The sequence below is a fragment of the Vulpes lagopus genome, chromosome 8, assembly GCF_018345385.1.
Source record: "Vulpes lagopus strain Blue_001 chromosome 8, ASM1834538v1, whole genome shotgun sequence".
In the NCBI taxonomy this organism is placed as follows: Eukaryota; Metazoa; Chordata; class Mammalia; order Carnivora; family Canidae; genus Vulpes; species Vulpes lagopus.
The window spans coordinates 77,716,643-77,860,821 of record NC_054831.1 but is presented as its reverse complement, the minus strand read 5'-3'; the positions used below and the strand labels follow the sequence as shown (position 1 = coordinate 77,860,821).

Here is a 144,179-nt window from a genome sequence, read left to right as displayed (position 1 = left end):
TAAGTAGGGAAGAGCTCCAGGGAGAGTCGAAAAATGATGGTGAAGGGTTTTTGTCTCCCTCTCAACCCTGTAAAACTAAGTGAAACCGATCTCTGATTGATTATTAAACACTTTGCATGAAATGGCTGGGGGATATTCTGCTCATTAAATCCATGATTCTTAGCAGAGTTATTTCTGCCAGATTTTAGCATGGGGGTGCGGGGAGAGGTGCACAGATAATGAGAAGGAAGTAGTAGTCCCAAGTTGGCAAAACTCCTGAGGAAGTTAAAAAACACACACACACACACACACACACACAAAAAAAAAACCCACAAACTTATGTTAGCAGCATCCCCCGCAAACTGAATATGGTGCTTTCGGAGATTAAGGAATCCGGTGAGCAAAATACAAGTCATCGCCTTTACCATGGGAAACAGTTATGCTCTACGGGGAGTGGAAAAATAATGTCTACTGGAATCCTTTCTTTGTTTGGAAGGACATACACCCTAAACGTTTCCCATTCACCTTAAATTGATTTCTTGAAGTATTAATGCCAATAAAGGTCAATGTGTTTCTCTTTATTCCAGTCCCGAATTATAATTATTTCTGGCATTTTTGTGTGTGTGCCTTTAAAAACATTTAGCATGCCAGGGCCTCACACCATGGTCTTTAAGAGAAATAAGATTCCTTGGCCTCAAACAGAACCTGTAGTGGAACTCTGTGGTACGAGCGCAGGAGCCATCATTATGCTTTTATTTACTACATGTGTTTTCCCCCATTTTTGTGGTTTTTACTTTTCCCCCACTTTACTTGGAATAACATTGTCTCCACTCTATCTGGGAATAAAAGATGATTACCTTTTTGTTCAGAATCCCCTAAACTAATACAGTTATTCCGTGTGTTGCTAAGCAACTGAGCCAGATTCCCCAGAAGAATCTCACTTCACCGTTAGATCCTGCTTCCCTTTTTGATAATTGACCATGGAGAGAGTTCGCTGATGGGAAGAGAGAGCTTGTAACCAAGAGACTAGAAGACTAAAATAATTTAACTGTCCCAAGTTCTATGAAAAACTTTCATCTCGGATAAACCAATTGTCATGTATTCCGCACAACAGAATACTATTCTGCAATAGAAGGAACTGGAAGCAGGCGGACACAACATGGTTGAGACTGAAATGTGCTAGAAGGGAGCCCGAAACAAGAGTACTGGCTGTGTGTCTTTCCTTCATTCTCAGGGGACTTCAGAGGGGACAAAATCATATCTCCAGCAGCAAGAAGTGGGCTGTGGGTGCTGGGCGTTCAGGTGGGGATTGAGATGGGGCACAGGGAGCTTCTAGGGGTGATGGAAATGCCCCCTCATCTGTCTCTCAATTCCGGTGGAAGTTGCACACCAAAAGGAAATTTCAATGGGTGCATTTTATTATATGTAAATTATAACTCCATGAAGAAACCAAAGCCATTAATGCCTTTAATTAGTTGTGTTATTTTAATCTTAGGCTGAGTTGTGCTATTTTTAAGACCAAGAATATCTTTTTCTGTTGGGAGGATTTTTTGTTGTTGTTATCTTGTTTTGTTTTTACAGGGAAGAAAAATTGGCATCATCTACATAGGGAAAGCACAATTTTGTTTATAAAGAAAGTTTTATTTGGGAAGAATTGCAACTGATATTTCTCCCTTGGCCACTTTTTTTTTCTTTCCTTTTTATTTTTTTTTATTTTCATCTCTATTAAAGTCATCACATGCAAATAATTGAAAGAAACTCCCACTCCACAGACACAATTACTTTCAACAGTTCTTAGCTGTTTCTCTTGGAAATATTGTCTATTTGTAGCAAAAAGTGCTTATACTGCTGCTTCTTGATCTTTCCAGTTTTGCCCTATTAGCTTCTCATTCTGGAAATACAGCATTGAGTATCCGAGGACTCTCTCTCACACACACACACACATGCATACAGGCACACACACACACACACACACACACACACATTTCCATGCTTCATCATCCCGATATGGTTATACCATAATTTTATTTAACTTTGTTTACCTTATTGTGATCATGGAAACACCATTTCTTCTTCACCGCTGAGACAAGTAGCAAACCACAATTCTTTTTCCTTTCCCGTATACATCTTTGTCTCCCCTGGAGTTACTAAGAGCTGGGATTTATTTGGCTGTGTGTTTAGTGCGCTCCAGCGAGGTCCCACAATGTCCAGGTCCAGGATATGACGACCCCATGGGGTCCTCCATCCTCCTTCTTGAGTGCTACCCTTCACCTCTCCTTGTACCTGCCTCTTCAAGGCATGGCTCACGTAACTCCCTTAGAAAGGATATGTGGCAGGTCTGCTTGACCGAACCACTTTTTTGATCTGCCCCCCCCCCTTTGAGGATGACTGCTTACCTGGGTGTAGGTGTCTAGATTGAAGTTCATTCCCTTTCTGAAATTTGAAGCTATTCCTTCGCTTTAATCTCAGGCTCTCTTGTGTGGTTTTAAGAAGTCTGTGTCATCCTGATGTCTCTATAGGAAGCCATTTTCTTCTGTGCAGGATTCTCATAGACTCTTCTTTCTATCATCCCAAGGTTCTGAAACATCACAACCACGTGCCCTAGTGTAGGTCCGTTTTCACTCATAGTGCTAATAACTCAACAATCCCTTTCAATCTGCAACTCATGTTCATCTATTCTGGAAAACTCTTTGAATCATGTATGAGCATTTCCTTCCTTCCTTCCTTCCTTCCTTCCTTCCTTCCTTCCTTCCTTCCTTCCTTCCTACCATTTCTATGTTTGGATACCCCAGCCCCATCTTCCAGTTATCTTATCTTTTTGTCCCTATATTCTTTTGTGTTGTATATCCATTCAATTTTAACTTCCAATGCTTCTACCGAGTTGCTTCTTGCCTTCATAATTTCCAAGGGTTGCTTCCAACCATTTGATGTATTATTTCTCTCCATATATTATTAAATATTTCTTAAAGTTTTGTTCTCCCTACATAGGATCAAGTTTCTGTTTTCTGTGTAATTTGGTCCATCTTAGCCCGTTTAGGTTGCTGTAACAAAAATGCCACAGACTGAGTGGCTCACAAACAACACGAGTTTATTTCTCAGAGTTCTGGAGGCTAGAAGTCCAAGATGAAAGCACTAATGGATTTGGTGCCTGGAGAGAAGCCACTTCCTGGTTCATAGCCCTCTTCTCACTGTATCCTCACATGGAGGATGGGGGTGGGAGCTCTCTGGGGTCTCTTTTGTAAGGACACTAATTCATCAATGTGGGCTCCACTATCATGACCTGATCACCTCCCCCAAAGACCCACCCTCCAAATACCATCACATGGAGAGTCAGGTTTCAACACATGAACTTAAGGGGTGGGGTGCAGGGACAGTGAACAATTCAGTCTATTGCAGACTCTCTCTTTTTTTTAAGAGGAAGGCTCTCCTCAGATATCTGGTGATCCTTTGCTATCTGCCTCTGCTGAAGCATTAAAAGGCCGACAGGGAGCTCTTTGTGTAGATGGGCTTGTTGGGTGTGGACTTTGTAGACTTCTACCAGATGGGGTAGGAGCAAGTGGAGATCAAAAACTCAACTGCTTCTTATATAGACTCTCACCTAATCCTCTTGTTTTCAACCCATTTCAGTATTATTCTAGAGATATCAGTGCTGCAAATTCCTGAATCTTCTGGATTGTGCTTCTTGGCTTCCCTTATTACAAGCTTAGAATTCATCTTTCTAGAACTTGCATCTCTTTCTACCAAAGAGATACCTTCTATTTCCAGCTTGCAAATTTCCCGCATTACTTCCTCTCCTCTTGGTCTCCTTTTCTGTGTGGATTTACTGCTTGTTAGCAGATACCCTGTTTTGGATTGCTTCGGGAAGTTTTAGGAGAACATGGAGACAACTGCATGAGGATGAGGTCCTCCTGCCATCTTTAACTGGAAAAAATATTGTTTTCCAGTTTCATTGAGAAATGATTGACATACATCACTGCAAAAGTCAAAGGCACTCAGCAGGATGGTTTGATTTCCATATGTTATGAAATGATCACTACAATAGGTTCAGCTCACATCCATCTTCTTGTATGGATACAACAAAAAGAAAATTAAAAAAAAAAAAACATTTTTCCTCCTGGTGAGAATTCATAGGATTTACTCCTTTAAGGTCCCTGTATATCACACAACAATGTGGGCTATAGTCACCATGTTGTGCATTCCATCACAGGGACTTATTACTGTAAGTGTGTACCTTTCGATCACTTTCTTCCAATTTCTCCTCCCCTCTCCCACCAGTCACTTCTGGTAACCACAGGGCCAATCGCTTTTTCTGAGTTTTGCTCTGTTTTATTTTAGATTCCATATACAAGTGAGATCATGCCATATTTGTCTTTCTCTGATTTATTTCACTTAGCACCTGCCTCCTCCAAGGTCCATCCAAGCTGTTGCAAATGTGAGGATTTCCTCATGTTCTGTGGCTGCATAGTATTCCATTGTATATATATATATTTACCACAATTTCTTTATTCCTTCATCCATTGATGGACACTTGGGTTGTTTCCAGGTCTTGGTTATTGTAAATAAGGCTGCTGTGAACATGAAGCAAGGGGGGCCATATGTCTCTTGAGTTTGTGTTATTGTTTCTGTTCAATATGGTCCTAGAAGTGGAGATTGCTGGAATCATATGGTAAGTCTACTTGTACGTGTTTGAGGATCACCCATATTGTTTCCTATAGTGACTGTACCATTTTAAAATAATTTTTAAAAGGGTTTTAATTTTATATTTTGGATCAGTGATAAAACAAAAGAAGGACGCAGAAAAATATACACATATGGACAAAGTAAGTATGGGAAAACATACAGAGAAAAAAGAGGAAACGTTGACAAAGAACACACACAACAAGACTCTGAAGGCAATAAAAAAAAAAAAAATTACTGGAGCTCCAGGCCAGCTCAGTCGATAGAGCATGCAACTCTTGATCTCAGAATTGTGAGTTTAAGCCCCATGCTGAGTGTAGAGATTACTTTAAAAAAAGATTTAGAAAAATCATAGACTATTATGAAACAACAGGTGGATGAGGTGATGCTGCTGTCAAAGTAGCATCCTGGTTACATAGCGGAAGGCATCAAGAGCAAAGGACTTCATATAACTGACCCCAGCTACTGAAGCAAAGCCTGATAAGATGGTTACTTGTTGCATAATGACTCTGAACTTATGCCTTTAATGCAACTGGGTTTGTCCTCTATCATGTTCACCATTTCCTCTCCCACATCCCCTGCACACCGTAAGTAAACAGAGGAAGATACGCTGCTGGTTCCTGCAGAAGGAGAAGCTCCCAGGGGCACAGAGCACACAGGACCTCAGGTGACCCTGGTACCTTTGGATCGAATAATCTCTCTGCCACAAGACGGTTCAGTCTACTATTATCTGTAATAATAGTCAATGACCCCCCCCCAAAAACAACTCGAGTTATCTAGCAGTGAAGGGACAACTTAAAATGCCTTCTATTTGTGTACCTTGGCCCCTATCTCTGTACACTTCACAACAAACCTACAAGATCGATATTTGCATCATTAATTTACGAGGACTGGAACTGACACTCAAAGAGGTGATGCGATTTCCCCAAAGCCACCACGTGCGTAGAGTATTGAACTCCAACTCCCAAGCCACTGCTTATTCCCCTGCATCACGTTGCAAGAGAAGCAAGACGTCCTTTCCAGACATCCTATTCCATGACTGTGTTTTTGTTTCTTGAGTTGATTTAAACACAACAGATATGTCTTAATTCTTACTAACCGGGGAAGCAGGAAACTGCCAGCTTCGCCCGCCAGAGAGAAGCATTTCAAACAGGCAGAGGGGCTGATCCCTTTACAAGCCAATGAGCTGCCGACACCGTCAGACTTTCCAGGTCTCTGAGTTAAAAAGGCAAACGGCACATAAATCTACTGGCAGACCGCCCGTGCTTCTGTCCTCACAGCAAAAGATTTTCAGTTTTCAGAACTGCATGCCCTTCACTGATGGAAACGCTGAAAAATACCTTCCATCGAAGTATTTTGAAACTTGAGAGGACCACAGGAGAGGAAATCAGATGGCTTCCTCCCAAGCGAAGTTTCGAGATACCACAGAAAACCTAGAAAGCGCTCAAACATGAGGATTTTCCATTTAAAAACGTATAGTATGTAGCAACTTTGACTCTCTCTCTCTCTCTCTCTCTTTCTCCCCCCCCCCCCCCAGTCAGCTGTTCCTTTGGCTGCCAATGCCATAATCTTGTTTCCTAACTGCAGCTCAGTAGAGATTAATCTTCACAGACTTCCTTTGAAATCAATCCACACAGGAACCAAGACCAAAATCGGAGAAAACGAGGTAGAGTTGGTCATTATTCCTTCACCATTTCTGCAGCAACAAGGCTGCAAACCCACCCAAGCAACGATTAGAAGGAGAACCCTCACTTTGAGGAAGATGGACCAATCATCTGTCCTTTGCAAAGTCATCTATATTATCAATGGTAAGACTCTAATTGAAGGTTACGGCTTTATTTAATCACAGTTCCAAACAATAATTCACATCGAGTGTGTAAACTACCCAAAAGGCCACCCACCCCGGACACAGGGCAAGGGGAGCTTCAGGCAGAGACGTGACCTCGTCACTGCAGAATTTCAGACGGAAGCAGGAAAAGACCTGAGAGGTGGTCTTTGCCTTCATGATTTAAAGTCACCTCACCAGGGCGCCTCATGGCTCAGTAGGTTAGGTGTCCGCCTTCCACGCAGGTTGTGATCTCGGGGTCCTGGGATCAAGCCCCACGTTGGGCTCCCTGCTCAGTGGAGAGTCTGCTTCTCCCTCTCTCTCTCCCCCTGCTTGTGCTCTCTCTCTCTCTCTCTCTCTCTCTCTCTGTCTCTCTGTCTCTCTCTTTGTGTCAAATAAATCAATTAAATCTTTTTAAAAATAATAAAGTCACCTCATGATGATCAGTGGATCAATCATTTGAGGTGTGATTAGTTTCTGCAGCGCGTGCTCTCCATGACATAGTTAAACAGCTTTGCAGGTGCATGTTTTCCATTCAGAAGAGGCTCCATTTAACATACGTCTTAGCAGAACCCTTGAGCGGCATCCACATGGATGGCCCCACAGTGTCCTATGCTTGCTTTTCTGTTCTTTGGCTCTGTCTTTAGTCTTTCTTTAACGTTCTTTTTCCTAATTCCAGTATGCACAACTGTTGCTTGGAATAAACAAGTAATTACTACTAATTATTCCCACGGGGGATTCCAAATTTTGAATGGGCGGCCAACATAGTTTATTCTTTCACAAAAAGATGGCATTTTAGGAAAGTTATGGGGAAAGTCTCAGCAACCATCTTTTGTCTACAGCTTGAATGGTTGAAAGCAGGAGGGAAATTTGTCCTGATAGGAATCCACCTGGAATTAGATTTCTGCTTCCAACAACCTGACCCAATCCTGGAGAGAGCAAAGCCACGAAGTGCCCTGTGAGAAGCCGTTGTGTCCACCTCACCTGAGCTCCTTGCTGGGGACCAGGCAAAGCAGATTGGAGAGCAAGGGTCCGTTCTGTTCAGAAACGTCTCCGTGTGGTATTCTGCTGATGAGTCAGCCCCTCGCACAAGCACGCATGGAACCGGGAAATATATTAAGTACAGTTGACTCTTGAACCACATGGGAATTAGTGGCACCAACACCCCCACTCGGTGCAGCTGGAAATACATATACAATTTTTTACTCCCTCCAAAGCTAAACTGCTAATAGCTTACCAATAACATAAAGTTGATGGACACATTTTTGTATGTTTTATGCATTAACTGTATTTATGTATCATACTGTAAAAAATATCTGCATGTAGGTATTATTCTACAAAGTATTCTCAAAGAGCACGTACTACTGGGAAGAGGCTTTTTGGCATCACTGCCATGCTTCTTCCTGCTTCCTTCCTTGAGGTTATGATGGCTGGAGCTCCAGCAGCTATTTTGGACCATAAGGTGCCCTTGGAAATGAGAGCCATGCATGCACTGAAACTGTCGGAGTGCAAGATCCAAGCATGGGTCCCTAAATACCACTGTAGCAGCTCTGTACTTCCCATCTTCAGAGTTAGGTGACACAGAAGCAAATTTCTGCATTGCTGAAACAACTATTATCTGTGGTTTTCTGTTACGTGTGTCTAACCCTAATTTTAACTAACCTAGAAATCCACTCTCCTTTGCCATCCAAATGACCCCAGGTGAATGTGAATGGCTTACCATTTTACAGTTACATCAAGTATGGTGACGGTTTTCATATCATTCAGTGAGGAAGATAACTTTGTTTTAGGGTTTCTTTGATTAAAACATGCATTTCTGTTTTACACACACCCTTTCTGGTTCACTCTCAGATTTCCCAAGAAGCGAAAGAAGTCACCCTGCTTTCGATGCACCAGTGGTGGCCAAATGTATTGTAGGATCCCAAAAACAGGATGGCCCTGCCTCTCAATCCTCTCCTAGGAGCTCTAGAAGTCCCAAGAAGATGGTCTCACACTTGCTCATGACACAGCTCTTTGTCCAGTATCCAGTCTTTTCCTTCCCAAAGCTGCCTATGAGTGGCCTTTGCTCCCCACCAGCATGTGGTCCAGACCTGCTCCCCCTCTGTTTGGGTAACTGCTTCTCCACGCACGATTTCCTCCAAAGACATCCTTCCCATCTTCCCATATACATTGCCACATGTCTGCTCTAACAAGGAGATCTTGTGCTTTCCATATTTTAATTAGCTTCATTGAAAAAGCTCTTTCAATATTTGCTTGGTTTTTTCATCACAGACCCCTCCCCTAGAACCCGAGCTGGATTGCAAGGCCCCGAGGGGAGGTTTATATTTTACGATCTTTTGTGTTGCTCACACCTAGCATAGTGTTTTAGTCTACTGGGGATGACATGACAAAAGTACCACAGACCTGGGGGGCCTATAAACAACAAACATTTATTTCTCATAGTTTTGGAGGCTGGAAGTCTAAGATCAGAGCACCTACAGGCGTGGTGTCTGGTGAGAGCTGCTCCCTGGCTCACAATTGCCATCTTCTCGCTGTGTCCTCATGTGGAAGAAAGGGCACAGGGCTCTCTGGAGCCTCCTTTATAAGGGTCTCACCCTCATGACTTAATCTCCTCCTAAAGCCCCCACCTCCTGATACCATCACATTGGGGTTTAAGATTCAACATATGAATTTGAGGGGAAGACACGAACGTTGAGACCATAACACATAGGGCTTGACACCTGGGAGGACTTTATTAAAGTTTTTGAATGAATGAGGGCCCTAGTGGCCCATAACATGAATCTTGTCTCTTCTTTTATTTTTCTGTTCTAACCCCTAAACCAATCACCCAGGAGTCAAACTCTGCTCTTGTCTTTAAAGACAAGCTCTTTCCCTGGGGGGACTCTTACTTACCTCTGAATATCAGAAGGATTTGTTTTGGGATTAGGTTGTGACTCTGTGCTGCGCCCAGTACTGGGGCTCTTGGAGGATCAGTGTTTTGCCTAGTATGGTTGATGGATCATCCAAATTATGCCTACGCCTCTAGATTCCTACTAATAACTTCAGCATAGCTCGCGTAAGAGCCCACAGGAAATTGCACAATTACACACCTAGAGTGTTCCAAAGTTCCTCAACTTCCTATTTTTCCCCTATACTCCATCTATTCCTCTATTGACAGGAGACACATAAAAGGCACAAGGAAATGCTAGCACTGTGGTCCCCATTTGGGAATGGGCAGGTAGAGGCCAAGCCAAGAGGACAACTTTTAGGTACTCAGGTTAGACTCCCTGGAGGAACAAGTTTAGGTGAAGACGTAGGGTGTTTAGTCCTTGGTCACTGTGCAGCAGAGAGTGCAAGAGGGACATAGAATTCGGCTCCTGATTCTGAGTGAGAAGATGAGGTGGGTGCCATTTATTAAGCTCCTGTTGGAAAGAGCCACCATGCTGCCTGCATATCAAGGGTAATGGGTGTGTTCCATGAGAAAGTTTCTGCAGGAAGGTGGGAGGTGGTGGGCTGCTGGGCCACAGAATGCTCCAGAGTGAGGTGGGGACTGCAGCCACGGTGCCCGGTGGGGGCTGCCAGAGCAAAGAGTGAGGGAAATTGGCTTAGCAGGATGCCTGCCTCCCCACAGCAGCCTTCTCTGAAGAGCTTGCCTGCAGGACACCACACTCCAGCTGCTATCACCTGTCCTGTTTCCTTATTATACACTCAGCACCTAGAACCATGCTGGGCGTGTATTAGGAACCCCATAAATATTTGTTGAGCAAATAAATAAACGCACCCAAGATGCAATTGCTGATCTTGACTTGAAAGCAAATCTTTGGGAATATCTTAAGTGGTTGATAGGAAGCAGATGCGGCCCTGGGAAGCTTTGGTATATAAATGAGCAAGTGCTACCCTTAGGTCTGAAGATTTTGATAAGCCGAGCATGAAATCTCTAGAGTAGCATTGACCTTCATGTCCTTTCAGCCAGAGATGGCCAAACCTCCTGCTCAGCCCCCAAGACGTTCAGAAACTCCTTTTTCCCTTCAAGTTGGCATATTGCTCTAGTGAAGCAGATTGGAAGCTGAGATGCCTGGCTTCAAGTCAGAGTTGTGAGTTTTGTTTTGTTTTGTTTTGTTTTCTTCAAGTTTTAGATATTTATGAATCGGTGCAAGGCCCAACACAATACTCCAACATGATTCCATGCATTTAAAGGGGGACCATTTCCTGGCTGAGTAAGGGATTGTGCAGATGACTTCTGGAAGACCTTCATTCTTAGCAGCTTTATAAGTGAAGTGTTTCATTCAGAAGTCTGGACTTCCCTTCCTTCACTTTGCCATCATCTACATTCACTGAGTAGAACTTGGGTTGATCATGGGCACCTGGTGTGTTTCAGGGTTTCCTGGATTGAATGATGCAAGGGCCTACAGCGCTGTCCCAGGACCTCCCACTCCAGTAAAGTGCCAAGAGGGGGCTGTGCTCGAATGTGCCCTGGCCTGACCAAGGATCTCATGTAATGGGGTTGTGGCCACAGGCCTCATGTCCAGAAGGAGGAAACAACAAATATACAAGATCTGGACTAAGTAGTGTCTACACTGAGGATGAGAGGATGTCCAAAGTTATCCACAACCCCAAGTCCAAGTTTTGACAGCATTTCGAGTGTATGTAAGTATGCGTGGTGAGCTTGGTCAGAATTTTTAATCCCTCTGCACCCCAGCGAAGGGAATGTTAGTAACTCCTGTTCAGCTTAATTCACAAATTTGGGTAGATACCAAATGGAGGAATTAGTTCAAAGAACACCTTTAAAGGTGAAGTCTAAAATACAGCGCGCGATTTCCATTTTCTGCCTTTTTCCGGTTTTTCCCTTCCTTTGTCCTGGGCACACATCCTCTTTTCTTCTTTCCCCATGGTCTCCTTATCTGTGTTTGTTGTGATTACATGGGTTTGCAGCCTTTTAAAAAATGCTGGAAAAACCCTTCTGATGCTTGAGCTCCATGTGGTTTTATCTTATGCAAAACTGAGCAAAGGACTTGGTGCAAAGCAGGTGCAGTGCAGGTCGTTTCAATGAGCAGGACTTGAGTAACCTTGGCTGGAGGCACATGCTTGGGACCCAAAGAAAGGACAGGCTGCTGGTCTGGACTCTGGGGCCTCCGCGGGGCAATGATATTCTCCTGAATTCACATCATCGATGTAATCATGCAAAATAATACCTTGCATGTAAAGTTGTTCACTTTCCCTCTCTGTTCCCCCAATTCCCTTTTCGACCATTGCTGGATGAATAACAATACATGATCTCCATGGGGACCTCTGTACAGAGCAAAGAAGCTAGACTATTGACTCCAAGAGCAGGACCCATAAACACCGAGTCAGAGGAGTAAGATGGCTCGAGTTTCCCTCAGGACACAGAACTTCATTTTGGTTTAAAACAGAACAATGATATGAGTGATGAAAGGACTTTATCTTGCTGAGCATCTCAGCGCCATGATTGACTCAACAGAGAAGAGGTCATTTCTGACACAGCCTTTTCTCCCATGTGTTTGCTGGGCTCCAGAATAGTGAGGAGCATGGACTACGCCCGGCACTGAGCAAGGCTGCATTCGTTATATCATTTAATACTAGCAGAGAGAAAAGAAAAAAAGAAAAGAAGAGAAAAAAGAAGAAGGAAAAGAAAAGAAAAGAGAAAAAAAAAAGAAAAGAAAAGAGAAAAGAAAAAAAAGCCAGCACTATTATTCCAATCATTTGAGCAAGACAGCAGCTGAACTTGAGAAGATTAAGAAAATGCTGAGGGTCACCAGTGATTCACTAGATTTCTGGTTCATTTTACAGTCTTCTGGAGAGTTAACTTATAAATTGATTTTGGTTTTAAATACAGGAGGAAGAGGTTATGCCATTCACACTACAGTCACAGTATAATTTAAATAGTGTAAATGACTAACAGGGTCCCGAGGCATCTTTCCTCTGGACTATGCATAAAGCTACCTTGGTTGTTCACTGGTTCAGATCCAGTATCACAAGATAGGGGATGGTTTGAGTTGCCCCAGAGCTAAGTATGGAGACAGCATGTGCTTCTACACACCTTATCTGGTCTACACCTCAGCCCTCGTGCATTAATTTGATAAAGAATGTTCCTGAGCAGAGGCACCTGGGTGGCTCAGTGGTTGAGCATCTGCCTTCAGTTTAGGTCACGATCCTGGGGTCCTGGTATAGAGTCCCACATCGGGCTCCCTGAAGGAAGCCTGCTAAACCTGCTTCTCGCTCTGCTTGTGTCTCTGCCTCTCTCTCTGTCTCTCATGAATAAACAAATAAAAATCTTAAAAAAAAAATGTTCCTTAGTAATGGAAAGTCATTTTTATAAATTATAAGTTTTGATGAAGTTGATAGTGATGCTATGATCAGAGCAGGCTTAAACATCCTGCTTTTCATTTATCAATGTAATTTATAGAAATTCTAAAAAAATCTATAAATATTATTTAAAAATTGAGAATCTAACAGGAAAAAGAATCCCTTATAATTGCTACAAACCACAGGTTACAGAATATGGGAAAGTTTGTGTTACATTTCCTTCCAACCTTCCTTTTAAAGTCCATAATTGGCATCACAGTTTGCCAGAAGGATGCTATTTTCTTCACATTAGGTTTTATTTCCCCATATCACTAAAAATTATATAAAAATATTGTTATATCTTTCAAAATGTCACAACTTGCCATAATTTATTGAACTATCCTCCCTGTAGTTAGTTGGTCATTTAGATTATTTCCTTTAAGAAAAAAAGAGTCATAAATAACTAAATCTATTTTTGCTTAGTGCATATTCCCAGAGTAGGATGACCAGGATGGGGGAAGGGACAATTTGAACATTTGCAGTGCAATATGTTGCCAGGAAATGGCTTCGCAGACACCCTGGATAAATTTGCCCTTATGAGGTGGACGCTCTCCACGTGGGGTCCCAGGTCTCCCCAACATTTGAGGATTCACTTCTGCAGCCCTCTATGGCAGACATTCCCACTGCCAACTCCATGATCTCGTCTCTTCCCCTGAGACATCTGTTTCTCTCTTGAGCGAGTGACACAGTTAGAGGAATGTCCAAAATCCCTTTTAGAAATCTGTGTTCACTGTCTAGCATAGGCATGGGCACCCTTGAACACCGGGCAGCTCCCCACACATACCCTGGACCCCACTGTCCACAGCGTATGTCTGTGCTCTGGGGCCTGCCAGGGTCCCCCTCCTGCACACCTGTCTCCTGCATGGATGGATGGGGCTGAGGACATTTCCCAAGAAAGATAACCCTGCGGACCCTCCTCCCCATGTGCATCCCTCATGCCCTTACCCGGTAGCTCCAACAACAGGGTGTTGTTGGACTTGTCTGGGTAACCTTACCTGCACTCCCAGCTGTAGGCACCTCTAGGACCCTGAAGTGTAAGCAGAGAGCTCCAATTTGTGTCCCTGGGGAGACCTCATGTTTTAAACCCCAAACACTGGACAAGTGGTCTCTGAGGTTGTTAGGAGTTCGGCCTAGATTTGGGCTGTTTCAAACACATTCCTAAATGGTGGGAGCTACCAGTCTGGTTTGTTTCAGGATTAGGGGCAGTGGGAGTGGCATAGTCTGGGCAACATAGGGCTACTTTGATCAAATGATGCAGATCAGATGGCAAAAGGCTAGAACTTGGGCCTTTCCAGATTCCAGCAAAGGAAAGGATTCAAAAGCTGACTCCTTGTCAAGGGTTTTGAATCCACCAGCTCTTTTGTGATGTGAATGGAGAAATGGATGCTCCCAAAAGTTTGACAGTAAAAGACCACAGACTCATGGTCTCTGGATCAGTTCTAAATTGAGAGGGATGATTTCCTCCTTGCAGATGAGAGCCTTTCTGCTAGACCAGGATGAATGGATCTGATTACGCTTGCGAGCCAGCGTTCACATCTCTCGTTGTCAGTCCTGTGATTTTCTAGGTCAATAATATTACTTCCCAAGTTGTGGACAAAAGCCAGCTTTTAAAAAATGTGAGTGAATGCCAATGGCTTAATATACACTGTTCTACTGAATTCTGATCATTAAGTCCATCTGAAAGGATCTCCAAATGAGAAAAGTCAGGAAGCGATTTTTGTTCTATAGAGAATGAATGTGTAGCAAATTGATCAGATACAACTTAAATCTTTTTCTAGATGAACTTTGTCATCACATCTGAAATGGAAGGAAATGGTACAGTGATTAGAAATTAACTCTACCCTGTTGCTTCTTCAGACAGGAGGGAAGACAAAGCTGGATTCCGTGGCATGAAAGCGGGGCCTGTTGAGGAGAAAGTGAGAGGCTATAAATACTCAGGCTGACAGAGCAGCAGATGGTTGGGTTGGAAGTGGATGTCTGGGAGAGAAATGTGCTAAGTGGTATTGGCATATGTTTCCTTAAGTCTCTGACCTGCCTGTTTCTCAAAAGACTTTATTAAATGCTTGGAAAAATAGAGTGGGAAGTTGATATAGCAAAGGAGAGTTATAAAGGAAAGGAAGAAAAGGAAAAAGGAAAAAAGAAAAGAATAGAAAGAAGAAAGGAAAGGAAGGAAGGATGAAAGAAAGAAGTTAATTCTCCAGGGCAAGTGCTTCTCTCTCCAGTAAGCATTTCATTTATCCTGAAAAATATCAAAGCACCGAATTTCCTGCCCCCTTTGCCCCTGGCAACCAGCCCCACTGGCAGTAGATGGCAAAGCAGAAAGCCAAGAGAGCAGCCGGGCCAGCGGCCTGTGGGCAGGTACAGAGTTGCTTTGATCCCATGAGGACTTCCTCTTGCCTCTCATCCTGGGACCTTCCACACGGGTACTCATCGCACAGCCCTGTTGGTAAGAGCATGATGATTCTGAGCTGTTTATTCAAAAAGGTAATATATTTCCAAAGTGTGACAACAGTCGTGCTCATGTTGGACCAAGACTAACATTTCTCTTTGGCTTGCACCGATATTTCCTTTGACTGAGAAGTTATCCCTTGACCCTACTTATGTTTATCCTTGGTTCGCTATAGGAAGGAAGGATGCTTCTCTTCCCTGCACCTAGCATGGGGCTTCTAGCTGGAGCAAGAAGATGCTCATTCACTTCTCATTGCATTGTTTGTGAAGGTTTCACTAGATGCCAAATTCTCTGGTGGCACAAGTCACGTCTTCTCTTTGCATGTTGTGATGTTCCAGAGCAGCAGGCAGACGTCTTGCACCCCAGATGCTCACTAAATGTGCAGTCTGTGGTGGACACACTACCTCCTCTTGCCTCTCCAGTTGGAGAGAGCCTCAGGGATGGAAACTGGGCTGCCATGGGTCCCCGTGGACCTGCCGGATATACCAGCAAGGGTGAGAACGTGAAGCCAGCGCTCTGTCTGCCAACTGTCTGCAAGGTGCAGCTGCAGAAATCCTAATAATCACATTCATGAAAGCAATGCAGTTTGGAAATCAGAGTCTCACAGCTCACACTCTGAACCTCGCGGTGTGTGGGGAAAGTCGGTGGAGTCCACGGGGGTTCAGACCCTGGTGTGAGGAAGCAAGTGGTAGAGAGGCCTAGATCAGCGCCTAGACTGCCATCTTCTCTTTCCAGGCCTCGCTGGCCTGTGTTTAGTTGTGACTGCTTGCTCCTCCCTGGAACCACAGAACTCTGGGTGGTCAGTGGGGTAGTGCTTCCGAGACTGGGCCTTTACTCATCCAAAGCAACATTCCAGACGTTCTGTTGGCAGTGGTTGTCTAGAGAAGTGGGCTACATAAAACTAAAAATCTTTACACCAAAGGAAACAATCAATAAAGTGAAAAGACAACCTACCTATGGGAAAAAAATGTTTGTAAATCAGGTAAAATGTTAATGTCCAAAATGTATAAAGAACTCCTACAACTCAATACAACACCTCCCCCATGAATATCCCAATTAAAACTAGGAAAGGGCTGGCAGGATATATTCAGGGTCCTAAATGAGAAGAACATGCAGCCGAGCATACTTTATCCAGCAAGGCTCTCATTCAGAAGAAGATCAGGAGCTTCCAAGGTAGGCAGAAACTGAAAGAATATGTGACCACCAAAACAGCTCTGCAAGAAATGTTAAGGGGGACTCTAAAAGAAAGAGGAGTCCAAAGAAACAATCCTGATTGTCTTTAAAGTTTGTTGTTTGCCTAGCTAGACAACTTGAGGTAAATATCAGAGAAATTGACATGATAGTTCATGCATTGACAATCTTCATGTTTGTCATTCTGTGGGGATAATCCCAGGACCCCATGGATATATTATTTGAACAATAAAACAAGTAGACAGAAAAAAAATAAAAATAAAACTAGGCTAAAGACTTAAATAGATATTTCTCTAACAAAAGGCATGCAATGGCCAACAGATATACAAATGCCTGTCATCACTAATCATCAGGGAAGTGCAAATCAAAACCATAATGAGACATCACCTCACTCCTGTTGAAATGTCAATTATCAAAAAGATAGGAAGCAAAAAATGTCGGCGAGGATATAGAGGAATTAGAACCCGTGTAGAGTGTTGGTGGGAACACAGACTGGTGCAGCCATTGTGGAAAAACAGTGTGGAGGTTCCTCAAAACATCAAAAGTAGAACTATTTCTAGTAGTTCTATTTTTGTGCGATCCAGGAATCTCACTTCTGGGTATTTCTCTAAAGAAAACAAAAACACTAATTCAAAAAGATATGCACCCCCATATTCACCACAGCATTACTTACAGTGGCCAAAATATGGGAAAAAAACATGTGTCCGTAGATGGATGAACAGCTAAAGGAGAGGTGGTATGTATGTACATATATCAGCCATAAAAAAGAATGAAAACTTGCCACTGCATGGATGCACCTTGAGGCCATGATGACAAATGAAATAAGTCAGAGAAAGAAAACCATACGATCACACTTATATGTGGAATCTTAAAAAATAAAATAAAATAAAAAATTAAAACCCAGAATAAAACCCACCAAGCTCATAAATACATAGGACAGAATGCTGGTTTCCGGGGGAGGTAGGGGGTGGGAGAAATGGGTGAAGGGACCCCAAACTCGCTGGTATAAAATCAATGTCATTGCATGGGATGTACCATGTGGCAGTTATAGTTACAATTAGTTGCAATATAGTTATATTGCCCGTTTTGGAAATTACTAAGAAAATCCTTAGTGTTCCCACCACAAGAAAAAAATTCTCTAACTCTGAAGAGTGACGGATACTAACTAGACTTACTGTGGCACGTGATGTATATGAACATCCAATTGTTGCCTTGTACATCGGAAACTTATACAGCGTTTATGTCAATGATACCTTCATTTTTAAGTGGCCGTTTTAAGTGCATTTTTGTGTATTCAGAAAGCACGTCCAGCAATTTTTAAAACACACACACACACACACACACACCACAGGATACCATCCCTGGGAGCCTCTCATTGTTTGTTTGGTGTTAAGCATATCTCTGGACTGCTCGATACAATGTCTTGTTTCTTAGGACAGATAAATGCACCACTTTTTAACATGTTGTTGTAACCTTAGAGACTCCCAGCTTCAACAATGTAAGTTGTTTTTTCTCCCATGTAGCCGGGCACCGGATCAATAGAGTGAAAGCATAATGACTTTCCCGGCTTTATTTTAGTAGGTTATCTGATACTATTTGCTTTTTTAGTCTTAGTCAATATAGGTGCCTCCGGGGAGGCAGAGATGCTATCTCTTCAGGAAACCCATTTCTCCACAATCCCAAATAAAAAAACTGGCCAGGACAAAGGATGTGGACTGGAGTTGCTCATTTTTCAAGAGGTTTTCCAACAAATGATAGCTCAGCCTAATTTGTATCATAATAATTTCCGTTGCCACTGGAAGCTGTGGTGTCCTTGCCTTTCACTCGTAGCTCCCAGCTGTGGATGCGGCCTTTAGGATCGTGTTCTGTAGTAGGGCAGCCTGTTGTTGTTGCTCAACGGAGGCCCTGCCACACATTGCCGATGGCTCGGGGACAGATTTTAAAGCTCAGGTGCAGAAATTCTGTCTGTGTTATCCAACAGGAGGACAAGAAGCGATTCTCTCCCACCACACACACACACACACACACACACACACACACACATATATACACACACCCTGGTTTTTCCAAGGGTATTATATCCTTGGAACACCATGCCTTTCGCTCCCTCGTTTCTGAAAATTTTCACCCCTTCCTTCTTTCTCTCCCTTCTGATTTCTTCAAGTGCTTATTTCAAATGATTAAGACCCTCAAAGATGAATTTGGGAGCTACCACATATGATTAAGGAAATGAAATTCCACATAATTACCAGCAGATCTTAGCTCCTCGGACCTTCAAACAATCCAATTTTGGAAAGCTTGCATTCATGGGGCATTTCGTCTTCCAAATTGGACTTGTTTTTAAAGATTTTTATTTATTTATTCATTAAGGACACACAGAGAGAGAGGCAGAGACACAGGCAGAGGGAGAAGCAGGCTGCCTGCGGGGGGATGTGGGACTTGATCCCAGGACCCTGGGATCATGACCTGAACCAAAGGCAGATGCTCAACCACTGAGCCACCCAGGTGTCCCCCAAATTGGACTTTCACATCAACCATGGCAGTGGTCCCCCAGAAAGCCGGCCAAATGACTTCTCATCAATAATTTTTAAAAAAAAATGTTTCCCAAAAGAAGTATCAATAGTATTTTTGCATGCATGCCTTGCATTCAATCCTCGGCCCTGCTAGGAAGTGGCTGTGTGACCCTCAACGGGTCATTTCCCCCTGGATTCTTCATTCATTGAAATGGAAGAGGTTGCACGAGGTGGACAGGGCTTTGAGCTGCTAACAGTTCCTGATTTCTGCTTGCTTTCCCCATAGGACAAAGGGCGTGCATTTAAACATACTTACAATTTGCAACTTATGTGTTCAATGGAATAAAATCATTTTTTCATGATATTATAATTTGCAAAAGGGGAAACCGTTCATCAGGAAAACTGTATGAGTCACCAATAAAACACAGCTCTGGAAAGCTTTATCTGCCAAATACCATCTTTCATGGCTTTCCCATGTGGAAAATGTTACCCTCCTTTCCTTGTCGTATAGACATGTAATGATGGATGAAGAGGGTTGTTTTTTGAAGTTGCATTTTTAGCACTGGTGCTTCCGGTCTTTCAAGCTGCTATTTCCAAAACATTAAACATAAAATGTTGAATTTGGAGGAGCTTCCTTGCCTCTTCAATGTTTATGAGCTAGACATTCTACTCATTTGTTCTGCTTGGAAAACCGAATTGTCTTAGCCACTCAAAGATGAGATCTCAGCACACAGGTCTAGAATAAATACATTCAAATGAATTCATTTTGTTTTAAATAAAACCTTACTTACTGCTCTATATTTGTGTTCAACTCTGGTAAACATTAAATAACAGAATTAAGTATGGATTTTTTTTTACCACTATTTTCAGGATATTTCTAGATGAGTATTTCTTAATTGGGTGTTTGTGGGGTGTGTCCTGAAGGGTATAAAATGTTTTTGAGTCCTCGGAATAGAGTTTAAAAGACTCCACGTGTTTGTCTCTACCCGTAACTTTTATTTACTTATTTATTTATTATTTTTATTTATTTATTTATTTTTTTACTTAAGGAGAAATTTCAGGATTTTCATCCTATTTTCAAAGGAGACTGTGACTCCCAACAGGACAGGAGTCTCTGCGGAGGCGGTGATTTATACACTTGACTTGCTGACAGCATACGAGTTCTTTCTTCCCACTTCCTTAGCAGATGGGAGTTGGGTTGCTTGAATTGCACTAAGGTTTTCATTTGAACTCACTAGTGAGTGCCTAGGTTTAAAAAAAAAAAAACAAACAAACCCAATTTCCAAACGGTTCACTTTGTGGATCAGAATTGCTACTGATCTGGGGAGGTGGGGAATTGTGTGTACCGGGTACTAAGCATCTTTTTGTGCCCCATTTGGTACAAAGTTAACATGCTGCATTTATTGGTCTCAGGAAAATCCTTTTGTAAAATGAATGTGTACAAGACTGTGAATATCATTTTAAAATTGCATGTCTTCTGGGAAGATGGTTATGGTTCTTCTTTCTCTCATTACTAAGCAAACAAATAAAAATGCTACAAACCCTCTCTTTTGCTCTGCAACTGAGCTATCCAATCAGACCATTTTAGGACAATATTGGCTTACTTGCTTTTCTTTTTTCTCCCTTCCTATCCACCAGTTTTGAAATTAAACTGAAGTTAAGGGACACCCAGGTAACTCAGTTGGTTAAGCAGCTGCCTTCGGCTCAGGTCATGATCTCAGGGTCCTGAGATCAAGCTCCAAATTGGACTCCCTGCTGGCAGGGGGTGGGGGGGCTTCTCCCTCTCACTGTGTGTTTGCTCTCTCTTCTCTATCTCTCTCTCTCCCTCTCTCATATAAATAAATAAAATCTTCAAAAAAATTGAAGTTAAGTGTATAAAATGTCTCCAAGAAGACTTTTGGCAGAAATCGAGTAACTACAAAAATATTTAATGAATTAATTTGTTCTATATAAAGTCATGCAATTTATAATCTCTACCAGGGGGCTTTTTCTTTCTTTTTCTACTATCCACAAAAGTAATCACATTAATCTAGCCTGGGAGTCATTTTGGACTGTAATTTTAAAAATAGATTCCAAGTGCCTACTGAGATCCACATAAAACAATCAAGGTCATCCTGTAGAAAGTATATGGTGGACACTTCACATCCACTTAATTTACGTCTTTTCTGGTCACCTCCCATGTGGCCAGCCCTGGGGAGAGGACTGAGGAGGTGGTGAGGGGTGTCTGAGCCAAGGCCTATTCACTCATCTTGGTGGCTGGGCTGCTCACCAGCAGAATAACAAGGAATCCAGGTGTGGAGTATACAGTCCAGTCATAAAGTACACCCTGATTTAGTCTACAGGAAGTTGGAAGAGGGCAAGTTGCAGGCACTGAAGCAATTAAAGACAGAGTTCTAAAAATACACTTGGAGGAGGCCCAAGAGGTGGAGAAAGCACTAGAAGGTGGGGCAACAGCATCTCAAAGGCTTTCCCAGGAACATTGAGAATGTCCTGGAAGGAAGAGGATGAGCCCGGAAGAGTGTGGGAGATGCCAGGTGGAGGAGGGCATGAACCAGGGCTGATGGTGGCAAGGGTCAAGTCTCATCTTTACTGATATGATGGCTGCTGGAGGTGGGTGGGCAAGGAGACAGACCCCTGGAGAGAGCGAGGGGTCCCCTTCATGCCAGGCGCCTCCAACATCAAGTCGTGCCTGTGGCGGGCATGGCGCCCTGAAGACTTGGACGCATGCAGTGGTAGAGGGAATGAAAGAGAGGACTGGGTGGTGAGGAAGGGAATAGGAAGGGCGAGAGAGAACAGTAGGGAATAGCCTTATTCCATGAGATAGCTACTCATAAGCAGGGCTTCATGGGCTGGCCCAACTGGGTGGGATTTCTGCCTCATGAAATGCTTCCGTGGGTATCACAGCTCCTGGTGCCATAAATATAACTCCCCAGTGATGTTCAGTTCTCCTTAAACTCATTTCTTTCCTGGTACCCACATCTTCTTGACATAGATGAACATTTTCGCTTCCCTCTAATCAGGAGGTGACCAATAAATATGAATTAAACAGAATTAAATTTCCTTTAATAGAGTTTATAGGGGCGCCTGGGTGGCTCAGTTGGTTAAGCAGCTGCCGTTGGCTCAGGTCATGATCCTAGGGTCCTGGGATTGAGCCCCACATTGGGCCCCCTGCTGGATGGGCAGCCTGCTTCTCCCTCTCCAACACTTGTGCTCTCCTGCTCTCTCTCTGTCTCTTTCTCTCAAATAAATAAACAAAATATTGAACTATATATATATATATATATATAGTTTATAAAGGATGACCTTGGTTGTTTTTTTTTTCCATATGGATTTCTTAACTTCACTCCCACCATGCACTTGGAGTCTGTTCCAAAGGGTATGGCCCAACCAACTCACACCCATGATGATGGCTATCATGCAAGACAAAACAAAGCAAAAGAGAACAAAATAAAACAAGCAAACAAACAAAACCCCAGGAAAAAAAAAGGAAGAGTTGGCGGGGATATGGAGAAATTGGAACATTCATGTGCTATTGGCAGTCACTGTGGAAAATAGTATAGTGGCTCCTGAAAAAGTTAAAAACTGAATTACCACAGGATCCTGCAATTCCAGTTCTGGATATTCACCCCGAAGAATAGAAAGCAGAATCTTGAAGAGGTATTTGTGTGCCCGTGTTCGTAGCGGCACTATTCACAGTAGGCAAAATGTGAAAGCCACCCAAACATCCACCAACAGATGAGCAAAATGTGATTTATATACTTACAATGAACTATCATTCAGTCTCAAAAAAGAAGGAAGTTCTCATGCATGCTACCCTATGGATGCACCTCCAGGACACACTAAGTGAAAGAAGCTAGTCACAAAGACACAAATACTTCAGAATTCCCCCATGTGAGGAATCTAAAGTATCGAAGTCACAGACACAGAGAGCAGAATGGGGGTTGCCAGGGGCTGTGGGGGGAAAGAATGGGGACTTCTTGTCTAACGGGAACAGAGTTTCAGTTTGGTGAGATGAAGAAGTTCTGGGGATGGATGATAGTGATGTGATGGTCATAAAATGATACAAATGATGTGATTAATGCCACAGAACTGAACACATAAAAATGCGTAAGATGGTAAATTTGATGTCGCGTTTAATTTGCCACAATAAGAAAATTAAAACAAACCAAAAAGGACATGGCCCCAAGTCATGGTGTAGCATGAGGTCCCACCCAGCGGAAGGGTCCCCTCTGCAACCTCTCAGAGTTTGATCGCTGGACCAAGCAGCTCAGCAAATGCCCCATTAAGCACTCAATTATTTCCCTTTGATACTGGCTTTTTTTTTTTCATCTTTTAATACAACAGTTTTACTGTCTCTGATAATTACTCGGTCTCGATAACTCTGTTAAATCTAATGAGGCGTGGCAAGCTTTGCTCAACAAGGCAACACGTCATTAGCTTTCTGCCTTTTTGTCTTCTTATCTCACTCAATTACTGTAGCACCAGCCAGACACGAACCTGTCACTTGCCATTAGCCAGACAGTGTGAAGTGACCTGCTGTCCGGTCCGTGAGTAGCGGCACTCAAGAAACTTCCAGGGGCCGCTCCTCGTCTTGCATTTTATCCTGCCCAGAAGGCAGGTTGAGGGGACCCCCGGTAGCAATCAGCCTTCCCCTTGCCTGACGACAGGATCTTTGGACAGGGCCATCGGCTTGCTCACCTTCTGCTCCTGGGAGATTCTAAGGTTTCCTCTCAAGAGCCCCCGAGGGAGAAGAAGTGAGAAGCAGGGCAATGAGCACTGGGTTGAGCCCAAAAATGCTAGGACCCTCTTGTTGAGCTGCTCACCATCTGTATGGCTTTGGGCAAACCATTTAATCTCTCTGAGCCTAATTCTTAGCCCCAAACAGCATATTTACGAAGGTGTCTTGAAAGGTAAATGAGTCAATTGCCATCAAGGTTACAAAGCCACGTTGGCCTGGGGAAAAAAGTGACGGAGTTCCTTTGAGTCTACTTTTGGAAAGAGGGTATAAGTCAAGACAGAGTCAAGACGTTGTCAAAAATCCACATTTCTCAAGGTGTCGCTTCTTCCCCACACTCTGTATAACCACCACCAACTTTCTATTGCTTCATTCCCAAATCATCTGGGCGTTTATTTGTTCATTTGGCATCTACCTATGTTCCAGGCAGTATGTGCAGCAGCCAACGAGGCAGAGATGGTCTCTGGCCTTGGGATGCTGATTTTCTCATTATGTGTATGCTCTGCGCAAGGGCAACCGTAGCCGTGGCTTCGTGCAAATGAACAGAACAGCAGAAGGCTGGTTACCTTCCACTTGTATCTTGGCACTGCCCAGAGCTGTGCCTGGTCAAGGTCAAATCAGACACCAGGGACCTGTACAGTGTAATGAGTGTAATGAGAAGGCGGATGACAGTGACCAGAGGTACCATTCTGAGGTTGTGCGTGTGGTGTGGTGGAAAGTGCAGAAGATGTGGTGCCAAAACTTTGAGTCTTTGTTAATGCTATGCCCCGGCCATCACAGGGAGATGATAAGGCCTCTCATGAGGCTCTTGTGAAGACAGGGACGGAGGCATCTGAAATTATAGACTGCGAATTGCCATGGGAAATATTTTTATTGATTTTGGTAATTTCCTGGAGCTGTGGACAAGATAATCCCTTACAACAGAAGGGATGTTTCTAAGTTAAATATACTCCATTAGGATCATTACGATTTCAAGAGCTGTAATGTCAAGAACTGTCTTTCCCTCTGCCATCTTTTTACGCCCGTGTTCTTGCTTTGCTTCCAAACTCATTCTAAATCCGATTCTGTAAATAAACGTCAGGGGCCAGATCCCAGGGAAGGCTTTCCATCTTACCAGGATTACTGATGCGATTCTCAGACATACCTCTTTAAGAGAAGGTCAGTTTTCATCCAAGCACATGGATTTCTTTCATTTTCGCAAGATGCAGTGTCAAGCCATTTGTCATTTGTCATGTGTCTCTTCCAGGTGGTTGTCTTATGTGTTTTATCAGTTTACAATAAATGTAACAAACTACATTTTTATGCTTGTGAGTCTGGAGAGACCCTTCAAAAGTGCCTTCCTTAACCCAAACCAGAAGACCACGGGGAGTGGGACACTAGTGGGCATGGAGTATTCTGAAGAATGTCGACAGCCTGGGATGTTCTTGCTGCTGTGAGACCTGCTGGCTCCTGGGAAGCTCAGAAGCCCTGGGAAAAACCTCCTGTCTCTGTTTTCCTCACTCCTGCTCACAGTGCCCCAACATTGCCACCAGGGTGCTTCCCTCCGGTCTGTTCCAATGTCCTGGAAGTTTCTTTCTCCCACAGAGGGAACAGGTGAGAAGTGAGAGATTCCAGCCCCTGTGAGTCAGTGCACCCTGTTTGAGGGTAACAAAGTCCCCCCTGCTTGCTGCTCATAACCTCACGTGCAAACCTAGAGTCGCACCCTGACTTTCGATTTCATCTTTATTTGGCCCCGGTGTCGCCATGGCAGTCACCTGAAAGGGAGCTGGGTGGACTAGAAGCGAAACTGAGGGCTGCTGGCTCAGGATGCACCCTAGGATCCTGGGTGCCTGAGGCTGTGAGCTCCTGGGGGCAGGGACCCCATCTGCTCTATCCTCTTCCTCACCCCCACAGTGCTCCGTGCAGGACCTGGCTCCGGGTAAATGCTTGACAGGGATTTCTTGAGCCAACGAAGGGATGACGAGTGAACGCCTGCCTCTGCGTCCCTCAGTGTGACCATCAGCACCATCCCCGCCCAGTGGTATAGACTTGAACTCACTTCTATAGCCATAAGAGCCTCCAACAGGGATGCTCCAGAACACGGGGTGATGAGTGGGCCTCACCCCCCAGGCCGTGTGAAGTGAGCTTCCACGGCAGCCTCCACCTGTCTAGTCATTCGTGTTCCTTACCAACTTCATATACTCATTCAGGGATCCATTCTTTCTTTCTGCATAATTAGCTGAGCACCTACCATGTGCCGGGCAGACACTTTTTTGTAAATACATCATGCATTTACACAACTCAAAAGTTCAAAATTAGATAAAAAGGGGCACTTGGGTGGCTCAGCAGTTGAGCATCTGCCTTCGCTCAGGTTGTGATCCCAGGGTCCTGGGATTGAGTCCCGCATCGGGCTCCCCACAGGGAGCCTGCTTCTCCCTCTGCCTGTGTCTCTGCCTCTCTCTGTGTCTCTCATTAATAAGAAAATAAAATCTTTAAAAAACACACAAAAAAAATAGATTAAAAAGTACCAAGTGAGAAGGCAACTGCCCGCCACTGGTAGGCTGTTTTACTTGTTTCTTATTTATAAACAAATATAATTATATAAATCTTGCTTTCTGTGTTTGGAAGCACCCAATTTCTACTGTTTGGCACCTGGATCTCTCCATGTCTGCACACAGATATGTTCTTCAGTATTTTTTCCAGCAGTCTAGTAGTCCATTACCACACGTACCCTAGTTTATTCAACTTGTTTCTACTGATAGGCATGGGTTTCTAATTTTTTGTTATTGGAATAGGAACAAAGCCACAGTGACTCCTCTTATGCACACATGTGCAATTCAATCTGTAAGGATAAATGCTGGCGTGTGGGATTGCTGGGTCAAAGGATAAACGCATTCGGGAGAGGTCAGATTCCCCTCAATAGGGTTTACATTGTGCACCCCCAGCAGCAATGCAGAAGGTCCAGGCACTGCTTCCAGGAGTGGGGACCCGGTGGGGATCAGGATGGACAGGACCTCAGCTCTAAGGGAACATGCTTTCCAGTGTGGACGGCCCGACGACCTTTGAGTACAAGTACAGAGATAATTGCAGTTGTGATTGAATGCGGTGAAGCCAGTAAGGGAAGCCTGACACTGAGGTAGAGAGTTGTGCAATCTGGTGGCTGGGGGTGAACCAGGCTGGGTAACACTCCCAGGGCATGTTTCTCCAAGGAGATGACATTGGATCCAAGACACAGACGCCGGGAAGGAGGCAGCCATGAGATCAGCCATGAGACCACAAACATTCCAGAACTTCTGAGCGGATGACACAACAAAGAAGTTTAGGCTCCTTCTGGCAAACTGTCCCCACCCAACTCACCAGATGGCCCCTAGAAGCCGGTGGATCAACAAGGCACATGGCTTAGTTCTGAGATTCCTGTGACACATTAATCAAAGGCCATATCCACACGTCTCCAACCCAAAGAGCACGTCGAGGTAGGTGAGGTGGAGAAAAGGCAAGTTCACTTTGTTGCTTGACATTGCACCTTTTTGTTGGTCACACATATTTTTTCACAATATCTTTAGAATCTAGTAGATACACAAATGTTTTAATTGTGCTTTTCAAAAAACACGTAACTGAAAGTTTACCATCTTTAACCACTTTTAAGGGTACAGTGCAGTAGTATTAGGTTATATTCAGACTATTGTAGATCTGTCCATTTTTTAACTAACTAACAACTAACTAAATAAATAAATAAATAAATAAATCAGCCCAGGATGTGACAAAGATTGAAAGTAGGTGAAAGTAACTAGAATGCACAGCAGAGTTATGGTTGTACCGATGACCGCACAGTTCAAGGGAAATCCAAAAAGGGAGCAGTCACATGTGGATGAGGATGATGTTGAGGATCCTTGACAGCTGGAAACGTCCTCTCCCTAAAAAGTTTAGGGTGAAGCCACGGGCTCAGAGCATGATCATGTCCCTCTCCCCATCTAGGGTATAAAATTACGGCAGCTCTTCAACTCCTACAGAGCGCTTTCATGCTTGGGAACTAATAGCGTTTTTTACTCAGCAATAGAAAATAATTAATGCCATTTAGTAAGTGATTGAATGAAATGAAGTCTACAGCAGGCAGGTGGGTGTCTCTCCTGGGCTCCCCGCTTGCCCCTGTGCCTCCCTGGTTGCAGCCCAGCAGTCCCAGGTCATAACTGCTTCTGGTTCCTGCTGAACCAGGAGGTTCCTGACCCCATGTCCCAGTGTATGCCCACCTGGGCTCTCTGGCCTCCCACATCCCCAGTGGTCATTGCAGGGAAGATAAGATAAGAAGTGGCTACTTTGTAATTTCATAACCAATGTATCCATTCAAAAATCTGTTAAGAGATCCACCATCTTCACAACTGACCGTGGGCTGCCTTCTGAGCCGTCCGTTATGGAGATAGGATGTGCATACACATGATGCAATAGAAAGTAGCTCTACTACAGAGACAGGAAGGAAATCTACTGATTGCAAAATAAATATATCTATGACTGTCATCTGAGAGAGAGAGAGAGAGAGAGAGAGAGAGAACCCATTATCTTCTCTTTCAGTTTTTAATTCGGTTCAGGTTGCCTTATGACACTAATGCACTAGATGGCGGTATGCACCCGTCCATCCAGCAGGTGCAGCTAAATGCTGCCTGGAACCCAATTTTGAGATTCCAAAGGAGAAGGGCAAGAGCTCCATAGAAATAACTTGTCAGGGTTGCCCGGGTGGCTCAGGGGTTGAGCATCTGCCTTCTGCTCAGGGCGTGATCCCGGGGTCCTGGGATGGAGTCCCGTATCAGGCTCCCCGCAGGGAGCCTGCTCCTCCCTCAGCCTGTCTCTCTGCCCTCTCTCTCTGTGTCTCTCATGAAGTAATAGATAAATCTTCAAAAAAAAAAAAAGAAGAAGAAGAAAGAAAGAAAGAAAGAAGAAAGAAAGAAAGAAAGAAAGAAAGAAAGAAAGAAAGAGAAAGAAGGAAAGAAAGAAAGAAAGAAAGAAAGAAGAAAAGAAGAAAGAAAGAAAGAAAGAAAAAGAAAGAAAGAAAACTTTTCAGTTAAAAAAAATCAATAAACTAAAGATCCCTTTGAGTACCAAATGCCCACGAAGGTGCCAGTGTCCACGTCATGGCTCCGCTTGCCCAAGGAAGCAATGGGCGTGAGGGATGGCAGCGATCTCCTGGAGGAGTGGACAGAGGGCATCAGGAAAAGGATATGAGATGCTTGGAACAGCCTACACACGTTTCAGTAAGTTGTGCCCTGCCAGCCAGTGCGTCTTAGGTCCCGTTGACTGCCCGCCGTCACCTGAGGATGGACAGTGGGCTGGTCCCCATCCCCAGAGTGGGCATGGAGCTCAGGCCCCCCGGGCGCCTGGGGCGGACCGTCATCTGGAAGCCATAAAGCCACATGTGATGTTACTTTTTGGGACCAGTGCTCATGTTTCAAGGCCTGTCCCTGGGTCTGGGCCCCCAGGGCCGAGCGGGCAGGAGGAAGCGTGCATTTATTTCCACGTGGACGTGTCTGGGCAACTTTTGCCGCAAGGGAAGCTTGGCCCTTCTGGGGGGTCCCCGGCCCTGTTCCTCCGTGTCCTGCACACTCTCCCTTCCTTTCTTCTTTCTCTCCCATCAGGACCTTGATTTTTACCTGTTCTGTGACCTCCGGCCAGAACCGTCTGCCACTTTCTTTTACAACTTTCCTTTTCAAAATTTCCTCTAAAATATTCTGGGTGGTGGGGAGGTATGGGGATGGATTATTGCAGACCCACAAAGAACCGCCCTTGTCCTTGGTGGGCTGCGATGACCAGACACCCTTCATGCCTACAACCACCTCTCAATCTGGACGTGTACTGGAGGGGGCAGGGGGGTCACCAAGGCTGGGGAAGGGGCACCCCTTCCCGCTAGGCCGCCGAATTGATGCAATGCAGGGTGACAGCTGTCCCCAGACCACCCTGCGGCACGTCCACCCGCATTAATATCAACATCGCCATGGTGACGCCCCTCTGCTCCTCAGGAAGATGCCTCTGACACATTTAAGAGAGAAATTCAAGCCAATGCACCACCCATCCCCATCCCTGTGTGGCCTCCCCCGGCCCTGCCTGTCCCATGCCTGGCCCCTGTGCTCTACAGCCCTGCTTTCACCTGGGCAGGGAGAGGAGGGAAGGGGTTGGGGAAGGGGGGACTTTAGGATATTGTTCCCACCCATTTGGGAGACATGGCCCAAGTTTTCTAAAAGCACTCATCTTGGGGGCGCCTGCACAGCTCAGGTCCTGATCCTGGGCGTCCTGAGCTCGAACCCCACATCTTGCTCCTCCCTAAATGGACAGTCTGCTTCTCTCTCTGCCTCTGCCCCTCCACCCTGCTTGTGCTCTCTCTCTCTCTCTCTCTCTCTCAGATAAATCTTATTTTAAAAAATAAATAAAAGCACTTATTTTGGGTGCTTTCCAAAACTGATTTTACTTCTTTTTTTTTTTTTTAAAGTAGGTTCCACACCCAGCACAGAGGCCAAGGCAGGGACTTGAACCCACCACCCTGAGATCAAGAGTTCAAGACTTAGGGACTAAGCCAGCCAGATGCCTCTTTGATTTCACTTTTTAATTTGAAGAAGGAAGGAAGTTGTGGGGAAGCAGGTATGAGTGTGAACAGCTTGTGCAATACAGGGCGAATTCCTCAACCTAAATAGAGTCATTGGGAGAGCCGACTGATTGTTCATTTCATCTAACTAAAGAGAGGACAGAGATGGAGACAGAGAGAGAGAGGGAGACAGAGAGAGATGGATGATGGAGACTGGTAGATGGACAGAAGGACTTCATACTCCACTTTATTTTTCCTATCTGGGAAGGTAAGCCAAAGGCACAAAGGAGTTATTAGTTTACTTCAGAGAAATCCTATTAAAAAGGAACCCTATTAAAAGTGCATATTTGGAGGTACCTGGGTGGTTCAGTGGTTGAGCATCTGCCTTTGGTTCAGGGCGTGATCCCGGGGTCCTGGAATCGAGTTCCGCAGCAGGCTCCCCTCAGAGAACCGGCTTCTCCCTCTGTGTCTCTGCCTCTCTCTTTCTCTCTCTGTGTCTCTCATGAATAAATAAACAAATCTTTTTTAAAAAATTAAAAAATGAAAGTGCATATTTTGGGTAAAATGAGCTATTGATCCTCCTGGAGTTTGCAGTGCCTCGGCCAGGTGCTGCAGGAACGGGACATATTGCTCTGCCCGGAGGAAGCGGGCAGCGGGAAGGGGCTATAGGGTCAATTTCTGCAAACCGTAGCAACACAGCAGAGCAAGAATTTCCAGGCAGAACCATCAATACACATTTATTCTGCCTTTCAATGGCAGAGGGGTCAAGGGACACACACCCCTCCCTCAGGACGCTGTGTGTACCTCCTTCAAGACAACCTCGAGGTGCAGGTTCAATGTCATCCTGGAGCACTGTTCTTCAACCCAAGAGCATCCTGCTGGCCAGCGGGCCAACGGAGGGAGATGGGCTCTTCCATGGGGACCTAACTGGCCGACTTTGGGCCCTTTTGCTGTGAAATCTAAATATTCAACTGGAAGTCAAGTTAGAAAATGCTCATACATTTCTCTAGAAGTCTGACACCCATTCAGTGATTGTATGTACCCCTATGGTTTGTGTACTTGCCCTGAAAAAGCCACTTTGAAAATAAGAGTGATTAATTAAAACCAGCTCCACCTACTTTTATCTGCTTTTAAAAAAGGATACCCCTGCCGCCCCCCCTACCCCCCACTTCCCCAACAATAGATTTGTTGTTTTACGGATTGGTTTGGATACAGTGGGCTCGCTTGATCACAATGCCACATGCTTCACATTTTTTTTGCTGAAACCGATCAGGCCCCAGGGAGACCTTCAGTGACAGGGGAGGTTGTACACATGCCCCCTGGGGGAGAAAATGAAGATCACTTCAAAGGTTTTGGTCTTGTGATTAATAACAATAAGAGAAAAGACTCTACAAAGTTAGAGGGGAGCGGTGCAGGCCCTCTGCCTTCACATCCTTGTCAACCACTCTTCCTACCTCGGTGAATCTGAAAGCCCTGTGCTGAGAATTCTGACTTTTCTTTTTCCTTCTCCTCTCATGGAACTTTTTAAATGAACCCAAGGAAGAAAGACATCCATGATTTGACCATTTTCATTTTCTATTGTTTTTCGCGCCTGAATATTCCAAACATGACCAACGTGGGGGGCATTTTTTCTTAGTTTATATAAATAACCTCTCACACAAAAGAAGTTGTTCTTATTCCTGACCACACGTGAAACTCAAAGAGGATAAAGCTAACATTTACCCTCAAACACACACACACAAAATGACTACAGAAATATCCCCTGACTGTAACTTCAGCTTATTTGTAAAATGCTGTTGGTTTGGGTAAATCAATGTGGGCCGGGTTTCTAGTTTATCCACGCTCTGGCTGATTCTTATGTATATTCTTATAAATATCCCAGGATATTTCTTAAGCTCTTCATTTCCTCATTTTGTGAAAAAAAAATGGGATTATTACTTACAATCAGAGTTTTGGTGAAAGCAAATAAAATATAATATTGTCACTTAATTCCTTCATTGAGGTCATCAGGTCAAATACCATAATGTATGAAGAGTTATAATACATATTTTACGCTCCTCTCATTCTTTCCTAAATGTTTGCCCACATGAATGGCATAAAATTGAACGCATTTGCAAATGTATGAAGTAGAGCAGAGCAGGGTAGGCTCTGGTGGTACACCATGACTATGGCATGTAAGGAAACATATTTCTTGGTTCTGTGAGAACTTGCAAAAAGTAACAGGATCCCTTTTCATATATTTGCTGACATTTCCCCCACAGATTTTGCAGGACAGGACTCTGTTCTCTGCACATAGACTGTCTCTAAAACATGCCATTGTCCTTATAACCAAAATTAATTGAATTTTGCATATCAATAAATATATATAATGTATTTAACTGTCACTAATTGCTCTACAGCAGAAAGCTGGCTTTCGTTTGCAATCAGCAGTGCTGAGCAAACCCATAATTGATGTTTGGTCTTTCTTTGCCACCCCGGCACTTTTTAAGGAGGAAAATCTGATGTCATGGTGATAAGCTTTTCCTCTGGTCTGCTTTTCTTCTTCAATTCTTATGTATTTGACTAATAGCATTTAATATTAAATGAGCACATCTTTAGGGAAACAGCTCAATCCATTTTCACTGGATATGCTGCATTGCATTTTGCCTTTGATCTGGGAAAGTGGATTGGTCAGTTTCTTTGAATGCTGTTGAAGAGACGGTGGTTGTCAGAAGTGAGGCAAGCATTCAATCCGACAGGCGTTGATTGGAACCTACCACCACCTGCCAGACACAGTGCTGGGTTTGGGACACATAGAAATTAATTAAGTCTCTGCTCTGCTTTTGGATATGTGAAAAACACATCTAATTCTCCTGCCCTGTCCTATGCTAGGCCCCACCCTTTTCTGTTTATTTCTAGGTATAATCAATTACTCAGCACTTGTATGTTCATTCATTCGCTCATTCATTCATTCAACAAATCTCTCCTTAAAAAAAAAAAAACAACAACAACAACAACAAAAAAAAAAACAAATCTCTCCTTAGTACCTACTATGTGGTGGGTACTCTATGGGATACCAAAGGCGAGTTGCCACATCAGACCTGATTCCTCTTTGTGGAGCTCATTGCAGTGGGAAAGAAAGAGGGATTGTCATGACCAAATGTAAAACTGTACCCATGACAAGAGTAGTGAGAAGCGTGGCGGGTATTTTGAGTCATCTGATAGTGAGGGAAGGCTCTGGGTCTGGGATCTGAAGGTAAGCAAGGGGGTGAGAAGCAAGTGGTGTGAGCAGAGCAGAGAGCACAGGGTGGGAGAGGCAGTTTGGTGCAAGACCAGGAAAGAAAGAAGAGCAGGAGTCGAACCATGGTGGGCCTCATGGTAATCATTCTGGATGGAGTGGTGACATATCAGATTTGGATCTTGAAAGGCTCTCTCTGGCTGCAGTGCACTGATCATGCTGAAGCATACCTTGGTGGAGGTTATAACTCCAAAGGATTCGTGATATATGAGGGAGAGCAGAAGGGCGCCTATGCCCTGATGCCTAAATAAGGGCACTGTGTCGTGTGCGCTGCCTAGCTAGTCCTAGCGGATGGGGCTTGTCAGGCTGGTCTTTATAATCCATCTACCAGAATAGACCAATAGCCCTGGGAATAAAGTAACTTCCAGGGGAACACTAAAAAATAATAATGGATTTTATTCATTATCTGTCTGTTGTAAAAGGCCATGAAAAAATGGCAGAGTGAATAAGATGGTAGAAGAAAATAATACTGTGACCTCTGAAACCCCTGTTTACTTTGCAGACCACTCTCCCCACGAGGGCAAAGGCCATGCCTTCATTGCTGGGAAATCGTGGTGCCCGTGTTCCTCAGCCAAAGAATAATGGGAAAAGACTGGATCATTTAAATAAAATGGGATCGCCATTAAAGAACTGGCTGCCAACGTAAAGACTTGGAATTTTATTAAGCCAGGGAAAGAGAAGCCACATTTTCCATGGTGGAGACCAACTGTGGAGACTTTTTTGATGGGCAAAGTCTACAAGCATTGGTTTGGCTGGTCCTGTTCCCTTCCCTTTCTGTTCAGTTAACCCAGTGAATCTTGTCTTGGATGCCACGGTGGGAATGCTACTCATATGGTCTGGAGTGGAATGAGGGGGATGCCGGGATTCCTCTGGTGGTGTTTGGAGAGGATGCTGAGTAGAGATGAAATCCAGTTTGGGCAGAATTAGTCTTTACACGATGGCAAGAAGACACTGGTGTGGAGTTTCCATTTACTCTGAGCCTCCACTTCATTTCTCTCACACCATGGGCTTTCATAAAGGCTCTTTGTCAGATCGCTGCTACTCCGGTGTTCCCTTAACAATAGCAGTTCCCGGAGCTGAAATGACCAACGTGCCACATTGGTCAGGGTTCACTTGCAAAGAGCAGCGTCAAAGCAGAGAGGGATTTATTACAGGGCGATAAATGACTCCCGGGATCATTGGGAAGGCTGGAGAAATTGAAGAAACTCTAAGTGGAGTTTCCAGGAGTGATTCCCAAAGTCACGATGCAGAACTGGGCCACCGGGGAGCTGCGACGCTGTCATCAAACCAGCTGAGGCTCTGGGAGTTCATCAATTGGCCACATCCAGGCCAGTGCAGAGCATGCCTGGCATGCTGCTTCTGTCCCTTCTAGGTAGTTTGGAATTCGAATCCCAAGCAGTTGCTTCTGTTTGGCCCAACGTAGATCCCATCTGGTGCTCGGTATCAATCAGGGCTCTGGAGAGAGAAAGAGAGAACCAATAGGACATGGATACATACAGTAAGAGATTTCTATCAAGGAATTGGCTCATGATTATAGAGACTTAGCAAGTCCCAAATCTGCAGAATGGGTGGGCAGGCTTGGAGACCCAGGAAAAGGCAATGACGCAGAGGGAGTCTGAAGGCTGTCTGCTGGCCTAATTGCCTTTTGCTCAGAGGACCACTCTTTGGTTCTATTCAAGTCTTCACTGATGGAATGACGACCATTACGGAGGGCAACCTGCTTTACTCAAAGTCCATGGACTTCAATGTTCATCTCACCCACAAACACCCTTACAAACACATCCAAAATCATGTTTGAACACATACCTGGGCACCCTCGTGGTGCACCCATGTTGACACGGAAAATGAACCATCACACACCATTAACCGATGTCTCGCCTCCCTACTCCCTGCAGTACAGCAGTGGCCCTTGAGGAGGCAGGGGTAGATATATGCGAACCAGTCTACAGAAGCCACTAGCTCATCCTTCTGCACTTAGAACAACTCTTTTTCAGTTCACGTATGGCATCTTGAAAATCAAAGCTCAGGTATCACTATTACTATTTCTGTTTTTTTTTTAAAAAAAGATTTTATTTTTTTATTCATGAGAAACACACAGAGAGAGGCAGAAACACAAGCAGAGGGAGAAGCAGGCTCCCCGTGGGGAGCCCAATGTGGGACTCAATCCCAGGACCCCAGGATCATGCCCTGAGCTGAAGGCAGACCCTCAACCCCTGAGCCACCCAGACGCAACTCTGTTCCTGGTTTTAATAGAAGGCAAACAATTCTGTTTATGTTCTGTCCTAGATGTGGGGTTAAAAATATCTCCATTATAAGCATGACTAGTTAAGTTACTAAAACAAAACCAACGAAGAAAAACTTACAGAAAAGATTCTCCTAGTCTAGTTCATGGGTGTTCACAGGAGTTCCTGAAACAATGATCTTAAGTTTCCACCTTTCCTGTAAGTAACATGGAAGTCTCCTTATTTTTGCCCATTTCCCCAAATCAGTATAAAGTGACCAACTTTAGAGGTTTTGAGTTTCTCTCAAAATTTTGGCCAAAGGTCCTCCCACTAGACTTTAGGCAGTGAATGCTCAGAGCTTCTGTCTTGATCACTGACCAGTGCTTCAGGCGAGTCAGGTGCTAATTAAAGCACATAATGTAGTCATCGTTTGCCTTTCTCCTTTGAAATGTTTTCATATCTGTTGCATTCTTTGGTCATCATGAGAACTCTTGAGGTTTGTTTGTTTGTTTGTTTGAGATGAAAAAAACAAACAAACCAGAAGTTCAGGCCCAAGAGGGCTCATTGAAGCATAGTGGTCAGTCCTCAAGGTGGTAAAACCCGTTCCCCTCACTCCGCATCAGTTAAGGCTTCCAGTCCTTGGGTTTGTTCCACACATATTCCTTAATTCCAACACTATCAGTAAGACACGAGCTCTTGGTGATCTCAGACTTGGTTCACGACATCTCATGAGAGCCTCCTCAAATGTGTTGTGAAATACGCCAAGCCTTGATCCGAATTCCCTCCCACTGAAATGTCTGTGAGGCCTCTATTCATGCTGTACCCAAATAGACTTCTGTTCCAGTATTTCTCAAACCATCCCACAAGAGGGCAACAGTAGTCCTCTGGACGAAAATTCTCCTGCAGTCTTTCTTGGGATAGTTTGGTAGACATTCTTCATTCACCATCAGACCAGAAAACCTACTCTTTATGGATTTTGTGACAAAAAGCTCAAAAATATTTACAACAGCTGACTTGGTAAAAAATGCTTTCTTGACTCCCTACTTTGAACCGTTTTCTTATCAGAAGTACATGCTACATGTAAGGTTTACTTCCCTCACCCCCTTTTTGTTTATCTCTGCTCCGTGTTTGTTTGGGCCAGTATTTCCTCATAATTAGGCTCCTCTGCAGTTTATGAGATCCTCCCCCCTTCTCAGCATGCCCCCTCACAGGCCTCCAGGAGTCTTGGGTATAGCAACCCTAAGAATTAAGGTCAGAATAATGTGAGTTTAATGTTGTGAGGTCCTCAGGGAAAGGAACCATGCCATGGACTTCTTTGTCTTTCCTGTAAGCACTGGAAAATGGGGCCATCTTGGTGCCTGTGTGGTAGGGTAGCAGTCCTCTGCACAGAGCAGCCCCTTGAACCTTTGTCACAGCTATAGAGGAATAAAGGAAAGCATGAGTGAATTAATCAATGATTGCTCTACAGGAGAGATGGAACAGGAGGATCATGGGCTCTTGAATCCAGTGCCCATTTCCACTAAATAATTTTTCATCCTTGGAAGCAATGCACATCTTTTGAAGCCTTGACTTCTCCGTAGAGAATAGTCACAAACCTTGCTGCATATATCAATATCTCAATTAAATCTCTTGGAGATACTAGAACAGTGGTTTCCAGCCTATAGTGTATGAAAATCACCTCTGGAGCTCTAAAAATTTCAGACGTGTGGGTCTCACCCCTGCAGATCCTGAACCAGGGAGTCTCTCCTGGGGTAAGTTGTACGCACACGTTGGTATATCTACACACCAAACAATAAAAACTATCAACCCAGAGGAGAAGACCAAGGGATCCATGCTACTGAAAACTGAAAGAGCTTGAAAGTAATTTAAAATTGAATTTAAATTTTTAAAAATGTAAAAAAAAATTCTTTAAAGAAATTTGTTTTTTTTTTTTTGTTCTTCCTCATGATATGCTTTCCACTCGAAAAGATGAGTCTATTCTTACTTTTATTCCCTACAAAGAGAGCTACATTTACCCTTCCATTAGGTTCCACTACATTTACCCTTGCAAGGTCCTTTGGAGAATATTTCCAATTCGATCATCTGATGGAGGTATGACTAATTTGTCATGGACTCCCCGAAATAAACTGGTACCCACTTCCTCTTTGTCACACTGGCGTTACTGGGTATTAACATGGGCTTCTAGAAGGTTACAGAAGACTTAAGGAAATCCCAGTGGATCTTCTCTGATTCAAAACAATACTCGCTAACATCCACTGAATGCCTACTATGTGCGAGGTCTTGCATTTCTCACGTGGGATTTTTTTCCTTTAAGCCACATAACACTCTAATTTGGTACAGTTTCTTATCTGCAACTTAGAAAGATGAAAAAGGCGGGGTCCCGAGGCTAAGTGACCTGATGGAAGCTAAGGCACCAGGGCTCAGAGACACCTGTTCTATGTTCATGGTTCTCAATCGCTGTACTATCCTATTTCCTACTGAAAACCCTATTTGAAAAGCATACATTTAAGTTTCCTTTAACTGTCTTTAGAATTTATTGCCCCTTTTTTGTTGTTAGGTCAAGACAAGTTGAATGGCAAAAAGAAAGAAGGAAGGAAGGAAAAAGGAAGGAAGGGAGGCAAGGAAGGAGGGAATCCGGGAATCATCATGCTCCAGGGAGTGGATAACTAGATACTAGGCAAACCTAGTAGTGAATTGTAAGCTGGGGCTCTTTCTAGATGGAAGAGAGTCTGGCAACTGCCCGTTATTTTAGGTGGGAACCAAATATAAACTAATTTCCAGCATCCCACACAGACCTTATCAATTAGGGAAGCCTCCATTACACTTGCCAAAGACCCCAGTTTTGCTCTTGCTAAGTTTTTACAACTGCCTTACCTCACTGAAAAAAAGTGTTTGCAAGATAATGAATGTATGCATCAGCTTATCAACAATGAAAAAGACATACAGAGACTTGAAACTGGAAATTTTTTGGTTTTGTTTTTCAGTAAATATAGGTGTGTCCTCTTCCAAAGCCAAGTGTAAGACTGAGAAACTGGCTTGCTTGAGAGGCTACTAGAGTCATGTGGATAAGGATGAATCTGGAGCATATTATGTAAGTGAAATAAGCCAGACACAAAGATGACTATCACATGATCTCATTTATATGTGAAATCTTAAAATACTGTCGAATTCAGAGTAACAGAGAGTAGCACGGTGGTAATCAGAAGCTGAGGATTGGAGTGGGGGAAGGAGAAGGGGCACAAACTTTCAGTTATATGGTGAATGAGTTCTGGAGATCCAAGATACAGCTTGGTGACCATAGTTAATAGTGAATTGTGTACTTGAAATCTGCTGAGAGAGTAGATTTCAGGTTTTCTCATCACACTCACAAAATAAGGCACCTATGGGGGGAGATAAATACGTTGGCCTGAGGGTAGTGATCATTTGATGAGGTATACACATAACAAAACATCACATTTTATACTTTAAATATATACAATTTTCATTAAAACGTAAATTAAAAATTAAATTTCAAAATTATGTAAAGTTCTAACTCTACCACTTATCTCTTTGACCCATAGGAACAGGAAGACAAGTTTAAATAAAGGGATGTGAACCATTCATTCTAATGCAGCCTTAGCAGGAAATTTAACCTAAAAAACAAGTTGATCAGCATCACTGAAATTGAAAGTGTGTATTCAACCAAAATGTCACTTTAACCTCATCACCTTTTCAGATACTCTGATTTCCTACTGGAGACCTGGTACTAAGCAAAGGGTGGGTGCGGGATCTGTTTTATTTGTTATTGGTTACTGTGGAACAGACCATTCCAAAGGTTAGAGACCTGGAACAATAATAAGATCTATTTTGTTCATGGATCTGTCGTCCAGAAGGGCTGGTAGGGCTCTGTCTCTGCTCTACGCTTTGTTAGCTGAGACAATTCCAAGGCTGGGGCTGGAATCTTCAAGAATCTCATTCACTCACATGTCTGGGGATTCACACTGGTGACTGGCTAGCACCCGAGCTGGGCTCTTCTGGGGGAACATCTCCATGTGGCTTCCTCACAACATGGCAGCCGAGTTCCAATGGAGAGCCTCCTGAGAGAGACAGTAGCCACATCACTGGTTATGACCTAGCCTTGGAAGCCCATTGCCAGCTATTCATTGAGGCAGCCACAAAGGGAGTCCCACCCACATTCAAGGGAAGAGGAAGCTCTGTCTCTTCGTGGGGGCATTGGCAATACTCTGGAATAGCACGTAGGACTAAAATATCCCTGTGTCCATTTTCTTTTAAAGATTGATTGATTAGGGACGCCTGGCTAGCTCTGTGGTTGGGTGCCTGCCACCAGTCCAGGACGTGATCCTGGAGTCCTGGGACTGATCCCACATCAGGCTCCTTGCATGGAGTCTGCTTCTCTCTCTGCCTATGTCTCTGCCTCTCTCTCTCTCTCTCTCGAAGAAATAAATAAAAATCTCTTTTAAAAAAAGATCGATTGATTGATTGATTGATTGAGAGGACATGCAAGTCAGGGGAGGGACAGTGGGAGAGGGTGAGAATCCCCAGCAGACTCCATGATGAGTGCAGAGACCAACACAGGGCTCGAATCCCACGACCCTGTGATCGTGACCTGAGTCAGATGCTTAACCCACTGAGCCACCCAGATGCCCCATCCCATTTTTGGAAAACAAAACCTGGCCCAGAGACCATTGTGTGGAAGCACCCAGAGAGCCATATGGAGGCAGCAACATCCTTTGATGGTAGGTGGGCACTCTGGACAGCAGATCACCTTGTTACTGTGACAAGGTGACACCACTGCACTCCTACGCTAACCTCTGTCTGTTTCAGGAAGGACTCTTCTCAGAGTGGGCACTGAGCATTTCTTTCTCCCCTTTACTCCTACTATCCTACCATCTTTCAAGGGTCAGCCACACCAACTCCCATGCCTTCCCTGGCTTCTCTAGTTCACAGTAGTCTCTCCATCCCCTGAACTTTGACTCTATACCACTGACTGAGCCCTACATATAATTCCTTCTATTGTGAGTTAAATTTCCTGTGTGCATATTTGCCTCTCAACGAATAGTAACCCCTTGGCATCTCTTACATTGCCCTACACAGAGTGGGCATTCAGTAAATGGTCTTGATTAGATGATACATTCATCGCATCACTGTAAAGTTAGTCTCCATGGGTTATATATGAACACGGAAGAAAACTGCAGCCCCATGACCTATTTAAAAATGTGACATCTCACTTGAGTGCTGGATTGCCCTTCAAAGACAAGAAAATAAATGTCAGATTTGTCTTCTTGCTTTTCTGATCTTCATGCAATCGTGGCTTTGTACCTCTAGGGATGGGAAGAATTGGATCATTTCATGATTGCTTAGAATTAAGCATAAAAAGCACTCTGAGGCATGCAGCTCTGGGGGTGGTAGGAAAGAAGGAAGCTGCGAAGGGTCAGCATTAATGGAATCTGCTGGGGCACTCCTCATTTTCTCCCTTTGTGTAGAGAAGAGCAGATGGTGAGAGGGCGGAAGAAATGACTGTTTCAAGTTGCTCCAAAAACTGGGAGTGGGTGGGAGTAAAGCCACTCTCGGGCCAAATCCCAACTGGTTAGTTAGGGAAGTAGATGATGGTGAGCCATGGCATTGACCTGTTGAGAAGAAATTCAAAAGCCCAACAAAACACCCCAACTCTACCTAATGTAACGCTTATGCTTTTCCAGAGGCAATCTCCATGGACTTATTGAGGCTCCATCGTCCCTATGAGTGAAGGTTGTGTATCTTCCCTAGTGTGAAAAGCACAGTTTGTGAGAATTCGTGTTTGTTTTCTTCTGATCTCTTCATTTAATAACTCTGCTCTGGATTGTCCTCAGAAAACGTTCTTGGCAGAGGGGGTTGCCAGACCCTCCCTCTAGGCCAAGGTCTTGAAGAATGTGCCCTGGTTAGAAATGAAAAACAGACTATGAGGCGTCCTCTCCAGCGGTGGGCTCCTTGGGGGTATGGGCGAAGGCTGAGGAGCTGAGATGAATTGTAGCCATAATGGGTTTAGAGGAATGGGGTGATCCTGTCACTCATGCCAGAGGGGAGAATCCAGAATTTAGCTCTTTTTTATTTAAAATATGGTGTGCCGTTTTTGTGTCAAGATTTGCTTTTCAAATAGTGTTCTACTTGTTTAATATTACAAGTTCTCTGAATTAAGGCAGTGAAATGTGTCCTGGAAATACAGTAGCTTCAGGAGTGAGACAAAGTAGTACCAGGTATTCATGGATAAGAGATGGGTTTTTTTTTTTTCATTCTTAGTTGACAAATAATGGCTATGATTGATAAAGGGTGAGAAAACTTTTATTTTACCATGTTAGGTGTCCATTTCAATTCTTTCGTATCCTTTTTAGAGATTTTATTTATTTATTTGACAGAGAGAGTGTGCGCAAGTAGGCAGAGTGGGAGGCAGAGGGAGAGGGAGAAGCAGGCTCCCCACTGAGCAGAGAGTCTGACGTGGGGCTCAGTCCCAGGACCCTGAGATCGTGACCTGAGCTGAAGGCAGATGCTTAACCTACTGAGCCACCCAGGCTCCCCCAATTCTTCCATACTTTTAAAGCTAAGATTGAAGTTCAAGGATAAGCCTTATTTTATTTCATTTTTTGCACTTTTGAGATCAAACTCCTTGAGGACAGAGACAGTTTCTTAGGAGAAAGTCCCAGAATATGTCATACGACATCATGCAGAATAGCAAGTGTGTGGCTGCCTGGTGGTAAGAACTCAAAAATATCATGTTCAAAGAACAAGATGAAAGCTTAACATGACATGAATTCTCCTCCTTATGTAAGAACAAAACTGTATATTACATTCAGATGAAGTCTGAACCAAAATAAGCCAAAGCTCTCTCTCTCTCTTTTCTTTGTTTCCCATGACTCTATCTATAGCTATGGTCCTTGGGATCTGCAATCCTTTGTTGTCCAAAGGATGTGGGGGCATAATTCCTCTACAAAATAAGGTTAACTCTGAACGTGGCTGGTCTTTTGCAGTCCTGTGTTAGGTACACATCCTGCCAGGCGTGGAGGCAGGGGGGGGGCAAGGGGGGGGGCCCTCGGCACTGTTGCCATGGTGCCCTGCAATATTTCCATAACATGGGCGTCCCACACTCTGGGCAAGCCTACTTGGACGGTTTGCCCTGCATGATGCTAGCCAGGATGGAAAGTGATCAAGGACCCTTGGGGATTGATATTCTGGTTTTTGTATGTGAAAGTTTGACTCTGGCTGGAATCAGGCAAGTACATGAGCCTAGGCTCAAGGACCTGAAGGGGATGGTCCTGGAGAAAGACACGGAGTTGCTCCCGGGGTACTGCAAACACTCCACCTCCTTTCCTTTCTGTCAGGGCTATGTGAGCTCACAGGGTGCACTGAGCGTGTGCCCAGTGAGGCTTCTGTGTCCATGAGACACAGGCAGCTGCAGGGGCAAGAACCAGAGTGAGACAAAGGGGCGGAGGAGAGTTAATGACAAGAGCACAGGCTGTGGCTGGCTTTTGTGGCTTCAAGATTTGAGCCTTTTCTACAAAAGAGGGTGTGACAGGTTCCCTTGTCCCCAAGCCCACCCATCTCATGATTGCTCCCTCTTCCCACTTACTCCATCTCCCACCCTAGTTACCAAAGTGGACAGTTTATCTGAATATTTTTTCTAAGCTTTTCCATTTGATAAAGTATGAAATCATGATTTATTTGCTTTTCTTATCTTTCCTATTAAACAGCAAATTCATTGAGGACATCGGGGTTCAGGCATCCTGGCATTTCACTGCATCTGTATCTTTGGGGTAAATCCCCAGCAGTGCAATTGCTGGGTCGTAGGGCAAGTCTATTTTTCACTCTTTGAGGAACCTCCACACAGTTTTCCAGAGTGGCTGCACCAGTTCACATTCCCACCAACAGTGCAAGAGGGTTCCCCTTTCTCCACATCCTCTCCAGCATTTGTGCTGGAGACCACAAATTTTTCACATTTTTTCACATTTTTCACATTATTTCACATTTTTCCTGCTTTGTTAATTGTCCCCATTCTCACTGGCGTGAGGTGGTATCTCATTGTGGTTTCGATTTGCATGTACAATACAGTTTTGTTAACTACAGACACACATTGCACAGCAGACCTCCAGAATGTATTCACCTCGCAGAACTGAAGCTCCACACGCACAGATTACCAGCTCCCCATCTCCCCTTCTCCCAGGCCCTGACAACCACCATTCTGCTCTCCTCTGCTTCTCTGAGGCTATTTTAGATTCCCCATATAAAACGAACCATGCAGTGTTTGTCTTTCTGTGACTGGCTTATTTTAGGATAGTGTGTGAGGTTTCACCCATGTTGTTACAGGCTTTCCTTTCCTTTTGAAGGCTGAATAACTTTCCATTTTGTGTGTACACCATGTTTTCTTTATCCACGGACACCTGGGTTGCCTCCCTGTCTTGGCTACTGTGAATACGGCCGCAGTGACCATGGGGGTGTGGGTCTCTCAATGAGATCCTGAATTTAATTCCTTGGGCCATATATACACCCAGAAGTGGGGGGTGCTGGATCACATGGTGGTTCTAGTTTTAATGTTTTGAGGAACCTCAGGCCTGTTTTCCATGGAGCCTGCACCATCCTGTGTTCTCACTACCAGTGATTAGATACACTTTTATTTTATTTTATATATTTTTTAAGATTTTATTTATTTATTCATGAAAGACACAAAGAGAGAGAGGCAGAGAGAGACACAGGCAGAGGGAGAAGCAGGCTCCCTGCGGGGATGGACTCGATCCTGGAACCTCTGGATAACCCTGAGTAGAAGGCAGATGCTCAACCACTGAGCCCCCCAGAAGCCCCTAGATGCACTTTTAATGTCAGTAGGTGGGGTTAGCAGTGTGGCTCCGGCTGTTTATTTGCTCTGATGAGATCTCCTAGACACAAAGTGCCCAACACATGATAGTTCAGTAAACCCCAGGGCCTACCTTTCCTTTTCCTGCTGCTAAGAACCTAGCAGTTCGCACGGGCAGAGACTCGAGCCCGGAGCCGTGTGCTGGCTCTGACTGTGCCACCTTGCTTAGGTGACCCACAGGGAATCCTATTAGCCTCTGTCATCTGCTATGAGGGAGCGATGGCTGTTTTTGCACAGGAATGAGACACTATGTTTAGAGCACTTGGTGACTTCAGAAGAAGAGGGCTCAAGACCCCAGGTCATTGCTCTACAATGTTCAACGAGACTCACATGTGTCCGGTAGAGGGCCTGATAACCAGTAAAACGCTTGAGTGAATGACGAAGCAAAGCCTAGACATCGGTAGAGTGATGTGTCGGGTTTTGGCTGTCTGCTCCTTTGGGCACATGCCCAGCTTTTGGGGAACTTCTCTGCTTTGAGCCCTGCCTCCCACATGGAAGCCTTCAGAGGGCTTTGTATCACGGGGAAAGTTTTAAGTTGAACGAGAAAGCTCTGCACTCCACCCTCATTTTTCTCTTTTCCCCAGGGGGCCATGCTCCTACCAGGAGCCTGCTGGGGGAGAGGCTTTCTTAGCAGGGACTTTCAACTTTGCTCTTTCTCGATCCAAAACCAGTCCCAAGTTCTGCAGTCCTGATTCTCAGGGGCAAATAGAAGCACAAGGTGAAGCCCGATGAGAGGGAAGAGGTCGAGGCATCCACAGTCACCACTGGGCCTGAGGTCCGAGGGCATGATTCTCCGGGGGATTCATGAGTCCTTGCATGCTTGGGAAGACGGGTTTAGAGAAGAACCTGAGGAGTAGTGCTCAGAACTGCGGGAGGGAATGTGTCCTTGACCTAGTTAGAAAGTTATCTGGTGTCAGCACAGAGAAAGACAGAATGTTCTAGAACATTATAGGAAGGGGGCTATAGTTCTAAAGCAGACATTGCATTCCAGGAGCTTCTGGGTTCTTTAGCTTCAGATTTCATGCAGATATAAGGGTCTGGGGAGGCTTCATGAGGCCGGAAGGGAGTGGTGGGTGGGAGAAAGAGGAGAGAGGTCACATTATTTTCTCAAGAATTTTAAAGTGACACATATCCATTAAAAAAAAAAAAAGGTAAGCACTACAGAAGAGCATAAAGTAAACATAGACATTAGAATTGTCTTCCTGGGCACAGGCTATGGAACCAAACCGCTGGAGCTTAAAACCAGATTCTAGCTAGAGATCAGCTCCGCGATCTTGGGCAAATTACTATCTTTTCTGTGCCTCAGTTTCCTCAGCTGCAAAATGCGGACAAGGGCAGAGCTACCGTTAGGCGTGTAAAGCCCTTCCAACCGTGCCCACACGTGAGGCTCCTGCACTGCTTGTTGCGATTCTAACCTGTTAAAGATATTTCACATTTAAAACTTCGGTCCCTTTGAAAAAAAAAAAAAAAAAAAACAAGAAATAAAAAAATAAAACGTTGATCCCATTGGTGTGGCAAGCGTACGGAGCGAGGAACTGAGGAATTCACTTTTCTCCCAAATGGTTAGTTAGTTATCCAAACGTCATTTATTAACAAATCTCTCTTTGCAGGTGTCTTCTGGATGAATTGTGTCCCCACAACAGATATGTTGATGCCTTAACCCCTGGTCCCTCCGAATAGGACCTTCTCTTGGACACAGGGTCACTGAAAATGTGATTAGTTGAGATGAGGTCGTGTCGGAGCAGGGGTAGGGGGCTTCATCCGATAGGACTGGTGTCCTTATAAAAAGATGAAGACGACAGAGACGCAGGGGTGACGGGCAGCAGGAGGCAGAAGCAGGGGCGGGAGTGATGTGGCCACAAGCCCATGAACACCCCGGGGGCTTCCGAAAGAGCACGGCCCTGCCGGCACCCTGGGCTCAGACCTCTCGCCTGCAGAACCTGGGAGACCATAGTTTTCTATTGTTTTAAGCCACCCAGTTTGCAGTACTTCTTTCTGGCAGCCCCAGGGAACTAAAACAACATATTTTTGTCCTTTTGTACTCATGGCTTATTCCCTATGTGTTAGTGATGCGTTTTCATGGACTGGAAATCCAGTTCAGAAGAAAAAGATATTCAACATTCCCATTTTCCACCCCAATTCATAGTTTTTGGGCTAAAATTCGGTATCTTGATACTGAAAGGGCCCAAGCTGTCACCGGGGTGGACCATTGTCAGAACTCTCCTAATTTTCTGAGTTTCTGAGCTCCTGTCAGCCCCACTGCCCACCGCGGGGCTCCCGACACAGAGTCTTTCCACTGTGACCCCGCGAATAAAGAATGTAACATCTCAGCTGCCCTGCCTCCTCTGATTAATCGAGGGAGGTCTGTGAAACCTAGTGGGATGCCACTGACGATTAATAAACTCCATCCACGGATGGCGCTGAAGACTGCATTCGTGCAAAACAGGTTTTCAGTCCCTGGCTTATGACAATGTTAATTGTGTTAAGGACTCTTGGTGGAGCTGGGGCAAGAAACGCCAATGCCAGGTTCTATTTCACTTGAGTAAAGAAAATCAGATTAAAATAATGAATGACACTCCAGGACCTCTGAGGTTTCCTGGGGGAGCTAATGAGTGTCCATGGTCTTAGCATGAGACCCCCTCTGTGGCATAAATAGGGATGCATTTCATAGCAGCCAAGCGTCAGGAAATATGCTTTTAATTATCACTTAAGATGTAACCTGTCAGAGGTATTAGTCTCACGTGTATTTAACGAGAATTGATTTTCAGATTGCATTACCCAGAAAGCCGAGGATAATGGACACCCTGGTGCCTTCCTGAGACCTTAGTCGCCACACGTATCTGCGCCCTCGCTGTCCCGCATCGGCAGCCACCAGATATACGATCTGCCCACATGCTGCCCAGGCGGAGGCCTAACTCATTAGCCTTGAAGTGATTTCTGATGAATGAGACTCCACAAAGCTGAGCCTGCCTCACGAGCTTCACTGCAAAGTGGGAGGGCCCCAGGGAAGAGGAATTAGAGGGTGGCACTGCTGCCCGGGGTCCCGGATTGGCCTGGGCACTGCAGGGACATGGTGCAGAAACAGGCGCTGGTGGGAGACGCATCCGTGTGAGCAGCGCCCACCTCCGGCTGCACCTTCTCCTGGTTTCCTTTCCGAACCGGCCGAGCACGGCCTGGAGACGCCGGCCAGGTGGGTCCACGCAGAAAGGCAGCGAGAAGGAGGAAAAGATGACTGGTCTTTCAAGTGTGTCCCCACTTGAACTCCTTCATGAATCATAACCACCTTCCTGTTGTTCTTGCCACAAGCTTGGTCTGCCTTTACACTGATTTCTCTGCCACTTGTGCAAACCAGAGATGTGCTCCATGTGGGTTTGATTCATTTATACGTTGCAGCCTGATGGCCCAGGTCACTTCAGCTCCTCGATTGAGCCACGTGATTATCACCTCTTTCTTGTGGTGGGCCTAAGTACACTTCTCAGTTATGGATGGATATTGTGGTCTCTGCTGGTCTTGCCTGCGACTCCTTTGTTCAAATGGATATTTGAGAGGTGTTCAAGGCAGAGTCACATCATCCGGGTCTCCCTTCACTTTTTCCTCGTCAGCATCAGAAGGATGGGAAGAGACTTTTTCACTCTGAGATCTCACAGGGCTGCGTTGTATGCCTGTATAAAACCTGAAAGAATGGCAATGCATGTCCCTATATTTGGGAAAATGATAAGGTCCAGGCATAAGTGGCTGGGGTGGGGGGTTGCCGTGCTGGCAGGTCATGCAGAGGGAGGTCAGAGGAAGGTGGAGGGAAGGAGATGAAGAAAGTTGAGCCAAGAGGCCCCCGCGATCAAAGGACTACTCTTCTCCTTGGTGGAAGGAACAGGGGTCATCTAGTTTGATAGACACAGAGAGGTATGTGGAGAGCCGGGGTGGGGGGCTACTAGGAAGTCCCCTGACTCAGATTCTGGGAGCTAAGCAGCAGCAGAGGGAAGAACGCGGTTACTGGGGTATTACCCTGACGGAGTATCCTAATCTGGGAGGTGGAAGGCAATCCCAATCAAACTGGTGTATTTTGGAAAATAGCACATACCACCCCGGCTGCTTCGGCCCCCTGACTTCTTGGGCCAAGGGCAAGCATGTTTTCCCTACTTCGCCCTTTGGTTGACTCAACTCTAGAAGGGGAATACCAGTGCTCAACACCAGATGGCACCAGTTATTAAAATTCCAAAGCCCGAAACTAGCCCCGTTCTAATTAAAAGTTGAGCTCTGAACTCCCAAGCCTTTGGCTCAATGGCCTGATGTGATTCCCTGGGGCGTCCCCAGTCAGTGGCTCCCACTGGGCCTGTTCTGGGCTTGCAAGCCAAGGAGTGGCCTGGGTAGTGTCTCCTGATCTCGCTGAGCATGGTGTGTGAGAAGGTGACCGCCGGCCTCGATCTGGTTATTCTAGGCTGGCCACAGTAAGAATTTGGGTGACATCTCTGGCAGTTCTGTGGGTTGGTGGTCAACAAAGTGGTGGGGTTTGGAGCCAGAAGGCGGATTGGATCTGGCCAACTCTTGGCTACTCGAGCACTGATTACAGGGATTCAAGCAGCCCATTAAGGAATTATTTCCCTAATCCCCAAGGGAATATAAACCAGCCCATTTTCCTCATCTTGAAACACTTTTGGCAAAACACATATTGGGGCAGAAAATGAAAATGAAACCCCTGTGGAATTCTCTTGAGGCTGGGAAAGTTTCATGGATCTTGGGTCTTCCTCTGCACTTCCGTTACCACGAATAATGGAGAGTTGTCTCTACTTGATTTCAATTCAATGGCCCCAAGCATCACTGATTCGTTTTTTTGTATGATTGTGAGCTATATATTGAATATCCATTTTCAATGGACAGCGAGAAGCACAGGGGATTTTAGCTCCCCCATGAGAGGTTGCTTTGGAGTCGATGACTAAGACCACAGGACGGACTCTACTATGTTGTTGTATGGTGACGTGACTCTCTCTTCTACCTCCAGCAGATTTCTCTGCACAAGAAAGACCAGACCAGATGGGAGCTGGTCCTCATGATGCTTATTGTGCCTTTCATTGTCACCATTAGTGGGCTTAGAAGGATTCTGAGAACAAAATGGAGCAGGACAGCCAGGCTCGTGGGTCCGTACAGAAAACTGGCCTCTGAGCCTCCTCTGTTCAGGATGGGATGGAGGCCAACAGAACCCCCATGTGTCATCCTTGGCAAAGGAAGTTCTCTCAAGGTTTGAGATTTCCCCCAAGGAACCCATAAAGCAATAAAGCAATCTGTCCCTTGAGTGGACGGAAGAACCACATGTGTTCAGAGTGTGCATCGTGTGAGGCTCGCACTTCACATGTCCCACACTGGAGTTCTGCTTTGTTTATTTTCAAAGTATTCTCCTTGGGGCATAGATCTCGCTTGGTTTTCTGTGAACAGCCTGGAAACTGGTGACTTGAATCCTGTTCTGATGCTTCCTGTCCTTGACATTCAGCCTCCAAATGAAGGCACTGTGATGGCAAGTTTAAACTAACATGATTAGTGGCTCTCACTGCCTCAGTTCAGTCAAGGGACAGGAAATGGAAAATAATCTGTCTTTATTTCAACCCCAAGTGCATCAGTTATGAGAAGTAGAATGACCTCTTAGCTCCTTAGTGCATTCAGGTATTTTTGGTTTATTCAAATCGCTGTGGTTCTACACCACATACAGCATCTCCTCCCTTCTCCCCAAGCACTTTTAATCATAGAGATTGTTCCCACATTCTGTTCTTATATTTCCTTAGCTGCTGGAATATTCCTTCACCAGAGACACATCAGATAACCACGAACACGTGGTTGGGACGGTTGGAAGTGAGCTATGGAGAGACAACTGGAGATGCATGGACAAGAAATCGTAAATGTACCATGTCCTCATTTCCTCCCTTCCTTCTAAGACCTTCTGATAGACACGTGCTTTACCATCTTCACGATCCACCATCAGGATTTTATTCAAAATCATTTCCCATCAATAATAATAATAATTAACATTTACGTATCTTACTTTCTTTCCAAGGCCACATTTCCTGGGTGGTGGACAACTCCATCATGAGGAAGCACCAAACGAAAGACAACTAGTAGTGACAGTCTTTAATGTAGGCAGGAAGTGGGCCGTCTAACAGTCACAAAGCAGGAGAGTGTCAGGTTTCAGATGAGTCCACACAACTTTAAACGTGATCCTGCAGCAGAGTCAATATGCATTACGTCAGGCATCTGGGTGCAGAAAGGGTGCAATTATATTTGTAAGGTTTGTTACAAAAGATGTAGACACACACGCACATAGAAACTCATAACGTTAGAGACACTTGAGTGGCTCAGTCTGCCTTTGGCTCAGGTCATGATCCTGGGATCCTGGGACGTTGGGATCACGCCCCATGTTGGGCTTCCTTCTCAGTGGGGAGGCTGTTTCTTCCTCTATCCCTCCTCCTCCCACTCATGCTCCCACTCTCTCTCCTTCTCTCAAATAAATACATAACATTTTTTAGAAAATAAATTCATTCATGAAACTTATTTTATTGTAGAAACTTTGGATACCTCTAGTTTAAAAAAAAAAAGGAAGTAAGAGTCGTGTATAACCTTAACACCCAAAGATAATCATTATTATTATTTTGGCACATGTCTTCTAGTTTTCTTTTCTATGATTTGTATATGGCTTTTTAAATTTTTTTTATTTATTTTATTTTTTAAATATTTTAAATATTTTTTTAAATTTTTATTTATTTATGATAGTCACAGAGAGATAGAGAGAGGCAGAGACACAGGCAGAGGGAGAAGCAGGCTCCATGCAGGGAGCCCGATGTGGGACTCGATCCCAGGACTCCAGGATCACACCCTGGGCGGAAGCAGGCACTCAGCCACTGAGCCACGTCAGTGGCTAGGGGTCCCTATATGGATTTCTTTTCGATGCATAGATGAACATTTTTCCATCTCAGGAAACACGCTTTGCACGATGAGACTGCCTCGTAGGAGTACACAGTGATCAATGTCACCAACCCTCTCTTGTTAGACACCTGAACCATTTCTAGTTGGGCTACATCATCCATCGTCTAGGGATCTCTTGCTACGTCGTGATCATGTTCATAGATAACACCCCTTGAAGCAGGACACCGAGTCAAGGAGCATGTGTGTGCTTATGATCGCACTTGCTGCCAAGTTGCCCCTAGAGAGTTGGCATCAATCTTCCCTCTCATCCTCATTGTATGAGGTGCTTGTTTCATAGGAATTATTCTACCTCATGGACGCTAGAGCAGGGCTGCAATGTGGAATCCAGAGTCAGTTGGAGAAGACTTGCTAATGATGAGGCAGGAATGGTGGCTCATAAAAGAAGAACTAGATTCTCCAAAATCAAATGATGTTTGGGAGTCCTGAGTTCCAGTCCTGCCCTGACAAGCTTGCACAACTTTACTTCTCTGGGCCTCAATGTCCAATCCTAAAAAGTGAAGTGGTGATTGAGGCAATCGGCAATAGGCTAAAATAAAACAAAACAAAACAAAACAAAAGTCCCTGAAATGAGGTTTCCTGCTTCCAATGGGCTCCGAGCGTAGGGAAGCTGCTAGAGCTACATCTGTGGCTCTGCATGGGAAACCAGTCACAGTGACGTTCATTCCCCATGAGAAGGAAGCTCTGTTCTTGGCCAAGACACGCGTGGAGCCCTCCTCCTCTCGTAACCAGTGGGGTCAGATATCAGTAGTGATAACTGGCTTGTAGGGCTCCTAAAGCATGTGTTGCCACACCGGTAGTCTCCACCCAGAGTTGAGGGAGCCACATGGAGCCCGTGCCTCGGACCTGCCTACAGGTTTTCTAGCTCTGGCGGACAAGACAGGCGTCCGAGCCTCCTCCTTCCTGCAGGATTGCCCTCTTCCCATGGTTGGCTCCTCACATGCTGTTATCTCACCTGTTCCATGAATGACCTGGATTTAGGGATGCAGAGATTGAGTTATAACCACACTGCAGACCGAATGGTGCTCTCCAAGGACTCATACATTGAATCCCTCACCCCCCCCCCCATGTCCTGATATTTGGAGTAAAGAGAGGATGAAGGATAAATGAGGTGATGAGGGTAGAGCCCTAATCCAATAGGATTAGTGGCTTTGTAAGGAGAGACAACAGAGCCTGCTCTTCATTCTCTCTTTCTCTCTCTGTCTCTGTCTGTCTGTCTCTCTCCTTCATATGAGGACGCAGCAAGCCAGGAAGTTCTCACCAGTAGACACATTGACTAGCATCTTGATTGTGGTCTTCCAGCTTCCAGAACCAAGAGAGATGAAGGTTGTTTAGCCCCTCTGGCTGCGGTGTTTGGGTACAGCAGGCCTCGCAGAGGAAGACACCACACAATGAAATCACGAAGAACTTCCAAGAACTAAGCAGAGGTTTCGCGATGGCGTGATAACTCCATGTGTAAGAACAAAACAGCCTTCAGGGTCTTCATATATGCCACAGAGATGGGGAGGTCAGGTAGGCCTCACGCCGGGCTTCGGTCCTACTAGCCACGTGGCTCTCGGCAGTCACAGCGAGCGAGCATCAGACTGGGCGCAGTGAGCACACAAGGGGAACGGCTCAGTCCCATCACTGGACCCCGTTTGCTCCTGCTGGCAGCCCACGCTTTTGGAACAAGGTTCAGGGATAAGGTGTCTCCCGTGGAACTCAGCGCAGGAGTAGAGCATCATCGCCAGTGCAGATGCGCTCTCTCGCTCTCGCTCTTGCTCTCTCTGGCCTGTGGCCCAGGAATCACACACTTCTCACTTGCAGCACAGCAGGAAGACAGAAACACGATGAGGCCGCCTCTGGGCCCACGACTCCACCCCCCAACCCCGAGTCCTGAGAACCTGATAGGGCCTCACAGGCTCCGAGCATCAGAAGCCAAATCCAAAAAAAAAAAAAAAAAAAAAGGAGCAAGCTGAGCACTCCTTGGATGCACACACACATCTGTTGTCTCACTCGGGAAGGCTCACTTACCTAGAGATATTCGTGGTGATTCAAGGGGTTGTTGCTTCGTAGAGAAACCCAGCTGCTTGGCTATTTACTGGCTATGAAGCCACCTTTTTTGAATACTTAGTATATGCCAGACCCGGCTCCAGGCTCCGGACATGAGCTCACTGGTTGCTCTCAACAACTGGAGGCCGGCGCCGGGATTTCTGGATCAGAGGCAAGGAAAGTGTCCGGTCACCACGTGCTCACTTACAGCCCAGCGGGGAGACACCAGGACCATTTCCTGATCACGGGGTGCGCTTCTCCACGGGCCGTTGGTCTTTCTCCAGGGTCAAATAGACATTCACTGGCGAGGCACAAGAAATCTCATCATATAAAAAATTGCTGGGCCCCCATCTTTTTCTCAGTGTTGGCTAAATATTCAGCATCTCACTCCTGAGAACACATTTCTTGCAGTTCCCTGGCTTGGCTTACTCAAACTGTCCCAAGGGGTGTTTTATTCCTTACGGATCATCTCCTGGAATAGGTCTCTCTCGAAAACAATCTTCCCCCCTACCCCACAGGACCAGAGAAGATACAAAAATCTAATTAAAGAGAAATTGATTCTTTGTGATCGCCTGTATTCTCCAAGGTTTCATTATTTAGGCCGTGAATACGCTTTATTCTGCAAGCAGATAACAATTGTTCTTTGTTTATAATTGCAAACGGGAGGCTAGCAGCCCAGCTGTCAGTGGGCGCACAGAGTGCCGTTTTGCAATGCCCTCCACCCCGACTTGGGGTGCTTGCTCTGCTTTCTGGAATGTCCTTTCCACGTCCCAGGGAACAAAGCCCTTCCACACGTGCTATCCCTTATCAGTGACTCAGAAGTGAAACAAAGTCCTCTTCCACCATTGATAGCTTAAATACAAGATTCAAAAGCTGAAGGTATTTGCAATAATTCTAGAAGTGATTTCGGAGGTAGGAGCATCTACCACTCATCCCACAGACCCACGTCAACCTAGGCCCTGGCTCTTTGTTTGAAAAAAAAAAAGAAAAGAAAGAAAGAAATGATGTCAAATTGCTGAAACCACAGTCTGAATGATGATCCCTTTTGGATATTTTGAATTATGACAACTACAACTCATTTAAGACTTTTTTTTTTCCTTCAATGTTCAGCTTCTTGCCATGAGAGGGGTCGGTCATGGTGTTCTGGGCATATGGATGGAAAGGGTGTACAGGCTCAGCTGAGCGTGGCCATGTGGGAACCTGTACCATCACGTTTCTTCATGATCCATCGTGCCTCCAGGTCACATCAGAAAAGCGGGGAAGACCTGCTATATGCTTGTGTGCAAACACTAGGATGACTTTTTAAGAAACATAAGAACCCATGTAAGGATCTGATAGGGAGAACAGAAGGGGAGGAAGAAGAGGAGGAAGAGAGGAAGAGGAAGAGGGAAGAAAGAAGTCAGGGAGGAAAGAGAGGAAGGGCCCCAGGAGGAGGGAGGAAGAAAAGAGAGAGGAGTTACCCCATCTCATCCCACAGAGAAGCTAGATATTTCCTTTTAGAATTCAAAACTATTTCCGGATCTGTAATCCACTTGTCCTTTTTTCTCAGCTTCCTACCTCTCGGGGAAACTTGTCTTTGCATAACCTCTTCTTTTTTTTTAAAGATTTTATTTATTTATTCAGGAGAGACACACAGAAAGAGAGGCAGAGACACAGGCAGAGGGAGAAGCAGGCTCCATTCAGGGAGCCCGATGTGGGACTCGATCCCAGGACCCCAGGATCACACCCTGGGCTGAAGGCGGTGCTAAACTGTTGAGCCACCCAGGCTGCCCCCTTTTTTTTTTTAAATAGTATTTTCTTTTCCTTTTCAAGTAGGCTCCAGGCCCAGTGGGGGCCTTGAATGCAAGACACTGCAATCTAGAGTCCCACAGTCTACCAACGGAGCCGCCCAGGTACCCTCCACGACCTCTTCTTAAGGCCCTGCTTTGAGGGTCTGGGATCCCCTTTCTGTCCCAGATGCTCACTACCCATCCTCCAAGCAAACCTTGAGTCAGAAACATCCTAGAGGCCTGCGAGCCTCTGGGTACCCCCGCCTGCAGCTGTGCCGGGGACTCTGGCGCCCACCTGAGCTACCCTGCGGTCTTGGGCATGGTCCTCGATGCCTGGTTCACCTTCCCTCTTCACTGTGGGGCCCCTGAGGGTCTGTTCTTTTGGTTGGAAAGTAAAAGACCTGGAAGTTTTTTTTAAAATCATGGTAAAATATGCATATATATATAAATAACAAAATTTTAACCATTTAACCATATTTTGTGTGTTATTCTTTTCATGCAAATTCTCTTCACCAATATTTAATCACTAATTTTTTGCTTCCATGTTCATAAATAAGCTTTGTCATTTTCTTTCACTGTGCAATCCACCAGGTGTTTCTATTGATGTTGCACCCACTTTGTCCTTTTGTAAAAGCACCTAACGCTGGCTGATGGTGTGTCGGGGGTGTTGACAGCGGGGAGGCTGGGTGGGAGCAGGGACAGAAGGGAACTCTCTGTGCCTTTCTCTCCAGAGAACCTAAAATTCTTAGGTTTGCTGTGAACCTAAAATTGCTCTAAAGTCATCTAACTTTTTACATTTTAAATAAAATGTAGGGGATCCCTGGGTGGCTTGGCGGTTTAGCGCCTGCCTTTGGCTCAGGGTGCGATCCTAGAGTCCCGGGATCGAGTCCCGTGTCGGGCTCCCAGCATGGAGCCTGCTTCTCCCTCCTCCTGTGTCTCTGCCTCTCTCTCTCTCTCTTTCTCTATCATAAATGAATAAATAATTTTTAAAAATCTTAAATAAAATGTACCGTCGTAACCACTTTCAAGTGCACAGTTCAGTGGCATTAAGTTGTGAATGAGATCTCCTGACCTTTTCTCACCTTGCCAACCTGAAACTCCAAATGCCTCAAACGACTCCCCTCATTCCCTCTCCCCCAGCCCCTGTGAACCTTCATCCTACTTTCTCTTTCTATGATCCTATTTCTGATACCTCATACAAGTGGAATCGTACAGTATTTTTGTGGCTGGTTTATTCCACTTAGCACAACACCCTCAAGGTACATCCATGTTGGAGCATGTGACAGGATTTCCCTTTCTACCTCTCTCTCTTTTTTAAAGATTTTATTTATTTATTTATTTATTTATTTATTTATTTATTTATTCATGAGAGACACAGAGACAGAGACACAGGCAGAGGGAGAAGCAGGCTCCACGCAGGGAGCCTGACGTGGGACTCAATCCTGGGTCTCCAGGATCAGGCCCTGGGCCGAAAGCAGATGCTAAACCTCTGAGCCACCCAGGGATCCCTTCCCTCCTTTCTCATGCTGAGTTTTACTCCATGGTTTGGAGAGACCACATTCTGCTCACCCATTTCTCCGTCGATGAACACTTGGGTTGCTTCCACCCCTTGGGGTTGATAAGTAATGCTGCTATCAACCTCAGTGTGCAAATATCTCTTTAAAATTCCATTTGGGCCATTTTTTAAAATCCTTAAATTTTACTCTCTTAGCAAATTTCAATTCCATGATACAGTGTTACCAACTGTAGCTACACTAGATATACATTAGATCCTCAGATCTTAGTCATCTTGTAATGGGAGGTCTGTGTCCTGTTTCCCCCACTTCCAGCCCCTGGCAACCACTTGTCTACTCTTTGCTTCCATGAGTTCAGCGGGTTTCTTTTGTTTGTTTGTTTGTTTTTTGTCTTTGTTTTTTAGATTCCGTATACAAGTGATGCTGCGCAGTGTTTGTCTTTTTCCGTCTGGCTTATTTCACTTAGTAGAATGCCCTCCGGAGTTACCCATGTTGTTGCAAATTGTTTTTCAAGGCTGAGTGATATTCCATTTTCTTTATCCATTGATCCATCGAAAGACTCCTAGCTTCCTTCTTTACCTTGGCTATGGTGAAGAATATGAGCACGGGGATACGGATGCCTCTGAAACAATTTCATTTCCTTCAGATCCATACCCAGAAGTGGGACTGCTGGGTCACACGCTGGATCTATCTTTGTTTTTGTTTTTTGCTTTTTTTTTTTTTTTTTATTCATGAGAGACAGAGAGAGAGGCAGAGACACAGGCAGAGGGAGGAGCAGGCTCCATGCAGGGAGCCCAACGCGGGACTCAATCCTGGGTCCGCTGAGCCCCCCGGGCTGCCCTGGATCTATCTTTGACAGCTTTTTGAAGGCAAAATTCAGTGGCAATAAGGGCGTTCACACCGCTGTGTGGCGATCCTGAGGATTTTGATACTGAGCACGCAGATTCGGACTCCCCCAAGGGAGGTCACCCCAATCTCTAGGCCTAGAAAGGGAGACGTGGGGCAAGCTTCTCACCAGCTCGTGGAGGAGGCTTTGACAAAGGATCTCTTGCCAGGAGGGACCCCCACCCCCAGCCTCTACTTGCTCTGGTGCACTGGGGCCTTCCTGCTGCCCACCCCATCCCTCCTCCTCCTACCCCTGCCCGGGTCCGAGCCAGGGCCCCTCCTGGCTGTACACCTGCCCCTGCGGACCCATCATGTCACCAGGCCGGGGGTTGAACGGCCTGACCTGAGCAAAGTGGGCCTCCTGCGTGCCCTCTGGAAACGCAGAGTGAGCCCCCTCCCTGGGCTTCCCAGCCGCTCTCCCCGCACCCCTCCCAGCCGCCCTGCACTCTCCGTGGGGTGCTAGGGTTTCCAGGCGGGTGTGGGGAAAGTGCCTCCGGGTTTATCAGAGTTCATCTGACTGTCTAACAGCAGGCGCCGAGCTGCCAGCATCCCTGCGACTAGAATTTCAACCATTTTTTCTGTTTAACACCTCGCGGCCCCCTCCCCCCCCGCCCCACATAATAAGCTCCATTCTTCTCCCGCCAGCCGCCAGCAAGGCCAGCCCGGGACCTCCCGCGTGGGGACACCAGCTTCACTGAGCCTGCCGGATAGTCTCCCCTTTCTGCCAGCACTTTCAGCGGTAACCCTAGGAGCCCGGGTGGAGGGGCGCCCGGCTGAGCTGCGGACAGTCCGGGCCTGGGCCTGGTGGACGGCACGCTCACCGGCGGGTCGCTGGCTCTCAGCTTGCACCATGACCCTGGAGGCACGAAAGGAGAGACTTGCCTCCCCCTGACCTTGCAGGGAGGTCTGGAGGCTGCTTTTGTCTCACTGTGGAGGACAGGGATTGAAGTGAGGGACAGGAACCCAACACAGGGCCAGGTATTGTACCTAGAATTAGGCTCTGCTCCCTAAGAGGAACGGGCCGTCGGGTAACCCAGGCGAGTGAGGGTCATTCGAGGACCCTGTACCAGGTGAATTTGGCTTACATCACAGCGCAGGGCGTTTAGCTTTGACTTTAGTTTGGTGGCCACCTGAGTGAAGCAGCAAACGATCTGCATTGGAAAGCTTTTAGCAAGAGTCACCTGGGGTTAGCTTTTTTTTTTTTTTTTTTTTTTTTGAGAGCAAGAGAGATTTCGTATTTTAGCTTTTGCATTTTATCAGGAGCTCACAAGCATCTATGACTAAGGCGATGTTAAGCAGCAAGATGTTACGATCTGCTAGGATCAGCCTCCATGTGCCTATACTGTAACCTGTATCCTAATCTCACAGGCATTTGCTTTCTGCGGTAACACCTACAGACCTACAGATCCACCTCGTTTCAACAGCCACAAACCCTGGGGTTCGTGTTCCCACAATGAATGCATGCTCCCACCTTCTGAGGGCCATTTGTGCTATTTCTTGGGGCGGAGTGTGTTTAAGGTTTTATTTTATTATTTATTTGAGTAGGAGAGCAAGAGAGAAAGAGAGAGCACAAGTGAGGTGAGGGGCAGAGGGAGAAGCAGACGCCCCAATGAGCCAGGATCCCGATGCAGGGCTCGATCCCAGGACCCCGAGATTATGACCCGAGCCAAAAGCAGACGCTCAACGGACTGAGCCACCCAGACATGCCATGTGTGTGCTTGTTTTAAACACTATTAAAAAGCAGCAGGGAGCATCCTGCACATGTCGCTTTGCAACTTCATGTGAGCTTCTGAAATAAATCCATAAAACGAAAACTGAAAAAGGTCAGATGCTGTCATCTGTCAAGACCCCTTGGCTCCGTGATGATGGTGAAGATGCACGGCCTTCTCCCTGTCCCTCCCTTTTTGCTCCAAGCAGATGAGGGAGGTCGGGGAGAGGGTGAACACGAGCCAGGGGACCCCACAATGGGGATGGGGCCTGAAGTCGCCCGTGGGTCTCAGGTGGGGGTGAGGCACCCCAGACAGGAGGGCAAGGAAGCCAAGGCAGGGGACACAGAGGAAGCGAGACTTGTGTCTGTCCTACGAGGCCCGGCAGGTTGTCACTCATCCCCAGGGACAACGGAGGGTGGGCCAACGCGGGGGTGGAGGGTTTTCCAGGAGGGTTTTCCAGGAAAAGGAGACTTTTGCAGGCACTTCACCTCCGGGCCGTGGACCCCCTGCAGTACCTTCCCACCCCCTGTTGTCCTTGCTTGTGGCCCCAGGGCCGAGTCAGTGCAGGCTCCTTCCTCCTCCCTGCCCACACAGGTCTCTGCTGGGGCTCGCCCGCTCTTCCTCAGAAACTAGGACACGTCACCTGCGTGGCGCTGCGGGGCTCTGACAGCGGGAGAGGGAAGTCGCGCTCGAGCTCCCTGCCCACCCCCCTCCAGCCCCCTCCAGCCCCTGCCAGGTGCACCTGCGGCTCATTAATCACGTCCACAGCTGCATTGTCTGGGCCTCTCCGAAGAGGACGAGTGACATTTAAAAGCCATCGAGTGTGCACGTGAGTTCTGTGGCTCTCCATGTCTGCAAATGTAATGGTTGCAGGTGGGGACCCCCTTCCCCAGCCGCTCCCCACACCCCAGCTCGCCAGACATGTGACCACAACGGTTTGCCGCCGAGGGCTGCTTCCCACGTTGTTTCTAAGGAAGAGGGAGGAAGATGCACGTGAAGCCATCCCATGGCCTCGGGCCCAGCACATCCCCTGCCCACCTGGCACCTGGACCAGAGTCAGAAAGTGGCCCAAACGTGCTGCCGTGGACACCTGCTGCCAGAGGGAAAAGACGATGCTGGACCCACTGCCTCAGGGTGCCCCGTCTTCTCTCCCTGCCCCGTGACATGCAGCTGACCCATGCAGGTGGGTGCTGGGGGCCCAGCAGAAGCCACCTTTGGGTTGTCTGGGGCATCCCAGGGTCATCGGATGAGCAAAGGCACTGTGGCCAGACTGGCCTACGCCCAAAGAACAGCTCTGTGATGAGGCGAGGCATTCGACGTCCCTGACATTTTAGTTCTTTTTGATACAACTTATTTTCCTTTGCTTCAGTGTTTTATTTTTTTTTTTATTTTATTTATTCATAGAGACAGAGAGACAGGCAGAGACACAAGCAGAGGGAGAAGCAGGCATCATATAGATAGCCTGACGTGGGACTCGATCCAGGGTCTCCAGGATCACGCCCTGGGCTGCAGGCGGCGCTAAACCGCTGCGCCATCGGGGCTGCCCTGCTTCAGTGTTTTATTAAGAATGAATAAGTTCTGGTGGGTGTCTGGTGGGTGCAGTGGGTTAAGCAATCGATACTTGGTTTCAGCTCAGGTCATGATCGCAGGGTCGTGGGATCAAGCCCTGAGACGGGATTCCCGCTCAGCACAGAGACTGCTTCTCTCTCTGCCCCTCCCCCTATTCATGCTCGCTCTCTCTCTCTCTCTCTCTCACAAATAGATGGATGAATCTATAAATAAATAAATAAATAAATAAATAAATAAATAAATAAATAAATAAATAAATTCATTCCTATGTAAAATATTCCTAGTTTTCCCCACCAAGCTTCCCTAGTTCCGTAAGACTAGACGCAATGCCAGTGCCTCGTCCCCTGAAAGGCCGCGAACAGGCCCTTCCTTTTCAAACCTGCATACATTTGTGTGGGCACCAGCTGCCTGTCTTTTACAGCTAATTCTGTGAAATGTTATCTCCAGACATGCATCGGGAGGGCCCTCCATCCTGTCCACATAGTCAGTTCTCACTAAATACTGGTTAAACGAATGACTTAGGTGAATTTGTTAGTTTTGAACCATTTTGTCTTCTGGGAAGGTTGCATGAAAAATTAAAACGGTCCTGGCCCGTCAGCAATACACACAGCTGTACATTATGTTTTCATCCCAAGTTCTCAGAGTGCTTGATTTTAGTTCTCCAGGCAGGCAGATGAAGAGGTATCAAAAAATAACAATAATAATAAAGCATTGACTCCAGGTTACGTTGGAGAACTTTCAGTTTCTAGAATATTTTTGGGCTCCAGCCTTCTTCCAATGTAAATATACTTCGCTTTTGGGCTGTGCCTTCAGACTTTGAACTGTTCCTGCCTTTCCCTGGAAGGGTTTTTTTTCTGTAACATCCACGTGAGCTTGTCGACTAGAGGCTGGCTTTCGGCATTCCATGACATTTATAGAGCTGAGAGATCCTAGCAATGTGAGGCCTGCTTCCAGTGGGAAACTTAACAGGATAAAACGGCTGTGTATACCACACGTACCTTCATTCCCAAATATTGGGACTATTGTCTTTACTATGTTGGCCTTACACATTTCAATTAAGATTTATTTTTAAAGAGCATACGAAAATGTGTTTATAAAAAAAAAAAAGAAAGAAAATGTGTTCATAAAAAAAAAGGAAGAAAATGTGTTCAAAAAAAAAAAAAAAGAAAGAACATGTGTTTATAACGAATTTTGTACCAATAGTGCAATGGAGTTATTTAACTGACATATCAATAAACTTAGCATGTGTGATTTTCATCTTATATAACCAGAAATTCCCAGTGAGCAATCAGGACATTGGGCCTTGTCTTACACAAACACAGCTGTTGTTTTGAGAAAATAATATGATTAACAGAGAATTTTCAGGAAGAATGCTGTGTCAATAAAAATTAATTTTAAATTGGCCTCCTATGAAATATATCACACACACACACACACACACACACACACACACCTTCTACCTTTATTTGCCACAATCAAAATAAAAAGGACTTCTGACTGTTGCTAGAATTTGTTTCTTCCCAGATCCCAAATTCCAAATACTTATAATAAAAACATAGACACTTTGAAGACAGAAGGTTTTCTTCTATTCCCGAGTCTGAGCTGATGCCAGAATAACAAAGAGGAAGCATCCCCAGATGGGCAGTCAAGCCCATAAATCTATTTTCAGGGGTCAGCTCTGCAGAGCCAGATGCTGAAATGTGAAGTGAGTGAGTTCCCTAAGGAAGTGCATGGAAAGGACCAAGGGGAAACCTAGGGTAAGTCCACAGGTTGGTAGGAGGAAAGAAATTCAGCAAGAAGAGACTAAGAAAAAAAAAGATTTTTAATCACACAAAGGGAGCGAAGTGATCCAGGATTTCAAAGAGAGGAAGAGGCTGACATGGTCATATGTAGTAGAGGTTGAAGACCCTGCCTCCTGGAAGTGGGCGTCAGGAAAGGTATTGTGACGCCTGAGATACACGTCCACCAACGAGGTGAGGACAGAAGTGGAATCTGATGAGGTAAGCTCCTAAGAGGTAAAAAATAAAATAAAATAAAAATAAAAGAATAAACACGGTTTTGAATACCAACCACTGTAGGAGTCTGACACCAACACAAAAGAGAGAAGATGGAAGCCCAGTGGGCACAACTGTTTCAGACTAGAGAAGACTTCCAGAGTGATCTTTGGAATCCAGACAGCAGAACCTGGTGGGAGACAAGTCTGGAGATTCTAAAGAAGAGAGAAAATCACTGAAGCACCTGCCCAGGGGAAGTGAGAAAGGAGGAAGGGGTGTGAAGACGACAGAGCCCCTTTGATAGGAGCTCCTTCCGCAGCATTTTCAGCCAAACAGCAGGCAGACGGCGGGGAAGCTGTGGGGTGAGGTGGTCCCAAGGGCCGGAGAACAGAGGCGCTGCTGAGGCCAGGGTGTGTTGGGGGCACAGAGGGGACCTAAGTCTGCTCAACGGCAGCAGGATCCCCGAGGGCGGGATGGACCCCTTGGAGCGGTGACTTTCCCTAGGCATCCTCTGCAGCCAGGAATGTGGGGCTGGGGACCGAACCCACCCCCTGATCAGGAGGAAAGTGGGTAGCACGCCACCCACCGCCAAGTTCACCTGCTGTGGTATTCTGGTGCTCTGTTTCCATCTTTGCATCCGTTCTACCTCCAGCTCTAAATGTCACCTGCCAGGAGGCATGTGCTTTGTTTTCCTCTGAATCCCTGGGTCTGGATCACTGGATCTCAAAACCCACGGGACTCATCACATGAATCATTTTGCAATTGTTTCTTGGGTGCTCAGGAAGGATCTTCATCTGCCGGCGGAAGATAAAGACCACACCGGGCTCGTAGAGCCCCTTCGTGCTACAGATGGAGGAGCCAGAGCCCAGAGAGGCCAACTTGACGCCCTTGTTCTTGGGCATCTGCTGGTTTCCTCTTCCATGCAGCCTTCCAGGGCCATTGCTCACATTCTGTGTCTGTGCCGGTTCTAACCCAGGATCACTCCGTTCAGAATTTGGGGTGCCTGAGTGGCTCAGTTAGTGGAGCGTCTGCATTTGGTTCAGGTCACGATCCCAGGGTCCCGAAATGGAGCCCTGCATTGGGTTCCGTGCTCAGTGAGGAGCCTGCTTCTCTCTCTGTTCCTCACCTACTCTCTTCTCTCTTGCTCTCAACCATGCATGCAAATAAATAAAATCTTTAATAATAATAATAATTAATAATAATAAAATAACAACATCACTCAATGGGAATGTAGTTGAGCTCGAAGCTCCCGCAGAACCACTCAGCACTGGAAGGGCAGTGCTACAACATGAGCTAGAAAGTCTGCTTGATGAGGGAAAGTGCCCCAAATGCAAGTGGAAGAAGCAGCAGCAAGACAGTGGTGGTTGGTGTGTGCAAATGAGGGACCTGATGAGGTGGCATAAGCTCTGGGATGTCAGCATCCCAGAAGTTAAGGGACTGAGGGCTTTAAGGTGCTTCTCTATCGGTTTGGCTGTTCCATAAACAAGTCTAGGAATGTCTGCTGTGCATCTGCTGTTCTGTAGAGTAGCTTGTGTTTTATTTTTCTTCCGATGTCACTCTCTACCCCGTTTACGTGGGTTTTCAATGTATCAGAAATCTCTATAAGCAAGCAGTACAGTTAGAATCACCAAGTTTTATTCTCTACAGCCCTCACTCCATTTGCCCTCAACACAGAAATGTCCCTAGATGCTGTTTGTCTTTGGACAACATTCTCCCTGTTTAAGAAAAAAAAAAGTCTCTTGAATGCGAACTCATACCCTACTTACTAAACTGACTAAAATAAATATTTAAAGTTACATTTCTAAGTCTTTGCTTAGTGATGTTACTTTAATTGCTGTTTATTTTAGCTGGATCCTGTTCTCATGGCTCCAAGAGTCCTTCTGATTTAATAACAGCACTGGACACATTTTGGATATTAGCTTAACCAAGGAGCTAGCATTCATACTTTGGATTCAGTGTCTTAGCACAGGCTGCTATTCCAAGAATGCCATAGACCGAGTGACTTAACGAGCATTTCTTTCTCATAGCTCTGGAGGCTGGACATCGAGGATCGGAGTGCCCACAGATTCGGTGCCTGGTGAGGGCCCTCTTCCTGGCTCACAGACAGCTGATTTCTCGCTGCCCTCGCACGACACAGAGCAGAAAGATCATCCTTCCTGCTCATCCTCCTCTCAACCCCTCCTCCTCCTCTTCCTCCTATAAGAGCAAAAATCCCATCAGCCCCCCATGACCTCATCACCGTCCAAAGGCCTCACCTCCTAATACCATCACACTGAGGATTTAGGCTGCAGCCTATAAATTTGGGAGGACAGCAACATTCATTCCATTCCATTCCATTCCATTTAGCCAAGAGATAAATTTAAAGAAAAGAATCTTGTCCCTCATCCACCTGGGAGGATACATGATTCAGTCGAAGACTGACTGTCAGGCCTGGCAGGATCAAGGAGGTGTCCTTTCCAGCTCCCAGCGCCCTGCAGCCCAGGCCGTGATGCAGTGTCACCCCGGTTTATGCTCCCCAATCCCACTCTCTCTGGTCAGAAGTAGTAAATCATTGAAAAGTCAGAATGGAGAAGATAAAGCACCAAGTATGGGGGGATAGGGAACGTCTTGTCCATTTTATTTGGGAAAATAAATTAGAGAGGACACCCATGCAGATGTTTCTCTTTTTTCAGATGAGGGAGGGGATAAGGACCCAGGAGGGTACCTGCTAAGACCCCACTCAGTCAACTTTTTGAATGTGCCAACACCGGCTGTGGTGAGAATGCTGAGAGTTATCTCCTCTGACTGCAACACGGTGGTCAATCTCCTTCAACTGCTCACTTGGCACCTCACCCCCATGTATAGGTGCTCAAGGGAGACAGTGGGGGCCCACGTGGTGAAACCAAGGTAAAGCCAGCAAAATTAATTCTGGAGGTTCAGCTTGGCCTTGTTCTAGGTCTTTCACATAACGTGGGAAAAACCACTCAACTGTACTCTGCCTCAGTTTCCCCACCAGAGAAGAATTCCTTCTTTCCTCCACATTTACTTTTCAGTGGTTATTTTTTTAACTGTTTTTTTTTTTTTTTTTTTTTTTAGAGAGACAGCATGGGGAGGGAGGAGCAGAGAGAGAGAATCGTCAAGCAGACTCTTCGTGGAGCAGGGAGCCGGACAAGGGGCTCCATCCTACCATCCTGAGATCTCAATCTGGGCCGAAACCAAGAGTCAGATGCAGAGGCCACCTGGACACCCCTACATTTACTTTTTATAAAGCTTGCTATCCACAACACACATCACCAACAAAAATACTATGTTTTCCAATTAAATTACAAAGTCCTAAGTATAACACGGCTGTGGAGTTTTTTGGAGATACCACAGCCTCAGGCTAAAATAAACCATTTAATGGTAAATAACTTTTGCAATAGAAAGACACAGTACAGGGTAGCCTGGGTGGCTCAGCGGTTTAGAGCCACCTTCGGCCCAGGGTGTGATCCTGGAGATCCAGGATCGAGTCCCATGTCAGGCTCCCTGCATGGAGCCTGCTTCTCCCTCTGCCTGTGTCTCTGCTTCTCTGTTTCTCTCTGTGTCTCTCATGAATGAATAAATAAAATCTTAAAAAAAAAAAAAAAAGAAAGAAAGACACAGTACAAAGAGGGGAAAAAAGAAAAGTGGGATTTGCCTAAAGTAAAAACATTAACAGAAAAGCTCAACCTTGATACCCAAAAACCATTTTTTTTCAGTGTAAGAAAGTGAGGGATACCTCTCTGGAATTATCTTCTCTGCTCTTAGAAAGCAGCAGTAACTGGTAATGTGCAATAACAGCCTTCCCTCCAGTCTTTCTTTATTCTTTCTTTCTTTCTTTCTTTCTTTCTTTCTTTCTTTCTTTTTTTTTTTTGTAATGTCTACACCCAATGTGGGGCTTGAACTCACGACCCTGAGATCAAGCGTTGCTTGTGGCTGGGTGCCACTCCCCCTGTAGCCCCGAGACCTGGACCTGGACGGTCGATCACTGCCTCAACACTGACAGGGTGGGCCGAGCCCTAGGCTGGCGGGACATCTGCCCAGCGGGGGCCGAAGTTACGTAACAGGGAGGACCTGGGGGAGCCTGACAGTGGCCCAGCCAGTACCCCCGGTGCACACATCTCCTCTTCCTCTGAGCTCTGAGCTATGGACGCTTCTGTCAGCAGTCTGGGCTGGTGTCTTCACACCGCTGGCCTGAAAACAGGCAGCTGAGTCTGGGAAGATGGGAGTCAGAAAACCCAGAGCTGGAGGGGCCGGGCCTGGTGGGTGCACCAGAGGGACACCGCGTCTCCGAGACAGAACCCGACACTCCTCCCACCCCCGCTGCACTAACAACCTCCTGAAGCCGCCTGGTCCAACAGGAACATGTGGATGTCTTTTGCTGCTCGAATGTGCCCCATGGGAGGGTAAATACGATAAACAATTTTCTTGACTCTGATTTCCCTCCAAGTGCTAAGTATGGTTCCATGTCTCCTGAAAGCTCGCTCTGGAGTCACTCCCGACTGGGAGAAACCTCTTGTGAAGCCAGCACAAAAGCTTTTATTTAGTTCAGCCTCACGTTAAAATATTCCATTTCTCCGACCCAAATCTTCCTTTTCTCTGCCATGCGGCTTGAGTGGCACCTGCGTCCACCTGCGTCCTGGCCACGCTCTGCACCCAGGGAGGACCAGGCTTTGCTGAACCCCGGTGGCCCCAAGAAGACCCAACAAAGACAAGAACTGGCGAGGAGGCAGGGTGGGGGGCCCCTGATGCCACCCTCGGCTTTGCTTCCCTGGGATAGCGTGATGGGCTGTGGGGTGGGGGGGAATCCTGCCATGAGAAGGGTGGTGCTCCCTGACTCTGAAGCCTCTGCCACTGATTTTAACCTTTGCCTCGTGGGATCAGATTGCTTGTCCAGGTTCTGGGACCAGGTTCTGGGACCCGTTCTTGGGCTGATTTCCTGGCTCGGCCTGAGACACGGGAAGGCTCCTCAGCTGTGTAAGCACGCCTTCTGCTGACAACCTGTGAGCCAGGACCTGGAGCAAAGAAGGCCAGAATTCTGACAACGGGAGAAGAGCGCCAAGTCCAAGGTGGGCCAACGCTCCAACCAAGACGGGCCTGTAAAAAACAGCCACATGGGGTAGTCCTTTTATTAGCTTACCGGAATAAACAGGAGAGCACCCATCGGCACCGTTGAGTGGTTTACAAAGCCCACTAGACATCAGCATCTGGGATGCAGATTTTCTATTTTCAGCCAATTTGTTTTTAATGAAAATTCACTTTCCAGGGCAAGATACCACAGCAGGAAAAAAAAAGAAAGAAAGAAAGAAAAGAAAAAAAAAAATAAAATCCTCTCCTAAGAAAAGACTTAATTGCTTACAATGATCAAATCTACGAGCTATTTGCCTGACCCATGGCCTGGGCCCCATGAGAGGTCCCCCCGAGGCAAAGGCTGGCCACACATCTGGAGAACACGGTGGCTCTGAGAGGACGGAGTCCTAAGCATCAGCGTGAGGCGCAAAGCAGAGTGCCCAGACTTGGCCATTTGCGCGGAGAGAAGCAGCTTTGTGGCAACGTCCCTTTGGACAGGCTATGGGGACAGAGACGCAGACCTCTTGCTTTTAAGTATGACTTTTGCCCCTGGGGGCTACCGGCTTTATGGTCCAGAGGGAGGGGGGAGGCAGGACGGGGCAGTGGCAGGAAACAACAAGCTCCCTCTCGGGCCGACCCTGCCCTTCGCTCCAGTGGACATCCGGCCTGCCCACCGCCAGGGGTAGGTCGCAGGTGGCAGCAAACGGCCGGGATGCCAGGCAACTGCAAGCAACAGGAACCGCACCGGGGGGTCCCCGAAGACCACTCCCTGTCCGCACGCTGAAGTCACGGCTGTTGGCATCAGAGTGCCCTGGACGGTCCCAAGACAAATGAAGTCTCGGAGTCGAAGGGATGGGCTGCCAGGTAATCCTTGTACACCCCGTCTATCAGCTCGGCCGCGTTGTTCCTGGCGAACCAGCAGTCAACCTGCTCCTCCCCGTTGTAGATTTTCCGTTGTTTCCAGACCACCGGGACCCGGTGTCCTTTCACCTTCAGGATGGTCTCGGGCTGCTTGCCGGCCTGGGGGTCCTTGCCGAGCCCGGCAGGCTCCTCCGTGAGTCTGGCCTCCTGGTTCAGGAACTGACCTGGCAGGACACAGAAATGCACCGGCTCTAAGTCGGGGGCAGGGCACCCTGGGCTGCAAGAGCCGATTTCAGTGTAGGCCACGGGTGACCAGCCAGCGCACGGGCCTCAGGGGCCGCGACCCCGCCCGCCATCCTGGGCTGGACTCCCCGGCATCAGACACGCGTTGGGAGGGCGCAGACTCGGGGAGTGCGAGGCTGGGTTCGCGGTGGCCTCCTCTCTGGAAGCCGCCCATCTGTGGACACTGGACAGCTGCCTAACGATGAGGATAGACAGCTATCCACGGCGTCCTCGGGAGCTGGGAGATGGGGACAGGACGGACACTCAGGGAGGAAGGCTGGATCTCTCCCTTCCCCCGGGGTCCCCGGTCCCCTCCCCGACAGCGCGCTGGGTGGGAATGGCAGTCGGTTTGGCCTGTTTCCGATCCGCATCCCCGGAATTCTGCAGGTCAAGTGAGGGCACCGCCGAGGCCATAGCAAGACCGGCCTGCGTGTGGGAGAGGCGGCTTATGCTTGGCAGCGAAGCCGGACAGAAACACAGCCAGCTCCAGCGCCAGGAAATCCTGCTTTCTAAACTGGGCCCTGGCGGCAGCTCACCCTTCACCGTGGGCAGGGGGCCCACAGGGCCTACACGTCGCCCGCAGGAGGGGACCGCCTGCAGCCCTGAGCCGGGCGGGGACTCGGGCCTGGTGCTGGGCCGTGCACTGCCCTGTATTCGCCTCTTCTCACTGAGTCAGGAGCCAGGCCTTGAGAAGAGGACTCAGAAAGTCTTTGCTCACTTTCCCAGAAGGCCAGTGAGAATTCACTGATATGCCCGTTCCCGTTCCAGAAAGTCACTGGGGCAGGGGGCGTGGGGTTGGGGGGCAAGACCTGTCACTCCACCACCGCATTTCTCAATTAAGCTAAACACATGGGCTGGTATCAGCCTCGCTTTGGGAAACGGAGCTCTATGTCCTGCACCAGCATGAGAGCAGCTGCCTACCTAACAGCCCGTGGCAGTTGCCAGAGAGGCCTTTGCTGTTGGAGATGTAGAAGCCCAGGTGGTTTCGCTGGTAGGGGGCTGGCTTTTTGTACAGGTGAATGAGGATGACGAAGGCGATGGTGCTCTGGATGGTAACGGTGACGTTGGCATTGGCGGACACGGACACCTCCAGCCCCCGACTCCCCACCACCGCGCTCTGGTTGCAGGGGAGGACCAGCCTGTCCCCGCCATCCAAGATGACTCTGTTGGGCGTGATCTCCAGGTAAGACCTCTCGGGCTTATTGACGAGGATGGTGATGGTGCGGAAGTATGTGCGCTGCTTCTTGTGGCCGCCTGGGGGAGCCGGGGCCCCGATCAGCTCTCCATTCACGGTCACGCCTGGAAGGCAGAGGGGACGAGGGCAGTGGTTAGCGCACCATCCCACCGTCAGGCTAAAGGCATCTCATAGATTTTCCTTCCTCCTCTGGCCTTACTTCTGTGTCTCCAGCACCATGAAGTCTGACTCACAGGTAGGTGCCTCTCTGTCCTACTGAATGGCTGTGTGCATGCGTGCAGGTGTGCGTGACATCGTCCCTATGTTGGAGCAGGGGAACGAAGATGTGGGCTTGCCTTCCCTGGGGCAGGGGGAAAGGGGGAAGGAGAAATTCCAGCACGAGCAGAGGCCAGCTACTGCAGCCTGGAGGCTCCAGGCATCTCTGGCCGTTTCCTCACAGACACCATGCTGATCACAGAAGCGCCAGGAACAGGCCCCTAGGAAGGTGGGCACCTGCAGGGAGGGGTACGGTCAGGCCCCCATCTCGCTGCTGAGCCTGAGTTAGGATGAGCGGAGACTTAGCCTGAAGGCTCAGAAGCCTTGCAAGGGAACAAGGTGGGAAAGGAGCCCCGGGATCACGTATTAGGTGATTACACCACAGGTGTCACCTAGCCTTCCAGAAATGCCACAGAGCCATCCTTCAGGCACTGTTCCCTGTGGGTGACTCGAGACCTCTTATACCCAGCCCCTCTACAGCCTGCAGGAGATCGGAGCCCTTTTCACCTCTGCATTTGATACATACAGAGCTGGAGGCTTAGCCTCACATCACGGGGGAGCTGGGAGAGACGGCTTGAGGGCTCCAGCCTTCCCGCTGTCACAGTTTTGGAACGGAAAGACGTGCCGACAATAATCAATCGTGAATCTATGCAGCACCTGGGCATTCACAGAACCACTTCACATCCGCTATTTCATCCGGTCTTCACAACAGCCGGTGAGAGTGGCAGAGCGAGTACCCCTGTCCCCAGGTTCCAGGGCAGACACGTGCCTAAGGCTCAATGAGTTAAGCCAGAGCAGGGCTTCCAGCCATCGTCCTCCTGACTCCAGCCCCGCACGCAGTCGGCTTCCTTTAATTAAGCCCCCACGATCCTCAGGGAGTGTCTGTCATGTGGCCCCTTCTGTACATGGACATCCGTCCCAAGAACAGAGGGGACCCTCACACCTACCTCGCCCTTGCCCGGAGGTCACAGGGAGCGTGGAACTTACCAGAGTCCGCGTGGTCAGAGACGAGCCTTAGGATGTCACCCGGCTGCCCATCAATGTTGAAGCAGACAGTGAGCTTGCTCAGGGGGAAATCCACGACAAAATGGGGATCTCCATCCACTGCCCGACCAGGAAAAACCAGGAGAGAGCAAGAGAGACATTTACTGGGTGCCTTCCATGTGTGAATACTCCTTCCCACTTGCTCACGCATGATTGGCTTCGCCTGTCACTGATTCTCGACGTCAAAACGAGGAAGGGGACTGGGGGGCGAAGGGACACACCTGGGACATGGGGTCAGCATGTGAGGGGTGCGAACTCGGGTCCCCTGAATCCAACAGGATGCTCCTTCCACCCCACTCAGGTCAAAGAAAATCATTTCCTTTCTCCTCTGACCCCCCGAGGGAAGAGCTGTGGATGTAAACCCTCCGTCTCCAGTGACCGGAGCACCACAGCACTAGATGCACAGTGGCCAGGCTCCACAGTCCCTACATGACAGTGACCGAGCCCAATGGGGGGGGATGAGCACGAAGGCCACAGAGTCACTGGGTGCTGGGAAAGACGGTCAGCGATGACCCTGGAAACCCCTCCTCTGGGGCACGTGGACCGAAACGCTCTCCCGGGTTTGTCCACAGATAAGACCACAGAGTGTGGCCGGTCCCTGTTCCTTGCACATTCTCCTCATTTTCGCCTCTGGACAACAGACACGAAGGGCCTTGCCTCCGGGCGTGCAGACAAAATAATTCCCGACCGTCTACATCAGTTCTCTTCCCTCACTAGAGAGTTAGTTCCTTTCTAACTTTTATGCCAAACGCAACGTGTTTCTGGATGCCTCTGCGCATCACGCGCATATGCACGTGCACGCATCTGCATACGGTCAGTCTTTTCAAGTCGCGAGCAAATTAACGTCCTCGGTGTAACTGCTAAAAACCAAACCAAAACAAAAAAGAACTTTCTGTCTCCGTCATGACTCAGAAAGGCCCATGAAAGAATCTGGCTGAAGTCACTGTGAAGTGCCTCGGGCACCCTACGACACACAATGAGATACAAGGTGGTCTTTTGTAGATGAGAAAGAAAAAAAAAGACACCCATCAGAGGTAAAATCCTAGTCCGTATTTTTGGCACTCTCCAGGTACGAACGTTATGTGGCAATTCTGGAGCCTGGTTGGCTCAGTGGGTTAAAGCGTCTGCCTTTGGCTCAGGTCATGATCCCGGGTCCTGGGTTGGAGCCCCGAGTCCAGCTCTCCTTCCCCCTGCCCTTCCCCTCTGCTCGCTTGCTCTCTCTCTCTCAAATAAATAAAATCTTTAAAAAAAAAAAAAACCAATTATGTGACAGTTCTTTGAGAGTTTCTTGAGCTCACACCACATCATTTCTACTCAAATCCTCCAAATCCTTTTACACGGAAAGATGCCGCTTGTTTCAAAAAGGAGAGGACGGGTCTGAAAGTCATTACTCCACGCCGCATCCACGGGGAGAGTCTCCTCGCATTCCACAAAGCATGTGTGTATGCAAAAGAGTTGTCCTCTTCGCATCGGAGCCCGCGTGCATCCTCTCCGCATGGCTAACTTCTAGAATGTTCCTGGCTCTGCGATCTGGCCCGAGCATATCAGCAGCAAGGCAGTGATACCCACAGAAGATGACGTGTGTTCTTTGCGGGACCTTTGAGGACTAAAACTCTGCCTTTGTGTTGTTAGTCTGTCTGGATGTTCCTCATAATCCCAGGAAGCTGGCCGAAGGAAATTTTATGCTATTTTTATTGGTCTTTCCCTTCTAAAGCCAAAGATTAAAATAACAACAATAATAATAGACTCTGCACATCACAGATATCCGTAACACGGGAGGCGGGACGCACGTCCCCTTCGCATCTCTTGAAACAAGTGACTTTTAAGCTCAGTAATGATGGAAACGTGCCTCTGCTTTCCATGTCTCCCCCGCCCCCCCCCCCCAGTCAGGGCTGCCGGGCTCCCTGGGGCCACGGCCTCTGTGTTTGCAGGACGGATCCCTCCCCCTGTTCTTAGAACTGCCTCTCGCTGCTGCCTTTTGCTGAACAACCGTGGGTCCTGTGTTGTGCTCTAGGGGCTGGCGTTTTACTGGCTTCGAGGAACTCCTGGTGATCCACCTGGTAAACATCTCAGCCCTCAAGGGACACACAACCACAGGCTTTTCCTTACCTGACGTTCTGGAGACCTTAATTCTTGGGCTGTACGGTTTCTTGAGAGCAGGTCCTAGAAGGAAGGAAGAGAGCCACCATTGTTATTCATTAAGGGGGATGAGGGCAGAGGCACAGACAAGAGGTCCGGGGTGAGTGAAACACAGCTCTCGAATGCACCTGTGGTCATTTAAAAACATCACCTGTTTGGTTTTATTTTTTTTTGTTGTTGTTATTTTATTTTATTCATGAGAGAGGCAGAGACACAGGCAGAGGGAGAAGCAGGCTCCATGCAGGGAGCCTGACATGGGACTTGATCCCGGGTCTCCAGGATCACACCCCGGGCCAAAGGCGGTGCTAAACCGCTGAGCCACCCGGGCTGCCCAACATCAGCTGTTTTAACCAAGGAGCTGGGCCTCCCAACACGCAAGTGAAGGCGTACCACGTGAACACTGGGTTATTTTATTCCTTTATACATTAGGTCATATTCTTCCTAAGATTTCTGCATGTATCGTAAGGGAAAGCAAAGCAAAAATAATAATAATAATAATAATAATAATAATAATAATAATGGAAAACATTCTATCCTACTAACGAATAGTTATGGGCCGGGAGTACAGCTGTCTAATGGGTACAGAGGCTCAGGTTTGCAAGTTGAAAACAGTCCTGGAGACCTGTGAATATGTGTCACACTACCGAACTGTACACTTTGAAATGGTTAAGATGGTGAATTGTGCGTTGTTAGTTTTTTTTTTTCAATTTAAAAAATATAAAAATGTAAAAATAAAAGTTATAATCCAGATAGAGTTATCATCTGAAATCTTCAATAAATGGCTAGTCCTACATCCCTCGCAGCAGAGGGATCTAGTATTTGTGGAGCGCTCACTAAGTACCGAAGACTTGACGCGTCTAATCCTTGCAACGGCCCTTCAGGGGGATGCTTAGGATCTACATTTCATAGGCCAGGGAACAGAAGCCCAGAGAGGTTCAGAAACCTGCCACGTGCCACACTGCAGAAACAGCGGGGGCTGGGTCCCCCCGTTCCGCTCTCCCTACCACACCCAGGTGCTGCTCAGGGTTTAGGACCTGAGGAATAAGTAAGACAGTGTTTGCAAGCCCTGGGTTCACGGCAATTCCCTCCCCTTAGGAGATGTGAACTTGGCCAGAATTCAGTAAACTTGTTGCACATAAGAAACATGTTCTTTTCCACAAACCGTTATTACTGAGATTATACGGCTGTGCTTTGGCAGAACTACTTTCCCCTCTCCTTTTCCTGTGCCTGTCGCTGCTGATTTCCCCCAACGAGATGGCCTGAGACTGGAAACAACAGTTTCTGTGTAGATTCTGAGTGATAAGCACGCAAAGGATGAATTCTCTCAAGGATCCAGAGCGTCCTCCCTCACATACGTTCTCAAGACAATAAAAAGCAAGCATTAGGCGCGCCTGGGGGGCTCAGGGGTTGAGCATCTGCAGTCGGCTCAGGTCTGCAGTCGGCTCAGGTCGTGACCCTGGGGCCTCGGGATCGACTCCCGCATCGGGCTCCCTTGCATGTAGCCTGCTTCTCTGCCTGTGTCTCTCTGCCTCTCTCTGTGTGTCTCTCATGAATAAATAAATAAAATGTTTTTTAAAAAAGGCATCGCAGGGGAAAGTGTTCTGACATTCCACAAAGCGAGTGTGCCGCTGAGCGAGTGGGGTCCCACCCCCCCGGGGGCTGTGTGTCTCCACCCGCAGGGCTGAGCCCCAGGTGCCCATGGCTGGTGAACGTGCACGCCCGGGGGATAAGCGGGCCCGGCTCTGGAGGCTCACAGATGGAGGAGGGCACTAGGGAACGCATCTGTGTTCACCCCTCTGTTCAACCCTGGTGCCTCCAATACGGCCTCGTCCGTGGGCTGCACCCAATGTCGCTGATTGATCAGCAGATGGGCTTTACGGAACAGCATTTCCGGGACTATTGCCTCATTTCTCTACAGATCCACTTTTTGCCACCACGCAGACCCCGGAGTGTGCGACAGCCGCTGAAGACCGGGCACAGCATGATCTGAGCCGGGGAGGGACAGCAGGGGGCCCCGGCAGTGCACCCGCCGCCCCGGAGGCTGCTCACCTGGCTGCGGGCTGGCGCCCCGCAGGCTCTGCACCAGGGCCTCCGGGCCGGCGGCGGCGGCCGTGCCCAGCGCATCCCCAGGCTGGTCCAGCCGCAGGGCCGACCTCTGCAGGTGCATGGCCGTGAGCGGGGTGAGGAAGCGGTAGGCCACGGCCAGGGCCTGCGCCTTCTGCCGCGCGCGCTCCTTCTCCGGCCCGTCGCCGCCGTGCAGCCAGGAGCTCAGCAGCTCGCGCACCGTCAGGTAGCCCCACAGCCGCTCCACGTGCTTGGGGCCCCCCGCGCCACCGCCCTCGGGCCTGGTGCTTCCCACCACGCCATTCCCTGCCTCCCGGGGACCCACGGGCACATCTGTCTTGAGGATGACAAATTTCTTGCTGTTGCTGGCCGTGACTTCCACGTGCAGCTGCTCTGCGCTGCTGTCCGCCAGCTTCCCCGCAATGACGATCTCCGAGCCGTTGAAATAGTTGGGGAACAGGGTCCTGGTGGTCTCCTCCACCGCGGCCGGCGGGTAATCCACGCGGATGTCCGAGAGGAGAGGGGTCCTGATCTCATCGTAGAACCTGCAGCATCAGGAGGGACGCGGGGAGACAGTCGGGGCAAGCCAGGGTTGCAGGCCACCCAGGCCCCACCTGCCAGGGGCCCGCGGGTCTCAGTGGCCCACAAGTCCAACACCACCCAGCGGAGCCAGGAGGCCAGGCAGCGGTAGCTTGAACACCCCCCTGTGGCAGAGAACTCACCATCCCACAGGCTTCCCGCCTCCTTTCCACTGCTCTGACAGGGAGGAGGCATCCCCTGGGGTAGGTCACAGGGAACAGATCTCTACTTCGGGCAGTTCCCACCCGCAGATCTCTACTCTGCTTCTGGAGCAACACCCCACGAAGGCGTCTAATCCACCTTCAACGTTCAGATGCTTCAAAACCACAGGCATTTAAATGTCTGACAGACACTGCCATGTGCGCCTTGAAATGTCCTCTTTGTGTCGCCTCGTTGATCCCCCCACTCCTGTCCTCAATCCGTAACTATTCTTCATATGATACGATTTCGGGCACCCTGAGCTGAGCGGCCTCTTGGTCACTTTCCTTTGTGCACACCTGTGCTTCTCAAAAGGGCTCTTAAAACACAATTTTTAGAACCAATCACATATTCCAGATACACTTTGAGCAGCGCGTTATCCTCGAGAAATCTCATCTTGGTCTAACAATAAGCTTGTGTGTAATGCCTCACTGGTTTGCATTGGCTTTTCTCCTGGTTCTCACAAGGTTGCTTTTTGCTGCATAAGAGGGTAATCTAAACCCCCTTCCAACGATCTAGACAGCCCAGGCTGTGGAGGCCAGCTCAGCCACTTCCTTGCTGGGTGTCTTGGGCCACGTGACGTGACCTCTCTGAACTTCGGTGTCTTCCTCTATAAAGTTGGAATGCTGGAGTAACTGCTTCGGTAGACTATGAGGGGTCCCCTCAAACCCACTTTCCCTTCTTTCCTAACTGAGTTCTATCCAGCCAGCTACCAACTACATTTTTTAGCCTCCACTCTAGCCAAATATGGCCATGGTCTCACCACCAGAATATGAGTACAAGTGATACAGACTGCTTCTGCAATGCTTGCTTGAAATAAAATGGCTTTCTTACTCTGGTTTTCTTTTCTTTCCCCCCTCTTTGGGGCTAGAATATATTCTATAGAAGTGATAGTCACCTAATTTCAACCTTGCAGTTAAAGACGACACCTGAGGGGTGCAGAGCAACCAAAGAAGAGGAACAGGAATCTCTGAGTTACTTCATGGAACAGAGTCTAGTGTGTCCAGATATTACAGGAGAGGGTCATCTGCATGGAAGCTTCTCTTGGACCCCACTACACTCGCTCCTAGGCTTTCTGTGAGGATCCCCTGAGACAAGAGATGTAGGAAAGCCCGGTGCATCGCAAGTTTGTGATAAATGTTGGGTAATTGATAATGGTTTTGGTAATACAACAGTGCAGTTGGTTTGTTTCAATGTAATTGCTTTTGCCTCTGAGCACGTTATTGAATCTTTATTATACAATGCACTAGATTTTCCCTCTTTGAATATAGTCTTGAATAATTTTGAAAATGTGAGAAGCAAATCTGTCTTTTTATTTAAATCTTTGACCAGAACACTGGGGGAAGGAGGAGAACGGTGGCTAGCCTTATCCCAAGGACTCACCTTTACTGCCCACCTTAGAGACCTCCAATTCGATCTGTCATTAATGAATATTCTCTTGAATATGGCTATTAAATAGCTGTGAATCCACCCAAACCTCACTTTTCCTTTTAAGTATATACTATATATACTGTAAAGAAGGTCCAAGCACATAATGTGGCACTAAGTGTCAGCACTTCTCCAAATCAACAGCAAAGCCCACCCCATGTTTGGCAACATGACAGCTGTGGGAAGGCTCCAAACAGAGAATTGAGGCAAACACCTTAGACATTGCGTCAGTGCACTGGTACACTAGCAGGTTTACCAGAAGTATCAAGAAGACAATTATAATCTCAGCAGCTAACTGAAGACCTAACACACAGTAGGTGTGTTAGCCATCCCGCTGAGACTTTACACTGGTTTGCTCAATCAGTTCTGTCAACCAACCATAATCCTCATTTTACAGATGAGGAAACTGAGCAAGCATAGCCTCAATCATGCCTCAAGTCACAGAGCAGAGCCTAGAATCTGAATCCGGATTGACCTGGGTTAAAAATTCCTTGGGACGTCTCCCAGTGTGATGACTTATGACCATACAACCCTCTGCCCTCTCCCAAGAGCCCAAGTTCCACTATCTGGAGAAGACAGACATACGGACCCGATGAGCTGTGAACCTGCATCCTCTTCTTCCAGGACCCGCCGTGTGAGACCGCAGTTCTCCAGTGACAGCTTCTCCAGCAGCTTGAAGTCCACGTCGTCCCCGATGCCGATGGTGAAGATGCAGACTTGGCCACGGGCAGCCTCCTTGGTGTTGTTGAGAATCTTGAGGGTGTGAGTCTCCCCGACGGTGGGTTTCCCATCGGTCAGGAAGACGATGAGGGACACACTTCGGTCTTCGATGTCATTGTGGGCCACATAGTCATTGAGCAGCTTGATGGCCCTCTGCAGGGCGCCGTTGATGTCTGTGCCTGGGGGACACCAAACACACCAGCTCAAGCATCTGTGCCGCCTCCCTCACTGGGGTGCATGGTCATGGCGTTGGTGCACCCACAACCGTCAGAGCAGTAGCAGGAGGATGTGCATGGGGAGAGAAGTCACCTGCACGTACGGGGTGATGCCAGCCTATCTGGACCCCTGGCAAGCGTTTGCTAAATTACTGGGAATGGCACTGAATTATCCTGCCGTATCCCACTTCTGAACGTATCTGACTTAGAAGTCTTCAATACCTTAGTGTCAAAGGTTCCTACTCCTCTTCGGGGACTAGCTTTGCAAAGGGTGGGGGCGGGGAGGGGTTGGACACAGGAATTTGGAGGGAGGGCAAATCCCAGAGGGAAAGAAAGGGCTCTGAATGAGGAGGTGGGGTCGACCCTGTAAGGCCTCTGTTTTCTCTACTTGTCAGAACCGCCACAAAGCAAAGGCTTTGAGTTTTACACTTGTCAGCCCTCCCATTTCTCCCTCAGAGCTGTTGGGCTTGTCACCAACAGCTCTGGCTAAAGTTGGACAGTGTCTGTGGCCATCGTTACACAGGCATCTGCTCGGTAGGCGGAGAGATGGGTGGGTGGCGGGTTGAGGTGGACACTGCCGGCCAACATGAGCTTTCAGATTAGCTAAGAATTTCATTTGGGGACACTGTTGCTGTTCTTTCACCACCTAGTAAAATTGAGAGTAAATACCTGCTTCCTTTCCCTGCCTCCAGTGGGTTCTTCTTTTCCTTAATGGCTTTACTGAGATAAAATTTACAAACAAAATTTACATAAAATTGTGTCACTTTACGTACACAATTACAATTACTTTTAGTACATTTATAAAGCTGTAGACCCATCACCACAAGCCATCACCCTGTCCTGAGTGAAGTTTGTCCACCCACAAAATGCACCATGTTTGAGTGAACCAAATCATTTCTCCCAATTGCTTCACATTCTCCAGAATTTCTGGTTAAAAAAAAAAATGTCTAGGTCTGCAAACATATCAATAATTCTGAGATGCACACAGAGTCTGAAGATAAGGGAAAGTTATAGCTCAAACAGTACTTAACATTTCTTTGGGCTTGTTATCTTGGCTTTCTGAGCACCCAGCCCGTTTCACCTCACCTCTGGATGGATGAGCCTGGACAAAAAGGCAGGTGTTTATCCTCCCTTTAATCTAGAACTTGGCAATGGTGTCAAATCTTTCATTCTACTTTAAGGCCAAAGAAAGCCCAAGCGAAGGGACAGACTTAGCTTTCCTAGTCCCAGGCACCAAGGCACAGCAGGGCATCAAATCAAACCTATGTGAACCCCGGGCAGAAATGTCCTGCTCTCTTAAGAATAGGGAGGGGCTCTCCACAGGGAGCTGACCCAGCCATCCCACTGAGAGCCCACCCAGGTCATCAGAGGACCCAAGAGCACCAGAGGGAGGGGCTGCTTGGGTGAAATGACCACATCTGACACTGAAAGAAGACTTCCCATGTGCCAGCCACCATTCTAGGCACTTCAAATATTTTAACTGATTTTATCCTCATCACAGCCCCATTACTATCCACATTGGAAATGGGTAAACTCAGGTCCAGACACAGTAAACGGCTCGTAGGTGACAGGGCCAGCTTCAGACACAGTCTAGCTTTGGAACCTACGCTCCCAGCCCTGCCCATCCGCTTCTCTGAGAGGAACAGACCAACTTTCTGCTCACCTGTAGAGGTTGGGGTGATGAAATGCTGAGAAAAAAAATAAAGGAGACTAATAAGGTCTCTAAGGTGTGGATTGCAAAAGAACATAATACACACCAGCCGTTTCCTAAAGCTCTATCCCTTCACCCAATGCCAACACACACACACACACACACCATTCTAAGAGTGAGTAGTGCCGCTGAAATGCATTCAACTTAACAAAAACTCATGGAACACGAGCTATACACTTCAGGTCCTGTGCTGGGAACCAGGGCCCTTTGAAGATGAAGAACACTTTCCTCCCTCCAGGACTTGACTGTCCTGTTGACTTCCTCCCAAATCATTAAATCCATTCATTTCTCTCTCTCATCAACCATAAATCAGTCCCTAGACCACACTGTTGTACAGAGAGGTAGGAAATCCCATGGCAAGTCAGAGTTCCAGCCAAACAAGACCGAGTTCTAAACAAAGTTCATCTTGGAGATCAGAGCTTCATCGTGGAGAGAAAATAATACCTAGGTGAAAGATGAGAAGTCGGAAGAAAACTGACCTGGGTGTTTTCTATGTTCCCCAATAACCAAATGAGAACCAACTGAGACACTAAACCCAGGAGATGACATCTCTGTAAAGTCCCTTTAGAAAGGGCAGAGAGAGTCTTGAGGAGTTTCCATAAATGCTCCAACACCTGTCATGGGTCCACTGAACTGGAGACAGAGATGGCAGTGAGAGTAAGCCCCACATGTCCTGAGCTGAAGGAGCCTGCCTCTAGCACAGCTGGGTGACGTATGTCCTGATTCTCTCCTCTCCCTAGAACCTCGTATGACCTTTCCATCCTTCACACTCTCCCCTGGGCACCACACCCAAGTCAAGTGCACAAAGACTCAGAGCCCATCACACTTTCCGTGCACATGATGTCCCAGGGCACCCAGGATTCACGCTCTGCTCGCTGGCACGGCTCTGCCAATACGATGAATGGTTCAGCAGTGTGGTTCCAACCGCCGCCTCCTAAAATGCTAACGTTCAAGCACACAATACACCAAACCTTCTCGTTGGCTTGGATCCCTCACCCAAGAGCGACTGACAAAAACAGCTCCATTGTTCGGATCCGTGAGATAAACCAGGAAAGGTTCCAAAACTTATCAAGTATTTCCCCCCTACCTTACCTGACCATCTCAGTTTGGGGCCTGGAAGATGAGACGTTCCAGACGTGGTGCTCAGGGAAACGAGCTTCTGGGAAAGCACTCACCTTTATCTCCTTTCCTGCAATCAGCTTCAGCTTTCAAATCCTCGTCTCTTGGCAGAAAATTAGCAACTCACTTATGATCGCCTCAAAGGCAACATGACAAGGACTGGTGTTTACCTCCAGTGGGCGACATGTGGTGAATATAGATCTTGCCGTCTCTCACACTGTCGGGAGTAACGGACACCAAATGGTCCTTCCACACTTTGATGCGGTTGGAAAATCCAATGATACTGAAGTGATCCTGGGGTCGCAGGTCGTGGAGAATCGTGAACAGGGCATCCTTGGTCTAAACCGACACAGAAGCAAAACCAATCACAGCTGATCCCGTTAGTCCTCGCGTCTCCTGGCTTGGAAACTGTACGCCGGGAACAATCCCGGGGTTAAAATTAAGGGCCTGAGACGTAAAGGGACTTGGATAAATGTCAGCAGAGCTGTGTCACCTCGCTGGAAAGAAAATTGTTACAATTATACAAGACACGAATAGGTGTTTAATATATGAAATGTCACAGGTAGCTGCAAGTCCTGGTGTCTCAGGCCTCCCTACAGTCACAGCGGCGATCCTGTTGACCTGGAAGGTTCTCTTCCTCTGCTGGACACCCATTCGTCACCTGCCGAGCTCCTACTCACTCTTCAAAACCCAGCTTATCAGCTATATCCTCCACCTGAAACATTTCCCAACTCCTCCAGAGAGAGCTGGTCCCCTCTCCTCTAGGCTAGTTAGCACTGCCCTCAAAATGTGTGTGTTAGGAAGTGCACACTTCCCCAGTCCTGATGATTTGCTTTTTACCTTTGTCCCTTACTGTACTGTAAGCTCTTGGCAGGCAGCTTCCACTCATCCTCACATGGCCCTGTACACAGGGGAGTCCCCGACACACGGGGCATGGAGACAGGGGTTCAGTGAATGAATGCATGCATTAACAGTTTACGAATTGTTAGACTAAAGGTGTATAAACAATAAACACCATAGGAATTTGAGAGAGAAGGAAAACTTGGAGGGGGGGCCTGCGGCAATAGGAGAAGACTTCACAAGGAAGCAGGGATAGGAGGGTAATGGAACCGGAGAACTTGAAAGCCTTGGAAGGGCATTCTGGAAAGCAGTAAAGACAAGTGAGTTGAATGAATAAATGACGGGGGGGGGGGGGGGGGAGGGAGAGAGAGAGGTGTGTGGAATGCAGAACACTGCACAAGTACCAAGGAAGTCAGAGCGACCACTGTCCCCACCCCAGAGAACCACAGAGGGATAATACGGAGAAGGATGAGGTGTAGGAAATACAGGACCGACTGCTAGATCGTGTTTGAGTAAAAATAAATCAGAGAATTACAATACACAGATGTGGGTGAGGTGCCCTAAGTTGACTCGGTGTCAGCCGGGAAGCGGGCAGAGCGTAGACTCCTCACCCTTTCTTGCACTCGGAGCCCACGCAACCCGGCTCCCAGCCCTGCAGTGTGGCCTCTGGGCAGCCTGGAGGTCACAGCTGCAAGGGGACCGGACTGCAGCACCCAGCACCGCTGGGAGCCCACTGGAAGGCAGGCACTTGGAAAAGCACCCCTCACCCCACCCCCGTGGGAGCTCAGTGCCAGCTCTCGGCACTTCCCTGGGGTGGGGGCCTGGGCAGGGGGGAGCCCTTTCGAAGACTGGGATCTGTGTAGCTGCTGGCCTCCTTAGGGATCCTTAAATACTGTGCTGAAGAGCTCCAGAGGGGCCTGCCTGGCTCCTCTGCCCCTGCTTTCCTCCCATTGTGATGGATATTCTGCTTGGGGATTGCAGTCCCAGCCTCCCCGCCCTCCTCCCCTAACTCAGCAGCCACGGGTTTCTTATGACCTTGTAAGGCCACAGCTCGCATATCATCCTGGGCACCAAGGGCGGGCAGGCCAGCGGGCTCACATGGCTCCCCTTCCAGTTGCACTGGGACTTTCTGGATGGCCTCCCTGCCTCATCCCAAGGGGCCTGGGTAGACCCTGCCACTGCGGCCTGCAGCCAGCACCAAGCCTGGACGCTCTGTGGGTTCTTACTCTCTCCTTAGATGGGCTGACAGCCCTGGGAGCTCTGCATTCTTAGAAGGCTTGAAAGGCAAGCAGGTGAGTGTCCAGACGGAAGACTGCAGGTGGGTGGACTTCAGCTGGTATTTCTGCACGCTGTGTTTACATGCTGAAGATTAACGCAAACCTTGCCAGACTTTCCAAGACTACCATCCAGAGAACAGGGTAAGCACATTCCAGAAAGATCAGAGGAAGCCCAGAAAGGCAGAGAATGTGCAGCCCAAGCTTGTTGGAAGGCCTGAACTACCCGGAAGGCAAAGAGGTGTCACAGGACGGGGCTTGGTCTAAACCCTGAAGGGCCAGGATGACAACCTAAGGAGACCCGTGGACACTTCAGGCACGGGCAGACACATGAGGATGGTCACCACCCATCCCCCAGGGATGGGACCTAAAGGGAAAGACCCCAGATGTCCCACCAAGCCATGTTCCTTGGCCTTCTTCCCTGCCCCCAGAGAGCCACTTACTGCCCTTGCACACTAGAAAGAAGCCTGCCTGCTTGAGACCCAGAACTCCAAGACACACCCCCTGAAGTGAGGATCCCTGGAAATTAACCTGTTAACAGGTGACCACAGGACACGGTGCCAATGTGTTCCTTGGAGACCTTTTAAAATACGTGTATACAACTTACGATTACGTACTTTGTATATTCGGTGGCGATTAAAACAACTGGTGGCTGGGTGTGATTAGGGAGGAAGGCTGAGCGCCTGGCACTGCAAGGTTACTCTTATTCTTCGGGGTCATAAGAGGACTCCTGGTGTGTCCCCACCGTTCATGTGTATTCTCAGGGACAGGGTCAGGGCTTTCTGGGGAAGAGAGGTTCAGGTCACTGTATCCAACTACCAGGTGGCCAGCCTATTGGGGAGGAATCAGTAAGTCTTGGGGAGAGAGGGTGAGTGGGAAGAGGCTGGAAAGCCCAACCCTGTGCAGAGGGAGAGGAAAATAAGGAGTAAGGAAGATCCAACTGAGGAGGAGGAGAGAGCCCTTAAAGAGATCGCCCAGCCCCAGAGGCGGCGCATCTCCTCTGTGGGTGGGTGTCGCTTTCTGGAGACATCAGTGCATGGACACAGGCACCCATACATCGCTGCTGACCAGAGAGGGTAATCCGCAGACACCGGTCCACTTACATGACCAGAACATTCCAGATGGTGTCTGGACTGAAGAAAGATGAAAAAGGTTCACAAATACAACTAATAAAATAAAAGGACATATTTCTTACCACTCGGGTGGTGAGGAAGTAAGTACGTTGGCCTGAAAGGTCATTAAAGACGCCTCTTGGTCCTAGCTATCTAGAACCACCAAGAATGGGGACTGTGCTCTGCCTGAAACTATTTTATGGCGGTGAATTCCTCTTCTCTTGTGTGCTTTCCTTAGGTTACCAGGAGGAAGCATTTCCTTTCAAAACAAGGCCTCAGAAGTTCATTCCAGCTCTGCCTTGGGGTTATTCTTAAGTCTTTTAATCTCTGTCCTTAAATTTAAGTACCTCGGGAACAAGATGGATATAAATAACTACAAATAAACTCTGTTTCAGATTTTCCATCCATTCAGCATGGTGTTGGCTATGGTCCCCCTGTTCTAGTGGATCTTCAGGAAAAAAACTTATATGGTATCCTCTGACGGCATCTGTGCAAAGGGCAGCGCGGCGACCCTTGAGATTGAGTAGGCTGACCTTTGGGAGGGCTACGACCAGGGAACAGAGTGTCCAGGACGCAGCTCTGTCCTGTGCATTGTGGGTCCCTGTATCAAACCAGGGCAAGGGATGGGAACTTCCTCTCCATCTTCCCTACAAAACTGAACCCTAGCAGCTGTGGGCTTTTGGCACAGCCCTCAATGGGGGTGAGCATTCCACTGCACTAACTACCATGGTGAATGACCATGCAACATCTCACAAGCAGGGAAGTGCTATATAATAAGACCCTCAGAGTGAAATGTCAGTGGAGCCCATGACGAACCCAGCTGCCTGCCCGACCCTTGGTAGCACGTCCATCAGGGTTCCCGAGGATGCAGGTTTTCTCAAATATTTCTGTGTCTGCACCAAACCACACTCGACAGGAAATAACTCTGACACAGAAGGCCTTTTGTCCCACAAAGTCTGGGTTCTTGGACATAAAACAAGGGGAGGCCATGACATCATAGATGAAATCCAAGTTCAAGGGTATCAGATATTAGCCATTCTATGTTTCCAGCAGAATGGTCGTGCTGTTCTCCTGAGCCGCGCTATCACTTGCCTCATTCTAAAATGTTTACCAAGAAGTGGATATTTTCCCTTTCATTTTTCCACGTGGTCCTTTTGAATGAACCCAAGAGAAAAATCGCCTATGATAAACAGCTTTAAAAAAATCTCACAAGGAAACTTAAGCCCTTCTCACCTCTGAGTTGGGCTACAAATGAGAATTGTGATCAACAGATACACACCATGAAAACAGCCCTAAGTTTCTGAGAGAGAATCCTGGGAAATGGACTAGGTCCACTAGAAACTCTGGCTATGGGTCAGCCTTCTCCCTTTCCTAGGCGAGTACAGATAATGGGGAGAAGGGAGGGGCTCATTTATACTGTCCTCCTGTTAGCCTGCAGTCCTTCCTGACAACAGCAGCGGGGAGCCCTCAATGCTGGGGTGCCCTGCTCCTGGGTGGCACCCTGTATGTCCTTGCAGTCATTCTATGTGAAGCGACAGGCACAAATAAAAATAGTCTGAGACTCAGGGGTGCCTGAGTGGCTCAGCTGGTTAAGTGCCCAACTCTTAGTTTCAGCCCTGGTCATGATCTCAGGGTCATGGGATGGACCCCTGAGTTGGGTTCCATGTTCGGTGGGGAGTCTGCATGGGATTCTCTCCTCCTCTCTCTGTCCCTCCCCCTGCTTGCTCTCTCTCTCTCTTAAAAAAATAAATAAATAAAAGTCTGTTACTCCATGAAAGCTGGCAACATCAGATCCTTACTGCGACCTTAAAGTGCCTATTTAGGCCCTCAGGAGGAGAACAGATGTATGGCCATCCCAGCATCTGCCTGCATACTCCACGGGCTTCCACATATGGTGCTCCCTGGAGTCAGGGTCATGGTCAAGATCCCAGTAACCAGTGTGAGGTGGTATCTCATTGTGGTTTTGATTTGTATTTCCCTGATGGCAAGTGATGCAGAGCATTTTCTCATGTGCATGTTGGCCATGTCCATGTCTTCCTCTGTGAGATTGAGAATGGGGAAAATTAACAAGGCAGGAAACCACAAATGTTGGAGAGGATGTGGAGAAAGGGGAACCCTCTTGCACTGTTGGTGGGAATGTGAACTGGTGCAGCCACTCTGGAAAACTGTGTGGAGGTTCCTCAAAGAGTTAAAAATAGACCTGCCCTACGACCCAGCAATTGTCCTGCTGGGGATTTACCCCAAAGATGCAAATGCAGTGAAATGCTGGGAAACCTGCACCCCGATGTTTATAGCAGCAATGTCCACAATAGCCAAACTGTGGAAGGAGCCTCGGTGTCCATTGAAAGATGAATGGATAAAGAAGATGTGGTTTATGTATACAATGGAATATTCCTCAGCCATTAGAAACGACAAATACCCACCATTTGCTTCAACGTGGATGGAACTGGAGGGTATTATGCTGAGTGAAGTAAGTCAATCGGAGAAGGACAAGCAGTGTATGTTCTCATTCATTGGGGAATATAAATAATAGTGAAAGGGAATATAGGGAAGGGAGAAGAAATGTGGGAAGTATCAGAAAGGGAGACAGAACATAAAGACTCCTAACTCTGGGAAATGAACTAGGGGTGGTGGAAGGGGAGGAGGGCAGGGGGTGGGGGTGAATGGGTGACGGGCACTGGGGGGGACACTTGATGGGATGAGCACTGGGTGTTATTCTGTATGTTGGTAAATTGAACACCAATAAAAATAAATTTATTAAAAAAAAAAAGACCCCAGTAACCACAATGTGCCAGGAGATGTTGCAGCCCATGGGTATCAGTTATACTTCAGGGAGAGTATTTCAAGACCATGGTATCTCAAGATCACAAAAAGTCCATAAAAAGCAACAAAACCTTATATTTACACAAGACAAGTCTTTCAGTGATTCGAAGGAAAGTTTTCTGAAATCTTACTGTGATTGACCCACCAAATTATCAATTTTTTTAATCCCAACTTTAGAAGCAAGGTAATAAATTGAGTGATAAAGACTGGTTCTCCATAACATATTCATCTCTATATCATTTACACTTAAAAAAAAAAAAAACTAGCCACAGATTGGTTTCAGAGAAGAAACTAAAATGTTAAAAAATACTGTTACTCCACTAGTTGCAGAACTCAGGAGGTTCTGTAAACTCACAAAGGAAACCAGTGATCACACGATGCCTCTTGTCACCTCTCTGTCACAAGTACTCCCTAAGACCAACCTCATTATATAATTTACATGAAAAATAAAAATTCTCAACTATAAGACACAAAGAATTAGAAAAAAAAAAAGTGTCTCTGTCAGAGTTGAGGGATCTTGTTGAAAGAAACTAAAACTTTTTTTTCTATTGGCCAATATGTTCTTTACAGAAAAAGCGAAAACTAGGAAGTTTGCTTTATGTAAATGGAAAATTTGGAATAGAAGTCATCCATCTAATACTTTCAAAGTTTAGTAGATGCTAAATAGTAACTTAAAATTTCACCCAGAAGCAAATGTAAAAAACACTATTTCTTTGGTCTCCACATTTTAATGCTCACACTATTATGAAGGGAATATTTAAATTAAGCAAAATCCTAAGACTCCTGTATTTAAAAATGTGTAATTTTATGTTTTAATTTCCTTTGTGTTTAAATTCTAATTTCAAATGCTCTTTCAGGGCAGTACTGTGCTAGGCTATGTTGCAGCTCTGTTCCGATTACCTAATTACTTATGTGCTTACCCAATCTGTGTAAAAATATAAAGCGGTGGTTATTTCATAGAGAAAAGCACCTTTTTAGCCTAAATATAGATATTACTTCAGGACTGAATCTAAAAGAAAATGATCGTTATATATTCTGGCTAAACCAAAAAAAAAAAAAAAAAAAAAAAAGGCCTGAATTGGTTTAGATATTAGAACATCCTTTGCAATATAAACATAATCACATTTCATAAGTCTTTGTGTTGGAGTAACATTGATTTAACTTGAGAAGCAAAGGATCTCTCATGTTAATACACTCTGGCTAACGTTAAGATCCATGACCTAATGTTTTGACTTTTTTTTTGACAAATGTATGAAACATTTGCCTAATAATGTCCTTGTACATTTTTCTAAAAGACTCTCTGCCAATAACACTAACCTCTTTGATTCTTTAGGGATTAAGCACATCCATTGTTCAGCTTTGTGTATAAATAACTCAAGACTCAATTCGCTTCTCCTCGTAGGGAAGGTTGATACTCCTCAGGGTTTGCTCTCATGGTCCATCCCCTACTTCCCACTCTGGCCAAGGAGGCAACCGTACCACTTCTACCTGTAGGGTCCAGGTGTTCATCTGCAGGATGTAAATCTAACAGGAAGTAAATAAGAGCATGCTGACCATGAGATTTTCACCTACGTTTACACATCTCCTTTGTAAACCTGTGTCCTTCACCCATGTTCTGACACACCTCCTGACCATCTTGACGGAATCCTCAGTCCCCCGTGCTTGGTCTAAATTCCTAAGTTTATATTGCCCAACTGCATGTTTGGATTCTGGAGCCCTGCCTGTTTCATTTTACAGACTTCTTCTGGTGTCTGACTGACTCTTTGACTGCCCTTTGACTCATGCAACTTTCTACTACGTGTGAGTTTGCATGATTCCCTTTTCCCTAGCATGGATCCACCCTGTGTCACTTGCTATAAATCTCCAGGGATGGGCCTTGACATATATTAAGACCATAACAAAAAGATTGGAGAGGCTGAGAAAAAGCCATGCTAAATGTGAAACAGTGGAACAATGAGCGAGTAAACACAGCATACCAGCACATGTAGATGGTGTGCACAAGAACATATTTAGAGGAAATGGAACCATCCCCCACCAGGCAGGGACAGTGAGGACATCCCTGTGTCCTTCATCTTCCCATACTCTTTTTTTTTTTTTTCATCTTCCCATACTCTTATAGACACTGTGAGCCTGGAAAGTGAGATTCTGGTTGCAGGAGGGAAGAGATTCTAAAACCAGATGAACTTTGTTCTTGGGGGTTGGGGAGGATCTTGGTTACTTTTTCTTCTGAGTTTTGGTAACACTGACCCTTATCTGCAGAAGGGGATTGATTCCGGAGAGCCTGAGGGTCTGGAGTAAAGAAGGCAAGAGTCTTCCTCTGCCCACTGTTCCACTGGCTATGCTGTCCTTCAAAGGAACCAGGTTTACTGAAGGGTCTCAGGCTCAAATCCCCACTTCCTGGCAATGGCATATGCACTCTTGTTTCATGGCTTTCTTCATGTTTTTCCTCAATCAAAAATTCACTCCCTCCTTTCAAGAAAACTGTCCCATCTTCAAGGACTAGTTCCTATGTCACCTCTGGCATCAATCTTTCATTGACTACCCCAAGCTCTTTCTTTTCCCTAAAATTCTTTCCACTATCTACGTGACATGTTAGTTTGATGAACATAGGGTTGTTTCATATTTCTTCTCCCCAGCAAAATTCTAAGGTCCTTTTTTTAAAAAAACTATTTTAATGTAAATTCAATATAATTAGTGTAGAGTGTACTGTTAGTTTCAGAGGTAGAATTTAGTGATTCATCAGTTGCATAGAACACTCAGTGCTCATTACATCACATGCCCTCCTTAATGCCTATCCCCCGGTTACCCTACCCCCTCACCTCCACCCCTCCAACAACTGTCTGTTTCTGAGAATTAAGAGTCTCTTATAGTTTGTCTCCCTCTCTGGTTTCATCTTATTTTTTCTAAGGTCATTAATTAGGGTGACTTAAATAGACTTCTCTGGTGTGCACATGTTTTCTCTTGCTTCCATGCTTTGCACAAGCTATCTATCTCTCTCTGTTTGGCCCCTCTGTCCCTTCCCACCCTACAACATGACTAACTTCTAAAAGTTAGACCTTTAAGACTCAACTACCCCTGCTCTGATAAGTCCATGATCCCCTTCTCCACTCCTACAAAGAACTGATTGGCACCTGCTCTGTGCCATGACTGGACCATACAGGGAGTGTTCTGCATACAACAGTCACATGACTTTTCTTCTCTGAACCCCTCAAGAGAAAAATTCTGTCACATTTATTTTTTTTAGCCCCTATGCCTAGTGCCTCTCCCACAGCATATAATCCATATTTGTTTCATTCCTTGAGAATCTGGAGTCTGGAGCCAGAGCCAAGGAGGGATCGGAAGGCAGGATCGAGTGTCCTGAAGGAGGGAAAGGGGAGTCTGCACATTTAGACAGCACTGAGGAATTCCACCCATGTGCAGATTCCCCTGCCAGCCGGGGGTGGGGGGGCAGTCCCTGATAAGCACTTCCACATTTGTTATCTCTTTCAATCCACTTGCTTGCATTTGTAGAATTTATCTCGTTGTTACTTGTAGCCAGTTTCCTTTGGGGCTCTCCCCAGCCCTTTACAGAGAAAATATGCAGATCTGACTGGAGGGACTTGACCACAAAATTAGGATGCCAGAAAGGAGAAGCTGGGCTTTCTGGTCGCACCAGGACCATGCCTTTGGATGCTGGTGACTAAGAGCCTACAACCTGGACAGATTGTGCGGGAGAACTCAGAGCTCTACGTTGTTCATTTTCTCTTTGTATGACAGCCACATGGTGCCTTCAACTCAGAGAGCCTCAAAACTTTTTAAATGTCATCTCATTTGAGTAAATTTTAACTGCCCCAACAAAAAAGTGTTCTAAATAACTCGGATGTTTCTGACTTACTTAAAATGATATATATCATCATTGTGGAGGAGCAAAGTTTTTTGAAACAAAAAACCCAAGTTTTCAGTGGTCACCTCAGGCAAGAACTACTGTGCCCTCTGTCCATCATTTATTTCCTCATATTCTGAATCAGAGTCAAAAACACATTTTCCCCACTGCCTTCTGTCCCCTGCCCGAAGTCCCAGATCTCTGTTTTGCAATGCATTTCTGACACATGCATCTACTGCTGGCCATGTTTGGACATGAGCAGCTCAGTAGATGTGAATAAATACTACCAACTAAATGATCTCTAGCCATGCCAGTCATCCCTGTGGACTAGGGGTCAGCAAACTATGGCCTGGGGGCCAAATCCAGACCACTGCCTGTTTTTTGACAAACACAGTTTCTTTGCAGATTGCCTATGGCTGCCTCTGTGCTACAGCAGCATGGCTACGCAGTGAGACAGGGACCAGCTAACCTGCAATGCTTAAGATATGTATGATCTGTGGTCATTGAAAAAGTCTATTGACCCCTGTTCTAGAAAACCAGAAAGGGGGAAGCTAGACATTTTTATTATTACCTGGAGCTATGCTTTTAGATATTTACAATAAGGCCTGTAGCCTGAAAAGGTAACACAGGAGTACCCAAGCCTTCCATCATCCACGCTTATTTGCTTGATAGCCGTATATTGCCTATCTGCAAGACCCTCCAAATTTTCGAGACGTGATCTCATTTGGTCTTCCTGCATCTTCCTTTCCTGAGATCCTTTATTTGCTCTTTCCTCCAACCAGCTCGCTGCTCCCATTCTGGGTTCTGCTGGCCTTGTCTGGCATTCTTCCTGGCTGCTCAGTGACCCTCAGCCTGCCCTTCCTTTGACCCCCATCACATACAAGCTACTTTCTCGACATCCTAATATTTTTACAGCATCTCCCCTCTCAAACTGCGGCAGAGCCATATGTTCTTGAAGAACATGGCTGAAATAAAGGTCATGACATCACTGGACCTCACAGTCACCAACTTTCTCCTGCTCTCCTTACCACCACTGTCTCCATGCTGGCCCTTGGTCTGTCCCAACCAAATCGTGAAAGGAAAGAAGTCTACATCCCCCTCCATGCCCACGGTGTGCGTAAGTTAAATAATAAATCATGAATAGTTAATTCTATGCATCAGAGCAGAACAGCTCCATTAGTTCTTCATGACACCAGCTGCTGGCTGGAGCCTCTCAGCCTTAGGGCAGCTGACATCCGCGTGCACTCACTCACATCACGTCATTGGGCCATGAGGACAAGTAGAGTCTGGAAACTTAAGAGGTGGTCTAATGTTAAGGTCTATGTCTAATGGTACAGTGAAGAATGGTATGGGGAAGAGCTAGCGGAAACTGGGCTTGAGGCTGAACTTTTCTTCTTACTGTGTTCTGCATTTTAGTATAGTGATGTCACCTCCCTGCCCGTCACCTTTTGATTTATAAGAAGTGGGTAACAATGTCCATTTCACTGGATTGCTCAAAGATTCAATGAAAAAAATGTACATAAAATGCTTCGAGTGCTTGGTATGTACTAGCCACTCCATGGTACGTACTGTGACTCAAAAGCACACACCACATTTAATGTTTACGTGTTGGTATGTATTTCAGCAAAAATATTTACCTACTAGGTGTGAGAGACAGTGCTGAGAGCTGGGACTATGTACTCTAATGATCAAAAACAAGATGCTTCCCAAATTCATAGAGCTTACAGACAGGCTATTTGCCTACAGGGCTGCACATAAAATGCCCAGGTGGCTCTTAGACACTGAATTTTGGATGTGAAGACAAAACTGATGTCCTGGAGCAGGAAGTAAGCCAATGAATGAAGTGCAAGCAATGTTCACCTTTCCCCTCATTTTAATTTGGCATTTACAGATAAGAAACATTATGCTTGTTGTGCTCGCTTCGGCAGCACATATACTAAAATTGGAACGATAAAGAAACATTATGCTTGTTCTCTACCCTCCAAAATTGACAACTAACTTCAATGGAGAAAGGAAGACACATTTCCAAAAGCTACATGGGAATCTATGATTGGCACGGAAGAGCCCAGATTATGGGAACAAGTCTAAAGAAAGTTCTAGCATGAAAGGCATCTGGTAAATGATACACTAGCCAATGCCTGGTTCTCAGAGAGAGGCCCTTAGCCAAGTTCCTCAATATGAAGGTGAAAGTAGATCTAGTTACATAGACTAGGGAAAGGGAAGAGAAGACATGTAAATCTTGGTCAAGGACAGATGTATTTCACATATATTCTCCTTAATCCTCCCAAGGACATGGATGTTAGCTAGTTTGAGCACTTAAAAGCATGAAACTAATAAGGAAAAAAAAAGGTCTAGGTTGCTCACATTTTCTGTGGCTCTTCTCAGCTCTTCCTCCCACTTAAAGGTTTTATAGGCTGAAATCAAAAGGCAGAAATCTTGCCCAACCCAGCACCAGGCCTCTCTCTCAACAGATTCTCTAGCAAACATAGATGGGGTAGAAAATAGAGCCCAGTCAGGTGCCAGCAACATGCAGGAGGCTCTATAGCTGTTCCCAGGCCAGCAAAGTCCAGCTCCCATTCCCACTGGGACCAGGACCAGAACCAGAAAGTGCCCAGGTCCTGGCATACCCTTTAGTGAGTGTACATTTTAAGGTTAAAGGATCTTATAATTATTTATAAATCAGTTGTTGAAATTATAGTTATTAAATACCAACTGTGTGCCCTTCACTGTGATGAGCAATGTGAAGAACTTCGGGCCCATCAACAACAAGGGGAGCCAAGAACCCCCAGTGTTACAGCAAATGATTTTTCAGAGGATCTGAGAGGACCTATGACTAATGTCTGATGTTACCGAAGCCTGCTGACACATCGCGAAAGCGCTGTGTTTGGGGTAATCATCCTCTTCACCAGTGGCCATGATACTGTGTACAAGGCTCTAGAGTCCACTAAGCTTTTCAGTGAGTGCTGTGGTCTCCGAGGAGCTGAGAGCTGCTAAAATCATCAGCAGTTTTTAAAACACTCCAAGGCAGCAACAGGCTTTAGAAATTGCCTAGAGGCTTCTGACATGTGTTTGGCTGGTCTAGGGTGGTTCTCCTGGAAAGAGGCCATGCTGTAGCTTAGAAGCCAGCAGAGTGCATGCCAGACTTCCATCAGTGCCCAGCAAATAATGGAATTTTAATATCCAGGAATGAGGGAGGAGGGGAGAAAAACAACGGGAATGACGTGTATCATTACACTGCTCTTGCACAGTGCATGGAAATCCCTCCTGACACGCAGCCTTCTTCACTGGGTCTTAAAATGTCAAACTGCACTCCCTTTGGATCCTCATGCAACTCTACTAGTGTACATGAGAGCATTGTGTCATCACACCATTAACTTGCACCAAGAGGCCACACCATCATGGTCTGATTTATGGGCCTCACACTCAGACCTGGCTTTGAAGCCTGGACCCTGCCATTTACTAGCTGAGTTATTCACCACTATAAAGCCTCAGTTTCTCCATCATCACAATGGGGATGACAGCCAAATTATTACAAAGATTAACTATCCTTTTATCCAATAACTCATTTAATACCTTTAGCATGATGCCTCCCATGTTGCAAATGTTCTATGTTGTATTTTTAAGAAGTGCCCAATTAACAGTGAGTCTAGGAGATTCTGATTTAGTTCACTGGTTTTCTCTGAACAGTTTGGGGCAGGATTTATCTTTCCGGGGGTCTAGTAAGAAGATTCTTGACTGTTCTCCCACTGGAAGTGGAAGACCCTATGGCCTGGAATGAATTGGGTTTGAGGTTTAAGCCTGACATGACTCAGACAGCTGAAGATGTGAGCCACTCAAGCTGCTATAGCCTTCGGGTGGTTTCATGTCCTTTGTGTGAAGATGCAGAACGGACCGTGCATTTTTATAATTTTGGCATTTCTTAATATTTATTGGGAATTATTATAATTTTGTTGGATTCTACAAATGTATACTATGGAAGATGTCATTGTAAGTAATTTACATTATTTAAAGTTGAACAATATGAACACAAAAATAGTATTTTTTAATTTGCATTTTTTAGTCATTAGTCCAGTTGACTCTTTCATAATCTTACTGAATTTTATTTCTCTTTTGTAAATTGTTTCATTTTCTTTGCCGATTTCTTAAATAGGATTAATATTAATTGACCTGGAATTGCTCTTTATATACTAAAGATAAGTTTCTCTTTGCTGCATACACTTTTCCAGCCTTCTGTTTACTTTTATTCTGTTTTTGCTTGAAACAAAAGTCAAACATTTTTTATATAGCTAACATTACTGATTTTTTTCCCTTTATAATTACTTTTCATTGCTGTTAGGTTTTAAAAATCTTTCCCTATTTTAAAACTAATTAAATATACCTATTTTCTTACTTACTTTTGGGTGTGGTTCATTGATTACCTTTTGCTGCTTAATCCATTTGGAATTCTTACTCTGGTAACAGTTTTACATGTTAATGAGTTGGTATGGCTTTTCTAGAAAACATGGTTTTAATATCTGTAAAAACCACAAATTAGTTGGTTTTCCTTGCCCCAGTAATTCCACTTCTAAGAATCTAACTTAAGAAATGATTGACATGTGGTCAAAGATTTCTACATGAAGACAGTCATTCCAATGCTGTTTATAATTAGCAAAAGAAGGAAATAGCTTGAAGTCTCTCACGGGTGGTAGAGTGAGTCAATGTTTTTCAGCAGCACTCTCCAATACAGAACCACTAGTCACACGTAGCTACTTAAATTTAAATGTATTAAAATGAAATAAGATTAAAACATTTCAGTTCTGGGCAGCCCTGGTGGCTCAGCGGTTTAGCGCCGTCCTCAGCCCGGGCATGATCCTGGAGACCTGGGATCGAGTCCCACTTCAGGCTCCCTGCATGGCGCCTGCTTCTCCCTCCGCCTGTGTCTCTGCCTCTCTCTCTCTGTCTCTCATGAATAAATAAATAAAATCTTAAAAAAAAAAAAAACATTTCAGTTCCTCAGTTGCATTAGTCACATTTTAAGTGCTAACATGTGACTAGTGACATGTGACTAGTGGCTACCACACTGGATGCTATAGGTATAGAACATTCCCATTCTCATAGGAGTTTCCACTGTACAGTGTTGCCTTATGGCCATTAAAACCAGCTTTTTAAAAACAAGAATATTTAATAATATCCCATATATTCATAATACAAGGGTAAGTAAAAATATAAAAATACAAGATATTTGGTAATAACACAAATTCATAGTGGCTGCAATAATTTTAATTATCAATATCTTCATCAAGTGATGTTTTTTTTTTTCCCCAGAGGAAACCCAAACCCTGGCCTCATGAAGGTCATTGTCTTAAAGAAAAAGAAAAAAGAAAGAAAATATGAAGATTTATAGGTACTTAGAAATTTAATGACACACACAGAGAAACCTAGTACATGGCACCTACTCAGTAACTGCTAATTAATTCAAAATCCAAATGGGAATTACCACACTGAGTGATATGCAAGACCTAATTAACACTACATTCAATGACCAAGTGGTCTCCAAGAAGCCACGACTCTGCTTTTGTCAGCATCTGTTATCCACCCAACAAAGTCACAAAAACGATAATGGCACTTAAGAACTTGGAGTGCATAAAGCAAAGAATTTACAGAATATTCAGTAAATATGAAAAGGCTATGAGGCCTCTCAAACATCAGTAGAAAATTAACCACTACAAAAGAATATTTCATGTACATGTGATTAATCACTTTGGGAAACGTTGCCCATAAAGAAAACCTGCAGGTAATTTCATACCCAACCTTCCCACTGTGAACTAAAAAAGCAATATACAAAATATATTTTTTTAAAAATCTTGAGAGTATCAAAATAGTGAGAAAAAATATCTGGGAAAAGATGAAAATTTAAAGCAGCAGCCTCAGCCTTTGGCAACACTTTTTTTTGGGGGGTGGTATTTGACAACACTTTTATCTAAAGGATGTATGTCAAGGACACAGAAGTATCTGAGAGGCTGAGCATCACTTCAGTAGCTTAGAGGGTCAAAAGTTGAAGTCTAGAGCCTACCAGGGATAGGTGCTCTGGTAAATCTCTACATTTTGTGCTATATAAAAATAAACCAATCTTTAAAGGACTGAAATCCAGCTTTGAGCCCTCTGAGCTTCCCAGAAAAATCTCAAGCCCTGAAAATGTACTAAAATGATCCCACATTGGGGCACCTGGGTGGCTCAGTTGGTTGAGTGGCTGACTCTTGATTTCAGTTCAGGTCATAATTGCAGGGTCGTTGGACAGAGCCCTGCATCAGGCTCTGCACTCAGTGGGGCATCTGCTTCAGGATTCTCTTTCTCCCACAATTTGCATGCTCACTCTCTCTCTTTCATATAAGTAAATAAATCTTCGGGAAAAAAAAATGATCCTGGTTATAATCCCCCATGTACCTGACAGAAACACCCCAAACTTCCTATAGCAGAAAAGCTCATCATCCTAAGCTTTCAACTATTTCTACAAACAAATGTTTGAATATGGAGATCCCTGGGTGGCTCAGCGGTTTGGTGCCTGCCTTTGGCCCAGGGCGTGATCCTGGAGTCCCAGGATCGAGTCCCGCGTCAGGCTCCCGGCATGCAGCTTGCTTCTCCCTCCTCCTGTGTTTCTGCCTCTCTCTCTCTCTCTCTCTCTCTCTCATAAATAAATAAATAAATAAATAAATAAATAAATAAATAAATCTTTAAAAAATGTTTGAATATGTTCATAATACAATCAAAAATGACCAGTCACACAAGGACAGAAGGAAAACAATAAAAACAGCTCATAAAGGGGCTCAAGTTCGGAATGATCAGATATGGGCTTTAAGATAACTATGTCTATGGTACTGGAGAAAAAGAAGTGTTATTTAAAACTTTGTGAAATAACTGAACATTCTAAAAAGTGACAGAGCAGATTTGAAGAGAACCAAATGGAAATTCTAGAACTAAAAAACACAATACCTGAAGTAACTCAATGGATGCATCTGAGACCACACTGGACATACCTGAAAAGAGAATCTGTGGCTTGTAGCAAAGGTTTGGAAGGAAGTATGAAAAGGCAAAAGCTGGAATAAATAGAAGAAAGCACAGGAAACAGGATACAGAGAGATTTTCTAATGCTGGAATCCTTTAGGATTAGGATTAGGAAAAGTGAGCCAACGTGATGTCAGAAATAATGACTGAGGATTTTCCCATGAATCCACAAATTCATGAAGTCCTAGGAACCTCAGGCAAAAATTTTTAAAAAAGAAAGAAATCCACATCTGAAATCATCATATTAAAGCTACAGAAAACTTAAGATTAAGAGGAATATTTTAAAAGCAGTCAACAATAAAAGATGACCTTTAAAGGAACAACAGTTAAAATGATTACCAACTTATCAACAGTAACAACAGAATCCAGCAGACAATGGGATCTATCTTCAATGGAAAGAAAAATCATTGTCAATGCAGAATTCCATTCCCAATAAAAATATCCTTCAAGAATGAGAATGAAATAAGTCATCTTCAAACAAGCAAAAACTAAGAGAATTCTTTACTAGCAGACCCACATTTGAGAAGATACCAATGAGTGTTCTTTAGGGGAAAGAAAAGTAATCCCAGATGGAAAGTCAGAGATGCAAAATGAAGGAAAAGCAGGCAAAGTGGAGAAGTCAGCAGCAGCTTGAATTCTGCGCAAGGATGTGGTGCTAAAGAATTACACAGACTGACTCGCAGGGAGAAGTTACCTTGCCCCTATACAAGTTAGAAATCATATCTAGCAAACTTCTGGGAAAAAAAAAAGCTAAACCCTATTTTTGCATGGAATATATTTTTTACTCTTTTGGAGTGGAGAAACATAAGATGACATGAAGAAAAAAATCAACAAGTTCTACATGATTTGTTAAATTCAAATGGCCAAAGAAAGAACTGACAAAGTAGTAACTGAGAGAAAATATTTACAATAGTTTATCAGCTAAGATCAGGTTCGACTGCATATTGAAGGGGATCTAGGGGTGGAAAGAGATAACGTTGAGGGTTCCTTTGAGGTTTCAGGTACTATTAACCCACATATGTATTATTAATTAATAAAAATAGATAATGAATTAAGACAACTAAGTGTTTGGAGAAGGTAGCTATTATTTGCTCTGGCAGCCAGTAGTTTTTTCTGTTTTCTGTTATGTGAGTTGAAACTATATTATAAAAACACATTTGTGGGGCCCTTAGGTGGCTCAGTGGTTGAGCATCTGCTTTTGGCTCAGGTTGTGATGTCAGGGTCCTGGAATTGAGTCCTGCATCAGGCGCCTTGCAAGCAGTCTGTTTCTCTCTCTGCCTGTGTCTCTGCCTCTTTCTGTGTATCTCTCATGAATAAATACATAAAATCTTAAAAACACACTTGTGATATTTATGATACCAGATAAGGAATAGTTCTTTCCAGTGGTTTGTTAAAATAATTTTTAATATCTGTATTTTCAGTATAGTTTAATATTTCAGCATAGACTACATGTCCCTTAATGGCCCCCTATCCTTAGAATTTTAACTATTTATCCTAAATGCCATAAGAATATCACTCCATTGCTTTGAAAGGACGTCATTACCAAACAGAATTATTCCATCAACAATAGTGCTGTTGAGTGTCCCTCTCAGCATATCCCTGTCTCACATTTTCTACTCTGACAGTCCCCTTTATTTCAAAGTGTTTCTATAGTATGTCCCTCTGTTCTCTTAAAACCACCATCCTGGGGACACCTGGGTGGCTCAGTGGTTGAGCATCTGCCTTCAGCTCAGGTCCTGATCCCGGGGTCTTGGGACCGAGTCCCGCATCAGGCTCCCTGTATGGAGCCTGCTTCTTCCTCTGCCTGTGTCTCTGCTTCTCTCTGTGTTCTCTCATGAATGAATAAATAGAATCCTTAAAAAAAAAAAAAAAAGACTACCATCCTAAAATGACAGTTTATGTCAGTGACTGAACCGGATCAGTTCAGGAAGGTTCTGCTGTAGGCAGGAATAGCTGGATGGTAAAGTGGACATTTGGCATCAACTGAATTTTATTCACAGAGCACATCATGGTTCCAGGCAAAAGCGAGAGAGAACTAAATTGTCAGTTGACCTTCACTCACCTGCCGGAGCTTGGTTCCTACCATGGAGGCACTGCTGTCAAGCACAAATACCACGTTCTTGGGTAAAGGAGGTAGGTCTCTGGGGGCAAAGTAGTGCACAAAATAGCCATTTAGAACCTGGTGGAGGGAAGAGAAAGTAAAAATGGTAGTGTCCAGGAAACTACTTAAAATGGACAGTCTATATAACTTCCACAAGTCAGAGCATGAAACAGAGTCTGGGCAGATTCCACACTCAGAGCAAAAGTACCTACTGTTCTGATCCCTCCAAGAGAACTAACTGCTAGTTTAATCTGTATAAAGATAAAATCCTCCTTTTGTGACTTAATCACTATGTTGACTAACTCAATTTTAATTATCCCTTTATGGCCCTTGAAACTTGGAATTCCTGCTTCCGTCAATACGTGGTTTTTGCAAGTTGAGATGTCAAAGTTGTCTACATTCTGGATGCATGCTAACGCATTTTAATATTCCCACCCTGTCTCTGGAGCATTAAAACCTAAAGGGAAATGAGCCATGGACCAGGCTCTCTTAATTAAAACTGAAGATGAGCTAAAATTCTAACCTCATCTAAAACACCACAGGGGAAAATTACATTACAGATTTCATTTGCTCTCCAGATTACTGAAGCAGGAAATAGGAAGGGAACACCCCTAGTCCCCTTGGAGACATATTTTAGGTTCAAACCAATTTCCAGGAACCAGAAAGTTTCCCTCCCTTAGGTAAGAACTGGAATCCTTCATTCTGAATCTAACTAAAAGTATCAAGCAACTAACAAGAAATGGCAACCACGAGCCCATTACCTCTATGTCCCCAATGCTCTGTTCCCTGTTGACATCATATCTAATGATGAAATCTCCTAGAATGCCATTCTGGGCAATCTTGGCCTGTTGTACCACACTGGGCTTAAAGGTGACTTTGGCGAAAGTGTCGTTTTGGTTGATAACAGTCGAAGGAGGTGGCCCAGAATCATCTGCAAGCAAAATGTAAACATAATTCACAATGGAACACATTAACACTTTTCAGAAAAGAAGCAGGGCTGTTCTGCATGGGCTCAGAGGGCTCGATTTTATTAGTTTCAGGTTTATATTCCATATGAACTTCACAGACTTCATACTGATAATATGTCACAGTACAAGAGATGTTAGAGATTTCACCTTGATGTCTTCTTTTTCATCTTTTACGTGAATTTTTTAAACACACAAAAGTAGAGAGAATAGTGAGATGAACCCCCGTATCCCTTCACCCAACTTTAACAATTATCAACCTCTTACCAGTCTTTTGTCTCTGTTTCTTTGAATCCCCTCACCATCTCTTGCTATTGTTTTAAAACAAATCCTAGGCATCTTATTTCATCTGTAGATACTTTGGAATGTATCTCTAACTATAAGAACTTTTTTCCACATAACCACAAGTAATAGAACCAATGATCCATGCCATATTATCCCTGAATATACTCAATCTGTATTGGAATTCTTCTGATTCTTTAGAACAGGTCTTGATATGGCTGATTTGTTTGAATCTGGATCAAAAAAAGACCACATATCACATCGGGTTTATGTTTCATAAATCTCTTTTAATCTACAAGTGCCCCCTCCCGCTGCCTTTCTTCTAAGGCTACATAAATGTGTTATAAAACTCTGGGTTTTTTGTCCCATGGAATTTCTTACATTCTGCATTTTGTGATTGTTTTCTTGTCCTGTTTTTTAACTTGCTTCTCAATTTCCCTGGTTTCCATCCCTGGTTCACACTGTCACATCTGGGGGATCTAGAAAAAACACGAATATCCAGGCCAAGAGCTCATTTAATTGGTCTGAGGCATAGTCTGGGCATCAAAACTAAAAATCTCCCATATGGGTCTAGTGTGCAGTCAACGTTGAGAACCACAGCTCCATCTTCTATACTTCCCTGTGTTCTGGGAGGAAAGTTAGAGGCTTGCTTTGACAAAGGTCAGTACTACTAACAAGAATACTTCGTGGGTGATGCTGACCACTTATCACTCTTTCACGTCAGAAACACAGTGTCTACTTGTCTGCTTTCAGCTGTAATAAGAAAGATGGTGGGCTCCCAGAGTGTCAATCTGATCACCCATTATAAAGCTCCTCATCAATCTCTTACTTCATAGGTTTACCAGACACTGACAATGTCTGTCTGGCTCCACTATTTCATTAGAACTGCAGAAGGGTGGTGTCTAATTCTATCACTCCTTCCATATTGAAGTCTTCCATAAGAAACACCTTCCCCCACCAGTCATCCAGTTGGCCTAACACACTGCTTGTCCAGAAAGTTGATGGCTCTTTAAAAAAAAAATTCTCCCAAAGTTTCTCCAGCATAAATCTTTGAATATGAGTTAGAATTACAGAAGGATAAATCCATAAATGGATTTTATATGATTTAAGAAAAATTAGTGGGATGACAGAGTAAGTAAAGCAAAAATAGCCCATTTTTTTTACTCCTGACCTTCATTTCCTATTAGAAAAGAAAATTATTTCACAACTACCCACCTTTATAGATCCAAACTCCACCGTGTCTATATATGTAATAACAGAAATTCAAATTTTGTAGCTCTGCATGCAACAAGAGGAATGTAAAAATAAAGTGGAGGATATATAAATATTAGTATACGTGGAGACTTTACCAGGATACTGAATCAAAGCCAGGCTTAAAACTGCTGCAAAGTTTCTGATCTTTTTTTTTTTTTAATCTATCCAAGTTGACACCATACATAGAGTGAGCTGACCAGCAATCTTCCATCCCTAATTAGCTAAATAAAATAGGAAACAAGGCATAATTTGCCCATGGTAACTTGTACTCAAGAACGAACTTCCTCTTGTAAGGGTTTATTTGACATTAAAGTCAAAGGAAGTTTGGACATTTCCTTCAACAGGACAATTATTTTTCAGAGGCAATTTAGGTGTAACCTTAACAGGAACCACAGGGCAGAGCTAATTCTTCTATTATTTGCACCCACCGAGGGCAGAGGATTCAGAAGTGACCAGAAAGCCAGCAAAGAGGAGATTTCATTCTTCTAGAAGACAGCTGTATGAAAGATAACATGCTTCCAAAAGATCTGCCCATCTGAAGGAGCTGGGAAAATCTCAACAGCACGTTGGCAAGTGTCGGCCTCCAGTTCACCAGCATGGTCAATGATGCCTGAGACCCACTCAAGAGGAAGAAGGAAGAAAAGGTTGAAAATGGAAAGGTCTTTAAAAGAGAAGGAAAATGTATGCTCCTCAGAGTCACTCTCTCATTGGTGATTACTGGCAAAGCACCAAGAGTGACAGACATGGTAACACACTTGAGAACCCAGAATCATGAATGAGTCAGATGGACCTGCATTCGATACTGGCTCCATCTCTCATGATCTTTGAGGCTTTGGGCAAGTCACTAAGCTTCAGTTATCTCATCTGCAAAATGGATTTATGGTCTACCAAACTCACACTATTGAAAAGATTGATGCAATGGGCAGTCCCTCCTTATCCCCACCCTTATCACTGGATATACTGTGCTTTTTTTGAATACATACATATGACAAAGTTTAATTTATAAATTAGGCATACTAAGTGAATGATGACAACAGTTAATAATAAAATACAATTCTAGGAACGTATGCAATAAGAATTCCGTGAATGTGGTCTCTCTCTCACAATATCTCCTTGTGTCATCCTCATCCTTCTGGGATGATGTGAGATGATAATATGCTTACATGCTGAGATGAAGCAAGGTGAGTGACACAGACACTGTGATGGAGCATGAGGCCACTACTGCCTTTCCAACCATATGTCAGAAGGAGGATCATCTGCTTCCAGGACCATGAGTGACTAGGGATAATGGTGACTGAGGAACATGAAACCATGGATATGGGGGAACTACTGGACTCAGGCTATCCTGATTCATGATAGGCAGTAGTGCCAGCTAATGCTATTTGTAAACCTTTAAAATATATAAAACAGAAGAAAGGCCAGGGAATTAAATGTAAGACAATGCAACAGATCAAACTTGAATACTATACACAGCAAGAACTACTCTTGTCTATCCAGCATCTCACAGTCATTTTGAGTGGGAATATAGATACAGAAGAGTATACTCTCCATGCTTCCATTTACATAAAGCCCAAAAGCAAGCACAACCTGTCCATGAGACTCAGAAGAATGGTGAAAAATGGTACCTACCGGGGAAGAGTATGGGAGTCTTTTGGGTGGTGAAAATACTGTGTTTTGGCCCAGAAGTAGTTGTCTGGGTGTATACACATGTGAAAATTCATCAAGCTGTACACATGAGATTTACACACTTTATTTTATGCATGCCCCAACTTTATTATTTTAATCTAAACTTGTTGGGAGTTGGATGGCAAAAGAGAATGAACAGGCATTCCCTAGTATGGAATGGAACAGCATTATTTGCCAAACAGAGCCTATCCGTTCTTTTCCTTAGGATAAGTCTGTTAGTGTAGGCATTTATAAGGGGATTAGGTGTATTCAGAGTAATTCCAGCTGGCAGAATTAGGACTGGGGTAGGGTTACTGGGAAGCATTCTTTGTGCAGCATCAATAAGTTCTAGGAAAGATGTCCTGAGGGCAGAGGCAGCAGCACAACCCATCTCCCTGGAAGTGTTCAGGCAAACTCTGGATGGATTGATCACCTGTGGGGATGGTGCAGAGCACCTGTCATGATGTGGTCTGGGGCCAGCAGCAGCAGCATCTGCAAACTTGCTAGAAACACCAATTCTTGGGTCCACCTAGAAACTCTGAATCAGAAACTCTGGAGGTGGAACCCAGAAAGCTGTATTTTAATAAGCCTTGCAGGTGACTCTGGTTCCAGCATGGAAACAATGGTCACGTGCCTTTGGTGTATGTAATTAGGTGGCACTAGATTATCCCCAACTTTAAAATTCTATGTTGGATTCAACCCTTTTTATACTATCAGCATGTACCTACTTTTCCTTGTTCCAAATCTCTCATTGAAATGCTCTTTACAACTCCCCTGAATTAATACCATTCATGGTTGAGTGAAAGTGCTGAGGATTAAAAAGTATAATTTCTCTCTCCATAATTCATTTGACTAGGCTCTTTGATATAAGTCCTGAGAAAGATAGTGTATTATTATTTGGGTTTCCTATTGACCTCTGATGTTTGCTAGTTCATGATGAAAATTCATAAGATTCTTCTAAATGGGCTTCTTTTCTAAGCCCAAAGAGTGGGTTGATTCCTACTTTGGTTAAACACCAAGACGCCTAACCCCTGAGGCTGACTTCCACCCATTAAGTACCAGACAGTCAATGTGACCCAGTGACTTTTCCACAAACTAGCCAAAAAAGAAGAAGAAGAATATGAAGATGGGGATGTAGTAGTAGTAGTAGTAGTAGTAGTAATAGTAGTAGTAGTAGTAGTAGTAGTAGTAGTAGTAGTAGTAGTAGTAGTTTGCTGGGAAAAATTCCAGAGCAATAACTCTAGAAAATAAAAATCCTCTTTTTACTACAAAAGGAAAAAACCTTTTCATCAATGAGGCTAATCTAGGCTGCCCTGGAGTTACTGACCAACATCCCAAACCAGAATAACATTGTTTAGCTTCTCCTTCTGTGAGTTGTGGTTCATACTGCTGACAGCCACAAAACAGCTCCTGAGCACAATGAGCATGATTAGCAGGCCCTGCACAGTCACGGCATGTGTTCTCAACATAATGAAGAGTACAAGGGAAGAGGCTGGGAGCAGACCAAAAGGGTGAGACTCTGACCTACTTTTCTAATGAGAACCCACATGTCATTTCCTTCTCTTGGTGTTCTCTCCTCCATGCCCACTTGGTTAGGGGAAAGGAGTGTGGTATGCAGTGATTTCTCTGATTTGGAGGAAGCCCCATCTCCTCATGCCATCTGCCTGTTTCAATGCAAGCATCAGTCCTCTCATGCAAGACTGTGGCCCACCAGGGCCTCAAGTGCATCCCAGGAAGGTTCACTAACCTCTCTTCAGGTCACCAGCATCCCCAGGATGCACTCTTCCTGTCTAGAGCATCCCCAGGATGCACTCTTCCTATCTAGAGCCCCATATTTTCAAACAAGAAGATACATGTTATTTTAGAAGCCACATAATACCCAAGAAAGTGAGCTCTAGGGTTTGAAAGACAAAATGACTGACTTAATATCTCTGAGCCTCAGGCCCACATGAACTTGACTGGAGTAAACCCATGTCATAGAATCACTGTCAGAATTACGTGCGATCATGATATATAAGGTACTGAGCATGGTGCCTGCACACAGTAGGCCCGTAGTACATATCAGCCCCCAGCCTCTGCTATTTCTGAAGGAGCTTCTGATACTCTTTGACTAGGATAAAAGGCAAGTTATGAAGAAAGAAAATCTCTTTCATTTTAAACTTTTGCCTATAATAGGTTTCTCCATAAAAACAGGAGCTTAGTAAAAATAAAATAATCATTACTTGGGGGAAAAAAGGTAGATCATAGTAAACATTCATAACAGGGAGTTCAAGATGTTTATAGAGAAAACAATCTTTATAAAGTATAATGGAGGTGGTAGCTTCCCAAGATGCCCCTGAAATTATATCAGAATTTTGCATAAAAGTATATCCCGTATGTATTTTTTCTGGACAGAGGGCCCACAACCTTTACTAGACTCGCTAAATTAGAGAGTCTACAAAAGGTTGAGAAGCATGTCCACAAATGCTATTAAATATTCCTCCTGCTGGGGGCGCCTGGGTGGCTCAGTGGTTGAGCATCTGCCTTCGGCTCAGGTCGTGGTCCTGGGGTTCTGGGATCAAATCCAGCATCCGGCTCCCTGCATGGAGCCTGCTTCTCCCTCTGCCTGTGTCTCTGCCTCTCTCTGTGTGTCTCTTGTGAATAAATAGATAAAATCTTTTTTAAAAATCTTCTTGCTGGTTCTATCTTGTAATGACAAAACATTTCATGTACTTTAGAGAACGTGTATACCCTCAGTTTTGTCCTCGAATATATGGATGTTATTCACAAATAAACATCCTCTGCCTAGACAACCACATGGGGGAGAAAAGGAAGTCAATTGCTATGTAACGTGTCTAAAGGTGAAACGATTTTGGAGCAAAGAACCACAGACAAGGACACCAGCTGGAAGCTATGCCCTTTTGGGTCAACTGGGGGGTTTCCTGCCTCTTTCCTGTGGACTCTGGGCCAACACCTGGTGCTTTTACAAAAAGATTTCCAAACAAATATTGCCTGTTCATTTCCCTTGGAAAAGGAGCTAAATTATCTACATTCGTTTATGTAACTGACTCACCTCAACCCCAGTGGGGAGATTTCTTCAGTATAGGGCAGTCAAAAGTATTTTTGAATAATTGGGCAACTACCCTTTGATGGCAGCAACGCAGACAAAATTCAAGCAAATTGGCAGATTGTTAGAAGAAAAAGCGATGAGGAAGGAATGTACAGTATGGCGACTACAGTTAATGATGCCGAACTGCACATGTGACTGTTGCTATGAGAGTAAAGCTTAAAAGTTCTCATCACAGAAAAAAAAAAATTCTGTAACCGTGTGGTGATGGATGTTAACCAGACTTAGTGTAGTGATCATTTTGCAACATATACAAATATAAAGTCATGCAATACACCTGAAACAAATATAATGTTGTGTGTGAATCACACTTCAATTAAAAACTTCTATAGGTGAGGTCTTGTGGGGAAAAGCAGTAAAGTTGAGCAATAAAGATGAGAAGGAATTTGGTTAAATACCTTCATAAGCCCCCATTATTGGTTTTTTTTTGGGGGGAAGGAGTTTTGTCCCCTAGACTAGTAATAGGTATTTTAAATCCTTTTGGCAAACAGCATCATATAGATGTGGTGGCAAGAGTTGGGGTAACACACTAATGCAAGGAGACAGCTGAAAGTTCAAATTCAACTCTATCACCTTATAGTTTCATGAGTCGTATTTGCTCAATCTCTTAGCAAATTTGCTTTCTTCACTAGTTACTCAATGCTCTCTCTTCCCAAAATTATACATTCCTGAGCCTCAGTTTCCCCTCTGTGATTGACCTCCTTGGTTACAGGAGTTGACTTGTTTCACTGATACATTCTACACACAGTTACCCCCTAAAAATATGTGTTCTATCCTTCCTGATATCATTTTGTGTCTGTGGAAGACCTTAAACACTAGCTGCTTTAAGAATCTGAAACTGAACCAAATGGAAGCTTACCAAACATGATGCCAGAGCAGCAAAAGAATCTAAAATGGAGAGATTTCTGCTAAATCCCTCTACATCACCCTCTCGCACAAAGTTGAAACATGACCCAATCGCTGGGAAACCTTCGTGGCATTGCACAGATTCAACCTGACAGAGGGTTTTCCTTTATTATCCAAAATTGCCAACTCTACACACCCTCCAGGGTGACTACTATCAAAAGACAGAAAATAAGTGCTGGAGAGGATGTGGGAAAGCTGGAAACTTTGTGCTCTGTGAGTGGGATTATAAAATAGTATAGCACTATGGAAGACAGGGCGGAGGTTCCTTCAAAAATTAAAAATAGAACTACCATATGATCCAGTATAATTCCACTTTGGGGTATGTACCCTATCAAACTGAAAGCAGGATCTCGAAGATCATGTACACCATGTTTATATAAATAACACTATTCCCAATAGAAAAGACTGGAATCAACCCAAGTGTCCAATGAAACGTGGTCTATACATGCAAAAGAGTATTTTTCAGAAAGGAAGAAGATCCTGTCCTATGCCACGATATGGATGACCCTGGAGGGCATTACACTAAGTGAAAAAAGTCAGTCACAAAAAGACAAATACTGTGTGATTCCACTTACATGACGTAACCAGAATAGTCAAACTCGCAGAGACAGAATGGAACGTGGTAGTTGCCAGGGGCTGGGGGTGGGGCGGAGGGTGGGCAGCAGGGAACTGTCATCGAATAGATATAGAACTTCAGTTTGGGAAAATGAAAATGTTCTGGAGATTGGTTGCACAATAATGTAAGTAAACTCAACACTGCTCAATTGTACACAGAGAAATGGTTAAGATGGTTAACTTAATGTTAGGTGCTTTTTTGCCAGAATTTAAAACTTTTTTAATTGTTAAGAACTGCCAACTAAAAGTTCTTCAAGGGCAGTGACACAATGTCTTAGACACCTTTGGGTTCCAGGCATCTAGCAGAGTTGCCAGGAACATGGTGACAGCTCAAGACAAGCTTGTTCAACATTTAACATGGAGATGATTCAACATGTTGGCACATAGTTGGACAGACCAAGAGGTGATCCCTTCAAGAGGATCATCTTCAGAGTGTTTGGCGGCTGGCAGATACTCTCAGTAACCCACATCATGTGCCACGGACACACCTCTGGCTCCAGCCACAGCTATGTGGATGGTGCCATACGCCTGGACAACATTCCACCTCGTACACCAAACTGAGACAGCAGGAGAAAGGAAGAGATAGAGTGGGGTCTCCCTGAGAAGAGTAGGTTGCTCACCAAGGTCAAGTTAAACAGAGAAGGCCACCTTCCTGGGTGTCTCTGAGCCATCCTGCTCACAGCTGGCCCAGACTGAACTACAGCTCATGTCAGAACAAACAAGATAACACGGTTCTCATATCAGCCTTAAAAACAAAACAAAACAAAACCAACTATGGAGCCAAATGATTCATACCTGAGTAATTTCTGCACTGAACAATGTTGGAAACCCTCACATAACAACCAGATTATTATTTCCTGGCAAATGTACAGAGGCCAAACAGGGCCATTCCCTTCCAGCTGTAGAGTGGAGACTGGACTTGGGGGAAGGATACAGAGCAGCAGGGAGCTGGAACCAGGGGTGAGCCATCAGTCACAATGCAGTCCTTTAATAGAGCAAGAGCTGCCAGATTTAGCGAATAAAAACATAGGATACCTAGTTAAATCTGAATTTCAGATAAACAACAACAAAAAATTTTTTTTAGTTTAGGTCTGTCCCAGAGATTGCACAGGATAGAACCTTCTATCTGAAACTCAACTCTAACTGAGCATCCTATATTTTACCTGGTGATCCAGGGAAAGGAGATCTATGTGTTTGTAACCGGTCATCGAGAACCAAATTCTGCCTTCTAATCTTCCCTTCACAACAAAATAAGAGCAATACCCAAGATCTGGCAAAATTAATCAACTTAAACCAGGAAACGGTTGCATCCTTTTTTTTTTCTTAAGTCCTTGGCCCATATCTCAATTGGATTATTGTTTGTTTGTTTGTTTGTTTGTTTTTGGTTGAGTTGTTAAGAATCGTTTATATATTCTGAACACTAGACTCTTAAACATACAATTTGCAAATATTTTCCCCATTCTGTAGGTTGTCTTTTTAGAATGTATTTTAAGAGCACAAATGGATAGTCTTTAGCTGTCTTTTAGGTTCTTCTATGCGGGGCCTGTTCAAAGATGAACCAGATACTGGGAGAAAATGAAGACAGTTATTGCTGGTCTCCTAGCTCCTGAAACTATAATTTCCTTTTAATGTCAGATTAGGGTGATTTCACATGAGTCCGTTGGTTTTGACAAAGACTAGGAGTTGGGATCACTCAGGAACTCCAGCTGGGAGGCTTGGAAACAGAATCAATAGCCCAGGACTAGTTTTAGAGAACAAAGAAGTGGGGATGAAGCCAAAGAACACTTGAAAACAAGACAGCAATCCTCTGGTTTCCAGCCCTGGTGATTCTAATTCACATGGCTAATCTCCATGCTCCCCAGAAGATCTCCAAAAGCTCCACGGTTGATCCTAATGTTGCACTGGTGTTTGGGACCCATTGAGCCAGGCAAAGAAGCTGTGTGAAACAGGCAGGGTGGAGGTAAACAGTAAAACAGGCTTCAAAATGTAGGAGCCTCTGCTCTCACTGCCGTGGGGATGAGTGTGGAAGAAAAGGAGAGGTCCAAGAAGCCATGGTGGGAATCAAGGAAAGGAGAGAAATTCTTCTGACCCCCCCCCCCACAATGCACTGAATGATCACGTTTCTCTCTTCCAAGAGAAGACGGGATACCTAGTTTAATAAGCTCAAGACCATGCTAGAAAGATTGCACCAACCCCACTGGGATGGCCTGTTGGTACTTTTCCATTACAAGTCCCATCTATATTGATGAACAGAAGTAGCTGCACACGGGAAGAGGTTGTTTTCCACCAACTGTGTGAGCAATCCTATGTTGGCCTGTAACCAATAGTGAAAACATGTTTTTTTTTTTTTTTTTTTGAAAACATGTTTGTGGAAAAGAGGAATGATATACATCTTGATAAGGATCAAAAGTATTCTGAGAGTCCCATGATAGTAAAAGAACAATCTTACTTATTTTAAAAGGTGTTTCTGTAGGTGAAGATCTTGACATAGTTAATGTCCCTAAAGTCTGCTGGTAAGTTCAAAGTAAGGGTCCCCAACATTTATAGAGCAACAGAGTCACCTCGCATGCTTTAAAAAATACAGCTGTCTGAAGAGACACAGCAAGTGGATTAGTGGCTGCCTGGGGCTGGGGTGGGAAGAGGGAGTAACCGCAAATAGATACGAGGATCTTTTTGGGGTGATAGAAATGTTCTAAAACTGGATTGTGGTGATGGTTGCACAACTGCAAATTTACTAAATATCAATGAACTATACACTTAAAACAAGCAAATTTTATGCTATGTAAACTAAACCTCAAAAAAACAGCTTTTTAAAAAGTAAAGAATATAAAGGGCAAACTACGAAACCCATAGAGCCATACATATTTTCGTGGTAGAAAAATATGCAGCATTATTCCTCAGCTTTACAATTAAATAAATATGTCAAAGGCATTGATACATTGCTTGGTTTCCTGTATAAATTCATAAGATATCACACCCAAAAATACAGCTACCTAGGCCTTACCCTGAGAAATCATTCAGCTGTTTGAGGGTAGGACCCAGGCATCTACATCCTTTTTTTTTTTTTTTTTTAACCTCTCCAGGTAACTAAAGGGTATAGCCAGGTTTGAGCATCACTGATTTAAGCAAAACAAAAGAGAATAAAACAGACAAGGCATCTTATTTCTTAATTTATCTCATTCTATTTTATTCCCAGCTATCTGGGACCTTAGCATAAATAAAAATTTTCTGCCAAAAACAATTTGGAATTATGGGAATGGCAGCAATTTAGGTGCCCTGAGACAATAGGAAGTTCAAGATTTTAACACAGGAAGTGAAATAACTAGCCTTGAACCAACCACATACACGGAAGAGCTATCTTGGCGTACACCTTCAGAAGATCACACAACGCATGATGTTCCAGGAAAGTCCTGGTTTCAAAGACTCTGTCCCTGTGAGCTCATAAATCACCAAAACATTTTAGACATGGGGAGGAAGTGGGAGTGGGAGGGCATAAGAGAGAGGGAGTCTTGTGTGTCACTGGAAACCAATTTATAATCTTTTAGATTTTGAGCCATGCACGTGAGTTAACTATTTTTAGTAATCCAGTAAGTGTAATGCTTTGGCCTCCAAATTACATCTCACAGAAGTAGCTTTTATACTGAGAAGGAGCCCATGAAGTTATGGTGCAATAGCTCTGGGCCCAATCCTGATATAACAGACAATTAAATTGATCAAAGGCAGGTTCTGTTGCTTTGAGCCTTTCTTTTCATTCTTACACAACTAGGGTGAGACGTGAAATGTGAATTCACACCCTCAATATTTTATGATCTTCTGTGTACTCGGTTCAATGGGTAAGAGCGTAAAGTTGGGAGTCAGACAGCTCTATGCTCAGACTCTGGTTTGTTCTTTAAGATTTTATTTATTTATTCATGAGAGACACAGAGAGAGGCAGAGACACAGGCAGAAGGAGAAGCAGGCTTACTGCGAGGAGCGCGATGTGGGACTCAACCCCAGGACCCCGGGATCACAACCTGAGCTGAAGGCAGATGCTCAACCACTGAGCCACCCAGGTGTCCCCAGATTGTGTTTCTCACAATAATTAAATATGAGTCCTTGCTCATAGTAAACTCTGTAGACCTTAGCTTCTTCACAAATAAAATGCGGATAGAAAGTACAACCCAAGAGGGCTGTTATAAAGACTCTGTGAGATACAATACAGGAAGTGCTGAACCTAGTACCTAGTAATTCTAATCCAGAAGCGCATCCCTGAGGATGCGATGGGTCCAGCGGTCAGAGATTTGCTTTGAGAAATTCCAGACGTCCGATCCCTTAGCAGCAGCCAGATCTATGAGAGGAATGTCCTGGCAGGGGTCCACCTTCACACAACTACAGCTCATTTTCTGCTGCAAGCCCGGCTCTAGTTTGATCTCTACCCTGGAGTTCTTTTGGTAGCACGCAATAGTGTCCAGACAAAAATCACAACATCCTATGCCTCTTGATGCTGGGGCTGCCACTTTGCAGGGACAGTGACAGCTGAGCACTGAAAGACAGGAATGAGCAGCCAAAAGGGAATAGGTCCACGGCACCTGGCTTGGGTACATACTTGTGAAATCTCCATGCTTTGGAAGGCAAAATATCCGCTTTGGTACAAAAAGCTAGGAAAACAACTTTCTTAAAAATAAACAGATCCCAAGAGATCAATGGTCTGGAAAAATTCCTCCAAGATTCTCACAGGCCCAGAATATAAACAGTAAGCAACTTTTCGGCTAACATTTGTGATGCATATGGCCTCCAAACACATGCACACACCACAACTCACACACATCCCTGAAGAGTCGAGGTGGTTCTGAAAATTAGGCAAAGTGCACACATTTCTTTACTGCAGCAGGACCACTTGAGTAGTGTCCACACAGGTGAGCGCCTCCACACATGGCTCAGCCCCGAGGCTCCCCATCTTAGACACAAGGACCACAGCGGCCCTGCCCTCTCTGAGATCCTAGCAACTGTTTAAAAGACATTGTGTTAAATATCAAAAGGAGACAAAGTCATTGGACACAGAACTGCCTTCCAAGTCACTTAGGACCTATAAGGGGAGATACAATTTGCACAGAAAAAAAGTCAATATGAGGTGATAATGGTAATAATAATAATAATAATAATAACAATAATATACTTAGTTATTAAGCCCTTACTCTGGGCCAAGCATTTCACACACACAAATGCTTTCCAATGACCCTATGAAACAGTTACTGCCCGTGCTTTACAGATGTGCAAGCTGAGTCTTCCAAGGCCTATGTAATTTTGTCCAGGGTTCTAGTTAATAGCCGAACTGAAATCCATTAACCACGCACAAGGTGGCTGGCCTCTAGGACATGAGAATGGTGTTGTTATTATATCTCACACCATTTCTGAAAGTCAGACACCTTAGCGATATTTTTAATTTTCAACATGATCTAGGTTGAGGGTGTCACACTCAGGGTTGGGAATGAACACATAACAAAAGACCTGGATCCCCTTCACAGAACCGAGAACACACTCTAGTCTCTGAGATGAAACTAGTCGCCACGTGGAGAGTCCTGAACTGAACTCCCTGCTGATGAGAAGAAAGCTGGTCTTCTGCACAGTTAACTTAATTTCCACATACCAGCTCTGGGTCTTGACTATTTTCACATTATGTTAAATAACAACATTCTCCTTTTCCCCTCATCAAGTCATGTCTCTACTCTCCTCTCAATCTCATTCCTAAATATTCTCACCCAAGCAGCCTTCTTGGATCCTCTCGATGGACTCTCCTAGTAGCCAAGGAGCTGAGTTCAGATTCTGAAGCACCTGAGTGGCTCAGTCAGTTAAGCATCTACCTTTGGCTCCGGTCATGATCCCAGGTCCTAGGATCTAGCCCCTAGTTGGGCTTCCTGCTCCCTGCTCAACAGGAAACCTGTTTCTCCTTCTCCCTCTGCCCTTCTTCCCACTTCATGAACTCTCTCTCTCAAATAAATAAAATCTTTATAAAAAAATGAGTTCAGATTCTGCATCTTCACCTACTGCTCAGCCATTCCCAGACCTCAACGTCACAGATAATTGAAATCTAGAGATTCCAATCCTGGTGTAACTTTCTGAGATGTCTGTCTCATTATCTGATTTGACATGAAGTTTGACTGGTCTACTTAACGTGAGGCCCAACACCAACGAACATTTAATATAAACTATCAGCTGAAATTAATATAAAAGAAACCTACACTCGGCAGTCCTGGTAATGCACCAAAATGTCCCTGCCCTCAATCAAATGTAGGGTACACAGTTTTGACTATTTAATTTTGGAAAGAGCCTCACACATCATTGAAATGTTTATGTTAGTGTTAAATGTTTAATGTTTCAAAAATGGATTTTTAGAAAAATAATGCTGCAGTCCCTCACCCCCTAGTATAAAAGGATTATTTTATATAACCATCTAGTCTTTTGTCAACTTCACATTTAACAAGCTTAACATGTTTAACATTGCAGAACATATACAAGTGTGTCTCTTTCCCCCATCACATGTTGCACTGTTTTCATAACCATATTTTACTAATCACATTTGTATGGCTGAATATTTAGGATGAGAGAATGTTTTTGCTACTTCAGATGTTATCAGACAGGGATGCACATGTAACACTCCTGATATTTTAGATGCCGCACCTGGATTAGATGCCTAGAAGTGAGATTACTATGTCAAATGATTTAAATATCTTTGAATCTCCAGATAGGATCAGCTTTAAAACAATAACAGCAACTATACAGGGCACTGCCTTCTTGTTGCTATTTTTCTGATTCTCACAAACTCTCAGAGCCTTTGTTGAAGGGGTGCCATTTGTTTTATAGATCTCTCTAAAGTCAACACCCAGCTCTGAGTTAGCAGAGAAGATCCAGCAATTGCACTCACCTTCCCCTCTCCTGCTGCCCTTCTGCCTGATGTGCTGTAAGGGCAGCACCTCCAGAGACTCAAGGCCTGATCTCTCCAGAATGTTCACTTCCACCATCAGCCTCCCCACCAGCTGCTGGGGCCGCACGCTGATGATGTGCTCATACTTCCCCAGCCGCCTCTGTAAGAGCTCTTCATAACTGAGGAAGAAGGCAGCTTTGTCCTTGCTGGGAATGACCACAGAGGCTCTGAACATTTCCGTCCCCTTCTCCCTGTAAGGGCGAGAAAAGGGAGCACAGGGTCAGTTCGGAGAGAGCCAGGTTCCCTTAATCCCCTCAGAGCACTGGCCACTTTCTCAAGAGGGTCCTTAGGAGAAAAACTATGGACTAGTCTTGGGAAGAGAAGCAAAGCCATGCACTAGAAGAAGGTTGTTATAAAGGTTCAAGGAATACTGAAGAGGACAAAATTCAAAGGCTGCTGAACTTCCCCACCTCTCCCTGAGTCAGGCCTGAGGGGGCAAAAGGGAAAGGGCATATTGAAATAGGTGAACTCCGGGAAATGAGAGCTTTGGGCTCAAGGCATGAATTGCATTCTTCTCCTTACAGGAATGGCCAAAGGAGCCTGACATCTGCTGTCACTTTAAAATAGCTAATCCATTAGGTTTTTACACTTGGTAAAGTTTCGTGAATAAGTAAAGAATAAAGGATTGCACAGCATATCAAAATACAAACCATTCCAAATGTTCTCAGTGCTTGGAGTGAAGGTTCTCTGATTCAAGATGGCAGACTGCCCATAAAAAGAATAGTAAAGGATTAAAGCAAAGGGATGAGTGGTAGGGGCAAGCATCAGTGGGTACGGCACTTAAAGACATTTCTGGAAGATGCAGAATTCAGTAGGTCAGACTATGTCGGAAAGGATCAAGGTGCAAACCATCTACAGAACATCAGAGAGATGGCAGGGTCTGGCTCAGCATTCGATGTGAGTGGGAAGGGCACCAAATACAGGAAGGAGAGCTCCAAGTCCATATATGAATGAGTGACTAAGATGACAGGCTTCCTACACTCCTCTTTCTCAGAGCTAAAAAACAAAACAAAACAAAAAAGAAAAAAAACAAGCAAAACAAAATAAAACAAAAAAACCCACAAGTATTAAGATGGAAAAGCTTCACTGAGAATGGAAAAAATGACCGAAAAAAGACTGACACCGAAACGAATTATAATCAACTCTCAGGACATCAGTTAGAGGAAACACAGAAAAGGAGTGGTATTAGACCACATTAGATGCATCATCAGCAATGCCAGATGTTATAAGACACTGAGAGAAATGTCTTTACAATGGGGATGACAAATTATTCTCAATCTTAAATTCCATATACAGTCAAAATATTACTCAAAGTCTTCGAAAGTTTGCCTCTCACACATCCATCTTGGGGAAGTTACTTCCAGCAAAGTAAAAGTGAAAAACACGGAATACAAGCAACCCAGAAGAAAATGAAGAGAAATCCCAGGGTAAGTATTACTGACAAGGCTGCAAAGCAATGGCAGTATTCCATGGACCTGGACACACCATTCTTCCGTGATTGACAGCCCTGAAATCAGGCTGTGCCTCCCAATCAGTGATCCCTTCCAACTGCTGTTGGCAGTAACATGGATGTCATTGTTTGCAGAAACTCAGTCATAACTATTCATTTAGACACCATTTCAAAATGGTGTTAATAGTGACAAAATTAAATTTTATGTCATAAGAAAAAAGAAAGACAATTTAAAACTCCAGGAAACACAGAAATGCTTATATTGTAATCCAACTAAACTGTGGCATGATTATGAACAGTTTACGAACTATGATGAAAGATATTCTTCATAAAACTCATCTGATAAAGACCACTTGAGATCCACCAACAAAATTAGGTTTTAGTAAATTGCTGCAGTAAGGGAGACTACATACCAAACGCATCATGGAGAATTTCACCAAAGGCAGATACAAGGTAATATCATAGGATTAGAGGAAAAGTGGCGTGTAGATAAGGTTAAATGAAGCAATGTTTGGAGGCTCGAGAAAAAGCAGGGCTATGTGTAAAGTGTTAGTATCACCCTAGACTGAGAAGCAAACTTGAGGTTTTCTGTCCTTAGGAATTACAAAGCTAAGATAAAGGTGGACTTTTGTGTCCAACGATGCCTTATCTGAAGCTGTGGACCTTGGCTGCTTTTTGTATCAAAGTAAACCCATGACTCACATCTTCCAGGCAAGAGTAAGATGTTCCATCCTCGCTAATAGGATTTCCAACAGTAAAATTTCTGACGTCTATGATGTTAGAGAACAAGCTTTCTCAAAACTACATCCTTTTATTAATGAACAAAAACAGGTTCCCATGTTCACACCACCTTATCTGGATACCAAGATCATTTTTCTTCAAGGGGAACACATCACTTTTCTTCAAGTGGGCTGGCAGAGAGGGAAGTAGAATCTTAGGATACCAAGTGGCTCTGCAGTTAATGCCATTTATGTAATCATTAAAAATCAAATACTAGTTATTGGTTTTCAATGTTTAGATTCACGTTATGGACAAAATAAAGAAACATATCATTACAGATCAAAATTTAAATGTTGGCAACTCTGACAGTGCAGAAGTAAATAATCAGGTAAAAACGGACGAGCAGTGGAAATGGGAAAGGAAAGGTAGGGTGTCAATGAAGGAGAGGGGATTATCATTTAAGATAGTAGGGCTAGGCTAAGATAGTGTAACATGGTTTACAATGATGGAAGAAGAGATAAGAATGGAAAAATGTGGAACTCAGAGGGAGGGTGGCAGTGTTGCATATATGCTAAACCCTCTTCCTTCACAGCAGAGAATCAACAGATAATGTCTGATTTCTATCAAGAAATTTAAAAAAAAAAACAAGACTACCATAAACTTTAGAGTTAGAGAGGTCATACAAAAACAAAACAAAACAAAAAACCCACACACAACTACAGAAGTATCAGAAGTGGATGCTTCTAGGAAGTGAGACCTGGGTAGTGGGAGTGGTAAGATGTTCCTTTTAATTATAAACCCTTTCCTGCTATATTGTTACCTATATATATTTAATTATTTACTGCCTGCTAAAAATAAAAAAGCAGATAAATACTTAAAGGAAGGGAAGAGAGCAAGATGGGTGGGCACAGGAGCAGAATATGTGACATGTTGCTGAAATGGATTTTTTTTAAGTTCAATTTTTTTCATTACTGGATTCAACACATGTAAAATCACTGTGTCAAAATGTTCTAGATGTTTCTAAATGGTTTCCTTCCAAGTTGAAGTGGATTTTTAATTCCTTAATTAGGTGGCACTTACCCATTATCTTCTGAGGTTTTATTTCTTTTCTCTTTTACCTTATCACCATTTTTCTTTTCTCTCTCTGTAATTTCTCCCTGAAACACCTGGTCTCCAAGGAGCCTGAAACACAAGAGACAGCCATGTTACTGGCTTGCAGTTCCAAGACAAATTCAGACATGGATCTCATAACCATGACAACCCTAGAAAATATTTTTATGTGACTCTTGGATATGCAGAAAGAATGCATTCCAGACCAGGGCACTACTCTTGAATCATTCATTTCATTCTAGGGCAATTTTCAACAGGTTCAAATAGTCAGGGTTGACCCATGGTGCCTCTCATTGCCCCAGGAGGAAATAAGATCTGCTCAAACAAATTTCCTTGAAGATTCACCAGCTTAAATTTTGCCCACACCCAAAATGAAACCCAAAAAATCCACCCTACTTTCTATGTCTTTGCCTCCTAATTCAGAAGAAAAGAAGAAATATGGTTGACTTTATATATCACAGGGATCACACTATCTCATCATTCAGGTCTCATCTTAAGCACTGCCTCTTCTGAGCCACCTCCCCGATTCCTCCCTGCCTAGACAAGCCCCTCTCCATCTATCTTAAAGCGCTTGCTTACGGTTTGAAATGATCTAATCTATTGATTTGCTTACCTACTGCAATTTCTGCAGCAGAACAACACAGTCTTTTTCATAGAAGTATCCTGGTCGCTTCAAAGAGTTCCTGACCCAGAGTGGGCACGTGTTTGTTGGAAGGAGAGAAAGAAAGAATACAAGAAGGGGAATGGAAGGTGGGAAGAAAACAGGAACAGAATGAAAGAGATGGTGGAAAGGAGAGAAGGAGGAAGAAAAGAGAAAGGGAAGAATGAAGTTAGAGAACGAGGAAGGCAGAGAGTCACCCTTGTGAGCCACATGCCACCTGCTGAGATAAATCCTCATGCCCGAAGGCTGTGGAGCTCACATCCTCTCAGGCTCGCCCTGGCTACCCCACACAGACATCTTCATTCCAGGGTCTCTGACCAGAGTGTCGCTTACATAGTGAAGTTGGTGATGAAAGCTGCGGCTGGAATCTGCATCTGGAACTCAATTTCCTGGTCCTCGGAAGCTCTATTCAGCAGCCTACAGGAGACTGTGGTGAAGGCGTAACGAGAAATGATGGTGGACTTCACCGAAAATTCTGTCATCAAGGGTTTGGTTTTCTGTTGGAATGAAAACACGTGCTACTTTCCGCAACCTGTGAAAATGGGAATCAACCATTCTGGGGTAGGTGTGAGTCTGTTTCCCACAGAGAAATAATCTTCAATTTGGGAGCCCTTAGCATGGGAGCCCTTTCTGCTTTCTTTGTCTTGTCCTGACTTTCCACTTACCACTCTCTCTACTCATAAAACAACTGTGGTTGGGCAATCAGTTGGTGAGACAGAAGCACATTTTTCAACCTAACGAACGCAGTGAAGATTGCCCATTTGGCAGAGAACACACACCGCTTAAGTAGTTTAATGAAGTACTGGGATTTTAGAAGTGAAGTATGTAATTCTTTCCTGTGATAAACTTTTAGATCATATTTACAGGATCCTGAATTGATGAAAACATCAGAGCATACCTAAAGAAACTCTCATATTTTCAAATTACATTCAATATCCCCTTAGAGACTGGATTCTGAGGTTTTCCCACCATCACTACGGTCACACAACTGTAAAGTAGGAATCAATACCGAGCTCAAGACAGTATGTGGGGCATTAGAATCCAGAAAAAGGAAAGTCTATTTTCATTAAATTTATCTCCAAAGCCTCTGATAAGAGCAATCACTACATGGAGTAGATTTAAAAGCTGGGGAACACCTGGGTGGCTCAGCGGTTGAGCGTCTGCCTTGGCTCAGAGCATGATCCCAGGGTCCTGAGATCAAGTCCTGCATCGGACTCCCCACAGGGAGCCTGCTTCTCCCTCTGCCTGTGTCTCTGTCTCTGTCTCTGTCTCTCTCTCTCGATAAATAAAATCTTTTAAAAAATAAAATAAAATCTTAAAAAAAAAGATTTAAAAGCTGGTTAAAACTTTTCAGTGTATGTATTTCTAGCTTTCTAGTGCTCCATCCCATGACAGCTGGCAGCAGAAGCTTAAAGAAGGAAGGAAGCATTAAGAAGGAAAGTCAGCACAGTGGTTCTTTAACTCCAAGAACTGGCTGAACTACTTTACAGGCTGGGAATGAATGTTCGTGCCCCCCTCTCCCTGCAACAAACTCATGCAGTAAAGCCCTAACCCCCAATGTGATGGCACTTGGGCGTGGGGCCCTTGGAGGTGAGTAGGGTTAGATGAGGTACAAGGGCCGTCGTGATGGGGTCAGTGCCCCATAAGAGGAGACACAAGAGAGCTTGCTCTTGCTCCCCATGCATACATGGAGGAAAGGCCATGTGGATGAGAATGTGGTCATCCACAAGCATATTTAAATGTTTGAGTCAAATCTTGACTTTTACTGCAAACCACCAAAAGCTAGACAAAAGTCAGCACCAGAATATGAATCCTGCCAGATACTGATCTTGTACAGCCCAGCTACCAGAACGAGGAAATTAATTTCTGTTGTTTAATACCAGTCTACAGTATTTTGTTATGGTGGCCCAAAGAGACCAAGACAAGGCATTATCTCATTAGAGACTTGGGCACACATACAATGTAGGTGTTTTTTACTCCATTTCATACATGAGAAGGAGTCAAGCTTGCAAGTTTACATATAGGCCCATCAGCATCAATGGAGAGGGGGACTTAAATTCAATCCCACCTGCTCCAGAGTCCACACTCACCATCATGATGGTAGGCTCCCTCTGTGGATATGTCTTTCTATCTCTGTGTACTCAAACCCGCATGCTCTCCAGCATGCAGCAGGCTCTCAATAAATGCTGAATGGAACCAGGTTACTCTGCTGGATTTGACTTTCCTCTACTGGCATTGTCCTACCCAGTGCATGTTTATTTTGACCTTCATCTGCTCTCTAGATTTCTTTCCAGCCCTAAGCTGGTTTTCAAAATAAATATAAGATGATGACCTGTTGATATCAAGGCATACTGCTCCTGTGACATCCAGAGGGAATCTTAACCCATTTCAAGAGAGTTTCACAATGCATTGTTCTACTTAGACATATTTAAATGTTTGCGTCAAATCTTCTCTTTCACAGCCAACCACCAAAAGCTGGACAGATACCTTATAGGATATGTTAGAGAGGTAGGACTGAGCCTCCTTCAGCACAAAGCACATCTGAGAACATGCACAAATAGTTGCAAGATGGAGAGCTGCGTGGAGCAGAGTCCACATGGGCAAGACCAGAAGGGGAGAGTGCCAGGATCATTCATCTTTGTGGCTGAACTTCTGGTCTTGGTGACTCAAAAGGATAGAAACAAATGGCAACAGGTTCAGGAAGAATGTCAAGAGAATGTGTATCTTTCTTGGAAAGTTGGGAAAAGATAAGCATATAGGTTCAGTGAAGTGATGATGAAGAAGAAAACAAATCCAAACATATTTGAAAGATTTTTCACCTGCAAGAGGAAAAGAAGTTCTCCAATTTGGTCTGAGAAGGAATTACGTCAAAGCAGTGGTTCTCAAGTCAGGGCCCAGGACTAGCAACATTAGCATCACCTGGAAACTTATTAATAATGCAGAATTTCAAAATCCATTCCAAACTTGCAGAATTAGAAACACAGGGAATGGGGCCAGAAATCCTGATGCTCAAGTCCAAGAACCACTGTTTTGAAGTAACACAAGGAGGTGGTCCTCTTTATATTTCTTCGTCTCTAAGTTAAAAGGGCTTGAAAAAATAGGTCCATGTCTGAGATTCAAGACTCTAAGGCAAAACTGAAAGTAAGGAATAAAACTGAGTTTTAGGAAACTATTTTGGAATTTAGAAATACTTGATTGTAAATAGTCTCCATGAAAATCTTTCCTCCTTTGGACAATATCCATCTCTCCAGAAGTGACCTGGATTAAAAAGAGATTCTAGATGTGGTTTAGCCAAACGCTTCTGTTAAATGATCTTGTTAAAAATATATACTACATTTCAGGGCACTTGGGTGGCTCAGCTGGTTAAGCATCTGAGTCTTGATTTCCACTCAGGTCATAATCTCAAGTTTGTAGGATTGAGCTCTGCATCAGGCTCTGTTGAGGGTGGAACCTGCTTAAGATTCTCTCTCCCTCTGCCCCTCCCCCCACTTGCACATGCGCTCACACTCTCTCACTCTAAAATAAATAAATCTTTAAAAATATATATATATTTATATACACATACACACACATATAGCAAATTTCAGTAAAGACAATGGGAGTAGACTGGGGAAAGTGGTAATGATAATGGTCTTAAGAGCACAATAAGCTGTTGGTTTTTTTTAACTAAAATTTGTATCTCCTCATCTTTCCAAAATGGAACCCTAAAATAAAGCATAAATGGAGATGCAGTGTTTTACTTTCACTTACGTTTCCCTGGAAATAGATTTTCTTCCTAAATTATCTATGTTTCGACATATTCCTTTATCTCCAATGTCTTCATGTTCTTACATATGTGAATTTGTGAAGGGTCTAAGATACCATTGCTCACAACTCTGAGTTCTATAGATGCATTGGGTAAAAAGGAGCCCATGCTAAAAAAAAAAAAAAAAAGGAAGGAAGATCCTATGAACTCAGAAAATTTTAACTCTCAATCTCCACTTTATTTAAAATGTAAACCAGTGTTTTAAAAAGTATCAAGTAACATACGCATATGGTGAAAACTTCAAATTATGCCCAAAATAAAAAGAAACACAGTGGTATCCCTCCTGCCCTGGATCTACAGTTCTGTTCCCCCGAGGCAGCAGTTAAATGAACAGTTTTTGGTCTGTCCTTCCCTAAGTATATGTTGTATTGATTTGCTTTAATTTCACCTAACGATACAGTGTGTTCCTCTTTCTGTATCTGTGCGTCTTCCAAGTATCCAATGCTGCTGCGTAACAAACCACTCTAAAACTTCGTGGTTTAGCAACAGCAATCATGGCACTTTCTCTTGTGGTTTCTGTGGGCAGGAATTCTAGAAAGGCTTGGCTTGGCCAGGGGGAGCCAGTCAGGAGGTGACTGGCCCCGGAGCTGGCCGGTATCTCTATCTCATGTTGCCCCAGGGCCCTTCCATCTGCTCCTTCCACAAGGTCAAGTTCAGGCTGACTCATAGCATGGGCCTCACACATTGGTCAGACTGATGATGTGGAAGCCAGAGACTTCGCGAGACATCTAGGTGGAAGCTCTATCTGTTTTTATGCCCTAACCTTGGAAGTCACCGAGCATCACTCCACCCTACTCTACCGGGCACAAGAATCGCCAAAGGACATGCAATTCCAAAGGCAGAGGGTCCAGATCCTGTCTTACAGGAGGAGTATCAAAGTGCCACTATCTTCGAAAAATGCTATCTGCCACCATACAAATTGATCCCTCTCATCCTTCTTTTAGTAGCCACTCATATTTTCTTTTCACAGACACACTATATTTTATTTAACCAGTCCCCTCTTGTGCACCAACCCTTTAGAATTATTTTTCATGATTGTCTGAAACTCCCTTCAGATGCCCCTGTCCTCTGATTCACCTACACCAAGGGGTTAGGGGAAAAGCCACAAGACTGTGTAAATAAAGTTTTATGGGAACACAAATTCATTTACATCCATTCATCTGCATACTGTCTGTGGCGACTTTCACACTACAACATAGGGCAGCTGAGTAGCTTTGTAATCGTGCCAGACTCCGACAGCCTCGCAAAGCCTAAACTATTTGCCATCTACCCACTTAAGTAAAAGTTTGCTGATCCCTGGGGTTTGTACTATTTAAGGAAATAAAGCCCTGAGATTGGTCATTTACATACCTTTACTAATTGGTGTGTTTTAGGAAGAAATCTCAGATTATATAGATCATGGGGAATTTTTATCTGACTTGCACAATCTTTTAAAATTTTTCATTTGACAACATTTAAAAATCGGAAAGTTGACATAAACATCCATAATGCCATTTCTCTTGGAACAGACAATGGGAGCAACTCTGCATGTACATTCCCATGTGGCCATAGCTGCTGGCATTAATGGTGCTGCTGCTTTAGATCAGACCCAAATCCTACACTCCTAGCTCCCCACGCTTACCAATCTCAACCGTCTCATGGACACTGAGAGTGAGCAGCCATTTGCACTGTGCTTGTACTAAAATTTTTCTTATTCCAACTCTATTCTACTCATTGACGTCCTCTGTTTTACCAGATTTTACATGGCCACAGTCTGTACACCTAGGCTTAGTACACCATTATTCACAGTAGCCAAAGTGTGGAAGCAACCCAAGTGTCTGTTGACAGATGGAAGGATAAACAAAAGGTGGTTTATACATATAATGGAATATGACTCAAAAAAAAAAGGAAGGAAACTCTAATGCACGCTACAGCATGGATGAATTTTTTTAAAAGATTTGTTTATTTTAAAAAGAGAGAGTGCACTCAAGCAGGGAAAGAGGCAGAGAGAGAGGGAATCTCAAGCAGACTCCATGCTGAGCATGGAGACCAACTCAGGGTTCAATCCCATGACCCTGAGATCATGACCTGAGCTGAAACTGAGTCAGATGCTTAACCAGCTGAGCCACCCAGGGCCCCCAATGTGGATGAATTTTGAAGACTTCATGCTAGGTAAAATAAATCAGTCACAATAGGACAAATACTGTGTGGTTCCACTTATATGAAACACCTTGAATAATCAAATTCATTGAGACAGAAAGGGGAACAGTGGTCGCCAGGGGCTGGGAGGAGGGGGCATGGGGAGTTAGTGTTTAACGGGTACAGAGTTTCAGTTTTGCAAATAAAGAGAGCTCTAGAGATAGATGTGATGTCTGTAGGACAGTGTGAATGTACTGAAGACCACCAAACTGTATACTTTGCAGTGGTTTATAATAGGTAACTCTTAGGTTATGTGTATTTTGATAACAAAAAAATGAAAAAAATTTTGATGGCCACAGATTCTTTGCTTTTCTTGTCATTGACAGGTGAAGTATAATTCATTTATTTTTGAATCTGAGCCACAGGGACTTGCTTCATCTACAGAACACACTGGAAGTGGGGATTCTGAGTGGTCCAGTCAGTTGAGCGCCCAACTCTTAGTTTCAGCTCAGGTCATGATCTCAGGGTCATGAGATCGAGCCCTGCGTCAGGCTCCCTGCTCAGCATGGAGTCTGCTTAAGTTTCTCTCTCCCTCAGCACCCCGCCTCCCCTCTCAAATAAATAAACAATCTTTTTTTAAGATTTTACTTATTTATTTGAGAGAGAGAGAGAGAATGTGGAGATGGGTAGAGGGAGAAGCAGACTCCCCGATGACCAGGGAGCACAACGTAGGGCTCCATCCCAGGAACCTGAGATCATGACCTGAGCTGAAGGCAGCTGTTTAACTGACTGAGCCACCCAGGAGCCCCTCAAATAAATAAATCTTTTTTTTTTTTAAGTGATGATCTGGGACTCTAAGGCCAGGTCACAAAGAAGCCTCAGCTCTTGTGCTCAGGTGTCTCCCAACACTCTCCTGGAGGCCTTGAGTCACCACATTAGACTGAGCCTCTTGTGCTGGGCTGGCCATGTGTAGGACCACAGTCGACAGAACCAGCTGAGCCTGGCTGCAGCCATGCCTGTCAAGGAGCCCAGCACACGACAGAACTATAGTGAACCCTCCAGATCAGCTCGTCTGCCAATCAAGTGACTATACGGACATCCTGTGGCCAGAAGAATCACTGGGCTGAGCCCTGCCTAAATCCCTGCCTCACAGGTGCTTTAATAAAATGGTTGTTGCATTCGTTAAGCTACTGGGTTTGGGGAAGACTTTTACAGAGCAATAGAAACTGAAACACCTCATCTCTATGCATTTTATGGAGCAATAGAAACAGAAACACCAAACTCTAAGCTACTGGGTTGGGGGAAGATTTTTATAGAGCAATAGAAACTGAAACACATCATCTCTATGCATTTTGTTTTGTGAACTTCTACACATTAGAAATACCCCAGGAATCTCCCTGGAGGAAGTCACAAAGTTACAAAGTCATAAAGATAAATTATAAAGAATAAGAGTCTAACCCCCTGCTTTCCCAGCCTAGGCCACAGCGGTTTACTTCCTCGGGTCCCACAGGCAGGAGGCCATCCCTCCAGTGCCAGAACCTGGAGCCCTCACTTCCAATCCCACCTCTTTCATGAAAGGAGCTCAGAGGCAGCCCTGCAGCTCAGCAGTTCGAGGCTTTTCCATGTGATCACTGTCAGCTAGCCAGTAAAATACAGCCCTACAAACATACACTAAATATCATTCGGTCTTTGTGGCGGACTCACAAGTGACCGGGGTGCCTCACTTTCCACCATCACACCGTAAACATTCGACACACAGGACATCAAGCCCAAGCCACTCCACGCTGCTTTCATGTTCCAGCATTTTCCAAAAGTTCTATTTTTTTTTCAAAAACGTTTTTATCAACCTCCAGCTTGCCTCTTTCACGCAAAAGTAGAATATTAATTTGGAAAAGAACCTAGTAAGTTCCTAGCTGAGAGACACAAAGTGCAAAGCTGCAGGCCATTCCCAATGCAATCGAGCTCCTTCCGTAGATAATCCTTGCCCATCACTGTTCTGACAATAATTTGAAATTGTCTTCACTTGGTACACTTGAGACTGCTTGTGATGTCATGCTGATTTGTCCTTCTTCATGAGATCCTTGTCAGTTATCCTTTCATTAAACTTAAAATGTGCAATTAGGAGACGCCTGACAAAACCGTAAGTTGAACTATGATGGGATTTTTTGGTTTCAGAGGGGGGGTTTTTTGGCCTCACATTAAGATTACGGATATTGTAGAAATTTTCCACACTATTACATCAAAAATAGGACACATAGTTTATGAGCCCAAGAGACAGATTGAGAAAAGTTTCAAGAAACTATTTTAGTTTTATTGCTCCTGCCCAGTTACTATTTCCCACGGGAGCCCCCACTGCTACTTAGGCCTGGTGGCCCTTGCCCTGCCGGACAGCACCCTTAGTCCCCAACCTACTAAAACCACTCATGCGCATATCTACCTCCACCCCCTGGATGCTCATCCCTTCCCCCAACCCTACTAGACTGTATACATGGGCAGAACAGGGACCAGAACTTATTCATCTCATTTTTTTTACCCATAGTTGTCAACATAGAGCAAAACTCAGAAACATTTATAAAATGGAATTGTCGAACAATTTAATTGTTGAACAATTAAAGAAGAATATCTATCCCTTCACTAAAAGAAATGGTAATTAACTCAAATTTATTAACCACTACTATAGATTAAATTCCATGGAAGAACTATTACACATGGATCCTTCTCTTAAGGCACCTATGATCACATTTGGAAGAAAGCATTAAAAAAAAAACCATAAAGCAACATAGGAAGATATATAGGGATACACATATACACTCATTGCCTGGAAGACCTTCCAGAGCTCAGAAGAAGGAGAAATCAGTGAGGTCTGTAACAGTAAGAAAAGGTTTTAAAAATAGATGTGGAATTTGTATACGGTGAAGGAAGAAGAACAAAAAGAACATTCTAAAAACACAAAAGGCACAGAAGCAGGGATGAGCCTTAGCACATTCCTGGAACAAAAAATCGAGGAGTTTAATTAGAAAGGGGGTTACGGTGTGAGAAGAATCCCGGACAGGTACATAAGACTGTCAGGAAACCCTGATGCCCATAGCCAAGCGCAGAACTTGGAGCAGCAGAGGCTTGTAAAAATTTGTCATAGAAGGAAGGATATAAAAGAGGTGCTTCAATTTTTTTTTCCCAATGCACCGTTCTTAAAAATCCAACATGCTCTCCGTATTTATATTTAACTCATTATTTCATGGGAGGATGTCAACTGGAAAATAGGAGGCAAAAATCAAGTCTTCCTGTGACAAAACAGCTGCTTCATTATTTCTCCTACAAAAGCTAAACAGATGGAAAAGCAGTTTGAGGCAGGGAGTGTCTTAATTAGCTGCTCAGGGGACCAAAGCCTTCTGTGTGACTCATGTGAGTCACTTAAAATCAAGCCACCCAGAGGATGTCCTGAATTACCCAAGATGCCATCTGGAAATGTAACTGAGCAATGTTTGCAATGGCATCGGCCAGAACCAGGTCTCTTCCAGAAGATTAACCTTTTATTGTTTTATTCTGGTCTAACATTTCTCTAGTGACCATTAGAAGAAATAACTTTGGAGACGGGAGAGGACCTTAGACATCATGTAACTCCTCATCGCCTCACATGATAAAGGAGAAGACTGGCCACCTGGCAGTTGGTGGACTTTGGGTCCAAGGATGTTGACTATACCTTCATGTCTTTCCCTTTTGAGAAAAAAACAACCCAGCCCATGTCATTGTTACATGACACCCCCACCTGGTGAAACAATTTTGCTCCTCTGTAGACTGAGCGTGACATCAGCTCTGGATTGCCTATTTGTGATAATAACATTCTTTATTTAAAAAATGATGTTTATTTATTCATGAGAGAGAGAGGCAGAAGGAGAAGCAAGTTCTGTGCAAGGAGCCCGATGTGGGACTCAATCCCAGGTCTCCAGGATCACACCCCGGGCTGAAGACAGTGCTAAAGCGCTGGGCCACCTGGGCTGCCCTGATAATGATATTCTACTGAGCAACGTTTCATTGCGTTATAGGGGAGGAAACATAAAACGCAAGTATCCCTTTACGTAGAGGGAAAAACCTTACTCTGTACACCTCCTAACAAAAGATAAACCAGATGGCTGGAGGCAGAACAAAGGAGACAGACACTAACAGTAACTAACCTTCAGTGAGGTAACGATGCCCAGCACCATGCTGGTTGACTATATCTGCTGTGTTCTTGAGGCTCTGGCATTTGGGACCTTGCTCCTGGAGAGACTGTCCCCCCAGGGCAAGCTGATTCCCAGAGACAGCTAACTACTCCTGCATGAGCACACCTTTGATACACAACCCACCAGTCCAAAGCCCACACTCCCAGCCACCTCCTTTGTTGAGCTCACACCAAGCCAATATTCCTTTTTCCCCAAGTCACCCCAGGGCTGGATCCCAGACAACCAGAGACCCCCACGGTGCCTCCTGTTTTAGGGAATCTGCGAGTACAATCATCTTCCTTCATGATGATCACTTCCAGATCTCCATGTCTTACCATGTCTGCTTAAAACAAACCCCAAGTGCAAGTTTTAGAATACCTGCTATGAAGAAAATGCCAAGACATGGTCTTGCCACCAAGAGGTTAAGTGACGAGAGTGAAAACCAGGCCACTATTTGTTAAGGGCCAGGGATACTCAGATACAAGATACCCTTGCTTTTTAAAATATAAATTTTCTTTGCATGAGTGTTGCCAAAGAGCATCATAAAAAGGGTATCCAATCAATTCAAAAGAAAATCAAGCAAATCCCTATGGTTCATGAGCTGGCAGTGATAAGAGACTAACAGCTGTTGCCATCCACATTCTATTCATTAGAGAACATTCAGAGACGTTCACATTGGTGCAGACAGCTAGAGCATAAAATAGAAGACTCATAGGATAAACTGAGGCCACAGAGGCAGGCCTCAGTCAGACCACACAGACCCTTACATGTCCTTGGAGTATATTCTATAGGTAACGTGGACTCACCAAAGACATTTTCCAAAGAGAATGATGCATCAGGTCTACTGCCGGAAAGATCATTCTAGTACCCATTGGATGTATAAATAAAGTTCATGTTAAAAAGACAGAACGCATGGAAAAGTAAGACTTTTTAAAGTTCTTGGAAATTTCCAAGAAAATCTAAGTGATTAAATAAACATTCTAAGCCTAAGGATCAAAAAAATCTTTGAAACCAAAAACGACAACTCAAAGGCTATGAAGAAAAGATGAACTTATTTATTACTGGGTAACTTAAAAACCTCTACATGGAAAACCTACCACAAGCAATGTTAGTCAACAAATGACACATTTGGGGAGGAGTTCTTCCAATTCAGGAGACAGAGCAGCTCTAGATCTCTAACATACTGGCCACTGAGGGATAAAAAAAAAACACAATGGAAAGTCGGGTACAGGACACATGAGCACACACACGCACAAACAATTCACAGAAGAACCACTCTAAGCAGCCAATAAATGTTATTTTTTAAAAAGTATAAATTCATTAGTAGTCAGGCAAATCTTCCTATTGAAAAGGTAGCCCACAGAATAAAAAACACCCACGTAATAGAATAAATAATTTTTTTTTTAAAGTTTTGCAGCATTTTTTACAGGGGCCATAAAACTGGAGACAACTTGAAAGCTCATCCACTGCAGAATGCCTAATACATTATGGTGTGCCAACGACCAACGACCTGGAATATTTTTCACCATCTAAAGGAATGGATACAGTTAGGCCAAGTGAAATATTGTTGCTCAAAAATAGTAAGAAATGGAAAAAGAGACCTGTACTTGAGAAGGCGGGGCGTGTGTTAAGAGCACACACAGAACGTAAACCGAAAAAAAAAAAAAAGAGCACACACAGAAGCCAGCTGTGGGACCCCAACCCCTCTCTACCCCGCTTTCAAATTCAAGTTCTAGGGAAGACAGGGTCTTTGGTCCATCTGGTTCACTGCTGTATTTCGATGCCTACACTGGGGCAGCGTAGAGAGTGAGCATTCAAAAAAAATACCAGTTGGCATGAATGCATGCATGAGCGAATGACGGCATGCACCGGTCTTGCTGGGAGGCTATTCTCCATGAGTCTCTGATGTTTCCGCCCGTTTTCCAAGCCAAGGCACCAGCTACCTTTGTTCTGAACTGTCTCTTCAAGGATGTTTGGAGAATGGCTCTGGCCACGTGAGGCGGCGTCTCCCTCCAGAGCAAAGGGGAAGTTGGTTTAATATTTAGAACAGTAAAGATGATGTGGCTCTCCAGGGACAAAGGTCAGGCAGGCTTAGTGCTCATAAAAGGGTCAGGTTCCCTACGTGCAGAGCTCCCCTCGGGTGTCGGTGTCATCGGGGCCTCTCTGGGTGACCACATGGGAACGGATCGGGGCCCAGGAACCGGGCAAACGCGGACGCTTGGGCACTGCCATTCTGGGAGCAATAATTGCCCTCTGTCCCTGACCCGGAAGCCTCCTGTTTTCTGCTGGCATCCACGCAAAGGCAACGAACTCACTTCTTGGCTGGGTTGTGGGGGGAAATCCAGGATCTTCGCGATTTTTGACATGCTCACATTCATGCATGTCTGTCTGTGATTATGTGAACATGTGATGAATGATGAAGAGATTGACAAGGGTGGGAATATCAGAAGGAAGAAGGGGGAAGCCAAGCAGAGAAAAACAAGAATCCGACATCACAGCCCAACTGCGGCTAGAATCGAGAGGCCCTGGAGGGATGCCCACCCCCAGAGCCCGAAGGCATGTCCCCACATTCTGAAATGTCCCTGCCTACACGCTGGTAACAGAGAACCGAGGTCGGTTCGAATAAACTCTTCGAGTTCGAGAACATGCGCAAGTTCCAATCTGCTAGTTGCCCAGAGGCAAGGAGAGCCTTGCTCAGCTCCACAACCTGCAGCTCTATCTACCAAGGTCCAGCTTTTGCTTGCTTTGGGGTGGTTCATTTTATTACAAAGCCTCTGCTTCTTGTGTAAGAATGCCATAGAAAGTAGAGGTTGAGTTGAGTTTTTACATTTTTTTTAAAGATTTTATCTATTTATTCATTTATTCATTATTCTATTTATTCATGACACAGAGAGAGAGGCAGAGACACAGGCAGAGGGAGAAGCAGGCTCCCTGCGGGGAGCCCGATGCGGGACTCGATCCCAGGACCCCAGGATCACGCCCTGAGCCGAAGGCAGATGCTCAACCACTGAGCCACCCGGCGTCCCTTTAATATTTTTTCTTAAAGGCTTTGAAACTCCATCCTCTGTCCTTAGAGCCCTACTGAAATAAGCAAGCCTCTTTCCAGAAAGAAAGTCCACTTCAAGAAAGCCTTATAAAAACTACATTGTTTAATGTCAACATTCTTCTACAAGCAACTTTACAAGCTTTGGAGGAGCTGCAAGCACAGCCAGGGCCTGGTTCAAAATACTCGGAAGATTGAGGGCGGAAGAGACCCTGCAGGGGCACCAGGGACATACATACCAGCCTTTGCAACAGTCGGACCTGCCTTGGCACCCTGAGTCCAACCTGTAAGAAGAAGAGAGTCATGAAATAACAATTGTGAGCTCATTCTGAAATGAATTTCATTGGGGGGGGGGTGTTAATTATCGATTCAGAGTCACAGATTTGGATCCTGAAAAAACACCCATCCTGAAAAGGAGATTGGACCTTTGATTAAGGAGCTGCCAAGCTAGAGCCAGGATCCATCCCTCTCAGTGTTGGTTGACTGCTTCCCCCCACACACACACCCGGAGGGCACCACCCCATCACCTGCATGCTCTTCTGTCTCTTTGAGGACCATGAAGTGACAAGAACAAAGAATTCATTAGAATATCTGTACTCCCATTTTATTTTATTTCCAGCTTGAAAAGAAGCTCTTTGCTATTGCGTCTATCACCAGGAGTAAATGGATTCAGTTCTACTCTGATGGGCTCAATTATTCAACTCAAAACTTCAGGAAACTCTGCAAGCAAAACTGAACTCACTGTGAATTTTTTCACTGCGTTTTTTTCTGGCTGTTTTAACTATACTCTCCCACATGTGGAGGAGGGGCATGGGACGGTGATAAAATCCTCATTTTAAAAAAAAAAAAAACTGTATTAATGAATCAGCCACTTCTGGAGTAATTTAAAAGTCCTAGCTGGTGGTTGAACATTATTCACAGCAAATCATTGTTTAAAGAAAGTGTTAAACTGCTATTGCTGTGAGTAATAAGTCATCCTTTCTGGAGGGTGATGTGATCACGTAGATCAAAAACTTGAAAAATATGTCTGGACTTTATATATCTCTTTTTTCTAACAGCTCTATGATGTGTAATTTATAAATAACATAAATGATTCACTTAAAGTGCACACCTCAGTGTTTTTTAGCATATTCATAGAGTTGAGCACCCATCACCACTGTTAATTTAGAACATTTTTATTACATCAGAAACCCTGCACCTCTTACCTACCTGTCACCTCCCAACCACTAATCTACTTTGACCCTGTGGATTTACCTATTCTGGACATTTCGTAGGAATGGAATCATAAAAGATACAGTCTTTTATGACTAGCCATTTTTACTGAACATAATCTTTTCTTTATATATATTTTTTTATTTACATTCAATTTGCCAACATATAGTGTAACACCCAGTGCTCATCCCATCAAGTGCCCCCCCTCAGAGCTCATCACCCAGTCACTCCATCTCCCTATCCTCCTCCCTTTCCATGACCCTTTGTGTGTTCCCCAGAGTTAGGGGTCTCCTCATGGTTTGCCTCCCTCTCTAATTTTTCCCCACTCAGTTTCCTTCCTTTCCCTTATGGTCCCTAACATAATCGTTTCAAAGTCATCCCTGCTATAGCATTTATCAGTACTTCACTCATTTTCATGTCTAAATAATATTCCACTGTATGGATTCCCCAAATTTTTTTTATCCATTCACAGGTGATGTCCAGGTTGTTTCCAGTTTTTGGCTATTTTGAATAACATGAAACATATATAAACATTCCCATGCAATCTTTATGTTGGACATAGCTACCCAGGAGTGGAATGCCTGGGTCATATGGTGAATTTAAGGTTGACTTTTTAAGAAAGTCTCAAACTATTTTCCGAAGTGGCTGAAACATTCTTCCATTCCCATCAGTATGCATATCTTCTAATTTAAGAAATTCTACTTACAGAAAATTAGCATAAAAGAAAAAAATAAGAAAACTCTTTGCAACATTTAAAACAGCTGTTAATAATTAGCAATTGCCTAAAATTAAAAGAAGTGTGGTTCAGTATATTATTTTTTAAAAGTGGTTCTTTAAAAAAGGGGAAAAAAGTGGTTCAGTATATTATTAAAAAAACGAAGTGTGGTTCAGTATATCATTCAGTATATTATGATGCAGGGATTCATTAACACAGCTATAGAAAATAATGATGTATGGGATGCCTGGGCGGTTGAGTGTCCAACTCTTGGTTTCGGCTCAGGTCATGATTTCATGGTAGTGAGATTGAGCCCTGAAACAGGCTCCCCACTCAGCCAAGAGTCTGCTTGGGATTCTCTCTCTCTCTCCCTTTCCTTCTGTCCCTCCTGCTTATGCTTGCACTCGCTTGCTCTCAAATAAACAAATCTTTTAAAAAGGAAAAGAAAAGGAAAGGAAAAAAGAAAAGAACGATGTGTATCTATATTTATTGGCATCAATAAACATTCATTTTACTGGACTTCAGTGCTGTTCACCAAATATTTCTCTAGCTGTCTGCCAGAAGTATTGCATTTTCTGGACCCATTGCAGGAAGGCAGGGACATGCAACCAGCTCCAGCCAACAAGTTAGGAATGTAAGTAGTACTTTTCACTTCTAGGTCAAGTGATTTAGTTACAGATGTACAATCCTCCAGAACTGCTCTTTTTCTTTCTGGTACAGTAATTAGCAGTGTTTGAAATGGTAGCTGCTCATCAAGCTCAACTTCCCAAGTGACCACCACCAACCCAAGACGGACAAGTTGTACAAGCAAGAAATAAATGTTTGGAATTTAAGATGCTGAGTTTTTAAGACATTGTTACCACAGAATAACCTAGCCCATCCTGATTAATAGATCGATGACCCATTTTAAGTGATTAAATCTGGTAACAAAATGTTATATTTAACATGATCTAATTTTTGTAAGTTTGAGTGTTGATATGTGTAGAATGGGCACCAAAGTGCCAACGGCTGCTGCCTTTGGGTGACTGAATTCTTTTTCTTTAAACTTTCCTGTACTATCTCAGTTTTTCACAAATTAACATTTTACTTCCATAACAGAAACAAAACAGTAAAGATGTTTCCATTTGGAAAACTCCAGTCATAACAGTAACTGTCTTCATCCCTATCCTCCCTTAATCTCCCCCTGGGGGGGAAAAAAATATATATATATATATATATATATTTTTGTAAATGATCGTTATAAGCCACTACAGAGCCTCCTATTCTATAGAACATGGAATAGGAGAAATAGTACAGGATTTAGGTTGACACTCACCACCCTGAGTCCAAATGAGGACCAAACAATTAGTAGGATGATACTGGTTTGTCTTTCTTAAATGAGGTGTTACATCTGAGGCATTGTCCAAGGAAAGCCATCATAAACGTTCTGGGCAAGGTCTTCACCAGTTCTGCCGGTTCGTGTCAGGCCTTTCCCTTCCTCGAATTGTGGAATAGGCTGGGGACTGCTTAGCATAGCGATGGTCAGAAGGAAAGCCCAACCTCTCTCAGGTATTCTGATCTGTAATTGATCTAAAGTATTCTCTTTGAAGTTTCCTCCTCTGGAAAATAGGTTTTCCAAGAAAACAAACAAGCCTTAAGGAGAATAAGAGAAGTTGGTTTTTCATTTTTGAGATTTCTATCTGATGTCTCAGGGGATCGCCATGGCAGTGTTTCAGTCCAAGTTCAAACGAGACTGAACTAGAATCAGAGCTTCCCGGTACAGACAGACTCCTGGTGCCAGCTGAGACTGGAACTGGAAACGACATCAAGGTCGTCATCCTTGTTTTTAGTTAGGAATTCTTGATCCCTTTTATTGTTTGAGTGTTTCCCCATGCCTCATAAGAATCTGGGAATGGGGTTTAAGGACAGATATGTAACCCACTTTGGCTCACTGTCAAGGACTGCCATTGAGTAGTAATCTCAAGAGCTTGGGGGCTCTAAATCATAGACATAAGAGATGGTTCAAGTAAGATTCTTTACCCCTACTGAGCTGAGCTTATTTCTCCAGCATCAGAATGAAAGATGTCCAGGCTACAATATTTATTGAGAAACACAAGCCATGAGAAACATTAAGCCATGATCCTTGCCATCAAGGACCATACGACACAACTCGAAAGAAAGAAACATGAAAACTTAATAGGGTAGTTTTTGTAAGTTACAAAGGAAATGGAAAAAAGTAGAGTTCGGTATGCCCCAGAGTGACCATGAGATGTTTTATGTTTGGAAGAATGGTTCAACCAGTCGTGTGGGCATTTGCTGGAGTGGGATGAAAGGGCAGGAGAAACTGATGGGGCATCAGGTTCCATACAGCAACTACACTGAGAAATAGTTTCAGAGATCTACCACCACCTCCCCGATGCGTAGGAACAAAGCAGTGCTCACCACCAGGAGGTAGAGGTTGGGTGATGATTTCCTTTGCACAAAGAATGCAGCCATAACACTGTCAGGGCTTTGGAGTCTGGAATCCGCCATCTACATGATGTTAGTCCAGCTACAGATAAAGATAGCAGGCACTGCTTATATATTCATAATTTGAGTAATAGACTGTACTTTCCCCCAAGATTTATCACAGTGTTGGATCACGACTAGAAGAGAAGAGAAATACCCTTAGAGCCTTCCAAAAAAGTCCATAAATGGAAAAGAGCATGAAAGAGAGGAAAACAGTGAGACCTAATTCTAACCAGGGTGAAAGATGCTCAGAATACACAGAACACAGACGCTCTCTCTGGGCATGGATGCTTTGATGACCCAGGTTGCCTGAACAGAGATGTCTGAGTTCCCTAACAGGTCCAGGGGATGCTGCCTTTGGGCCAACCTCAGCCACACCCACAGCAAGGGACAGAAGTGGTGAGTTCCTGCAGGGCTCTGTACTGAGAACCTACCTACCAGTCGGCTCCTATCCCCATCTCCTGAGGGTTTTGTGATCCTGAAACCAAGATTCACGAACTCAGGAGTCAGTGCCTCACAGATCTGTTAGAGCACCTGACACATAACCAAGGGCCACCAATTGGAAAGGCAGTGGAGTCGCCATCTGTCACCTCGGTAACTCGACATGCCTCGCACAAAAGTTTCATTCCTCTGGAGTAATGTTGCTGCAGGATGTTCAGCTAATAACCATTGGTAATTCAGGGCACCCATAACCTCAGCCCTGAAGAAGAAACTTCACTTCTGAGCTACAATACCAAACAATTTCCAGGTAGGTCTTAAAAAAAAAAATGGCCTTAAGCAAGTCACTATTTCTTTTTTCACCTGTGAAAAACAAGGGAATTGGACTTTGCCTGTAGGAAAATAAGGAGGAAATTCTGGAAACAAGCTGAAAAAAAGCTTGGGTCTCCATCCCATGGCCCCAACTTCCTAAATGGAGCCAGCCAGCTGCTCCTTGGCTACAGAGAGCTAGCCGGGGTCTCTGACGGGACCCCCAACAGCACGGGAGGCAAGGCTGCTTTCAGTGCAGCATCCAAGGTTTAGGGAAGACTGCTGGTTAGGAAAATGAAGTCACATAAACTCATGCACCTGGTTCTCAATACGCCCCTCTCCACCCTCCCCCTTCCACTCAATGAAACAAGAGATGGCTGGTTTGGGAGTGAGTACATCTCTGGACTCTCTCCCAAAGAACCCTCCTTCCCCTTCAGTTCGATGACTCCTTTTTAACAATCACACGCATGTGCATAAAGGAGACAGTACTGAGTGGTCCCAAGCTCCCAAAATCTTTTACTGACCTCACTTTTTAAAGACTTAAGAACAAAAACAAAAACTAAAGAATGCTGTCTTGATGCTTGATTTGCATTTCCAAATGCAAATGGTTTGGTTCTGAGGGACAGATTTTAAAAAACTAAAACTCCAGAAATTCTCAATTCAGGGGATCAGAAATGTCTCCCCACCATCGACCTGGTACCACAAGCATATCCTGAACACTGTCCATATGCCAGGAGCCAGAAATAAAAATTAAAAAAATTAAAATCACATTGAAACAAATTCTATCATGTTATAAATAGGAAAGTGGCTTGGTCTCTGGAGGAGTCCTTGAAAGCCTGACTCAGGTTCTAATTCAGGCTCCGCATGTATCACTTGGGCCTATCACTTCCCCTGGGTGGACTTCCGTGGTTCTCCTGGAAAGTGAGCAGCACACTGAGGCTTTCCTTGTAGTGGTGGGCAGAGATTTAGCCAGGCTGTCCATAAACAACAAAAATAACTAATACCACTTTAATGCTCACTGAATGCATGTACTCTGTGTGAATTAACCCACTGAATCCTCAAAGCCACCGTAAGAGCAGAAGTGGGTTTATTATTTTATTGTTATTATTATTATTTAGAAGCTAATAACACATAAGCTTCAAGATCCCTCGCTGGTACAGTCCCTCAACCACAGGTGATGTCTGGGGTGGTTGCCAGCCTGTAAAACCACGGCATTTGTTGTGATTAATTTATCATCCTAAATAAATGTTTACTTTGGCACCTAATTTTTGTGGCCATAATTTGATACTCTGTTCTTTCAAGAGGCTCTACCAATTATGTAAACTTTACTTGCCTCTAAAGAACCTATCCACTCCTGCCAATGAGAGTAATGATTCTATCTTGCAGATGATAAAACTGAAAGACCCAGAGAGGTTAAGTCACCTGCCGAAGTACACACAGCCGGTTGGTGCTGGGATGCACAACTGAACCCAGGCAGCTTGGCTCCGGTTGGAGTGCTCTTCACCATCTCCTTTATTGTATCTTCTTATTTTTACATGGAGCCACTAGCAAATTCTCTGGGACATTAGGAACACTCAATACTAATCAGTGGCTCGGGCAGCCTGGGTGGCTCGGCGGTTTAGCGCTGCCTGTAGCCCAGGGCATGATCCTGGAGACCTGGGATCGATTCCCACGTCAGGCTCCCTGCATGGAGTCTGCTTCTCCCTCTGCCTGTGTCTCTGCCTCTGTCTCTCTCTCTCTCTCTCTCTTGATTAAATAAATAAAACCCTTAAAAAAAAATTAGTGGCTAGCGTTATTTTGTAAATTAAAAACTGCTTTTGTGGTAACAGGAATACAGCCCTATCCTGATTTAAGGAAAACTATATCAATTTGAAATTTAAGAAACAGGTAAATCTGTAACAGGCTGCTTTTATATGAGTCTGCCTTTGGAATATTAATTTCCTGAAAGATTCTTTTAAAGTGATATTATTCTACGTGTGGTCGATGGATCATCTGTATCAGAATCACCTAGGCCCCGCCCCAATCCTTGTAGATCTAAACTGATGGGAGTGGGCGCTCAGGAAGCTCTGTATTTAATGAGCCCTCTGAGGGTCCTCTTCATACCGAAGTTTGGAGACCATTGCTGAGAGCAGTCCCTCACTCTGGGCGATACTGTTCACAAATGGAGGGAGGACCAGAGGGGAGAAAGGAATTTGAATTTCAGGTGTTATTAGGAATATTGCCAACTGAAGGTAGGCAGCAAATAACAACTGCAGTGCAAGCTAACAGGCAGGTTTCGTGTATGTTAGAATTTACATAAAACTGACATATTCATTTACATTTATAAATTGAGTTTACACATCATTTTGAAGACCATAATTATAGAGAATAAGCACCAGCTATGTGCTACACGTAGCCAGGTACTGATCTACGTTTCAATCTTCAGAATCCTTTTAATTAAGTGATTTCACCATCCCCATTCTAGAGATGAGTAAACAGAGACTCACAGGCAATAAGTAACTCTCCAGGGAGGGCAGAGCCAGGATATGGACCAGAGAAGTCTGGTTCTGGAGAATCCTACATCTCTCTCTCTCTCTCTCTCTCTCTCTCTCTCTCTCACACACACACACACACACACACACACAGGTGGTTGTTTTGAAGGTTTTTTTTTTTTTAATAGAGACAAAAAGGTAAAATTTGCTGATTTTCATAGAACTTCATGTCTTACAAATTTTTGTCTCAGTCACTTTCAAGATGAATAAATAGTGCTGTGTTTTGAAGGCAGCATGAAATTGCTAAAATGGGCCAAACCTATGTTACTCTATGCAGGAAAAGTTTAGAATGTTAAGCCTACTTGCACTGGCAGATGTTGGAGCTTTAATCCCTCCTCCTAGCTCATAAACAGAATCCTTGTTTCAGTTCCTCCCACACTTTCCTCTCTCCACTCCCCCCCTCAAAAAAAAAAAAAAAACTTTCAAGTTCTTTATCCCAAATTCCTTCCCTCTGGGCTATACAGCAGCCCAGGCCGGACAGCAAGAGGTAACTGGAAGTGCTGACCCTGAATCGAGCACTTTAGGCGTATTAACTACTCAATCCTTAACACCCTATTATTTCCCCCACTTTACAGAATTGGAAATTGAGGCCCTGGAGAACTTTCCCAGCATCACAGAGCTGGCAATTGACAGACCCAGCTGCCTGACACCAAGCGCATGCCCTCAACCACTTACTAACACGTCTACTGTTTCTCGAGCGCCCACTGCAAAGGGCAAAGTCAAGACAAGTCTTTCTTTCTGGATACAAAGCCTGTGCCCTCCCCCAACCCCAGCCTCTCAGGCCCCTGGAACGTGGACTGCTTAGTCCTCCTGACGACCCTCCAAGAGAATGGCCATTTCTTTCAAGGTACAGAAAACATATCCACTGCAGAGTCAACAAGAGAGTAACCATCTTCCAGATTTCTCTTCGAACCGAGATGCTGGAAAAGGGGAGGAGAAGTATGACTACGTATCTCTTGTTCCCATCACAGGAAACACGCTTTAAGCTAAACGATCTTAAAATAATTTTAAGGGGATCCCTGGGTGGTGCAGCGGTTTAGCGCCTGCCTTTGGCCCAGGGTGAGATCCTGGAGACCCGGTATTGAATCCCACATTGGGCTCCTGGTGCATGGAGACTGCTTCTCCCTCTGCCTATGTCTCTGCCTCTGTCTCTCTCTCTATCATAAGTAAATTTTAAAAAATTAAAAATAAAATAATTTTAATGATAACGTGTGTAAGCAGCACCAGGGGATGCTGATAAGCACTGCCCACTTTCATTGGGACACGGCCATTTCTCCCTATAAGGTCTTCACCTTGATATTTGCATCAGTTCGGCTTATATTTTTCAAAAAGCTTTTCCGTTCCTCAGACATGGCATTGAGACTTCATACCTGCAGGGTTTATCCTACCTGAGAGGTTACACCTTTCAAAACACGAAATCTGCGCAGATGCACAGAACATGAACTGTGGTAAGTGAGCTCTTGGTTGGTGGTCGAGCCCGGCCATCAGGCCACCTCCCAGCTGCTGCCCCACTGATGAGAACCTGATGGGAAAGTCGGGTTCCCCTGGCTTTCAGATGGAGACAGTGGAGGAGAGTTTGCAACTTCTAGATGGTGCTTTTTCCTCTGATCACCTGGGCCACCCCCTACATGCATCTTAAAGAAGAAACGTTGGCATTAACTTGGGGCTCTCTCCCAAGAAGGAACGCCACCAACAGGAGCCAGGATTTGGTTCTGCAGGGCTTTCCAGTCCCAGACACATTCTGCAGGCCAGTGACATCCATTCTCTCGCCCAGAGGGACCAACGGATGGGGAGGCTCGTGAGCAGCCGCTGGGGGGACCGAGAGGGCAACGGGGGACGATGCGACAGGAGGGGGGTGGTCCCTGCCTTCTGGCGTCCGGGAGCCCTCCAAGGCCGTCGGTCCTACAGCCACGCGCCCGCCCGGGGAAGGCGGCCGGGAGGGGTGGCAGCCCGCGCCCGGGCCGTCTCGGGGTCCTCCCGCCTCTACTTACTCGCTCCGAAGTGTCATCCCGGGGCCGCGCCTCTCGCGTTGACGCCGCGCACAGCGGCAGCCCCAAGCACAGCCCCAGCAGCAGGAGCATGGCGGGGCCGGAGCGCGCGGCGGCACCGGGGCCCGGCGGGACGCGCGCAGGGGACAGCTCCGGGCTCCCGGCTCCGCGCTCCGCGGCCGCGCTCGGCCCCGCCCCCCGGGCCCGGCCCCGCCCGCCCCCGCCCGCCGGCCACGCCCCTCCTCCTCAGGCCCCGCCCCTCCGCCCGCCGGCCACGCCCCCGGCTTCCAGCCCCGCCCTGGCCCCGCCGGCCCCGCCCCCTCCTCCTCAGGCCCCGCCCCTCTGCCCGCCGGCCACGCCCCCGGCTTCCAGCCCCGCCCTGGCCCCGCCGGCCCCGCCCCCGCCGGCCCCGCCCCCTCTTCAGCAGGCCCCGCCCCGCCGGCCCTGCCTCCGCCCCCGGCTTCCAGCCCCGCCCCCCGCGCCGACCCGGGTCACATTCGGGTCCCCACAGCCCCCGGGGTCGGCCCGCCCTTCAGCTCCGCCCTTCAGATCCGTCCCCTCCGTCGCCTTCTGCTGCCACCTTCAGGGCTGGGGACACCCGCCACCCGACCCCCAAATCTCTCTCCTGCGAGGTGTGAAATGC

At 45.1% G+C, this 144,179-nt stretch overlaps 1 protein-coding gene and 1 long non-coding RNA gene across 2 annotated transcripts; one reads left to right on the top strand and one right to left on the bottom strand.

Annotated features, from left to right (window-relative positions):
* The first annotated feature begins 5,960 nt into the window (after positions 1-5,960).
* Positions 5,961-7,675, top strand: LOC121496599. Its single transcript, XR_005989280.1, has 3 exons — positions 5,961-6,134; positions 6,294-6,464; positions 7,324-7,675. It is a non-coding gene; the product is annotated as an uncharacterized LOC121496599 (long non-coding RNA).
* Positions 7,676-66,876: 59,201 nt separating this feature from the next.
* On the bottom strand, positions 66,877-143,754 carry ITIH5 (inter-alpha-trypsin inhibitor heavy chain 5). The gene is made up of 14 exons (XM_041766269.1): positions 143,540-143,754; positions 134,096-134,140; positions 121,025-121,188; positions 120,001-120,102; positions 116,691-116,941; positions 101,758-101,927; positions 100,958-101,074; positions 82,114-82,282; positions 78,768-79,077; positions 75,959-76,518; positions 73,880-73,933; positions 71,714-71,830; positions 70,198-70,575; positions 66,877-69,218 (listed from the first exon to the last, which is right to left on the bottom strand). Exons 1-14 carry the CDS (start codon positions 143,627-143,629, stop codon positions 68,935-68,937), a joined length of 2,811 nt encoding a protein of 936 aa, XP_041622203.1. The 5' UTR covers positions 143,630-143,754; the 3' UTR covers positions 66,877-68,934.
* Positions 143,755-144,179: the final 425 nt, after the last annotated feature.

Bases quoted from the DNA above. Each gene is read 5' to 3' on its own strand.
- ITIH5 (XM_041766269.1), bottom strand. From the start codon at position 143,629: ATGCTCCTGCTGCTGGGGCTGTGCTTGGGGCTGCCGCTGTGCGCGGCG. The intron at 101,075-101,757 runs GTAATGGGCTCG...TCCCTCCACCAG, and splicing joins AGAGCATTGGGGACATAGAG to GTTCTAAATGGCTATTTTGT. The intron at 69,219-70,197 runs GTAGGCAGCTGC...GTGTCCTGCCAG, and splicing joins CAACTGCCACGGGCTGTTAG to GTCAGTTCCTGAACCAGGAG.